Below are 121,896 nucleotides of genomic sequence, written 5' to 3' on the forward strand. Positions count from 1 at the left end.
ATCCGTGCAGATCAGCACCTCACCTCGCAGCATGTACTGTTCCCTTGGGTTTTACAAGTCTACATTTCCAGCGCCTACCTTCACTGTAGAATCACTTAGTGGTAACTAGTGATGCCTGATTCACAATTCAAATCGATTCAATTAAAAAAAAAAAAAAAATCAGCCTCCCGATTCAATGGCCAACCCTTCCCCCATGCCTTCCTAAAGCAGCACTTCATAATGGGGAGCAGACCTTCAGGGCAGGGAGGCAGCCCTGTGCAGAGGGAGGAGGAGGCAGGAGTAAGAGAGGGGAGGGGAGATGCCAGACCTGGGGTGAAGTGAAGAGAGAGACCAAACCAAAAAGAGGGGGAGGGAAGCAGAGGAGAGGTGCTGGACTACTGGGGAGAGAGGGAAAGAGAAATGCAAGACCACAAGGGGAAAGGGACAGATACTGCTCCAAAGTAGGTGGGCAGGGTACAGGATGGCAGGAGCGATAGTAGGAGAAAGCCTGTACCTGGGGTAGGGGATAAAAGGTAAGGAAGAGAGAAAGAAGCTGGATATAGGGAGAGATAAGATGCTGGGCATGGAAGGAGCTCAGGAACGGGGACAGTACTGGAGAGGAGAATAGGGACAGGGACACAGAAGAGAGATGCTGGATGAAAGGGTAGTTGAGAAAAGGAGAGATGGTGGATCTGTGGATGGTGGGGGGTACATTGCTGCAGCTGCGGGGGGATGGAATTGAAAAAAGGAAAGATGCCAGACCTCTGGGGGAGGAAAGGGAAACATAAGGGGAGGACAGAGATGGAAGATGGATGGTTAGCACGGAGAAAGAAGAAAGAAGGAGAGCCTGATCAGAAGACAACCATTTGAAAAATGACCAGACAACAAAAGGTAGGAAAAATAATTTTATTTTCTGTTTTGTGATTACAATACATCAGATTTTAAATGTGTATCCTTCCAGAGCTGGTGTTGGACCGCAAATGTGAGTTAGGATTTAATAGAGAGAGGAAAAGTATTTTTTGTTTGTTTATTTTGTTTACACCATAGCGCCAGTGTGGGTAGAAGAGAGCAAAGAGGGTGAAGAGGCTATAAAATAAACCCACCAGGATGTTTAAAAAAACACACCCAATTGGGCAGGAAAATCAAATCAAAAAATCGATTAAATAGGCTGAATCGAATCAAATTGAAATTTTTTTTTCCTGAATCGGGCAGCACTAGTGGTAACGAATGTCAAGCTCAGAGAAAAAACAAGGGTGACTGATAGATGTTCAATTTCCTTTATTGCAATGAGTTGACACGATCGTGTTTCGGTCCCAATGCTGATGAGTTCAGTTTTGTTTCTCAGACACAGCGGATGTTAGAACATTTCCTTGAAATATCTGCGATTGAAGACTGAACGTTTTGTGTTTACTGTTGTATCATCAGCAAACAGACTCCTGAGGCAGGCCCATTGGGGCCAAAACACAATTGTGTCAAGTCATTGCAATAAAGGAAATTGAACATCAGTCACCGTCGTTCTCTGCTTTCACATTGGGGAAGGTAGTATCTCCTGTTTTCGCAGACGAGAGGAATGTCAACCTCACCCATAACCAGGCCTCTTTTGCTGCAGTTTGTAGACATCAGTGCATCACATCTGCACATGCTCAGATGCCCTCCAGACGCAGCCCTGATCTCAAGTGCCAGGTTTTGAAAACCCATCCAGACGCCTAGACAGTCCTCTAAAAGAGGGCATGTCCGGGTAGGTAACGCTAGGAATGTGTGAAATATGCTCTCCCACCATCCTGACATGCCCTGGGTTAATGACCTCCACAGAAAGGATACAGATGTGCTCTTAGTAAATAGAGCCTATGTTTGAAACAGAAGCCATGAGAAGTGATGTGATCTGCCCTGCCCGAAGCCACGGCCACTTCTTGGGTTTTCAGGATATTCACAATGAACAGACATGAGATTGCTATCTCATTATCAGTATCCTGGAAGGGGCCCTCCAGGATCCTTTATGTTAAATTATTATAGCTGAAGAACAGAGTTTCTCAACCCTCTTCCAAAGGCCCAGCAAGCCAGCTGGGCTTTCAGGATTATTCCATGAATATGCATGAGGTAAATTTGCACAAAAGATCTAAATTTATTAGATGTACTCGTATATTCATGTCCGCAATCCCAAAAGCCCGACTGGTGAGCTGTGGCTCTAGGAGAAGGTAGTGAACCGCTGTCGTAAGGTCAGAAGCATTTAAATAAACCTCACACACAACCAGTAGTAAACTATTTCCAGATTATCATCAAATCAATTCTCAGAGGCAGCTTCCTTATCAAACCAAAAATGTAACCCCCCCCCCCCCAACTATATTGTAAGTGCTGGGGAACTAGGAACAACTGCACTTCGCTATCTTACAAACCAATAAAGTCAATAAATGAATGTTATGTCACTCACAGAAACCAAGAATGCTTCGTATCATTTCAAGATAGCAATGTTGCTTCTCACCTGGGTGACTTCAATTTTAAAAGGCTTCTTTCCTCAGAAAACATGACACGGGCTTGAAAATTTAATACTGGTTCTCCACTGGCTATTATTTCTCCATAGTGGACCAATGTTCAGATTTAATTACAAGGTAAACTTGTATTATCACAATATCTTAGGCAGGTCACTCACAGACCTTGGCGGTGTTACTGTGTGTATTTAACTTTCACACGCAGCATGTGTGCACCAAAATCATCGTTGGTCTCCAAATACTATAAATATACTTTAATTTAATTTATTGTACTTAATGTAATTTAGTATAGAAAAATACTCATCATAGTCAATGCGGCTAGGGGATATTCCAACATAGGACTATGTTTCGCCAAAGCTGTCTCAAGGAAGTTTCCCCTATAAAGCATAGACAAGCATTAAAAACTACTATAGACTCGTTTTGGCTCCCGGACGTTTCCCTTGCTTAATTGCTGAATCCATGTTCCCCTCTTTGTTCTTGGTAAAACACTGTAGCCACTTCCCTGGTCTCAGTTTGGTTCTCTTAGCTGAATGCTCTAAACTAAACCTCAAGTTTGTATACCGCATCATCTCCACAGAAGTGGAGCTCGACATGGTTTACAGGAATTAATATAGAAAGGAACTCCAATGGAAAGAAGAAGGACTTAATAAAAAAGAAAGAGGGGACTTAGTATAATGGAGAGGGAGGGAGTAATTACATTTTAGAGAAAAGCCAAGTTTTCAAATGTTTTCGGAAGCGTTGGAGGGAGGTCGAACTCCGAAGAGGAGCAGTAAAGCTGTTCCACAGCTCGGTGATCCTGAAGAGGAGGGATGTCCCAAGTTTTCCTGTATGGGATATGCTTTTTAAAGAGGGGAAGGATAGTTTGAATTTTTGAGTGGATCTGGTGGAGTTAGGATTTGGGGAGAGCCAAGATAGTGGAAAAAGGGGAGGAAGGATGCCGTGTAGAGATTTGAAGGCTAGACAGGCGCATTTGTAGTGAACCCTGAGGATAACTGGGAGCCAATGAAGCTTAGACAGAAGCGGGGAGACGCGGTCAAATTTGCTTTTTGCTCGTTTCTTGGCCAATGGAGAAATATCATGCAAGCAGGCCAGAACACAGTGGCTTAAGACTGCATGCTCCCTTGTCCTGGGCTGTTGGAACATGGTCTCACACTCAGCATTTCATCTTTGAAGTTTCAAACTGTGATCTTGTTGGGTATCTAGGGCTCTTGGGGGGCATGTGGACTCTGCAAGCAAGAGGTAGCCATTGGCCTGGAATCTGTGAGTACCAGAAGTGCTGCTGTAGAAAAAGGGGATGGAGAATCGGTCCCAGAAAACAGCAATGTGCCTGAAGCCAGGGAGCGTCCCAAACTGCGCTGAATCGACCAATAGAGGGAAGTAGGGAGCGTCCCAAACTGCGCTGAATCGACCAATAGAGGGAAGTAGGGATCATCCCAAACTGCGCTGAATCGACCAATAGAGGGAAGTAGGGAGCGTCCCAAACTGCACTGAATCGACTAATAGAGGGAAGTAGGGAGCGTCCCAAACTGCATTGAATCGACCAATAGAAGAAAGTAGGGAGCGTCCCAAACTGCACTGAATCGACCAATAGAAGAAAGTAGAGAGCATCCCAAACTGCACTGAATCGACTAATAGAGGGAAGTAGGGAGCATCCCAAACTGCACTGAATCGACTAATAGAGGGAAGTAGGGAGCGTCCCAAACTGCACTGAATCAACTAATAGAGGGAAGTAAGGAGCGTCCCAAACTGCACTGAATCGACTAATAGAGGGAAGTAGGGAGTGTCCCAAACTGCACTGAATTGACCAATAGAGGGAAGTAGGGAGCGTCCCAAACTACATTGAATCAACTAATAAAGGGAAGTAGAGAGAGTCGCAACTGCATTGAATCTACCAATAAAGGGAAGTAGGGAGAGCCACAAACTGAATTAAATCGACCAATAAAGGGAAGTAGAGTATCACCTGTAAAGGAGAGAGAAGTGGGAAGTAGTGAAAAAATGGGTGAGCTAAACCTGCATGGAATGATAACTGGCTAGGGAAAAGTGCTTTGGAACTTGATGGGAACCAAAGGGAAATAGAAGGCGGAGTCTACGGGAAACGAGAAACAGAGCAGGATCAAATATAAGACATGAAATTTTGCCTGTGCAGTTGGAGAAAAATGTTAAAGTGCAGAGGGGGAAAAAGGGCAAGGAGGAAAGTGGAAAGAGTGTAGTACAGATGGGCTGAGAGGAGATAGGTTTGGTTGGGGGGAAAAGCATAGTAACATAGTAAATGACGGCAGTTAAAGACCTGAACGGTCCATCCAGTCTGCCTATAAGTTATACTCCAGGGATTCAAGACGAAGTTAGACAAGTTTCTGCTGAACCAGAACGTACGCAGGTAAGGCTAGACTCAGTTAGGGCACTGGTTTTTGACCTAGGGGCCGCTGCGTGAGCAGACCACTGGTCTGACCCAGCAGAGGCAATTATAAAAAAAAAAAAATCCCAAACTCATTATAAAATACATGATTAGATTAACTTGTCTCTTCTTTGATATTTCTGGGCCACGGAATGATTGTTGCTGCCTAGGAGAAGGGAGTGAGAGGAAGGAGACCCAGTTTTGATATGGCCACATTATCTGCTCTGCTTTTGACATTTCAATACACACTGGTTTGCTCGATGAGAGAAAATTAGAGTTATGCAACCCTCGGTGGTTGCAATCAGAGCATGTGCATCTGGATCTTTTAGCAGCCGCAGCCTTCCCGCGGGTCAGGAAATAGCACCCCTTTCTCTGTGCTGCAGTGCCCCTGTTTTTGCATGTTCTTTGTGGGGACCAGTGGCCCAAAACTACAGTGTTTGCAGTCTTAAGGGGTTCCGCTTCCATGGATGTTTCAGGCTTCTGTGCTATTGCTTTGGCCCTGTGACAATGACTTTACTTTGTGGACTGTCAGTCCAATGTTACTGTGACCTGATGCAGAAATGGGTCACCAGGGAAAGCTTATTTTATTTTATTGCATGGGTGCATGACAACTTAATGCTTCAACCTCAGAATACCACAGAAAGTATTGGAAATTGGAATCTGCAGTTCTATACCACATTGGGCCAGTCTGTGTATAACTGTGAGGGATGCATTTTGAAAAGGTGGTGGTGATACAGAACTTCCATTTCTTCACATCAGCACAGTGTCACGCTTGACCGCCAACTGACTTGGATCAATTATACAAACTTGGTAGTACAAAAATGTTTCTATACATTGTGGAAATTACGGACCATTAAAAAATACTTTGATCCCGTGTCTTTTAGATTATTGGTACAATCATTGATCCTACCCATTCTGGATTATTGTAACATCATTTATTTAGGATCTTCCCAAAAGATTTTAAGAAGATTGATAATAGTTCAAAATGCTGCAGTTCGATTGATATTTGGTCTGAAGAAAAACGACCACATTAGTCCATATTATCGATTATTGCATTGGCTAGCGTTGGAAGGAAGAATACTATTTAAGTTTTCTTGTATTTGTTTTAAGCTGATTTCAGGAGAGTTTCCAATTTATTTGTTCCCTCACTTTGAATTTTATAGACCATCAAGGATTACAAGAAGTTCCAGTTTATTTACCTATCCTAAGCCAAATGGTGTCAGATATAAGACCTTTTTTGAAAGGACCTTAGCATTTCAGACAGGCAAACTTCAATGTTGGCTCGGTGAATGTCTTCATCATGCCATGTCTTACTGTTCTTTTCGAAAATTAGTAAAGTCTGCTTTGTTTGACAAATTTATCACATAATTAGGCCTTCTTAACATTGTAATTATTTTACCATTTTTAATCTTGGTTTTTTAAAAATCTTATATGTACTTCGCTGATTGTTCAGTTTCTTACGCTGTAAACCGCCTAGAACTCTTGGGTAATGGCGGTATACAAGAATAAATTTATTATTTTGTTGTTGTTATTATTATTAGACGTCCAAAGGAGAAGAGACCAAGACATGACATCATTCAGCACAAAGTCTGAGTATATTAGTCTTGCTTAAAAGGTAAATATTGAACTAATGTTTAGCCCAAGGATGTCCAACCTTAGTGCTCAAGGGCCACAATTCAGTTCAGTTTTCAGAATTTCCCCTATGAATATGCATGAGATCTATTTGCATGCCCTGCCTCCACTGTATGCAGATTGATCTCATGCATATTTACTGGGGAAATCCTGAAAACCCAGCCTGCCAAAGGCAAAGGTTAGATACTCCTGGTTAATCTACTGCATCCCATAAACCACTGTTCTTCTCAATCTCCCTTGGGTCATGGGGATCCTACTAGATTGGAGGCAGCTCGAGTCAAGAGGCTTGTCTTCTTTTCCTGCCTGCAGCACGCCACACGTAGCCAACACGGAAGTCTTTTCCCGACATCAGAGAGAAGGCTTTGCATCAGTCATGTGCAGGGATCTTGTCAGAACAATGCGTCTTCATCTCCCTACCAACGACTCCATAGAAGCTGACTTTTGATTGGACACCGGCATGAAGTGGAAATCAGCTGATGAGTTTTAAGTTAGCAGCAAAAGAGACGCCGCAGCTATGCGGTTCAAATTACTTCTACAGAGTCTTTGGTAAGGAGATTTATTTTTGTGTGATGTTAATTTACAGCAACAAGTAAACGTTTGAGGCTATTTTACCATGCTACCATTACAATCCCTGCTGTTATCGGGACTCATTTTTAACTAGTGGTAGCTTTCACCCCCTCTAGGTTGGTTTTTTTTTGGTGCTGGTTCAGCATATGCCATGGCATGTCTTCCTTTTTACTGGAGCGAGTCATGTCTTGGAATGAACTTCTTTCATTTTCTTTCGATGTAATTCATACCTTTGGAGGTCCACCTCAGGCTCTCTGAATGCTATTTGCTTATTGATTTTAAAGCCTTTTACATTGGTATTTTAAAGTGCCTGCTACGAGTTCTAAGTCTGGCTTTATTGTTTTACATGGATGATGTGGTTCTTATGTATAATTTATTCCATTCACAGTGTAAAGACATTCATTCTGTCTTTAGTCTACATTTGTTTTCTGAGGGAATACAAAAGGAGAATTGGGCGTGGGTGGACAGCAACAGAAAAATTTACAGAAGACGGGAAAGCAGAAAAAAGAAACTAGGACCAATTTGATGGAAAAATAAGTCTCCAGACAACAAAAGTAAAAACCGGAATTTATTGACTAAAATATGTCAACTTTGGGAAATGTATATAGCAGATGTCTTTGTTCTGTGTTGAAAAGAAAAGGAAATGCATTTCTGGTTTTATTTCGACAGTGCTGATCCTTGCTGTGGCTGGTGGGGATCCCCAAGCACTGCCAGCAGAGGACCTCCTCTAGAGATGGCCAGAACTCCCCTCCACCAAGCACAGCAGTCACTGGCAACATCCATGAGCCACTTAGGTGCCAGCATCTGTGACTCAGGGATGCTACTGCTGCCTGCCAAGCTTGGCAAAAGGGACCCCTGGCCAACTGCAGAGGAAGTCTTCAGCTGACAACTTGGGGGTCCTCATCAGCTGAGTATTTATATATACATTAGAGGCTCTGGTAGAAACCCGTTTACAAAGTATGTATTCTTCACAATTAATATTTCCAAATTAATAAAGTATCTTTGCTTATTTGTAAATGGGTCTCTACTAGAGCCTTTAATTCAGTAGCATAATTAAATGAAATGACTACTTCTGAAGTTTATAGGGACGGGTGAGGACGGATTTGATTCCAGCAGGGATGAGTTTGACTCCTAGCGGAGACGGATGGGGATGGGTTTGATTACATAAGAACATAAGCAATGCCTCCGCTGAGTCAGACCTGAGGTCCATCGTACCCAGCAGTCCAGCGGCCCAACAGATTCAGGACCTGTGCAGTGATCTTCTATCTATACTCCTCTATCCCCTTTTCCAGCAGGAAATTGTTCAATCCTTTCTTAAACCCCAGTATTGTACTCTGCCCTATTACGTCCTCTGGAAGTGCATTCCAGGTGTCCACCACACGTTGGGTAAAGAAGATCTTCCTAGCATTCGTTTTGAAACTGTCCCCTTTGAACTTTTCCGAATGCCCTCGTTCTTTTATTTTTTAAATGTTTGAAGAATCTGTCCCTCTCCACTCTCTCTATGCCCTTCATGATCTTGTAAGCCTCTATCATATCCCCTCTTAAGTCTCCTCTTCTCCAGGGAAAAGAGACCCAGTTTTTCCAATCTCTCAGCGTATGAAAGGTTTTCCATCCCTTTTATCAGACGTGTCGCTCTCCTCTGAACCCTCTCGAGTAGTGCCATATCCTTCTTAACATACAGCGATCAGTACTGGACGCAGTACTCCAGATGTGGGCGCACCATCGCCCGATACAACAGCAGGATAACTTCTTTCGTTCTGGTTGTAATACCCTTCTTGATTATACCTAGCATTCTATTTGCTCTCTTAGCGGCCGCTGCGCACTGTGCCGTCGGCTTCATTGTCATGTCCACTATTACCCCCAAGTCCCTTTCTTGGGTACTCTCATTCAATAAGATCCCTCCCATCGGGTAGTTGTGCCTCGGGTTTCTGCTTCCCACTTGTAATACTTTACATTTCTCAACTGGGGATGGGTGGGGATGGGTTTGATTTCTGTCCCCACGCAACTCTCTAATCTCAAAGAATAACAAAAGATTCCGGAACCCCAAAGAATAGCAACATTCCATGCTACCGATCCAGGTCAAGAGGTGGCTTCCCCCATGTCTTTCTCATTAACAGTCTATGGACTTTTCCTCCAGGAACTTGTCCAAACTTTTCTTAAAATCAGCTACGTCATCCGCTCTTACCACAACCTCTGGAAACGCGTTCCAGAGCTTAACTATTCTTCGAGTTCTTCATTTCAAGTAATCTGTGAATATTCTGCAGTTGCACTTATCCATCTCAAGTCAGGAAGAGCCAAACTGCCTCCAACCAGTGTTGCTTTGTTTCTGAGCTGCAAACCTTAATGCCACATGAGCGTCCCCGTCTGCACGATCCTTCACATGCATTTGTTACAAATGACATTTCCTATGTTGCTTTATGTCTCTCATTTGTGCCAAATTACAGGAAACGAACACACAAAATTTCAGGATTTTTCTTATACCGTGCGCACGCTAATTGGAAAGAGTTACACATATACACTCAAGTTCCCAAATGTGCGCACTACAAACAATATTGCTCCCAAAGGGAAAAAAATGACAATGCCCATTAACTAAACTAAACCTTAAGTTTGTATACCGTATCATCTCCATAAAGATAAATTCAATAAATGAGGGAAGGACATAATAAGAAATTAGAGGTTACGAAGACGATAGCTAGCTTTACATTTTAAAGAGATAGCTTTATGTTTTGGAGAAAAGTCAGGTTTTCAGATGGTTTCAGAATAATTGGAATGAGCCTAGGTCGGGGGTCGGCAACCTGCGGCTCCAGAGCCGCATGCGGCTCTTTTCCACCTTTGCTGCGGCTCCGGTAGTGTGTCACGCAGGTATGCACCTTACAAGTCCAGGGTCGCGGCGGGAAATAGCCATGCTGAGCAGTGAGCTCAGCACATACACAGATGAAAGCCTTGCTTGTTGATTGGTCCGGCGGCCCCGCCCCGCCGGACCAATCAGCAAGCAAGGCTTTCATCTGTGTAGTGCTGAGCTCACTGCTCAGCATGGCTATTTCCCCCGCGACGCTGGACTTGTAAGGTACACGCCTGAAAAAGAAATCATCCTGGCCGGGGTCGGTGTCATGCTCCGGAGATCTACAGCCTTCCTATCTCCCTCTCCCTTCTACCTGCTTCCGGCCACATCCCCTGCTCCGCGGCTCTCTTCGGCAACTCAGCAGCAGCTTCTGACGTCGGGGCCTACCCTCTGCGAGTCCCGCTTGTTTCAACTTCCTTTTTCCACAAAGGCGGGACTCGTAGAGGGAAGGCCTCGATGTCGGCAGCTTGTCTTGATCACTGCTGCTGACGAGTTGCTAAAGAGAGCCGCGGAGCAGGGGGGTGTTGCCAGGTGCAGGTAGAAGGGAGAGGGCCAGATGCAGGACTCGTGGGTGAGGGAGCAGAAGAGAGAGAGAAAGAGAGAGGGGAGGGAAACAAAAGGAAATCTTTCATACTGGGCTGGGCCGGAGTGGAGGGAGGGTGGAAAGATTCTAGCTACAGGGTGCAGTAACAAAGGAAAAGGGGGGAAAGCTGAAAATGGAGATAGTGACACAAAGAAGAGAAAGAGTAAGCAGGACCTACTGAATAAGGATAGAGATACAGAGGGGACATGAAGAGGAGGTGAAATAGAGACATAGAAGTAATGCTGAAAAAGTGGGGGGGGGGGGGAGATAAAGACATTGAAAGGGCAAATGGTGAACATGGCGTAAAGATAAGGACAGAGACAAATGAAGATTCTGAAAAAGTGGTGAGATAGGGATATAGGTGAGATGGACACAAAGAAGGGGGATGCTGGAAAATAGGTGGAATGGTAATTCTGACAGACACAGAAGGGAAATGCTGGATCAAGGAGAGATGGGGCTCAGGCTGGATGGAATGAGGAGAAATGCCTTGTTGGCCCGGAACTTCCTCTCCTACGTCAGAATTGACGTCAGGGAGCGGAATGCTGGTCAGCGCAACACTTCTGCAGGGAAAGCTTGGGACGGCGGTGGCTTGGGGGCTGTTCCCCGATTGCGGTGGCAGCAAACCGAGTGGCTTGGGGGACGGCACGGAGACAGAAAGAAGGGGGAACAGGGAGACAGAAAGAAAAAGTTGGGGGGAGAGAATGAGGTCTGGAGGAGAGGAAACATACAGGAGGCTGAAAGAAAGGAAGAAAGATTGGATGCACAGTCAGAAGAAGAAAGTGCAACCAGAGACTCATGAAATCACCAAATAGCAAAGGTAGGAAAAATGATTTTATTTTCAATTTAGTGATCCTGTATATAGCATTAAGATAAGAAACAATATATGCAGTGTTAGATTTGTTTTATAATGGTTTTGCGGCTCCAAGTTTTTTTTTCTTTTCGAAAACGGGTCCAAGTGGCTCTTTATGTCTTAAAGGTTGCAGACCCCTGGCCTAGGTTCTGCAGCAGGGTAGGGAGGTTATTCCAAAGCTCAGTGAATTTGAAGAAAAGGGATTTCCCTAATTTACCTGCATACATGACGCCTTTTAATGAGAATGAGAAAGAGAGAGAGAAAAAGAAGAGAGAAAAAAAGAGAGGAAGAGAGAAAAAAGAGAGAAAAAAAAAGAAAGGAGGAGTAAACTAAACTAAACTAAACCTTAAGTTTGTATACCGCATCTTCTCCATAAAGATAGAGCTCAGCACGGTTTACAGGTAATTCAATAAATGAGGGAAGGACATAAAGCACAGTTACTTACCGTAACAGGTGTTATCCAGGGACAGCAGGCATATATTCTCACATGTGGGTGACGTCATCTACGGAGCCCCGGCGCAGACAGCTTTTCAAGCAAACTTGATTAAAGTTTCAAGTTTGCACACTGCACCACGCATGTGCGTGCCTTCTCGCCCACTAGAGGGCGCATCCCACCTCGTGGTCCTCAGTTCCATAACTAGCAAGGAAGCCATCCCCGGGGAGGCGGGCGGGTTGTGAGAATATATGCCTGCTGTCCCTGGATAACACCTGTTACGGTAAGTAACTGTGCTTTATCCCAGGACAAGCAGGCATGATATTCTCACATGTGGGTGACCTCCAAGCTAACCAAAAAAGGGCAGGTGGGAGGATGGCAATTTAGGAAAACAGATTTTGCAATACTGACTGGCCAAACCGGCCGTCACTTCTGGATAAAGTGTCCAGACAGTAATGAGAGGTGAATGTATGAACCGAAGACCAAGTGGCAGCCTTACATATGTCCTCCATCGGAGTGGATCGGAGGAAAGCTATCGAAGCTGCCATCGCTCGGACCTTGTGCCCCGTGACTCGACCCGGGGGAGGAAGGCCAGCCTGAGCGTAGCAAAAGGAAATGCAAGCGGCCAACCAGTTAGACAGAGTGCGCTTGGAAACTGGATGCCCTAATCGATTGGGATCGAAGGACAAAAACAATTGAGGAACCTTCCGATGAGGCCTGGTGCGTTGAAGATAGAATGCCAACGCCCTCTTACAGTCAAGCGTGTGAAGCGCCGTCTCGCCAGGATGGGAGTGGGGCTTCGGGAAGAACACAGGAAGGACAATGGACTGATTGAGGTGGAAGTCAGAAACAACTTTAGGTAAAAACTTAGGATGGGTGCGGAGAACCACCTTGTCGTGATGGAAGACAGTGAAAGGGGGGTCCGCAACCAAGGCTTGCAACTCCCCGATCCGCCTGGCGGAGGTGAGGGCAATTAGAAACACCGCCTTCCAAGTCAGAAATTTCAAGAGGGACTTGTTGAGTGGCTCAAACGGGGGTTTCATCAGTTGAGCCAGAACCACATTCAAATTCCACACGACAGACGGAGGCTTAAGAGGGGGACAAACCCTGAGTAACCCTTTCATGAAGCGTGTCACCAAGGGATGGACTGACAGAGGGCGTCCCTCCAGAGGTTGGTGGAAAGCCGAAATCGCACTGAGATGAACCCGCACCGAAGTGGTTTTCAGGCCGGAGCGCGACAAATGAAACAAATATTCTAAAACCGAGGATACCGGAACTGATACCGGATCCAGGTGAAAAGACGAGCACCAGGTGGAAAACCTGGTCCATTTCTGCGCATAGCAAAGCCTCGTCGAGATCTTGCGGGAGGCTTCCAACACCTCCTTCACCGATTGAGACAGGTCCGGAGGAGTCAGGGAACAAGAAACCAGGCTGTCAGGTGCAATGACTGCAGATTGGGATGTAACATGGATCCTTGACTCTGAGACAGCAGAGAAGGAGAGACAGGCAGGGGAAGAGGCTCTCTGGCACTGAGCTGGAGCAGCAGGGAGAACCAGTGCTGACGCGGCCACCGAGGTGCTATGAGAATCATCGTGGCCGTGGACGATTTTAGGTGTACCAACGTTCGCATGATCAGAGGGAACGGAGGGAATGCATACAGGAACCTCCCTTCCCAGTCGAGTAGGAAGGCATCCGCTTCCAGACGGTCCTGCGAGTACATCCGAGAACAATATAGTGGTAGTTTGTGTGTCTCCGGAGAGGCAAACAGATCCACCTGTGGCGTTCCCCAGCGAGCGAAGACCTCGCGTAGAACTGCTGAGTGTAGAGTCCACTCGTGCGGTTGCAGAAGTCGACTGAGTTTGTCCGCCAGGCAATTCCGTTCTCCTTGGATGTAGACCGCCCGGAGGAAGATGTTCCGGGAGGCCGCCCACTCCCAGAGGCGAAGAGCTTCGGCGCAGAGGGGCCATGACCCCGTTCCTCCCTGCTTGTTCACATAATACATTGCCACCTGATTGTCCGTGCGGACGAGGACCACCTGGTCCTGCAATATGTGAACGAAGGCTCGAAGTGCTAGGAAGATGGCTCGCAGCTCTAGCACGTTGATGTGACACTGACGGTCTTCTGTCGACCACAGGCCCTGCGTGCGAAGACCGTCGAGATGGGCTCCCCACGCGTACTCCGAGGAGTCCGTGGTCAGGACCTTGCGACAATGCGGAGTGCGAAACAATAGCCCCATGGACAGATTTGAAGAGTCTGTCCACCAACGCAGCGATTTCCGCAAGGGCGGAGTCACCGAAATGAGGCGAGACACCGGGTCGCACTCCTGACGCCACTGGGACGCGAGGGTCCACTGAGGGATCCTCAGATGTAGTCTCGCAAACGGCGTGACATGTACCGTCGAGGCCATATGGCCCAGCAGCATCATCATGCGCTTGGCCGACACCTTCGACAGTTGAGAGACCTGGTGGCTCATCCGTACCAGGGCTTCCAACCGCTGGGTCGGCAGGTAGGAGCGTAGGCGCACCGTGTCCAGCACCGCACCTATGAATTGAAGAGACTGCGACGGCCTCAACTGAGACTTTGGAAAGTTTATCTCGAACCCGAGGGTTTGCAGGAAGGCAATAGACTGTCGGGTCGCTGAGATAACCCCCTCCCTGGTCGGGGCTTTGATGAGCCAATCGTCCAGGTAAGGGAACACGTGAAGTCCACGCGACCTGAGGGCTGCTGCAACCACCACCATGCACTTCGTGAATACTCGTGGGGACGCGGCTAGGCCGAAGGGCAGTACCCTGTACTGGAGGTGGAGGTCCCCCACCTGGAATCGTAAGAATCTTCGACAGGCGGGGTGCACCGGAACATGGGTGTATGCTTCCTTCAGGTCGAGGGAGCACATCCAGTCCCCTTCCTCCAAGAGGGGATACAGAACCGGGAGAGATAGCATTCGAAACTTCTCCCGGGCCAGGAATTTGTTGAGCTTCCTGAGGTCCAGTATGGGGCGCAGGTCCCCGGTCTTTTTTGGGACCAAGAAGTAGCGGGAGTAAAACCCCGTACCCCACTGGTCCTTGGGGACCGGCTCGACCGCCCGAAGCTTCAAGAGGGCTTTGGCTTCGGTTATAAGGGTCGGTAGCTGCGAACGGTTGCAAGGGACTAAACTTGGGGGACTGTCCGGCGGCGAGGACACAAAGTTGAGCGAGTAGCCCTCTGAGACGATCCGGAGCACCCAAGCGTCTGAGGTAATCCCGGTCCATGCCTCCCGGAAGGACCGAAGACGGCCCCCGATAGGAAGGGGTTCCTGTGAAAGTGCGGAGGGGAACCCGCCCCGTCCGCTCAGCCCGTCAAAAGGAAGGCGCTGGCTTAGAAGGGCCCTGCGCCGGGGCTTGGGGTTGTCCCCCTCTGCCTCGCTGAGACGGACGTCTCGGAGGCGGTCTCGAGAAAGCCGGGGTCGACTTCTGAGGGTATCGGCGCGGCGGAGGCCGAAAGGGTTTCTGCGGCGGGGGCCTAGGTTTGGGGCGGACCAGGGATGCTAGAGAGCGCTCCTGTTCCGACAAGCGCTTGGTCGCCGCATCCAATGACTCGTCGAATAACTCGGACCCCACACAAGGCAAGTCTGCCAGGCGTTCCTGCAGGTTTGGGTCCATGTCGAGGGTGCGAAGCCAGGCCAAGCGGCGCATGGCCACCGCGAGGGCCGACACCCTCGAAACCAGCTCAAAGGCGTCGTACACTGCATGGAATAGGTACAACCGCAATTGAGACAGGTTGGACATAAACTTGTCGAATCCTGCTCTTTGGGAGTCCGGTAACGAGTTTCGATATTGAGGAAGGTCCTTCACCATACCACGCAAAAAGGAGGAAAAGGTGAAGGCATAGTTTAGAACCCTGGTGGCCATCAGGGAATTTGAATAGAGGCGGCGGCCAAACTTGTCCAGGGTCCGCCCCTCCCTGCCTGGTGGAACCGCCGCAGAAACCCGTGAGGGCTGTGATTTTTTAAGAGCAGACTCCACCAGAAGAGACTGGTGTGAGAGCTGCGCCTTATCGAACCCTTTAGGGGGAATCGTCCTATACTTTGATTCCATTTTTGAGGGCACAGACGTGACTGTAAGAGGGTTTGACAAGTTCTTCAGCCAGGTTTGCAGAAGGACACTGTTGAGAGGGAGTCTAGGCACCTCCCTAGGAAGAATGGGGAGGTCCTGTTCCTCCAAAAATTCTTTGGAATACCGAGAGCCTACCATCAGGTCAATCCCCAGGGCTTGGGCCATGTCCTGAACGAAGGATGAAAATGAGGACGGCCTAGCCTGGGGAGAGGGGGTTCTCGACCGCCCCACCGAGGAGAGGGGGGAGGCCTCATGGGAATAATGAGGATCCCTAACCGATCCCGAATCCCAGGATCCCCTCTCGAGGGCCCTCGAGGGGGAAGGGGAAGTTGTCCTCCTCGCAGAGCCCTTGGGTGAGGACCCCGGGGTTCGTGGGACACTCTCCCGTTTCCTCGGCGAGGCGGCCCGGGAAGACTTCCCATGGGGTGAGCGGAGGAGCCTCGGGTTGTCGAGGCGCAACTCCGACACCTGCAACGCCTCGCCCCCGAACGACAAGGAACGGTCGCGCCGAGGCGAGCCTCGGGGCCGCTTAGACTTCCTCGATCGACGCCCCGTCCGAGGTCGCGTCGAGGGCGAGGCGTGTCTGGAAGACCCGGAGGAAGAGGAGGAAAGACGGCGCACTCTGCGCAACTTTTCTTTGGGCCTTATACTCCGCTCAGGGGGTTCCCCCGAGGTCGAGGTCCGGGGCGGGGCCGAGACCGAGGTGAACGGGGTCCCAGTACCCGAGACCGAGGTCGCCGAGGCCGGGGCTCCCGAGGGAGCCGAGGTCGGGGCCTCCGAGACCGAAGGCGTCCAGGCCGAGGTCGAGGCCGCCGGAACCGCAGCACGCTGCAACACTTCCAGGGCTCCCGACAGCTCCGATGAGATCAGAGCTCGGAGGAGATCCTGGAAGGCCGGAATCCCCACGAAGGTGGGGAGTTCCGAGTCCGGGGCACACTCCCTGGAGGGCGACCTCGGTCTCGAGTATTCCCTCGGGGTGTGCGGAGTCGAGGTCCGATGCGGGGCCGGGGTCGACCCACCCGCCTTGGCCTGACTCGAGGATGGCTTCTTTGCTGAAGGGGATGGAACAGAGGACTTACCCGAAGCTTGCTTCACTGATGACGCCTTCGAGGAGGAGGGTCGAGGCGAGGCCGAGGCCCCCGAGGACGCCGAGGCCGAGGTCAAGGCCGGGGCCGAAGCCGAGGCCGACGTCGAGGCCTTAGGCGGCGCGTCGACGGCGAACAATTCGGCCATTCTTGCCTTACGGCGACGGAGGGCCCTGTTTTGGAAGGTAGCACAGCGATCACACGAGTCTGTCGGATGTTCGGGCCCAAGGCAGACGATGCACCACCGGTGAGGGTCAGTGATGGAAAGCAACCTCTCGCACCGGTTGCACTTTTTGAATCCCGTAACAGGACGGGACATCCACGAAGAAAAAGAAGAAGGCCGGGAACGTACCGACGTCCCGCGGCCACGGATTCCGGGAGCCCCCGGAGTCCGATGAAGAACGAAAGACTTTTTTTTTTTTTGAAGAGAAACGAAAAGAAAGAAACAGCACCGCGAACTAATTCGAAGGAAAACAAACTAAACGCGGCAGCTAGAAGGCAAAACACTGGAGCTCAGATCCACAGGGCTTTCTTGCTCCGCGGAAAAATTTGAACTGAGGACCACGAGGTGGGATGCGCCCTCTAGTGGGCGAGAAGGCACGCACATGCGTGGTGCAGTGTGCAAACTTGAAACTTTAATCAAGTTTGCTTGAAAAGCTGTCCGCGCCGGGGCTCCGTAGATGACGTCACCCACATGTGAGAATATCATGCCTGCTTGTCCTGGGATAATAAGAAATTAGAGGTTATGAAGAGGATAGCTAGCTTTACATTTTAAATAGATAGCTTTACATTTTGGAGAAAAGTCAGGTTTTCAGATGCTTTTGGAATAATTGGAAAGAGCCTAGGTTCAGCAGCGGGGCAGGGAGGTTATTCCAAAGCTCAGTGAATTTGAAGAAAAGGGATTTCCCTAATTTACCTGCATACATGACGCCTTTTAACGAGGGGAAAGATAGTTTGAGTATGTGGGTGGATCTGGTAGTGTCAGGTCTCGAAGAATTCCAGGATAGTGGGATTAGGGGAAGATGAATGCCATGTAGGATCTTGAATATTAGGCAGGTACATTTAAAGTGAATCCTAGAAATCACCGGAAGCCAGTGAAGTTTTGATAGAAGCGGGGAAACATGGTCAAATTTGCTTTTTGCGAAGATCAACCTAGCCGCGGTGTTCTGGATCCGCTGAAGTCTTTGAAGATTTTTCTTGGTTAGACTTAGTTAGATGGAATTACAATAGTGCAGTCTGGAAAGAATGATTGATTAACCCAGGAAAATCAGCAAAACATTGGGGGGCTCCACACCCCTAATACAACACTGTTATCTGCTTTTTCTTCTACTCGGCCACAGGGTTTCTCAACCCAATCACCAGGGAAAGCCAAGCATGGAGAGACTGCATAACCTATTTTTGGAGCGCTGCCAGACGTACGCAGTGCTGTACAGAATCACGAAGGAGAGAGTTCCTGCTCAAAAGAGCTTACAATCTAAACCAGTGTCCCGAAAACTAAATGGAGTGGCCACAGCTCGAGGCATCTGGAGCTGCACGGATGTCGCTGTGACGAGATCATGTGCATGATGCCGATGTCTGCGTGTGTGCGAAAGCCCTCCAGATGGGCCCTGAGATGCCAATGGGGGGGGGGGGGGTGCCAACAAGGAAGAGGGCCAGACAGAGAGGCACTGGCGCTAGCCGATTGCCTACAGGATGTGCATCTCGCCACGATCTAAGCAAACAGGATGCCAGAGTGGGGGATACAGTTAGGGGGGATGGTTAATTTGCGGGTTAGGGTGGTAGGATTGAAGGCTATATTCTGGATATCCTGAAAACCTGACTGGCTTGGGGGTCCCTGAGGACTGTGTTAAGAAACCCTGCTTTCTACTATACTTTTTGCTGTGACTTGAATCCTTCAGGGAAAATGTATAAAAGCAGCACAAGAGAATACAACATTTGCTCAAATAACAGAAACTTTGCCACTCATCAGAGGTGGCCAACCTTGGTCCTCAAGGGCCACAACCCAATCAGGGTTTCAGGATTTCCCCAATAAATATGCATGAGATCTATTTGCATACAATGGAGGCGGTGTATGCAAATAGATCTCGTGCATATTCATTTGGGAAACCCTGAAAACCCAACTGGATTGCAACCCTCGAGGACTGAAGTGGCTCACCCCTGCTTCAGATTAATGTTAGACATTGAGAACACATTCCCATATTCCAGGGATGCTCACAGGGTTTCTTTCCTGATTTCCAGGTGGGTTTTTTCCAACATTTGTTTTAATAAAATAATTAATGCACATTAGAACTTTAACACAATTTAATTGTACATGCATTAATTCATCGGTTAACATGCATCCAACTGATTCTGTGTGTTAAATTTAATGCACAGCAACCACTAAATGCATGCCAACCAATGCACATCCCTACCAAATGCCAATATTCTCCTATTCAGAATCTTGACTCTAAATTTAAATGCTAAACTAAGGCAGAATGTTAAAAACACAGGGTGGCCCTGGTGACATTTCTGAAGTGACTGAAAGGTTCAAGAACAGACACAAAGAAGCAGAACAGGAAAAATTCATTTCCAAAATATTACTTGGTAATGAAAATACAGCGATAAAAAGTCAAGGACATAATTCTGGGTGTTTCTCATTTAAAAGGAAAGAGGATAAAGGAAGGGATGAGATTTGGTCTTTTATCAGTACCTTAAACATTGGTGACAGGACAAAAGCGCACGAGACTTTGGGGCGCCGACACTGCAGCGCAGACAATTTGGCGTAAGACCCAAGTGCGCCGCCTAAAACGTTACTTTTAAAGAGCTCTGACGGGGGGGGGGGGTATACTTCATATTCTTCGCGCTGCCGTTGGGGTGGGGGGTGCAACCCCCCCACATTATATAGAAAACTTAACTTTTTCCAAAAAAAATCGGGAAAAAGTTGTTTACTCTATAATGGAGGGTTCCAACCCCCCCCCCAAGGCAGCGCCAAGACTATGACATAAACTGGGGGGGGGGGGGGTTCCCCATTTACAACCCGCGTCGGAGCTCTTTAAAACTAACTTTTTAGGTGGCGCACTGGGGGTCTTGCCCCGATTTGACTGCGCTGCAATGTCAGAATGCCAAAGTCCCGCGTGCGAATGACTATGAACCTTCAACATTTGATTGAGGGTCTATATCTTTACTCACACGGCCCAGAAGAAACGTTACCATTACTGAAATGAGACTCCAGGATTAAAAGCCTGGTATAGGCGGCTGCTCTTGTTAACAGGCAGTGAGGATACAGACCCAGAACAGGGATCTTCTACGCTCAGTTTCAAATGGAAACCTTAGATTATTCCTTACAAGAAGGCATAGCATCCATACTGGATCATACGGGGATAGGGGGTGAGTTACAGCTCCATTCCCCAATCTCCCAAAGCCAGTTCATGCTCCAGCCTCCCCAACTACATCTTAGGAAAGTGAGAGGCAGACCGCTACTCCCGATGCAGCAGAGAGGATCAACTTCAGATGGCCTCCTCCTGCGCTGGTAGAACTTGCCCTAGACCACCCTAGGCTAATTGCTCTCGGTTTTCTCCAGGGTTACTGGCACTCGTAAATCCAAAGATGTGTGCGCACTTGACTGGAAAATTATAAGCATTACAAAAACCACTGCAACGAACATACATTTTGCTGCCAACCATGATCTTCTGATTTCAGAAGAAAATATTTTATTCATACGAGCGTAAGAAACTGAAGCTCCTCGTGTCTGGTGCCAACCAAATACATAACATCTCCCCAAGAGTAGTGACTTCTAATTCTTCTTTCACGATAAAAGTTTCATAAACTATCATGCTGTCTATTCTAAAAGCAACCCAGAGGTATCAAATGAAGTGCCAATATACCCAAGCACACACAAACAGAAACGGGTGGCTCGATCTGCCTTCTGGAAGCGGCTGGTGCTTTAGGGAAGTTTCGATGGCTGGATTTCAATGTAGCAACAGTGTTTAAAAATATAATATTCAAGATACATTCCACACAGATACACCTTTCTCCTGCTGAACCTTTTCAGAAAGATTCAGAAAAGTCTTTTGCTTTCCAAATATTAGTCCATGTCCAGAGGAGGAAGGGTGATGCTCAATTTTAAGAAAAACGCCATCACCAAAAAGCTGGTACCCACACTCTTTCAGGGTAGGATGTGCGACCACTCAGTCTGCTTAGGGTGGAAACTGCTCTGGTGATGGGAGTGCAGGGGATCTGAAAATGACGTTCCGACAGTCACTATCTGTACCCTCTGGAACCTGCACAGGTGGAAGAGCCATCTGCAGACACAAAGCAAAGAGAGAATTAGACACTACCAAAAGCAGTTCAGAGTAGAGTTGTGCGGGGACAGAAATCCCACCCGTCCCCGCCAAAGTCTCACCCGTCCCCACCCATCCCCGTGAGGAATCCCACCCGTCCCCGCGAGGAATCCCCTCCGTCCCCGCCCGTCCCTATAAACTTCAGAAATAGTTATTTCATTTAATTATGCTACTGAATTAAAGGCTCTGGTAGAAATCCATTTAAAAATAAGCAAAAAGACTTTATTAATTTGGAAATATTAATTGGGAAGAATACATACTTTGTAAACGGGTTTCTACCAGAGCCTCTTTTGTTTATAAATTTTTATCAACACAACTAATATACTACTTTATCCTGAAGAAAAAAAAAAAAGAAAAAAAAAAGAAATAGAATTCTTTTCCTACCTTTGTTGCCTGGTTTCTGCTTTCCTCATGTTCTCATTCAGTTCCTTCCATCCACTGTCTCTCTTCCTTCTGCGTCTTCCATTTGCTCTGTTACTGTGCCTCTCCCTTTCTCCCCCCTTCCAAATTGGTCTGGCACCCATCTTCTTCCCTCCGCTCCCCCCATAGTCTGGCATCTCTGTCTTCTTCCCTGCCAGCGTCTTCTCCCCACTCTCTCTTCCCCATTTCCTTTCAGCGTCCTTCTCCCCCCCATCTTCTGTCAGCGTCCTTCTCCCCCCTCTGTCTTCCCCATGTCCTTTCAGTGTCCTCCCCCCTCTGTCTTCCCCATGTCCTTTCAGTGTCCTTCTCCCCCCTCTGTCTTCCCCATGTCCTTTCAGTGTCCTTCTCCCCCCTCTGTCTTCCCCATGTCCTTTCAGCGTCCTTCTCCCTCTCTGTCTTCCCCATGGCCTTTCAGCGTCCTTCTCCCCCCCCCCCCGTCTTCCCCATGGCCTTTCAGCGTCCTTTTCCCCCCTCCTTCTCTCCCGCCCCGGGTGCAGCACAGCTGGCCAGGTCCCCTTACTTTTGTGGCGCTTCCCCGACCGACCGACCGACAACAGCCCCGGTCTGAAGGTAATTTAGATTCGCGGTTAAGGGCAGGGAGGTTTGTCGGACCAGGGCTGTTGTCGGTCGGTCGGGGAAGCGCCACAAAAGTAAGGGGACCTGGCTGGCTGTGCTGCACCCAGGGTGGGGCGGACCGCCCCCCTCCCTTGGTAGCCACTCGAGCCGCGAGGCTACTCCTCCTTACCTACCCTGCCTGCAGCACAGAGCTGAACGGAAGTCTTCCCGACGTCAGCGCTGACGTCGGAGGGAGGGAGGGCTTTGTTTAAGCCCTCCCTCCCCTCCGACGTCAACGCTGACGTCGGGAAGACTTCCGTTCGGCTCTGTGCTACAAGCAGAGCAGGTAGGGAGAAAAGCCGCGCGACTTAGTACATCCAACCCCGCAGGAACCCCGCTACCCTCGGAGACGTCCCCACGGGATTCCCGCGACTCTAGGGGGCGTCCCCATGGGATTCCCGTGACCCTAGGGGGCGTCCCCACGGGATCCCCGTGACCCAAAGGTGGAACCAGCGGGATTCCCGTCGTCCTCGTTCCCTTGCAGCTCTCTAGTTCAGAGATCTAGCTAGCAAAATGATAAAAATAGGCATTTCCTGCAAAGTGTTAATCACCATCTTTCATGCACGGAAGATTCATCTAGCACTTACAAAACTGGACGCATTAACACAAGAGTAAAATGAACAGCACCAGCAATTGCTTGGCCTTCAATTCTTGGACTCTCAAAGTTATCAGGTCCTATATTCACTTAGAAAGAGTTGACGGTAATGCTCGGCAAGAGTTAAAAAGTAAGAACCCTCCCACTGGATAAGTTCATAGCGTGTATTGTGCGATACCTCTCTCCAACAAACACAAGAACTAAATTAGATGCAACCTTTAAAAAACATTAACATATTCTGGAACCATCTAGCTTGGAGAGAGAGGTTTACGTGCAAAGCAATTGTCACATGGGAAAGGAAAATATAAATGAGAAATGAGACAGATACGCTGAAAGCTGCGGTGCTAGTGGGGGTTTCCCCTGGAATGAAAAAAGCAGGGGCAGTGACACCTCACAGCGCTCTACTCTGAAAAGAACTTCAGATCCAAATGGCAGCTGGACTACGGCTCATGTTATTTTTAACAGACAACACATCAGCTTTTGTAATTTAGATGGCCCAGGTGTCTACGATAAATTCTTTAAAACCAAACTAAGAGTTATGTTAGTGGAACCCTCTTCTCAAATAATTGGAGGGGGGGGGCACAAATTTAACTGAGTATATGACCCTCTTCAGAATAAACAAAAAACAATGTGGAGAAATGATGTTCCTGAGATGGACTTCATTAATATTAAAATAATATTGAAACTTAGCAAACCACATAAAAACCTCTAGGACGCAGTCCGCTGAAAAGCTTTGGACCCTGGACCCAACATGGTCCGCGTTTCGACAGAATGTCTTCTTCAGGTGTCCCTATGAAGTCCTATGGTAAAGATACATGGATAAAAATGCCAGTCGGAAATAAACGGATCCATAAAAGCTGTGTGCAGAGCAGGGGATCAAAAGGCTTTTATGGATGTTTATTTCTGACTGGCATTTTTATCCACATATCTTTACCATAGGACTTCGTGGGGACTCCTGAAGAAGACATTCTGTCGAAACACGGACTGTGTTGGGTCCAGGGTCCAAAGTTTTTCAGCGGACTGCATCCTAGAGATTTTTATGTGGTTTGCTAAGTTTCAATATTAATAAAGTTCATCTCAGGAACATCATTTCTCCACATTGCTTTTTGCTTCTTCTTGGATTTGTCTGTGGAGATCATTGGGTCAATTCTCTTGTTTTCCTCTTCAGAATAAAGCTCATTCAGGAGCCACAGGTTGAAAAGGTGATGGTGAAAGCTAGAAGGATGCTGGGTTGCATAGGGAGAGGTATGGCCAGTAGGAAAAAGGAGGTATTGATGCCTCTGTATAAGACTCTGGTGAGACCTCATTTAGAATATTGTGTACAATTCTGGAGACTGCACCTTCAAAAAGATATAAAAAGAATGGAGCTGGTCCAGAGGAAGGCTAATAAAATGGTGTGGGGTCTTTGTGATAAGGCGTATGGAGACAGACTTAAAGATCTCAATCTGTATACTTTGGAGGAAAGGCGGGAGATATGATAGACACGTTTAAATACCTACATAATATAAATGTGCATGAGTTGAGTCTCGTTCATTTGAAAGGAAACTCTGCAATGAGAGGGCATAGGATGAAGTTAAGAGGTGATGATGGGCTGCAGAGTAATCTGAGGAAATACTTTTTTACAGAAAGGGTGGTAGATGCGTGGAACAGTCTCCCAGAAGAGGTGGTGGAGACAAGAGACTGTCTGAATTCAAGAAAGCCTAGGATATTCATGCGGGATCTCAGAGAGAGGAAGAGATAATGGTTACTGTGGATGGGCAATTTGGCCTTGATGAGTTTTAATAAGCTGCCCCGGTGCTATGGCATTCTAAACAGATCTTAATTTGCATTTTGTGGTATCCCAGACAAAAAATGAGTCAAGGCTTGGAGAAATACTTCAGTTCTTTCAAGCTGAGAGCCCAAAATGGATAAGTGACTAGAATTCAAAAGGCATTATCAAAAAGAAACACCAGAAAGAGATCCGCAATCCTTCGCCAACTGCTGGAGTGAGATGTCTGCTGAGTGTTAACACTTAGTGATGGGGCAGACTCAGTGTCAATATAGAATACTGTCTTGAGGGTATCGTACTCAGGCATTCCGAGATTTGTCTAAAATATGAGGTGGGACAGAGTACATACATTTTAGCATGCGCTCTGGCCCTGTATAAAAATTAGAGATTACCGAGATGAAATTTTGGGCTATTTAACCAAATAGTGGGATAGGAAGTAAAACCTACCCTGGAGATAAAGTGTAAGCTCTGGATCTGAAGGGAAAGGGAGCGAGATTGATGGCCAGGAAAGCTGTTTAATTGGCAGAAGGACCATTATGCAGCATGGGTAAAGAACTCAGACTCAGAGTAGTGGAAAGGTCCAAAAAAGACTGGTGAACTCAAGATATCACACACAATTTCTTTATTTCTTCAGTACACTCGACATGCGCATGTTTCGGCCAAAGAGGCCTGCATCAGGAGTCTCATAAATCTGTATGAAGGTCAAAAATTACATCCAGCGTTCAGTTTACAGTAACATAAATCACGCTGTCAAGAATGCCACCATTTGCCATCTGCATACAGCGATGCCATCTTTTTTGCTATATGCAGATGGCAAATGGTGGCGTTCTTGACAGCGTGATTTATGTTACTGTAAACTGAACGCTGGATGTAATTTTTGACCTTCATACAGATTTATGAGACTCCTGATGCAGGCCTCTTTGGCCGAAACATGCGCATGTCGAGTGTACTGAAGAAATAAAAAATTGTGTGTGATATCTTGAGTTCACCAGTCTTTTTTGGACCTTTCCACTACTGATTCTGAGTGTTGTGTTTGTGGATTTGACTCTCCTGTGTTATTCTATGCATGGGTAAAGAATACATCCCCATCATATTGGCTAAATGGAAAAAGAAATGTCTCCAGGGCTTACAAATTGAACATGATATCAGAGTGCAGGGGGGGAAGGATGTGCCCCTCCAAACACACGGTGGATCATCCTAGAGATCCCCAAGCAAGTTTGATTTACCACTTGAAGCTCCTGAAAATAAGAGTCGGAGTCAAAACGTGAATAATGAGTGAAAAGGAAGATTGAGAATATGGTTAACTGATTTTTGGTTTGTTTGGAAATTAGCATATACTTTGTTAATATAGGATTCAGAAATGGGGGAGGGAAGGGCTGGAAAGTTAGGAGGAAAAACAGGATGAAACGTTATAGCTGAGCATTTTCAAGGCTATAAAAAGAGAGTTTTGATGAGTTTCATTGCGCTATAATAAAACCAATTTGAAACTAAATGTTTCTGAGAACTGAAATTGCTGGGTGGAGGCCCAGAGAAATTTCTCTACTATTCCCTACTTAGAGCTGTTTTAAGACCAATCACAAATTGACGATTTGGCCCATCACATAAACGAAGGCCTGAAAAGCCAGTTGACTTTCTAAGAAAAACGTGGAACAAATCAACTGGAAGGCTGTCTGTCCATCTGTTAAAATCTGCAAATATACTTCCCCCTCCGTATTCGCGGGGGTTAAGGGCAGAGCCGGGGCCCCATTTAATACCAGGCGCCCGAGGGTCTGGAAAGCACTAAGGGACAGATACCTCGACATTAAGGATTTTTCAAAGTTAACCATTAAAAGTTACTCTCTGACAAATGACATTTATGACCATATCCGGATGTTTGAAGATCAGTGAGATGAATGAGCTTGTAGTCATGCGACAATGAGAGGTCTGGCATACCAGATCTTAAAAAGCACGTTGCCAAAGAAGGTGCAGAGTAAGTTAGACAATATAGGAAAAAATTGGAGTGAGATTGTTTCTCGTGTCAATCACTTTGTGAAGAGGAAGCCGAAACAGAGAAAGAAATGGCGCAGATGCAAAAGAAGCTTTTTGCTTTACAGATTGAAAAGGAGGAAACAGCGAAGGCAGACAAACAAGTACAACAGGGTAGCCAGGCTCTCCAAGCTAAAAGAGACACGGCAGTGGACAAAGCATTACAACTTGCTCAAATTAACTGGACAAACACCACCCGGCAACCCCCCTTCCAAGGAGGCCATAGGGGGAGGGGTGCCCTGCCTCAGATACAATGCTTCAAGTGCCATAGATTTGGCCATTATGCAAATGAATGTAGAAATCAAACCCTGCGAGGGAAAGGCAGGTACAGGGGAGGCAGAGGCAATCCTCGACCCCCTGGCAACCCTTACAATCACCGCGAACATTAAAAAACCGCAAATAATATTCTGCCCCTAACCCCCACTTCCTCCAGCTCTTTTAAGCCCTGAAAGCCCCCCCCCACCTTAAGCCTTACCTGGTGGTCTAGCGGGTTTTCAGGCAGGAGCGATCTTCCCACACTCCCACCCCGTGCAGATCGCTTACAGGAAATGGCTCGAGAGACTACGGGAACTCAAGGCAGCCATTTCCTGTCAGCGATCTGCATGGGGCGGGAGCGTGGGAAGATCGCTCCTGCCTGAAAACCCGCTAGACCACCAGGTAAGGCTTAAGGGGGGGGCTTACAGGGCTTAAAATAGCCTAAAAAATGAAAATGCATTTTTTGGTTTAAAACCACAAATAAGCGAATCCGTAGATACGGAATTTGCGAATACAGAGGGGGAAGTGTAGCAATTTTGCATTCAAAGTCTAATCACCAGAGGTTTGCACACAGCTGTAGCTAAAGGTGGCCGTGGCCTGTTATACTTGGCCTTGGAGGCATATTTTGCTTCGTTCACTCGGCACTCTGCCAGCAGCTTGCTTTTTCCTCTCTGAAATGCAGTTCCTTTCCCTAGTCTAGCATTTGGAAGTTTGTGGACTATTATAAATGTGGCCCATCAAATGCAATTTCTTTTTGGGGGGGTCATTAAATCGTCAGGTGAGCTGGCAGCATATTATTCTCGATGCTTAAATAATGCCCAGAACGACAGGGTTATTCATTTTACTTACAGTAAGTCAGCTCTTCTCCCGCTCTCTTGCGTGACTGGTCACCTCTGAAAGAGAAACAAAATGCCATGACTGTTGCCTCACCTGAGCATTTCAGCCATTGTGCTGTGAGCTCTGCAGTTTGTCTTTATATAGAGTGGGCTCTAAAACCTGACTGGGTAGGGTTTGAAGTGGGCAGGAAAAGTCCATTGACCAAAATTTTAAATTCTGGCTGCAAACGAAGCTGAAAATTCATCAAAACTGCTCTGTCTCTAGGTCAGATTTTAAAACTGAGTGGACTCCAAAGTGATTGGTTGAGTGGAAGACGACAGAGGTAGTGGTCAATGGAGATCGCTTTGAGGAAAGGGATGTTGCTAATGCTGTCTCTCAAGGGTCTATTCTTTTTAACATTTTTATAAACGACTAGTCTTTAAGCCCGTTAGATTAACGGGTGCTAGAATAGATGTGTGTGTGTGTCTGTCTGTCTTTCTTTCTCTCTCTCTCTCTCCTTGGCCGCTGTCTGTCTGTTTTCCTTTCTGTCTGTCTCTTTGGCCCCCTGTCAGTCATTCTTTCTGTCTGTGTCTCTCCTTAGCCACCTGTCTGTCAATTCCCCTTTCCCTCTCCCCCACTTCCAGAGCAAAGCATGATTGTTGTCTACCCCCCAGCACACCCCTCCCCCCAAAGCAGCCCCCTTTCCCTCTCTCTCTGGCCCCCTGTTGTGCTATACCTGCCTGCTCCGTGGCCCCCTTCTGTTTCCCCTCCTCCCAGAGCAAAGCATGATTGCTGTGTGCCCCCCCCAGCACACCCCTCCCCCCCAAAGCAGCCCCCTTTCCCTCTTGCCCTGGCCCCCTGCCTGTCTGTATTGCTTGCAAATCCGGCTTCCTGCTCTCTACTGGCCCACTGGCATGAACCGCTGCCGCAGCTCTTCTTCAAAGCAGCCTGCTGAGGATCGCCGGCCGGCTGTAGCGAACCTCGCAGGCCACTCTGCACCTCAGTAGCACGTTCCCTCTGACGCAAACCCTCCCCTCCTCTGACATACGGGATTGCATCAGAGGGAACATGCTACCAAGGTGGAGAGTGGCCTGCAAGGTTCGCTACAGCCAGCCGGCGATCCTCAGCAGGCTGCTTTGAAGAAGAGCAGCAGCAGCAAATTTTAGGACATTACAGTGAGTGAGGACGGGAGGGGGGAGTCGCCGGCGTGTTCCCTGGAATTTGGCACGGAGGGACACATCACACTGTCAGGGAACACGCCATCTTAAGTGTGCATGTGCGCTTAGGGTTTTGTTATAGAGGATACTGCTAAAGGGATGTCATCTAAGATTTGCCTCTTTGCGGATACCAAAATCTGCAATAAAGTAGACCCACCAGATAGTGTGAACAACATGAAGAAAGACCTGGCAAAATTTGAAGAATGGTCTGAAATTTGGCAGTTAAAATTTAATGCTAAGAAATGCAAGGTCATGCATTTGGGCTGCAAAAACCCAAGGGAAGGGTATAGATTGGGGAGTGAAGAGCTTATGTGCACGACAAAAGAGCGGGACTTGGGTGGGATTGTATGTGATGATCTTAAGGTGGCCAAACAGGTTGAAAAGGTGATGGTGAAAGCTAGAAGGATGCTGAATAAAAAGCCCAGTGCTCCTCCATGCCATTATAAAAACGACAGCAGATTAAGACCCAAATGGTTCATCCAGTCTGCCCAAACATACACGCTCTAAAATTTTATTCTTTTTCTTAGATATTTCTGGGCTAGAAACCCAGAGCTTTGCTCAGTACTGTGCAAAGGCCCCATCCACTGGAGTCTCCAGCCCATCCCCAACTGAATGGTCCTATACGGGACACAGACCGTGCAAGTCTGCCCGGAAATTTCAGGCCACGTGCAGCTAATTTGAGGTTGAAAACATGAACTTAAAACACTATAGGAAAACTATTCAGTGTCAGGTACAGAGAAGCTAATTTAAAGCTGCTCAGTGTCATTTCCACTCCTACGCAGTAATTCTGTAAGAATTAACCACCACCTAGATCTTTAAAAATGAGGCAGCAAGTCCAATCTGGCAGCAATACCACAATTTGGAAGCCTAATCCGCAGCCTCAAGCCAAACTCTTATCAGTCTTGGCAGTAATCTTTACACACACTAACAATGCGAATTTTATGTCTATGGAACAGACGAACACCTAGCAAGAAAACTGACATTATATGCTGAAGAGATTGGATAAAACTGTGTGTACCCAACCTGCTGCATGGATATCAGCCCCCCCCCCCAAACACTGAACAAACCTTTTCTCACGTCGCAGACAGTAAGCCTCTCCAGCAAAACACTACACCGAGATCCATCTCGCAATCCCAGACTTAACTGAATCAGATAAGCCGTGAAATCAGAAGGCATTCAGGCAGCGCACACACTGCTAACGTGATCCGTGTCCCAATAAATCACAAACCGAACTCCCGGATCCTACACTTAACAGGTCAAAGGGTGCGAGCAAGGACCAGACACTGAGCCACCGATTGCCTGAGATCCTCGAACACCTACTGACGCGGACTCGGTGACCAACATAATTAAAACAAGTTCCGATGAATCGGAGCCACCGTCTCATTACTTCTAGCAGTCCTTGAAATAGCCTCGCTGTAGACACTTATATGGGTTGTGGTACACAGGTGGTGAATATGAGTGCCAGTGCTAGAAAGCAGAAACAAACTGGTCACACTTTTAGTCCCTTTATTTATTAGTCCGTCATAGAAACATTAGAGTATGACGGCAGAAAAGGGCCGGCGGCCCAACAAGTCTGCCCACTCAAGAACCCTCCCTCCTTTGAGGATCCATCTTTTAAGCATAACTCTGGAGCAACCCCACCTGTTTGTCCCATCGTCTCTTGAAGTCGAGCACGCTACTGGCCTCGACCACCTGGCGTGGAAGACCATTCCATCGATCAATCACCCTTTCGGTGAAGAAGTATTTCCTGGTGTCACCATGAAATCTTCCTCCCTTAAGTTTTAGCAGACGCCGTGGGACCGGTAAGAAAAAAGATTTCTTCCTCCACCTCAATGCGGCCCGTGATGTATTTGAATGTTTCTATCATGTCCCCCCCCCCCTTTCTCTGCGCCCTGTGAGAGAGCTCAAAAGGGGTTACAGATCAGATACTCAAGTATTTTTCCCTATCTGTCCCGGTGGGCTCACACTCTATCTAACATACCTGGGGCAGTGGAAGATTAAGTAACTTGTCCAGGGTCACAGGGAGCAGCGTGGGATTTGAACCCACAACCTCAGCGTGCCACACTCTCCCCTGGCTAATAGTGACCCAGAGAGGAAAGACATTTGATACAAAGAACAAGTTTAGGATTTAAAAAAAAGATGAAGACCCCAGGGCCAAAGACGACATTGGAATCCCTACACATAGACAACAGACAGTTGGTTTGGGAGTCTGATGCCTGTCGCCCACTGAGCTGTCAGGCAGCGTGAGTCAGAGGACAGTGGCAGGAGAGGGAGGGAGAGACAGTTTGAGAAAAGCAAAAAAAGAAATATTTTAGCTAGTCAGATGACAGGATACACAGAACGTCCTGTGCCCACTTAGCATAAGTAAAATATTCTCTCTTTATTCAATTCGTTTTCCCCAAAGAGCTCAGAACGGGTCAGGGATATCCACGGGTTGGTCGCATGGCCAATGATAGGGCAGGAGAAGCGCTCTAGTTAATTTCTGGTCACCTCCTGCAGTGAGGGAAGGGTTTCTGGCAATTCTGCTGTGCATTTATATAATACCCACTTCTATATGAATGTAACTTGTCTTGAGCTACCAGTGAAAAGGAATAAATTACATCCATAATTTAAAAAAAAAAGTCTGCAGAGTTCTGCATGTTAAATAACCCTAATTTTACTTTATAAAACAGTCAACTTCTGATGTCTTATATCTGAGTAGTTGGCACAGAGAAAGGAAAGAGAACAGGGATGAGGAAATAAGAAAAGGAAAAAAGGGGAGAACATCAGAAAAGGAAGGCCACCTGCCAAATGCCCTCATTCTCAAGCTCTTACTCTGAAGTCAAAACATTTTGACCTCGGCGGTTTACTCTGAACGCAGGAACTAAGGGGAACGTCCTTGAGAAAACTAAGGCAAAATATAGTTCTATGTCGCAATGAGACTCCCCTAGCCGCTTTCCGCTTCTTTAAAGATGAGTACTGAAAACTTATTTAAATTGAATTTATAAAAAACTAATTGAAAGCTATTGAGACCAAGGACGAGAGGGGTGTGTTAAGTCTTATGTTGAAAGTTTATTCATACACTTACACCGGTGAGGTCAAAAGTTTTTGAATTGAGAGTACACTTCTCCCTTGGTATTCGCAGGGGTTAGGGGCAGAACCGGACCGCGAAGTGTGAAAAATCGCAAATTACTTTGTGCCAGCTCTGACCCACCCATGGACCTTACCTGGTGGTCTCCGCCTCCAATTGCCTCCCTCCATGCGTGTTTACGGGGGGCCAGTGCGGGTGCTTCGGCCTTGGGCCGGGGGAGCAAAGAGGTGGCGGTGGAAGGATGCAGGTAAGAGGCAGTTGCCGGGGGGGGGGGGGGGGGGGGTTTGATAGCCGGGGTTATAGGACGCTGAGAGCGGAGATCGTTGCTCTCTGAGTGCATAGGACCTGAGCTGGGCAGCCTGTTTCAGGAAAGGCCACGGAGCGGCTGGAGCCTGCTTACGTGCATGGGCGGGCCCCGACCGCTCTCTCCAGGGTCCGGCTCCTCGGTGCTCTTCGTTTCTCTCACATCGCCGTGAAGATGAACCAGTCTGTTATTGTGAAGAGGCCCCCTTCCGCACCCCGATCCAAGTCCCGGGGCCGTTTTTTGTTTTTCAATTCTCAGGGGAGGGGGGGCGGGGTTGGGGAAAAAAATTGCAAATAAGCAAAACCGTGAATAGGGAGTGGGAAGTGTAAGAGCTTAAGAATGCTTTGATGAAAGAACTGAAGTGAATATGAACATACAGCTCAGTAAGAGTTTGACATCTTTGAATACATCCCAGCCTTTTCATCCACCACATTTGTGCTCTGCGAGGTTTCTCACCTGCTAAACCCATTTTGCATCAGATCTCGCTGAAATTTTTGGTCCTGCGCTGCGTAGTTCTGCAACTCAGATTCCACAGCTGGAGGGAGAATATTGGGGATAAATTTAGAAAATAACGCTGGTGCTAGCTGAACCCATTCTGCAAAAGAAAAATACAATGAAATGTTAACTCACCAGTAGCAAATGGAAAACCAGACAAGAAATGGCATCTTTCATTTCTGTTCTAGGACATGCTCTGCAATCAGACAGCGCTTGACAGGAAGGTGGGTCATAAAGTCACTACTGCAGTGCTACGTCACTTCACAGAGAACAGTTTGCCAGTGCAAATCCATGCTCCAGACAAGGACTAATGGAAAAGTGAGGTCGGCCAGCTGTCTAGGCCTACCCCGAGATAGAGACCTCACACTCTATATACTGGTATCAATCAATAAGTATATTTATTAACAAATCAGTAACAGCTTACAAGAATAAATCATTCAGCATACAGAGTAACAGAATGTGATCTTCAGGCCTGAGGATCCTCTGATGTCTGTTCTGCTTTCACAATCACAAAGGCGAGAATTGAACTGTGGTGTACTGGTTCCTGGCCTGCTTCTTGAAATACGTCCACCCAGGTCTTCTCTCTTTCTCCACCTCTAAGGACCCATTGTCGCTAATTTGATAAGCGACTTGAGCATTAGAAAAATGGATCTTGTGAAAGACTTAAGTGCTTTTACACTTCCCCCTCTGTATTCGGGGGGGGAGGGGGGGTTAGGAGCAGAGCCGGGCCGCGAATATGAAAAAAATGTGAATAATATTCGGGCCGGTTCTGCCCCTAACCAATGCTTCCCCCGGCTATTTTAAGCCCCCCTTTAAGCCTTATCTGGTGGTCTAGCGGGTTTTCAGGCAGGAGTGATCTTCCCACGCTCCTGCCCCGTGCAGATCGCTCGCAGGAAATGGCTGCCTTGAGCTCCCATAGTCTCTCAAGCCATTTCCTATGAGCGATCTGCATGGGGCAAGGGCGTGGGAAGAACGCTCCTGCCCCAAAAACCCACTAGACCACCAGGTAAGGCTTAAGGGGGGGCTTTCAGGGCTTAACATAGCCAGAAAAAAGAAAAAGTATTTTTAGGTTTAAAACCGCAAATAAATGAATAAATAAATGGAATTCGCCAATATGGAGGGGGAAGTGTATATATCAGTACAGGCCAGAGCTCCCCAAATGGGATCACGACCCAGGTGGGCACTCCATAGCTGTATCATTATTCTGTACCTCCAGGGGGTCACATAAAGGGAGACAAGCACTAGTATAAGAATTTCCTAGGGCAGGCTTGTGACTTATGTACTTTATAAAATACACCAATATCTGTGTGACACAGAACACGCCATCTGTGCAATGGTCACGGCAGGTGTAAAACGAATGCATTTACTTTTGGTTGGGGGGGGATGGGACAGTTTTACAAAGGCCCTTACAAAATACAAGCCTTCCCAATTCCACAAACAGTGTGCCTAGACCAGGGGTAGGCCATTCCGGTCCTCAAGAGCTGGAGCAGGGTCAGGTTTTCAGGATATCCACAATAAATATTCACGAGATAATTTGCATCTCAAGGAGGCAGTGCATGCAAATCCATCTCATACATATTCATGGTAGATATCCTAAAAACCTGACCTGGCTCCGGCTCTCAAGGACCAGAATGGCCTACCCCTGGCCTAGACTAACGAGGCATACAGGTGTACGTGTTATGGCTAAATTACCCCACTGTCACATTGACACTAGAAAGAATAAGTGCATATATGCTCCGTTTCATAAGTGCGTACTTTCCAGTAATTTAATATTGATAATATCCCTTGTGTCTAAATTCCGCCACAGTTTGAGCTCCAGGGGTCCAACAGCATTTCTTCACGCTCCTTCTGTTCTATGGAAATTGCTCTCAAAGGCACTTCTTTATGCTATAAAGTACTTGTTTAATGTTTCTTTGTTCCATTGATTATGGGTTTTAGGTGGAAAACAAAGAAAGAAATGTCTGCCCATTTTGGTGGCCCTCCCCTCAAGTGTCTCAGAATTGAACAGTGCTCAAAATCGGGTCTCCCCAGAGGGGGCGCTATTTCCCTCCGTCTATATTGGTGCCATTGGGATTTCCCAACACTATCTTGATTTCCCAGAAATGGTCTCGCCCTCAGGATGAGGATAATCATCAACCCAACTTCTAAGCCAGGGTATGTGGAGCATCACCTCAGTCTCTCAAGCCAAAGAGAGCTTCCTTCTGGAGTTCATAAGTTATAGGTATGCAATCCAACTATTCTAGAAAATTTTTGTTTTGTTTAGGTGGCCCTAGACCCTGCTCCCGTAATAACAGAACTAATTGTAATGCCATTTCTTCTGTTCATTCTTCATATACTGTACACAACATAATGGTAATCACAGAATTAAACTAGACAAAGCACATTGTATGCAGCGAAAAGTTTAATTAACTATCATTTATATTCTGCTTTTTTCAGATGACTTTAAAATATGATGCAAGCAGCTGCCAACTTAAGCTAGTATCCTGTAACGGCAATGACATGGGAATTGGTGCTTGGAGTGAAGCATCCCAACTTCTCCATATCAATGACCTTTTCACTTAGCTAGAGGTGCCCACGTTTTAAATCCAATCCGACATTCTACTTTACTTGCCCTTCCCTTCCCGGCCCCTGCCCTCCAGCCCCCTCATGTTTCAAGTTTATTAAAATTTTTGATTAATCGCTTTGTCTTTTTTTCAAAGCGATGAACATACATATATATAAATAGAAGTAGTTTAATATTACAATATGAAAATAAAAATTAAAACATTAATTATATATAGCCTTAAAAATTAATTTAAAAGAGGAAAAAAGAAGAAGGAAAAAAAAAACCTAAATACATTTTTGACAAAACATGAGTAAAGGGAAAAGGGATAAGAACTACAAAATATAATAAAAAGAAGGGTGGGGAAAAACATAAGGTAGGAATTTTTTTTTTTTTTTTTTTTAATTATTGAATTATTGTGTTCCAGATTATAAGTTATTAATCATAAGCGTCCTTAAAAAGGAACGTTTTTAAATTAATCTTGAATTTATCAATATCATGCTCTTTTCTTAGGTAGATTGGCAAGGAGTTCCATATTTGTGGAGCAGTAACAGAAAAAATAAATTGTCTTCTAGTATTTATAATTTTAAGAGATGGAATTGTCAGTAAATGCTGTTCGTTAGACCGCAATATTCTATTTGTGGAATAGGGAATCAGTGTTTTATAAATAAAAGCAGGAGTTTTAAAAAACCTTGCTTTAAAAGTAAGTAGACATATTTTATATGTTATTCTATGGGTTACTGGAAGCCAGTGAGCGTTCTTAAGAAGTGGCGTTACGTGATCAAATTTTTTTTTTTTTGTTATTAGTTTAATAGCAGTATTTTGTATTATTTGTAACCGTCTTATTTCATTTTGTGCAATTCCCTTAAAAAGGGCATTGCAATAATCGATTTTGGAAATTATTAAAGAATGCGTAAGAATGTTTAATGATTTAGAACAAAGATATTGTTCCTCCCCAATGCTCTCCTCTACAACCTCCTCATACCCTCCAGCCCCCTCCCCAATGCTCTCCTCTATGACCTTCCCCTGCCCTCCAGCCCCCTCCCCAATGCTCTCCTCTACGACCTCTCCCTGCCCTCCAGCCCCCTCCCCAATGCTCTCCTCTACGACCTCTCCCTGCCCTCCATCCCCCTCCCAAATGTTCTCCTCTACAACTTCCCCTACTCTCCTCTATGACCTCCCCCTGCCCTCCAGCCCCCTCCCTGATGTTCTCCTCTACAACTTCCCCCTGCTCTCCAGCCCCCTCCCCAATGCTCTCCTCTATGACCTCACCCTGCTCTCCAGCCCCCTCCCCAATGCTCTCCTCTATGACCTCACCCTGCTCTCCAGCCCCCTCCCCAATGCTCTCCTCTATGACCTCCCCTGCCCTCCAACCCCCTCCCCAAAGCTCTCCTCTACAACTTCCCCCTGCTCCCAAGCCCCCTCCCCCTGCCCTCCAGTCCCCTCCCCAATGCTCTCCTCTATGACCTCCCCCTGCCCTCCAATCCCCTCCCCAATGCTTTCCTCTACAACCTCCCCCTGCCCTCCAACCCCCTCACCAATGCTCTCTTCTACAACCTCCCCCTGCCCTCCAACCCCCTCACCAATGCTCTCTTCTACAACCTCCCCATGCCCTCCAGCCCCCTCCCCAGTGCTCTCCTCTATGACCTTCCCTGCCCTCCAACCCCCTCCCCAAAGTTCTCCTCTACAACTTCCCCCTGCTCTCCAGCCTCCTCCCCCTGCCCTCCAGCCCCTTCCCCAATGCTCTCTATGACCTCCCCCTGCCCTCCAACTCCCTCCCCAATGCTTTCCTCTACAACCTCCCCCTGCCCTCCAACCCCATCCCCAATACTCTCCTCTACAACCTCCCCATGCCCTCCAGCCCCCTCCCCAATGCTCTCCTCTACGACCTCTCCCTGCCCTCCATCCCCCTCCCAAATGTTCTCCTCTACAACTTCCCCTACTCTCCTCTATGACCTCCCCCTGCCCTCCAGCCCCCTCCCTGATGTTCTCCTCTACAACTTCCCCCTGCTCTCCAGCCCCCTCCCCAATGCTCTCCTCTATGACCTCACCCTGCTCTCCAGCCCCCTCCCCAATGCTCTCCTCTATGACCTCACCCTGCTCTCCAGCCCCCTCCCCAATGCTCTCCTCTATGACCTCCCCTGCCCTCCAACCCCCTCCCCAAAGCTCTCCTCTACAACTTCCCCCTGCTCTCCAGCCCCCTCCCCCTGCCCTCCAGTCCCCTCCCCAATGCTCTCCTCTATGACCTCCCCCTGCCCTCCAATCCCCTCCCCAATGCTTTCCTCTACAACCTCCCCCTGCCCTCCAACCCCCTCACCAATGCTCTCTTCTACAACCTCCCCCTGCCCTCCAACCCCCTCACCAATGCTCTCTTCTACAACCTCCCCATGCCCTCCAGCCCCCTCCCCAGTGCTCTCCTCTATGACCTTCCCTGCCCTCCAACCCCCTCCCCAAAGTTCTCCTCTACAACTTCCCCCTGCTCTCCAGCCTCCTCCCCCTGCCCTCCAGCCCCTTCCCCAATGCTCTCTATGACCTCCCCCTGCCCTCCAACTCCCTCCCCAATGCTTTCCTCTACAACCTCCCCCTGCCCTCCAACCCCATCCCCAATACTCTCCTCTACAACCTCCCCATGCCCTCCAACCCCCCTCCCCAATGCTCTCCTCTACAACCTCCCCATGCCCTCCAGCCCCCTCCCTGAAGCTCTCCTGTACAGCCCCCATGTTTTACCTTCCCCCCTTAAAAGAATGAGATATGTAACTGTCAGTTCTCCTCCACAATTGTATCTGGCCCTTAGATATCTGCACCCTAAATGTATAATTTCACTTGGGGGGGGAAGGGGGTGCAGCTGCCATATCCTTGACCATTTTTCTTAGATCATTTTAGTTCTCTTTCATCTTATTTGTCCTCTCTGGCAGAGGAGATGAATCCTTGCCTCCAACAGTCACACGTTCTCTTTGAACCATTCCATATTGCCACGTTATGAAGACTGTGAAAAGGATTTGAGCTCGCAGTAATCCCTGGGCTATTCCACTTGTAACTTTTCATTCCGAGTTTGTTCCTTAACCAAATCAGCTTCCAGACTGGAGAAAGCAAATAATTTGGAACCGTTTGCTTTACTGAACTGTAGGAGATGTTGCATCTACCATTCCGTACAGTGGATGGCCTTTATAAAGTTTATAAACACGTAATGTTAAACAGATGAGTTCATTGCTGGCTGCGGAAGTGGACTGAGGCCTTATCATGCTGTCTAATGGAAATTTGTGAAACATGGGGATAAGATGTTTGCCCCCTGCTGATAAGCAATCCTTTCAAAGTTTGATACCCTTCATAACTCAGTCTTTTTGTTATAGCATTTTCAAATATCACAGAGTACTTGGCCTGGTCCTTACAGCATGCCTCAGGTGTATTTTAAGATATAAGGTCAAAAGACCTGATGCAAATGATAATACAGTAAAACCTTGCATTGCAAGTAACTTACTTAGCCCATACTTAGCCCTCAATCTCACGGAGGTATAATACCAACAAAAGTGCATCTTATGACTTGCAATGGAGACATGAAGCAGGGAATGAAATATTTTAGACCATTTACCCACTAACTCCTCCCTGTGTCTCCTATACTGCAAGGGGGAGTGAAGATGCTCCAATTGTGCATTATACAGTCCAGCAATACTACCCCTCGTCAAAGCCCTCCCTTACGATAGCTGTTCAGGTAAGAACATAAGAATTGCCGCTGCTGGGTCAGACCAGTGGTCCATCGTGCCCAGCAGTCCACTCACACAGCGGCACTTAGGTCAAAGACCAGTGTCCTATTTGAGTATAGCCTAATCTGCATATGTTCTGGTCCAGCAGGAACTTATCTAACCCTTTCTCGAATCCCTGGAGGGTGCTTTCCCCTATAACAGCCTCTGGAAGAGCGTTCCAGATTTCTACCACTCTCTGGGTGAAGAAGAACTTCCTTATATTTGTACGGAATCTATCTCCTTTCAACTTTAGAAAGTGCCCTCTCGTTTTCTTCACCTCGGAGAGGGTAAACAATCTCTTTTACTCTACTTTTACTCATCATCCTACTTCAATTTTAGAAAACAGGTAAAAATGAGTTTGTTCAATCGATTTGTTAACTAAGAATCTTCTCAGCTCTGCTTACTCAACCAGTATCCCTAATGAACTACACAGCTTTCATATTCCTTCTTTATTAAGATTGTATAACTCTCATATTCCTTCATTATGTAAGATTGTATTGCTGACTTTGATTGTAACCTCTTCGCTGATTGTCCAGCGCTTCTTGCTGTAAACCGCCTCGAACTTCTATGGCTTTGGCGGTATACAAGAATAAAATTATTATTATTATTACTAATTCCCTTCAATATCTTGAATGTTTCGATTATGTCCCCTCTCAGTCTCCTGTACAGCAACTCCTTCTGTCCCTTAACCACTGTTGTCGCTCTTCTCTGGACTCTTTTGAGAAGTACTATGTCCTTTTTCATGTACAGCGACCAGTGTTGGGACACAGTATTTCAGGTGGGGGCACACTATGGCACGGTACAGCGGCATGATAACCTTTTCCGATCTGTTCGTGATCCCCTTCTTAATCATTCCTAGCATTCTGTTCACCCTTTTCGCCGCCGCTATGCATTGCGCAGACGGCTTCATTGACTTGTCTACAAACACTTCCTGGGGGCTCTCTCTTGAGTACAGCACCGGACATCCTGTATTCGTGCATATGATTTTTGTTACCGACATGCATCACCTTGCACTTATCCATGTTGAACCTCATTTGCCATTTCGCGGCCCATTCCTCAAGTGTGTTTATGTCTCGTTGTAGGTCTTCGCAATCTTTCTGTGTCCTCACTACTCTGAAAAACTTTGTATCATCCGCAAATTTAATCACCTCACTTGTCATACCAATTTCCAGGTTATTTATAAATATATTGAAGAGCACGGGTCCAAGCACTGTACCCTGCGGCACTCCACTCGCGACGCTTTTCCAGTCCAAGTATTGTCCATTTATCCCCACTCTCTGTTTCCTATCCGCCAACCAGTTTTTAATCCACGTGAGCATTTCACCCTCGATTACATTGCTCGCAATTTTTCAAAGTAGACGTGAGGTGAGGTCAAATCTCTCAGGGCCTCTTTCCTAAGAAAGCTTACAAGTTGTCTATAGTGAAATAGGTCCCTGGGCAAGAGGTCATATTCCTTCATCAAAGTCTCAAAGGGGATAATACCGATTGGCTTTTCTAAATACGAGTGCAGAATAAGCATGAGATGCAACTCCAATAACTATGAAAGTATTTCATAAATATTCATTGTACGTTTTCTAAAAATTAAATTGCCTCGTAGAACTGCAAGACTACTCATAAAGCTGACTTAGCTAGGACTAGAAGGTAGCCCGAACCAATCTGTTGCCAAAATTCATCAGTTTCAGGCAAAACTGCCCCCCCTCCCACCCTCAAATAGTTGACCCTCCCAAACCAACCCCAACCCTCTGACCTTATGCTCTGCCACCCCACTGCATGTAGGCCCTCCCCAGACCTATCTTACTAAACTAAGCCTTAAATTTAGATACCACATCCTCTCGGAACAGTTTACAAGAACTTTAATATAAGGAAGGAAAAAGATAATAAGAATTAGTGATTATAAAGAGGGTAGTGGCTTCTTTGGGGCAAACACAACGATCAGTCCCTCCTGTCCATGCCGGCTCCAATTTTAAGTGGCCACTGCAACCTCCTACAGCAGTGGTGCGAGGCTGAAATGGAAAGTCACAGCAACAATTTTGATAGCAGAGCCAGCATTAACAGGACCGACTAGAGATCGCTCCTGCCCTGAAAAGGCCACTTCACCACCAGGGGGGGGGAGTTGCTTTCAGCAGAAAAAAAAAATGCACAGCCTTTTTCAACCACAAAGCATGGCCAAACCCAGATTTCGGGCCGCTTTCAGCAACAAAACCCAAACTCTATCAGCCTGTAGTTATGACCCACTGTTCCTTCAGCACTCGCATGACGGATATCATTCAGCTAGGATAGAGAAGTTTATTTTCTTAAATGTCTACTCTGCTTCCATTGATTTATGCTCAAAGGGGAGAACAACAATTACAAATGATAGAAAACTCTTGCTTGCTCAAGGCACTGTAGGGGAGTGTGTGGTGTAAGGGTTAAAGCTACAGCTCAGCACACCGAGGTTGTGTGTTCAAACCCACGCTGCTCCTTGTAACCCTGGGCAAGTCACTTACTCCCCCCATTGCCCCAGGTACATTAGATAGATTGTGAGCCCACCAGGACAGACAGGGAAAATGCTTGAGTGCCTGAATAAATTCATGTAAACTGTTCTGAGCTCCTCTGGGAGAACGGGATGGAAAACTGAATAAATAAACAGCTGGTATTGTGACATCCATAATGCCTCATTCCACCAATAAGAGCCAATCTCATCAGTGATGTCACAATGGCTTCATTGTCCTATTCTTGGCTCACTTTTGCTACATTTTGATTTCTAGAGTGGTGCAGTGGTTAAAGCTACAGCCCCAGCACCCTGAGGTTATGGGTTCAAAGCCATGCTGCTCCTTGTGACCCTGGGCAAGTCACTTAATCCCCCCATTGCCCCAGGTACATTAGATAGATTGTGAACCCACCGGAACAGGCAGAGAAAATGCTTGAGTGCCTGAATAAATTCATATAAACTGTTCTTTATTCACTTTCATATGTTACATCAAAAGAAAATATAAAATTCATATTAATATTTCAGAAAACTAAATTTATATAATTCTTAATTAATATAATAATAACCCATCCCCTCCCCCCTCCCTTCTATTCAGTAATATATGAATTAAATTTTTAAATTTATTCTTTCCATATATCATATTATATATCAAGTATTAATATATTATATAATATTTAGAAATATGATCTCATCCATTTTTTCTCTCTAATCAAATTCTATATATGGGAAAATTAATCATTCTTTACAATATTCAGTTAATGGTTTCCATATTTTTTGAAATTCATTTATATGTCCTTTTTGTGTTGCTATAGTGAGCTCCATTTTGTATATATGGCATACAGAATTCCACCAGAATGTGTAATTTAATCTGTCATGTTTTTTCCAATTGAATGTGATTTGTTGTATTGCTATTCCAGTTAAAATAAAAAGAAGTTTGTTATTATTTGATGATATTTGACTTCTTGCTCTCATTGTTGTTCCAAAACATATAAACTGTTCTGAGTTCCCTTTGGTATAGAAAATTTAATAAATAAAGTATGCTTTTTTTAATGATTTAAAACTCAAAGGAGCAGGAAAAAGCCGCTAGGCAACCTCCCCCCCCCCTCCAAAGACTGAATCAAGAGCCAGAAAACATTCTCTGTCTCTGGATCATCATTTCATCCCCACATTCCAGGAAATCAAAACACAGTCACTGCAAATGTTACCTGGCCTCAGGGTGTACAGGCCTTTCACTATATTAGCCATAGTGGAAGGAGTGACTTGAAACGGCATTGATTGAGCTTCTAGAAGCAAAGCTGAAAGACAACAAAAACAAAAGGTTATAAATAGCAGATCTTGGGCCCATGCACAAGATTCTCACCATCAAAGTAAGGATTTCACCAAGTACAATTTGTGCAATTAAAAACTGATTTTAATGTAGGTCTCTTGGGTATTTTAACTACTTTCTGATGCCTCATTTTAGAGAGAGCAGTAGTTGTGGTGTATTGAGATTTCAGCAAAGCCTTTGACAATGTTTCACACAGGCGTCTAATAAACTGAGTGCCCTCAAGATAGGACCTGGGTCAGGAATGGGTTGAGTAGAGGGCAACAGGGGTAGTGGTCAATGGAGCTCATTCTGAGAAAAGGGCGAGTATAAGCCCTCAGGTAAGTAAGTAAATCACTGAATACCGCAACACGGATGGGAAAAGGGGGCAATGTCTGGAAAGCTTGAAGTATAGGAAACAAGATTCTGGATCTAGAAGCTGTGATGGAAGAAGATGAGTTGGATATAGTGGCAATCACGGAGATGAGTTTAACAAGACTCATCATGCTTGATGACTATTATCCGATGCTGCTCATCCATGTTGGCACTAATGATACTGCCAGGTACCCCTGCAAATGTATCAAAAGTGGCTATATGACTCTGGAAGAGAAGATGAAGACAGGTGCGCAGGTGGTATTCCCGTCCATCCTCCCTGTTGAGGGTAAAGGCCAGGGCAGAGAAGCTCACATCTGGAGATGAATGGGTGGCTACGCGGATGGTGTCGATGAGAGCGCTTTGGCTACGTGGACCATGGGATGAATTTCCAAGGGCTGCTGAGTAGGGATGGTACGCATCTATCAAAGAAGGGGCCAAGTGTCTTTGGCAGCAGGCTGGCTAATCTACTGAAGAGGGTTTTAAACTAGAAGTGATGGGGCAGTATATACTAATGCTCAAAGTATACTAAATTGTGCCCTTTTGCTTGTGTATCCTGAGTGGAGTAGAACGGGTACAAGTGGATCAATTTTTCACTCCATCAAAAATTACAAAGACTAGGGGACACTCGATGAAGTTGCAGGGAAATACTTTTAAAACCAATAGGAGGAAATATTTTTTCACTCAGAGAATAGTTAAGCTCTGGAACGCGTTGCCAGAGGATGTGGTAAGAGCGGATAGCGTAGCTGGTTTTAAGAAAGGTTTGGACAAGTTCCTGGAGGAAAAGTCCATAGTCTGCTATTGAGAAAGTCATGGGGGAAGACACTGCTTGCCCTGGATCGGTAACATGGAATGTTGCTGCTCCTTGGGTTTTGGCAAGGTATTAGGGACCTGGATTGGCCACCATGGGCTTGATGGGTCATTGGTCTGACCCAGTAAGGCTATTCTTAGGTTCTTAAAATTAAATCACTATGACACACTGTGGACAAGCAGGTGTTACTTAGCAACCTACAAAAGCAATCCAATATATTTCAAAAACGTCCAAAAACAATATAAAAGTACTCATCTGGAGTCCGATATTGCATCACTTTAATTCAAGAAAAAGCTCCCCTGGATGTCTTAGGGGAACAATTTCTTCAATTAAAATGGTGTTATATTGGACGCCAGATAAGTACTTTTATTGGTTTGGAACATTTTTGAAATATGTTGGATCGCTTTTGTCGGCTGCTACAAACAAGTAGACTTTACACGGTGTTTGCTAGTGATTTAGGGGCTCATTTTCAAAGCACTTAGGGCCTGATTTTGGAAGCGGTGTCAACCACCAGCAGGCACTATGTACAGAAATGCCTTTTTTTTTTTTTTTTTAAATAAACATAGGCACCTTAAATGTAGGCCAGCATTTTAAAGTCCTATATCACATCTACAGATGCTTAAGGCTCTTCCGGCACAAACCACGCCCACACTGGCCTTAGGCATCTGTAGGTGACCCTATGTGCCTCTGTAGGCATAAGACAAGCGCCTGCATTACAAAAAAATGTCTCCTGATTGGTTCGCTAGATGGCAGAAGGACGCCTAACGCTGCCTAACTTTGAGATGTCACCGTTTGAAGAATTTGGCCCTTTAGTGCTTTGAAAATGAGGCCTTAATGTAATACACAAAGGACACAATTTATTTTGGTCATGTATATTAGGGAGTTTGCCCAATGAAGGTGAGTGAGTCTATTTTCATCTGAGCAATGACAGCTTATTGTGGCTGCCTGGTGGGGGATTAAATGTTCCGAGGGCTCGCCCTACCTTCATGTAAACTTAATTGTCTATGAATGCAGCTAATATATTGTTGAAATTATTTTTAGTGATGTGGATACTATGTTTTAGGTTTTTTTCCACAACATGAAAAGCAGCAACCACCAGGTTTGTCTTGTGGCGTGAGAGGCCAAGCCTCTACCCAGGATAGCAGCTGCCTTGAAGGCCTTCCAAAACAACCCTGTGCCTCACTAGGTCAGCTCTATCCAATGCCCTGTGAAGACCTGCTCTCCTTTTCAGGGAGGGTTTTAGCGGTTTTTCAATTTGATATTAAAGAAAAATAAAAACAAGCGAGTCCATATAAGTGGGACTTTTGATCAAATCATACCTATAGCACTCACAAAATAAATGCTTTCTTATAGCTTAGATTTGTATTGCTGGTATAGCTTGTCAGTTGGGACTTTTTGTGGCATATTTCCATAAAACAGGAGCAACTTTCAAACTTCCTGCAGTGATGTATAACCCATAGATACATTTGCCTGTGGATTTCGTACTAGTTCTAAAAAGCAAGGTATGTATGTGCCTTTCCTTTGGAAATTGCTCTAAGGCAGGGGTGTCAAAGTTCCTCCTGGAGGGCCGCAATCCAGTTGGGTTTTCATGATTTCCCCAATGAATATGCATGAGATCTATTTGCACGCATTGCTTTCATTGTATGCTAATAGATCTCATGCATATTCATTGGGGAAATCCTGAAAACCTGACTGGATTGCGGCTCTCGAGGAGGGAGTTTGACACCCCTACACAGTCTAAGGAAACCATTTTCAAAGCTGCTAGAAATTATTCATTGCTCCCCTAAGAGGTTTTCCCTCCAAAATGAAGGGTTTAAAAAGAGGCCAGGAAAAAAAGTTCAGAAACGCATCTCCCCTGGCTGTCACAAAGTTTTTACCGATGCCAGTGTTTCTGAATATATTCTTGCCATCAATTGTTTTGAATCTCTGTTCCACCATCTCAGCTGAAGTTTCAAGAGCTTCAGGACCGATTCACTGAAAGGTTTTCACAGCACCAGCTGGACTTCCTTTAGCCCATTAAAAAAAAACAAAAAACCTAAAAAGCCAAGATTTCTTGAAAGAACTGTTATCTTTTTAAGCTGGGAAATGGAGTCAAACGCTAAGTGGTTTGATTGTGGCTTCTAATTAGGAAAAATGTTACAACTTATCTTTTTGATAAATTTGCTTGGTGTTTTTGTTCATCGAACTGCGGTATAACTGTTCTGCTTCAAATGTAATTAAGCTAAACAGATTCTTGGTCATCTCCCGCAGTGGCCTGATCCCGAACCACCAACTGAGAACCAATTCTGAAGTGGAAACGCTTTCCGCATTCTCCCCAGGAACTAATAAAGACCAGCTGACTCTCAGCAATATCACCAGAACAGCTAAATGAACTTCCACCATTACTGGTTGGGGGTTCAATGTTTTAAAGAAATTATTTCAACTTATTAATCAATTTACCTTCAGCTACTTATTTTTCATCAAAGGTTGTGTGATGGAAGTGTGTTTATTTGATATATCTGTGGATAGTCCACATTCAAATCCACATCAGTTCAAGAAATACAGCTTGTGTTTAGTTATTGGCCACCCTCCAGTCTTCTGGGCCTATGCTGGATTTGAGAGATAAATTACAGATTACTAACAATAGATTTGTCAATTCTATTCCCAATTTTAACCAGACCTTATGTAGAGGTCACAACCTCCCCTATCCTCTTTTTTAGGCTTAGCCATACAGTCAAACCTCGACGAGCAAAACACTCAGCAAACTTTTGACTCGCAAACCGAGTGTTGACTTGAATTTGCGAGCACCCCACCCCCCGATAACCAGCATCTCTCCCCCCGCTCGCTAAGGCTCCCTCGCTCCAACCGGCACCCCCCACCCCCACGCGAACCGGCTCCCCCGCCCAAACAACTTAAACTTACCCTCCCGTCTGGCACCAGCACGCAGGCACAGATCGTGCCGGTGCCTAGAAGATCTTCCGGCTTCTGCCTGCCTTGAGCATGCATCTGCGAGATTCTCGGCAAGAGGGAGAATTAGAAGTCCTTGAGCATGTGCAGATGCATGCTCAAGGCAGGCAGAAGCCGGAAGATCTAGGCACCGGCACGATCTCTGCCTGCGTGCCGGTGCCAGACCGGGGGGGTTAAGTTTAAGTTATTCGGGCGGGGGGGCTGGTTCACACAGAGCGGGGGGGGGTGCAGGTTCCTGCGGGGGGGGGAGCAGCGCTGCTGGCCTCGGTGGGGGGGACGTATCAAAGCAAGTTTCCATTATTTCCTATGGGGAAACTCGCTTTGATAAACGAGCATTTTGGATTACAAGCATGCTCCTGGAACGGATTATGCTCATAATCCAAGGTACCACTGTATTTATAAAACATTCTTCATCACCCTCCAGATGTTGTTTTTTCCTTAAATGTACTTTTACTTTCCTCAAAGATTGTAGTTCACCGCTCTTCCCTTTTGTATCGCTAATTACTGGTGTACATACATTGTACGTTTATGTGTACAAATTGTTTTATTTTTGTCTCTTAATTTTAAATTGTCATACGCATTGAAGTATTTGATATTGCGTGTACAACAAACTTTTAATAAACGATGTATACCATCCGGTCCACGAGATAAGCTACTGTGCAATTTGTCAAATTGACCCATTACATCTTCCAACTTTACAGAGATGTGTTTTTCTCTGGTTCTAGCGTTGCTTAAGCAACGATTTGGCACATTTCTTCATCTATCGTTTAATCCAGTGTCCCCTTAGGAAGGCATATACAAATGCTGAAACTTGGATCCTTGTAGGGACAAACTTTCAGTTGAAAGGCCATCTCTCTTGCCTTTTGGTTTGTTCTGTTTCATCATCAGTAGCTCCCCCACATCTTCAGAATTCATTTAATCTCTCCACTATGGCCTTGTCTTCTCCAAGATCCCCTTTTATCCCTTGGTCATCTAGCAGTCCAGATTCTCTTCCAGGGCTTCTTGCTTTCCTTCCAGCACAATCCTCTCTTCATGGTCTCTCTTTGCCTTCCTCAGTAGCGCCTTGCACTCGACTCGCTATTTCTTGGGCTGTTTACAATTATTTTCAGTCAGATCCTTCTTCCACTTTCTGAAGAATTGTCTTTTGGCTCTAATAGCTTCCTTCACCTTACTCATAAACCATGCCAGCTGCAATTTAGTCTTCCTTCCTCCTTTGAGTGTGTTTAATTGGTTAGTTTATTGGTTTAATTTGATCGAACGATGGTTCTCACCATCTCTGGAAGATATTGTTTTAACTCCAGTTCCAAAGCTTGTTAGTTCAGACTTTTCAGGTTGCAAATTCAGGAGCAGAATTAGACTATTTGCAATACCACCTTTTTTTTTTTTTTTTACCAAAATGATTGAATTTGTAATGAGTTCTCAATCTCCTTCATAGTTAGAAGAAATGGACAAAGATAGCTAGGAAAGCAGAAGTACTACTGGTAGGTGATTTTAATATTCCAGAAATTGACTGGACCATCCCAGTTGCGGAATCGTCGAGAAGCAAGGCGATCTTGGATTCACTACAGGAAGAATTGTTCCGGCAATTAATAACCCAGTAATTATGGAACCCACACGGGATAGAACTATTTTGGGCTTGGTGCTTACAAAGGAGAAAGAGTTCCTGAGGTTACGGTGGGTGATCATTTAGCATCTAGTGATCACAGAATGGTGAGGTTCAATATTAAAATGCAGGATGAGAGGACTTACTTAACTTTCAAATTTATTAAAATTTTGATCAAATCACAATATATGAATTCAAAGCGATGTAAGGGGAAATCCAAAATATTTAAATATTCTTAAAAACAAAGACAGACGAACTTACACACGAGGAAAGTGGGAGGAACTACAATGCATATAGAAAAGAAACACAAAAAAAAGAGGTAAAAGGATTCGTTATTTATTCCCTTCGGTGTGGGAGAGCTTCGTAAAATTCTCTACTCAAGACTGAAGGTTCTAGACTTCAGAAGAACTAATTTTGTCAAGATGGGGGAATAGCTCAAGGAAGAGTTAGTTGGATGGGAACAGCCGAATTATGTAGAAAAGCAGTGGGCGAAACTGAAAGAAGCTATCCTAAAGGCGACACATTTTTATGTTAGGAAAGTACAGAAAAGGAAAAGAAAGTTTTCAGATGGAATAGCTGAAAAGGTGAGAGAAAAAAGATCAGCTTTCATAAATTACAAGATGTCACAGAAAGAGGAAGACAGATAAAAAATAAGTGAAAAAACTACGAGAAGCGGAAAAAACTATCAGAATGCAAATGGAAAAAAAGATAGCCACAAAAAGTGTTTTTTAGATATGTAAGTGATAGGAAGAAGTGTCAAAATGGCACAGTGAGGCTCAAGGGTGAGGGGGACAAATATGCAGAAACTGATAAGGCTGAACTGCTTAACAATTATTTCTGTTCTGTGTTCATGGATGAAAGACTCCAAAAAATGAACACCATATGGGAATGGATGCTTAGTAGACCACACTGTTTGTGAGGGACAAAGCGATGGGGCCTGAAGGAACTCAGAGGTTCTGGCGGCTCCATTGTCTTATATTTTTAGTGTTTCCTGAGTCCAGTGTGGTCCCAGAGGACTGGAGAAGAGCAGAAGTAAGGAGGAGGTTGGGAATCGGTAGCGAGTAAACTAATGGAAAGTGAGATTTCTAGAATTAAATGTTTCCTCGTCTCTGCGGGAACTCATTTTCCCATCCCCGCCCTCATCCGCACAAGCCTCAAACACTTTAAAATCATAAGTATTCAAGGTTTGTGCAGTTAAGGCAGAGCTTACAGGAATGGGGCAGGGACAGGACAGGGAAAAATTTGTCCTCGTGTCATTCTCTAACAGGTAAGGAATAAGTGCCTCTGGTGGGTCACAGGGGCTCTATGTCTCACTAGCTTATGAATTTACAATTTACAGTTTTGGAACTGTTTCGTTTCCTCAGGGTAGTGACATTTCCCATTTACTGTGAGAAAAAAAAAAAATTGGATATTCCAGTGGCAAATCATTTTCCCCTTAGGACTGAATTTTGGAACTGAATAGATACACTTTTGCAAAGTAGACAACGGATCAAGGCGGAGGCCACAAAGTTGTACAACCAAGTATGAATTTATTATGGCCAGCATCTAGTCGACAGGACCAGAACAGCAGTGTTTCTGCAACAAAATGCCTACGTCAGGGTCACATGCAAAAATTAAAAAAACAACAGTAAAATAGATCAATGTTATAAATAAAGCCAATATAGGAAAAATACATAAAATGAATATATGTGAACACATCAAAATAAATTAGACTTAAATAATGGACATGCATTAGTCCATAAACAGATAATCAATAAACAGGAACCATGCAGATAACAGAAAATTTGATCAAGCCAATAGCCTTCCCTTAATAGTGAATAAAAATAGACATAATGGTTAAATATGAAAGCAAAAGGAATTATCATACCTGATAAGAGAGTATCATCACAAGCGACCACAGAAGAAATGCAATTCTGTAAAAGAAAAAAATAAAGTAATAAAAGTAAAGAAACATTGTGCCAGTAAATAATCAGCCTGATAATCAAGGGGAAGAGGGGAATGATGAAAAGCGAAGGGAAGGGTGAGAGGAAGGGAAACTTCAACTGCAAGAGAAGGTCTCCTTTTACGAAACCGCGATGCCCGCGCTGCTCCCAAGTTCCTATGAGCATTGGGAGTAGCGCGGTATCGCAGTTTCGTATAAGAGGGGGTTAATGAGGTTGTCGGGATGGGAGCAGTGGCGTGAATCCTCTGGGCACATTGAAAAAGAATTCCGAAGGGAGAAAACAAACAATCACCACCACAAAGGGAAAAAGAGCCACTGTCCACACTGAACTACGTCGAGCTGCAAATCAGGCGTGTCAAGCAAAGTTAGGAAAGTGCAGCAATAGAAATCTAACTTCAATATAGCTTGGAAATTTCAAAGGCAAAAGCCGCATTGCATGACAGGCACCCAGCATGGCAATTCCGATTTTGGCTCCCACCAACGATTCAATTGAAAACCGAGGCTTCGGCTCAGACATTGTTAGTCTTCATTACGATGTTGTTTGGTGCCCATTTTCCAATGTACCAGCGACATCGTCACTCTGTGCTATTTTTTGCTGTGGATGCGATGATTTCCTTTGAGGCTTTTAAGGGTCTTTTAATTCCATATTGCCATGCCGTTGTTTGACATGCTTTTATTTAAGCTTTAATCTTTCTTCCCCTATTGCTGCACTGTTATATTTTTCTTTGTTGACACACATGATTTGCAGCTAGACAGGTTAGATGGACAGTATTCTCCTTTTCATCTCTTTCTTTGGCCTCTTGCTTTTACCTTTGTGATCATGTTTTCTATCTTTGGAATTCTTTTTAAATGTGCCCAGAGAATTTACACCATCGCTCCCATCCCAATGACCACTTTCTTGTTAGGGTTCATTAAATGTTCATCTTTTCTCTTGTCAATTAATACAACAGCAGTTGTAGTTTTCCTTCCCTTCCCCTCCCTCCTTTCCTCTCACCCACCTCTCCCTTCACTTTCCTCATCAGTTCCCTTCTTTTTCGCTTTTTTTACCTTTCCCTTTTCCCTCCTTTCTCTTTCCTCCTTTACCCCTAACACCACCTCCCCTTACTCTTCCCTGCCCCTACCCTTCCTTTCTACCCCCTTTCCCTCCCTCATGACCCTGGCCTGTTTATTTTCCCAATTATTTATTGGCACAACATTTGCTTACTTGTATTACTTTTTTTTTTTTTTTTTTACCAGCATTGGACTTTGACCTTTTAGTACGTTTCATCTGTGGCTGTTATGTAGCGATACTCTCTCTTATCAGATATGAGATAATACGAGTTAAAAATGAAAGCAAAATGGAATTAATAAAAGTTTTATATTAAGTCTATTTTTATACATTATAGAGTGAAGGCTGTTGTATTCATTGATCATACACTCCCCCCCCTCCATATTCATGGGCTTAAGATTCAAGGATTTGGTTATTTGTGAGTCTCTAAACCACCCTGCCTCCTGGACCTCTCCACACCTTACTTTTAAAACCTAGTGGTCTAACAGTGAAGCAGGGCAGGAGCAATCTTCCTATGCTCCTGCCCCATGCAGAACCATAAACAAAAATGGCTACCACGAGTTCCCGTGGTCTCACAAAACTACAGTGGGAACTTCCCTCCAGTTCAAGCCATCCTCAGTGGTTTTTGGAATAGTTACTTGAAGCCTTAATTCTTCTCTGGCCATTAAAAATTCAGTTAATTGCTTAGCCTCAAAAAAATAAAAATAAAAAACCAAAAACTTATTTTCACATTGTATTACACAAAAACAAGGACACCGTAAATTAAATTCCTATTGTCGTCTGTGTAATTTTAGATGCACCAGGAAATATATGAATTTTCAAACCCAGACATTTCTCATCTGTAAAGATTTAAGAACCAGAGACCATCCAACTCTAGAGCAAAAGTCTCCAACAAAGTAGTCCTCTGAGTTACCACCCCAAGGGAGGATTCCAGAAACTCTATAACAGTGGTCTCAAACTTGCGGCCCACCAGGTACTATTTTGAGGCACTCGGTATGTTTATCATAATCACAAACGTAAAATAAAAGAGTTTCTTGATCATATGTCTCTTTAGCTATAAATTACAATATTATTAAGACTTAGCCAAAAGGAAAGATTTATAAACTATAAAGAATTTTACCTCATGCAAAATTGTCATTTCTTTAATAAGACATTAACTATTTTTTCTGAGGCCCTCCAAGTACCGACAAATCCAAACTGTAGCCCTGCAAAGGGTTTGAGTTTGAAACCACTGTTCTATAACATTCATAGTAGATGGATTCCTTTCTTGCACAGACTTTGATGGAATTTTCAATACTTCTCGCATATATTTGCAAACTATTTCAACAGAAAATACCAGAAGAGACTTAAGGAAATTCAAAAAGCACAGACTATCTTTGCGAGTTTGATTTTCCAAGTATTCCATTCTTCTGTGTTGCTGTTAGGTGCCATCGACTCATGTTCGAGTCCTAGTGACTTGATGAATTCTGGATCTAAAAAGAAATTTATTTTGTGCTACTCCAGAAAGGTCTTTAATCACTGTAATATTAGTTTCCTAGATACAGAAACATGATGGCAGATAAAGGCTATATGGCCCATCCAGTCTGCCCATCTGCAGTAACTATTCTCTCTTCCTTTCTCTAAGAGATCCCACATGCCTATCCCATGCATTTACACCTTTTCTGTAAAAAAGCATTTCCTTAGATTACTCCTGGGCCTAGCACCTCTTAACTTCATCCTATGTCCTCTCATTCCAGAGCTTCCTTTTAAATGAGACTCAACTCATGCATATTTAAACGTCTCTATCATATCTCCCACCTTTCCTCCAAAGTAGACAGATTGAGATCTTTAAGTCTGTCCCCATACGCCTTATCACGAAGACCACACATCATTTTAGTAGCCTTCCTCTGGACCGACTCCATCTTTTTTTAAATATCTTTTTGAAGGTGTGGCCTCCAGAATTGTACACAATATTCTAAATGAGGTCTCACCCGAGTCTTATACAGGGGCATCAATAGCTCTTTTTTCCCACTGGCCATACCTCTCCCTATGCACCCTAGCGTCCTTCTAGCTTTCATCGTCACCTTTTCAATCATATCCAAGTCCTGCTCTTCCGTCGTGCACATAAGTTCTTCACCCCCTAAACTATACCATTCCCTCAGGTTTTGCATCCCAAATGCATGATCTTGCATTTTTTAACATTCAATTTTAGCTACCATCCTGGGTGTTTACTCTATTGCAGATTTTAGTATCACTCGCAAAGAGGCAAATCTTACCCGACAGAATCTTAGGAATTATTAGGAAAGGAATGAAAACCAAAAATGAGATTATAATGCCTTTGTATCACTTCATTGTGTAACCACCCCTCAAATACCATATGCAATTCTGGTCGCCACATCTCAAAAAAGAAAAGATACAGTGATGAATGGATTATGCCAGCAAGTCAGCCACCAACTCATGGCAATATCCACCCCGTGATGCTTCACAGCAGAGTACAGGAGTCCCTGAGCTCAAAAGCACAAGAAGCCTGCTATTGTACTTTTAGAGACACAACCACTAGGCCTTTTACTAGTTTGGCTTGCAAAAATGCTGGGATCACCAGAATTGGTACCTGAGAGGGCTCTACCTGTTTGTTCCTTGGCACCTCATAGCCTTCCATATCAATGTAAGCTACAAACAGTGAAGGCTTCTTTGCTCCAAGCAGTCACAAGTAACCCTTACTAGTTAAGGCCAAAAAGCCGACAGTCTCCCGCCAATGTAAGGAGGTGTGGCAGTCGACCTGGTATCACTGTGGCTCTTTGATGGCTGTGCTGACAAATCCCTGTCTGGACACTAGGAAGGGTCTCTGGGAAGAGGAACTGAATGAAAATTGGTGGGGATCTCCAAGAGGACAGTGCTCCTGCCGCTCCTGGTGAAGCATCAAATTCTGCTATCTGGAAGAGATCTGGAATGACGATCCGCCACACTGGCCATGAAGTTGTCCAAGCTTTTGCCAAAAAGCACGTGCCCCTTAAGGGTAATCTGCTTTGAGTAACCTTAGAGGCTAAATCACCTGCCTACTGTCTAATCCAGAGCATCTGGTGTCTGTACCACTCGTAACAGAACACTGGGAGTTGGAGGGCTGTTGAGGATCCAACTTCAACTTGCAGTGTGTTCGAAATGACATGTGAAACAGTTGTGGACTTGAAAAGACAGCACACTAAGAGGTTGTCTCCCTGATCGACAGCAGGCCATAACCTTCTCTGGTCCCACATAGGCACTAAATCATTTAAGGATGCAGCTGATCCTTGAGATAATAAAGGCATGGAAAGGACTTCCAGTCCTGCTCCGAGTGATCACTGATGCTTGGAACCGGCTTGCTTCGAGGCAGGGAAGCCTTCTTGGGATGGAACTCTCCCTGTTCTGGTGCTGGCATGCTCACAAGCAGCACAGCACTCCATGGGCCGTCAAATGGACTCTCAATGAGAGACTGAAAAGGCAGCCCTAAGGACCCCTCAGCAGGACCCCTGACTTGAGTTATTGTTGGACCTCTGCTGCCTCCTCGTGCTTGCGTTTCGCACCCTCCTTACGGGCAGCTTCTGAGCAGAATCTCTTCCCTGTTAGATGGGCTTTTGTGGGTTCTCCAACCCTGGAGGGTGAGCCCAAAGCTCCTACCCTTTCCTCATGCACCCCACGAACATGGCTGCTCTTCTGCTGATAAAATTGTGGATAAAGAGCATGAAACAGGGGCCGATTGGCCTGAGGAATCCATTACAGGTGATCCCTGGTCAAAGCAAGAGGTTTTGAGGCAGATGGAAGCTTTTGGGAAGAAAAAAAAAAAAATCTATAAAAATCCAAGATGGCCACCACCAGTAAAACTGCACCAAAAATGGCACATGGGAGCTTCCCTAAAATGCAAGAAACTCAAAAAAAGGTACTTTAAAGGGTGGGGGAACCTAACTCTGACCTCAGAAAGCCCCCCAGCACCATTTTCCCCCATTAGGAATAAGGGGAGTATTTGCAGTGGCTTCTCTAGTCCTACAGCTTGTAGCAGCCTATTTGCATGGAAAGGATTTCTGCCTCAGAAACTGCTGGAAATGAATCCACCACATGAAGTCTTCTGGCTGCCGGTCAAGATGACACTGACAGAAGACTCCAACCCCCCACCAAAATCCACGTAATGCGTCAGGGGGAGATAATAAACAGCCTGCGTTAAAGCCTCTGATAAATCAGCAGGTGAGCAAGCTCTCATGGGAACGGATCACAAAGCAGGATAGCTCCTGAGCTACTCTAAGAGACTGGCCTGTGAGCAGCAGCATGCCCTTGTGGGTCATAGAAACATAGAAGATGACGGCAGAAAAGGGCTACAGCCCATCAAGTCTGCCCACTCTGCTTACCCACCCCCTGTCTATGCCCTAATGACCCAATTTCCTTATCTTGACCCTCGTAGGGATCCCATATGGGTATCCCATTTATTCTTAAAGTCTGGCACGCTGTCTGCCTCAATCACCTGCACTGGAAGCTTGTTCCAATGATCAACCACTCTCTCTGTGAAGAAATACTTTCTGGTGTCGCCATGAAATTTTCCGCCCCTGAGTTTGAGCGGGTGCCCTCTTGTGGCCGAGGGTCCCTTGAGAAAAAAAATATCATCTTCCACTTCGACACGTCCCGTGAGGTACTTAAATGTTTCGATCATGTCTCCCCTCTCCCTACGTTCCTCGAGAGTGTAGAGCTGCAATTTGTTCAGTCTCTCTTCGTACGAGAGACCCTTGAGCCCTGAGATCAACCTGGTGGCCGTCCACTGAACCGATTTAATTCTGCGCACATCTTTACTGTAATGTGGCCTCCAGAATTGCACACAGTACTCCAGATGAGGTCTCACCATGGCCCTGTACAATGGCATTATGACTTCAGGCTGCGTCCTTTCCCTGGCAGAGTAACCCCAAAGAGACCTTCTAGGCATCAAAGCCATGCAGAAAAAAGGAAAGACAAAAATACCCCAAAACAATAAAAAGAAGCAGAGCAGATCAGAACACACCCTCTCAGTTCTCTTGCAGAAGGAAAAACTGAAGAAGGAACAATGGTGAAAGGGAGTTGAAAGATACTAGCGACATCCTTCTGCAACGTTCACGACTAAAGAAGGACAACTTCAATACAGAATCCTATGTTTTTGCAACAGAAAAAGGTTTGGAAAATGTCTTAAAAGAAAAATCCATATGCCATTACTAAGATGAACTTGGAGAAATCCACTAATTATTTCTAGGATAAACAGCATAAAATCTGTTTTACTCTTTTGGGATTTTGTCAGGTACTTGTGATCTTGATTGGCCACTTTTGGAAACAGATTGATAGTCTTGATGGATCTTCAGTCTGTCCCAGTACGAGTAGTATATTCATTCTGCTGTCCCTCAATATCTCTCCTCTCTCCTTATATACCTCCCAGAGAACTCTGTTCCTCAGATAAGCTGCCAATTACAGACTTCAGTCCTTTCATCTAGCTGCCTCCTATGCCTGGAATAAATTACCTGAGTTTCTCCGCAAAGCCCCTTCCCTTATTTAAAAGCAGACTGAAAACCCACCTTTTTGATAACCCTACTCCTCTGTCCTCCAACCAAGCCAGCTGTTTGTCTGTTTAGATTGTAAGCTCTTTCGAGCAGGGACTGTCTTCTCTGGGACTCTGTACAGCATTGTGTATGTCTGGTAGTGCTATAGAAATCATTAATAGTATAGTATATTCTAATAGCTTCTCCAAAATCTTGTGCTGTACATAAGAATTGCTGCTGCTGGGTCAGACCAGTGGTCCACTCTGCCCAGCAGCCCAGCCTCACCTGCATACTTTCCAGTTGAGCAGGAACTTGTCCAACTTTGTCTTAAATCCCTGGAGGGTGTTTTCCCCTATAACAGACTCTGGAAGAGTGTTCCAGTTTTCCACCACTCTCTGGGTGAAGAAGAACTTCCTTACGTTTGTACGGAATCTATCCCCTTTTAACTTTAATAATAATAATAATAACTTTATTCTTATATACCGCCAACAATCTTGCGACTTCTAGGCGGTTCACAACGAAGAGAAACTGTACAGACAGCGACTTACAGAGTATAGCTGAGAACATCTGATAGTAACAACAGTGATAATAATAGCAACAGTTTATATACTGCAGGACCGTGAAGTTCCGTGCGATTTACAATGAATTAGAGAAATTCCATAAATTGAATGGAGCAATCATAGTTAGAGATCAGAGGTTAACAGTTTACAAGATCAGATCTGGGTGGGATTACGAAGGGGGCTATTGTCCTGAATCGTTACCTAGGTATTTCGAGAACAGGAATGTTTTTAGGTGTTTTCTAAATTCACCATAGTTGTTTGTGTGTGTAATTAGTTTTTCTAAGTCTTTGCCCCATAAGGCTGCTTGATACGATAGAAGTTGTTGATGGTATCTCTTATATTTGCATCCTCTAGCCGGTGGGGAAACGAATTTAGAGAGTGCCCTCTCATTCTCTCTACCTTGGAAAGGGTGAACAACCTGTCTTTCTACTAAGTCTATTCCCTTCAGTATCTTGAATGTTTCTATCATGTCCCCTCTCAGTCTCCTCTTTTCAAAGGAGAAGAGGCCCAGTTTCTCTAATCTCTCACTGTACGGCAACTCCTTCAGCCTCTTAACCATTTTAGTCGCTCTTCTCTGGACCCTTTCGAGTAGTACTGTGTCCTTCTTCATGTACGGCGGCCAGTGCTGGATGCAGTACTCCAGGTGAGGGCGCACCATGGTCCGGTACAGCGACATGATAACCCTCTCCGATCTGTTTGTGATCCCCTTCTTAATCATTCCTAGCATTCTGTTCACCTTTTTTGCCTCCGCTGTGCATCGTGCGGACGGCTTCATTGACTTGCCGACCAGTACTCCCAAGTCTCTTTCCTGGGGGGTCTCTCCAATTCATGTATAAGATTTTTGTTATCAGCATGCATCACCCTACCCTTTATCCACGTTAAACCTCATTTGCCATGTCGCTGCGCATTTCTCGAGCGTGTTTATGTCACGTTGCAGGTCTTCGCAATCCTTCTGTGTCATCACTACTCTGAATAACTTTGTATCGTCTGCAAATTTAATCCCCTTGCTCGTCGTACCAATTTCCAGGTCATTTATAAATATGTTGAAAAGCACGGGTCCAAGCAACAAACCCTGTGGCACTCCACTTGCAACGCTTTTCTGGTCTGAGTATTGTCCATTTACCCCCACTCTCTGTTTTCTATCCGTAGTAACCTATGGAAACTTTGAAAAGGCTAAAAACTTTGGTAAAAAGATTGAAAAACAGTGGAGTCCCACTAAAATCTAACAGTATTGAAAGGCCTTTGTGAAGCTGATTACTAAAGGGTACTAATAACAGCTTGTGAAGACAAAAACTAGATAAAACTGGAGTACATTCAAAGTACATTAGCAATGCGCAAATCACAATAAAAACTGATCATCTAAAAATAGCTTCAAAATCAATAAAAATCATCAAGTGCTAGGCGTTGCATTGATTTGTTTCAATCGCACAGCTGTGAGTTTCAATGAAGGACACGCGTTCCAATGACATTTATTTTAAGCGGCGGCATGTAAAAACCAATTCTCAGCCTAAAATCAGCAAAGGATTCAAATTAACTCATTTTTGACTGAAAACATTAAGAATCAGTAAAACGAAATGTCCCGTCATAAAATGTGCAAAATTATACCGGGATATGAACAGCGTACAGAACATGAAAAAAAGACTTGCTCCCCCTTCCTTTACCAGCATATAGCGCAGGTTTTAACGCCGGCAGCGGTGGCGACCGCACCAACACTCTTAGATTTCCTATGAGCGTTGGAGCAGTTACCGCCACTACCGGCGTTAAAACCCGCACTATTCCTAAGTAAAGGAGGGGGTTAATTTTTAGAGGTTTTTTTAAATATTAGAAAGTCAAATCAGGAATCAAACATAAGAAGCAAAACAAACTGCAAAACAAATTGTTTCGTAAACGTAAATGCCCAAACAGGAACCTCTCATTTTTAGAGACACATAATCCCCCCCCCTCCACCACCACATACACTTGCTACTGAAAACTGACATTTTAATAAACACTTATCCTCTCTGAATTCTTCTTAAAAGAAATATACCTGTTACAATGAGCTGCACATTCAGTCATAAACTTTGTCTCTTAAGAACAAGGGAAAGCTGCAGGTCTGAGTAAGGCTTTCCCCCAGATGTGTCAGTGGATTTAGGATACCACTCTCTAATCAAGAGAAAGGAGTAGGACATTTTCCATTTATGATTGAACTGGAGGGGACACTCAATCAAGTTACAGAGAAACACTTTTAAAACAAACAGAAGGAAATACTTTTTCACTCAATAAATTAGTTAAGCTCTGAAACTCGTTGCTAGAGGATGTGGTTAGCATAGTTGGGTTTAAAAAAAGGTTTGGACAAGTTCCTGGAGAAAAGGTTCATATAGTCTTCTATTGAAAAAGATATTGGAGGAATGTTGCCACTATTTGGGTTTCTGCCATTGGATTAGCCATTGTTTGAAGCAGGATACTGGGCCATATGGACCATTCAAGGTAATGAAGGGAATAGACTTAGTAATGTAATGTAATGTAATGTAATTTATTTCTTATATACCGCTACATCCGTTAGGTTCTAAGCGGTTTACAAAAAATATACAATATATAGTAGATAAGGAAAGGTTGTTCACTCTCTCCGAGGTAGGAAGAACGAAAGGGCACTCTCTAGAGTTAAAAGGGGATAGATTCCGTACAAACATAAGGAAGTTCTTCTTCACCCAGAGAGTGATAGAGAACTGGAATGCTCTTCCGGAGTCTGTCATAGAGGAAAACACCCTCCAGAGATTCAAGACAAAGTTGGACAAGTTCCTGCTGAACCAGAGCGTATGCAGGTAGGACTGGTCTCAGTTAGGGCGCTGGTCTTTGACCTAGGGGCCGCCACGCAAGCGGACTGCTGGGCACGATGGACCACTGGACTGACCCAGCAGCGGCAATTCTTATGTTCTTATTGGTCTGACCTGGTATGGCTATTCTTATGAGGGGAGATTGGAACTGGGACAAAATTCTTCTGTACAGTATATAACAGGGGTTCAGTAAGCCATAAAGAAGGAATAAAAACACCTACAGGAAGCTTGTCACGATGAGTGGTTTTCTACCATGAATAAGCCTCATTTCCTAAGCTGGATTGCAACAGGAAGATCATCCCACTTCCGATAAAAATCCACTGCACAAGCCAGAGGACCCGACATCACATGAGGAAGCAGTGTGAAGATCTCGACCATATGAATCCAGTGAGCAGCAGTAGGAGCAGCAGCAGAAGCAATAAAAAGCAAGCTGAGAGGGGAAGCCCTGGCACCGCAACAGTGGAACACTTCAGGTTTCGGTTTAGTTGAACTTTAGACATCCAGTTTTACTCTTTGGGATCTTTCTAGGTACTTGGGACCTGGGTTGGCCACTGTTGCAAACAGGATACTGGCCTTGATGGACCTTTGGTCTGTCCCAGTAAGACAATTCTTATATTCTTAGTACCTTGGTTGGCGAGCATGCTCGTAATCCAAAGTGCTCGTATATCAAAGCAAATTTCCATTTCATTCCACATCCCAAACACTTGAATAGAAAATACAATACTGTACGTACTTGTATTGCAAGATCTCACTCATTTTGAACAGTCACTACACTGCGGGTGAATTGGGCATGATGCTTTTATTATGTTCAGCCGCGATCAGAGATGCAACGTGCATATATTGTGCGTATTTGACGTGACACACGTATATGTGCTCATACTGCAAGATGATACTCGTTTATCGAGTTAAAATTTAAGCAAATGTTTTGTCTTGCAAAACACTCATAAACCATGTTACTCACTATCCAAGGTTTGACAGTATAGGATAATGAAGCCATTGTGACATCACTGATGAGGTTGGCTCTTAGGCATTGGTGGAATGAGGCATTATGACATCACAATCTCAGCTCTGGAATGTTGCTACTCATTGGGTTCTGCCTAGTACTTGGAATCTAGGTCGGCCACTGTTGGAAACAGGATACTGGGCTTCATGGACCTGCAGTCTGTCCCAGTACGGTAACTGTTATGTTCTTATGTTAGCCAAGAATATAAGAATAGTCTTACTGGGTCAGACCAATGGCCCATCAAGCCCAGTAGCCCGTTCTCACGGTGGTCAATCCAGGTGACTAGTACTTGGCCAAAACCCAAGGAGTAGCAACATTCCATGCTACCGATCCAGGGCAAGCAGAGGCTTCCCCCATGTCTTTCTCAATAATAGACTACGGACTATAAGGTAGCATGGGTTTCTTCCTGGTACTTTTGCCCTGGGTTGGCCAGTGTTGGAAACAGGATACTGGGCTTGATGGATCTTTGGTCTATCCCAGTATGGCAACCCTTGTGTTCTTATGTGCTCTCTTACTGGACAATCTGGGGTTAGATTAGCTGTTTGGGAAACCCAGTGGTCATGCACTATATCAGATCCTGTGTGCAGTGTAAGATTGCAATTCTAAATCAATAGAGAGATTATCCTGGGGAAAAGTGGTGCCTGTGTGGCATATCCAGGATATGTAAAGAGACCTCTCCCCCTTCACATCATGACCTCTAGGACACTCAAACCCTCTTTTACATGTCATCAGGGGGACATAATTCTACAACTGATACCAAAGCTCTTCCCTTCCCATGTGCTTGGCAGGTGTCTACTTACGCATTAAGCTGTAAATGTGCTTTTCTGCTACATGTTCCGTAAACAGCTTGATAAGATCCTCTCTCAGATCTCGGTTGAGCTTGGTTTCAATGTAAAATTTATTCTGGCAAGAGAGGGGGGGGGGAAAGCAAGCATACTTTTAATAATTCCACAAGCAAAGACAAACAATATCAACCACATTAATCCCTGCATATAAACAAGGTGTGTTTCTGGAAAGGGACATCCTATGGAAATAGCACTTCCCTCATACAAAGCTCCATTTGATCTGCTTCAAACAATCTCTCTAAAAAGCAAAATCAGATCATTTGCCTTTGCTTAGTGATGCCTTCAAGATCAGCCAGACATTCACAATGGCAGACCTAAGGCATTGGCCAAGCAAGAACGTACACAAATATGGACGGACCATCAGGTTTCCTATGAAATTGTGCTGAGCCCAAATCCTGCCCTTCCCACCGAGGTCTAGAATATCATCCATAGATGTAAACCTGCCCCTCCCAGAAGTACAGAACAACTAGAAAAAGTGGCAGGCAGGCTTTTATGATGGACAAGACTGCTTTGTGCATGGATTTTATTATTGGTTGCTAATAAAGTGGGTTTTGAAGACCAGGCGTGAACTATTAAGCCGGCTTGGAGCAGGTTCATCTCATTGGCGCTCATGTTTTTGACCCTCCTGGACCACCACTGGATAATTACTAGCGGTATCCGATTGCTGTCTTCTGTGCTCTCTCGGCAACCGGCCTCATTCCTGCCACCTTCTTATTCTATGTCTTGATCCCTCATCGGTGTTCCTGTATCCTGGCAAAGGATGAATGTAAGGAACTTGCCCACTATTTTAAAGCTGTGCAAGGCTTAAGGTGGCTGTCCACTTCCCCTCACACGATTCCCTCCGTTGCCAGTGAAGTTTGGCGTTTCCCTTTCGTAAGAATGCATCCTTAACTGGAGGCTAAAACAAAGAAGCCCAGTGCCTACAAGAAACTTCGTCTTCACCTGCAAGATTTCTTCTGGGCTACAAAGGTGAACACAGATGCACATCACAATCAGTTTTTCACTTGAAATGTATAGAGCTAATGGCAATCTCTGGTGAGGGGTCAGGACGCTGGGCTGCATAGAGGTATAAGCAGGTCTCCCACTAAACCATCTCTCTCCCCTTCAATCCATTACCCCTCTCAATTGGTTCCCTCTCCTGCAGCTCCTCAGGGTCTCTCCTTATATTCCTTCAAGGAAGCTCAGTTCATCAGGTAAGTCTGTCTTATCTGTCCCCTTCTCCTCTACTGTGAACTCCAGACTCCGTCCCTTCTATCTTGCTATAGCGTATGCCTGGTACAGACTGCCTGAGTCAGTGTAAGTCAAGCTTCGCTCTGGCAGTATAAGGCCCACTTTTCGAGGCTGCTTTTAATGCCTAACTACCCAGGTCTGTTTGATCATTCTCTCTGAGAAATTCCCTAATCCCTATTAGGCCTGTTTCTTTACATTGTGTTTCCATCTAGCAGCACAACAGAAATGCCCCTACACAAGTAACAGGTGAGGCCCCACTTGGAGTACGATGTTCAGTTTTGGAAGCTGCATCTGGTTAAGAACCTAGAAAGACGAAGTGGTCCAGAGAGAAAAAAAAAGGTATGGGGTTCCCACAATCAAAAAAGACAAGAGAAGAAACTTGAGGACCTAAATACGTATAGCAGGGGTGTCCAATCTGCGGCCCCGGTCGAGGGCAATGCATTATTTTCCTCTGCTGCCCCTGGGTGTTTACCGTCTTGCCGGCTCCCTCCTCTGTCTTGCTGCAGCATTTGCGCGGCCCCAGAAAATTTATTTTTGGCCAATATGGCCCAGGGAAGCCAAAAGGTTGGACACCCCTGACGCATACCCTAGAGGAAAGGTGTGATAGAGGAGATGTTGAAATACTTGAAAAGTATCAAAACGCATACAAATCTTTTCCAGAGATGAGGGGAACAGTAGAACTAATAATAATAATTTTATTCTTATATACCGCCATACCGAAAGTGTTCTATGCGGTTCACAACAAGGTGAGCTAATACATGGGATACAGATAAAATACAAATTAGAATAATGGACTTAAGAACAGATAAAGACAGAAAGCATTTACCATATAATGCAGAAAATGCCGGCATGGCAGGGAAAGAAGTAATACATAGAACAGATCAAATACATCAAGTTGAATATAAGGAACTTGATTGAAAAAATGAAGCAGAATGCATTAAGATACCAGCCTACCAATTTTCTAAAACCAAGATAGGAAGAGACCTCCAAAATAATTTTTGCAAGCCATACATTAAACTAGAGGACATTGAGATTACAGGGTGGTAGACTTAGGACTAACATCATCAAATACTTTTTCATTGAGAGAGTGGTGGCTGCTTGGGGGAGAATTCAAAAAACCATGGGATAAACCCAAAGGATCTTTAAATGCAAAATTGATGGCGATAATAGGGAAGTGAAGCCAGAATGGGCGGACTTAAGAACATAAGCAATGCCTCTCCTGGGTCAGACCTGAGGTCCATCTTGCCCAGCAGTCCGCTCATGCGGCGGCCCATCAGGTCCAGGACCTGTGCAGCAATCTTCTATCTATACCCCTCTATCCCCTTTTCCAGCAGGAATTTGTCCAATCCTTTCTTAAACCCCAGTACCGTTCGCTGCCCTATAACGTCCTCTGGAAGCGCATTCTAGGTGTCCACCACACGTTGGGTAAAGAAGAACTTCCTAGCATTTGTTTTGAATTTGCCCCCTTTCAACTTTTCCGAATGCCCTCTTGTTCTTTTATTTTTTGAAAGTTTGAAGAATCTGTCCCTCTCTACTCTCTCTATGCCCTTCATGATCTTGTAAGTCTCTATCATATCCCCTCTAAGTCTTCTCTTCTCCAGGGAAAAGAGACCCAGTTTCTCCAATCTCTCAGCGTATGAAAGGCTTTCCATCCCCTTAATCAGTCGTGTCGCTCTCTTCTGAACTCTCTCGAGTAACACCATATCCTTCTTAAGGTATGGTGACCAATACTGGACGCAGTACTCAAGATGCGGACGCACCATTGCCCGGTACAGCGGCAGGATAACTTCTTTCGTTCTTGTTGTAATACCCTTCTTGATTATACCCAGCATTCTATTCGCTCTCTTAGCGGCCGCTGCGCACTGTGCCGTCAGCTTCATTGTCATGTCCACCATTACCCCCAAGTCCCTTTCTTGGGTACTCTCATTCAATAACATCCCTCCCATCGTATAGCTGTGCCTCGGGTTTCTGATTCCCACATGCAATACTTTACGCTTCTCAACATTGAACTTCATCTGCCATCTCTCTGCCCATTCCCCCAATCTCTCTGCCCATTCCCCCTTCTACCATCTATGGGCTAGATTCACTAACCTGCCTGAATCGGAACAATCTGTTTCCGACTCAGGCAGGTCTGACAAATTCACTGCCCTAAAACATGCAGATGGGGGCGAAGGGAGGAACGCCCCCATCTGCCTGCACGGATTGCACATGCGCAGACCCGTCCTACCCATGACTTTTAACTTTTGCGAGCCTGTGGGCTAAACCGCTTTGGGTTAAAACCACGGGCTTGCACAGGCAGTCGGGGCAGGCATGTTCAGGGCCCGATTCTCCTGCTCCTATGCGGCGGTGGCGGCAGCCTCTTCCCTCCTTCCCTTCAGTGCGAGCCCGCGGGTTTAAAACTGGCGCTGCACGGATGGGCTTGCACTGCGTGGAAGGGCGGCAGAGAGCAGGAGAGTTGGGGCGAGCAGGCAGGAGAGATCGGGGTAGGCAGGCGGGGGTTTGGGGCTGCAGGAGATGGGGCTGACAGGTTAGAAAGCAGGGTGGCAGAAGGCAGGGCAGTCGCAAAGGGCTTCATCGATTGGTCCTGAGCAGTCGCTTTTTGCGAGCCCAGTCGGATTGAAAAAAAGTTTAGTGAATCGCGTCCCTGCCTACTTTACATGCAGCTCCCCTCATTTGCATGCGCGCACCGGAAGCGGATCGCTACACAGGTTAGTGAATACTGCAGCAGGGAAATCTGGTCGCTAAGGGCTCGCAAATGTGGATAAAGAGAGCACGCTTTGAAGGCCTTTGGGTTGGGGTGGGCTTTCATGGCAACTGCAGCTCGATATGTGGCTGCACTCCTCGGCTGTCAGCTGTGATTCTGACTAAGCCTGGAGGAGGGAAGAAGGAGCGAGAGTGGGTATTTATGTGCACACCTGAGTACACGCACGCTTTGACTGCCACATGTCCGATAGTTTGTTGGGATATTATGGGGTATAGTATTAGTTGGGCCTATTTTTAATAGTAACTCTCAAGCAACCAGAAACTACATTCATCCAGCACCTATCAATCCCCATGGGCGACGGTTAACCGAGTCTACGCTACGGTACTCCTAGTGGCACTATAGAAATAAGGAGGATGGGGTTGTGTGCTGGAGAGAGGGAAGGTTGAGCGAGACCTAAGGGGATGTGTGTGTGCTAGGAGAGAGGATGCCCTCCGGAAAGACAGCCCACATAGAGGATATTCAGAGTGCTAACAGTGGAAGCAGCAGCCCCGGGGCTAGAGGAGGAGACGAGTGAATAAGAGACTGCTGGGGGTGCGGATGTGATGCCAGGGCTGCTGGTGGAGTGGCTGTGTAGGTGAGGAGAAGCTTTAGGCAGCAGCTGTTGGGAGGGAGAGGTGAAAACTAGCTGAAGGGAGCAGGTGATGGGGGAGGTAGTTGAGTAGCCTAAAGCCTCTCTCCGTTGCCACATACTTTGCAGATGAGGAGAGCAGCAGCCTTTTAGCCAATCCTTCCCTACTACTGAAATGAGTAGCTTTGAATACATCGCCTTGAGCCCAGTCACACAAAGTCTGGCTCCCTAGATACTAAGAAAGTTTCTTGAGACCTGGGATAGAGGAAATGCAAATGGATTCCTTACTGTACCAAAAATTTAAAGACTAGGGGAAACTCCATGAAGCTATAAGTGGCATATAAATACGGAAATTAATAAATACAATAAAAAGGGTTGGAGAAATTCCTGGAAGAAACGTCCATAAACCCGAGGCAAGCCACTGCTTATCCCAGAGATTAAGTAACATTGGAACCTTGTTACTCTGAAACAGAGTATGACAGCAGAAAAGGGCCGATGGCCCAACAAGTCTGCCCACTCAAGAACCCTCCCTCCCACCCGCGAGAATCCGTCTATTAAGCATTCCTCTTGAGCGACCCCACTTGTCTGTCACATCGTCCCTTGAAGTCAAGCGTGTTACTGGCCTCAACTACCTGACGTGGAAGACTATTCCATCGATCAATTAACCTTTCGGTGAAGAAGTATATCCTGGTGTCCCCATGAAATCTTCCTTCTCTGAGCTTTAGCGGATGCCCTCTTGTCACCGTGGGACTGGTAAGAAAAAAAGATTTCTTCCTCCACTTCAATGCGGCCTGTGATATATTTGAATGTTTCTATCATGTCCCCCCTTTCTCTACGCTCTTCGAGAGAATACAGGCGTAGTCTGCTCAGACGTTCTTCATATGGGAGATCCTTAAGTCCAGAGGCCATTCACTGAATCGACTCCATTCTCTTCACGTCCTTTAGATAATGTAGCCTCCAAAACTGAACACAGTACTCCAGGTGAGGTCTCACCATTGATCTGTACAACGGCAGTAGAACTTCAGGCTTACGACTGATAAAGCTCCTTCTGATGCAACCCAGCATTTGTCTAGCTTTTGCTGAAGCTTTCTCCACCTGATTGGCAGCTTTCATATCTTCCGGATGATTACTCCCAAGTCCCGTTCTGCTATAGTTCTTGTTAGGTTTTCACCATTCAGGTTGTATGTTATGCATGGATTTCTGCTACCAAGGTACATAACCTTACATTTTTTGGGCATTAAAATTCAGTTGCCAAGTACTGGACCATTGTTCCAGTAAAAGCAGGTCCTGCTTGCAGTGTCTGGTTCTGTTGCGTTGCCCACAACGTTGCATAGTTTAGCGTCATCGGCAAATAATGTAATTTTGCCACAAAGTCCCTGAGGCAGATCCCTCACAAAGATATTGAATGGTATCGGGCTCAAGACCGAGCCCTGTGGCACTCCACTGGTCACTTCTGATGTTTTTGAGGTACTTCTGACCTGGACAGGCTATTGTTGGGAAAAGGATTCCAGGTTTGATACAGCATTGGTCTGACCCAATAGAGCAACCTTTTTGTTTCTGTTTTCTTGGCAGAACCGCCTGAAAGAATCTGATCCCCAGGAGAAGAGTCTGGTGCCAAAGAACGCAATACATCAGAAGCAGAAACCAAACTTGCAAAGATCTACTTTGTTATTTACCCAGGAAACAGGACATGCCAAACTTTTTGGAGAGGGGCAGGAGGGTCCACTCGAGCCCCAGAGGATCAGCAGCAAAATTATTCCCATCTATCTTCCTCAATCATGCAAAGTACATGAGCACCTGCATGCTTAGACTGTGTCCACCACCAGCACATACCGTTCATGGGTTTAGACCCAGAACAGCAACCTTCAAACTTTAAGGCAGCAATTTTCAGCTGCTTTCACCTTAAAGCATATACGAGGTGCAAAAATTGTCAAGACACACCACTGGAATCTAACTAATACCTACTAGTCCCTACTAAGATCCATTCCATCCCCAGCTGTATCTGCAACCTTTAGAAGTAGTTATTTTATTTAATTACTAGAGTTTAAACCCGTTACATTAAGAGGTGCTAGAGTAAATTGTCTGTCTGTCTGGGTTTATTTTTTCTTTGTCTCTCTCTCCTTGGACACTGCCTGTCTGTCTGTTTCTCTCCCTATGTCCTTAGTGCCCCTAGTGCCTCCTTCCCATGTCCTTAATACCCCTTCCTACGTCCTTAGTGCCCCAGTACCTCCTTCCTGTGTCCATAATGCCTCCAGTGCCTCCTTCCCATGTCCTTAATGCCCTCAGTGCCCCTTTCTATGTCCTTAGTGCCCCCAGTGCCTCCCTCCTATGTCCCCATCACTATCTTCCAAACTTTGTCCCACCCCCACCCCCCGATGCCAGCCTGCCTTCCATCCCCCTGAGCAGCATGTTTCCATTTAAACCCCCCCCACCCCACGAAGCCAGCCTGCCTGCCTCCTTCCAATCCCCCTGAGCAGCATGTTTCCATTTAACCTCCCCCCACCCCGGCGCCGACTCTACCCGGCACACCCGAAACCCCCGTTGACCCTCCAAGCCGACCCTCCCACTGCTAGACGGCCGATAAACTTCCCAGCTCCAGCAGCGTCCGAGGCACAGTAAACACGCTGCTTCGTGGCCTTCTACTGCACTAACTTCCTCTGCCACATCTCTGATGATGTCATCAGGGGCGTGGCAGAGGAAATCAGGCCAGTAAAAGGATGCGAAGCAGCGTGTTTACTGTGCCTCGGACACTGCTGGAGCCGGGAGGTTTGTGTTCGTCTCGCGGTGGGAGTTTCGGCTAGGAGGGTCAACGGGGGTTTCAGGTGTGCCGGGTAAGGTCTGCGCCGGGGGGAGGAGTCGCAGAGTGTCACCTGCCGCCGGTCTTTAGAAGAGAACGCGCACATGTGTACTCTTACCTGCCACAGACATACAGATCAGGGATCAGGGAACACGCAGGTAAGAATGCGCATGAGCACTTAGCGTTTTATTATAGTAGATGCTATTGAAATAGATTAGAACACCAATATACCTGCTACTGGGAAAGTGGAAAAAGATAGACAGTTAAAAGATGCCTACACATACCACATGCCAGCAGAACCATAAGAACACAAGAGCTGACATACTGGGAGAGACCGAAGATCCATCAAGCCCAGTATCCTGTTTCCAACAGTGGCCAACCCAGGTCCCAAGTACCTGGCAGAAACCCAAAGAGTAGCAATATTCCAGAGCTGAGATTGTGATGTCATAATGCCTCATTCCACCAATGTCTAAGAGCCAACCTCATCAGTGATGTCACAATGGCTTCATTGTCCTATACTTGGCTCACATAAGAAGATAAGAGCTGTCATACTGGGACAGACTGAAGGTCCATCAAGCCCAGTATCCTGTTCCAACAGTGGCCAACCCAGGTCCCAAGTGCCTAGCTAGATCCCAAGTAGTAAAACAGGTTTTATGATCCTAGGATTTCCCCAAGTCCTCTCATAATCTTTCACCTCAGTTGCAGATGCAGAACATGATTCTCACCGGACACAAAATAGGAAAATATACAGACAAAAACTGAAAGCAGAGATACCAGACTCTGCATGTTGTGTAGCACTACAGAAATGCTGTGTTGGCAGATGCAATTTCTCAAAACTGACAAATTCAATCACTAAACAAAACAAAGTCTCCAGATAATAAAAGGTATGAAAAATTGTTGTCTGGAGGAAAAAGAACAAAGAACCGGCGTGGCTCACTGTAGAAGTCAAGGAAGCGAACAGAGACAAGAATTGGAAAAGGTGAAAAATGGACGAAAACTGGAACAAGCACAAATTTGCGGACGACACAAAGTTATTCAGAGTAGTGAAGATGCAGGGGGATTGCGAAGATCTACAACGTGATATAACCAGGCTCGAGGAATGGGCATTGACATGGCAGATGAGGTTCAACGTGGATAAGTGTAAAGTGATGCATGTCGGTAACAAAAATCTCATGCACGAATACAGGATGTCCAGGGTGGTACTTGGAGAGACCTCCCAGGAAAGGGACTTGGGAGTTCTGATCGACAAGTCGATGAAGTCGTCCACGCAATGTGCGGCGGTGGCGGCAAAAAGAATGCTGGAAATGATAAAGAAGAGGATCATGAACAGATCAGAGACTACAAAACCTTCAAAAAAGAAACAAAAACTCTACTCTTCAAAAAATACATAAAACCTATATAACACGACCAGTTCCTTCCCAAACTCCACCTACCACACTGTCTACTCCTATCAAATCTAAAATGTTCAAAATACCCAACATATATTACCTTGATTTCTCGACAATTCTTATGTAATCTGCCTTGAATCGCAAGGTAATGGTGGAATAGAAATCACTAATGTAATCTAATGTACCAGACCATGGTGCATCCTCACCTGGAATACTGCGTCCAACACTGGTCGCCGTACATGAAGAAGGACACGGTACTACTCGAAAGGGACCAGAGAAGAGCGACTAAGTTGGTTAAGAGGCTGGAGGAATTGCCATACAGTGAAAGATTAGAGAAACTGGGCCTCTTTTCCTTCGAACAGAGGAGATTGAGAGGGGACATGATCGAAACATTCAAGGTACTGAAGGGAATAGACTTAGTAGATAAGGACAGGTTGTTCAAGGTAGAGAGAACGAGAGGACACTCTCTAAAACTGAAAGGGGATAGATTCCGTACGAACATAAGGAAGTTCTTCTTCACCCTGAGAGTGGTGGAAAACTGGAACGCTCTTCCGGAGGCTGATTGTTAAACGCTGCTTTAGAACTTAAGAACATAAGAATTGCTGCTGCTGGGTCAGACCAATGGTCCATCATGCCCAGCAGTCCGCTCACGCGGCAGCCCTCAACATTGGTTTCTACCGAAGCAGCCCTCAATTCACTTATCCATGAATGAACGAATAAAATGTTATTTTATCACAAATATAATTATTACCGGTATGGTAATCGATCGGGAAAATTTTGACTAGCTTAACAAAACAAGCAATGGAGAGTCAGCTTATCTTGGACCTTTCAGATTCTAAGGGAACCCTTCACTATAAAACTGGTCAGATAGCGAAAAATTTTTCTGATTATTTTCAGAAGTTTTACACGGCTTCGTCATTTGGTTTGGGACCTTCGATTAAGGACTATCTAGAAGACTCTGGTATCCCCAAGCTCACGGATTTGGAACAAGACACTCTTAAAGTACTGCTGTTGCTGAACGAAATCCAACAGACGATTGCTTCTCAACTTAATTTTTCAGCACCAGGCCCTGACGGTTTCACTGCAGTTTTATAAATTGCTCTAACCATCTTTGAGGACCCCACTGCGAGATTATTCTACCCATGTAATAGGCGGCGAAGGGGAGCTATCGGCCGGTACTAATGAGGCTTTGATAACTCTGCTACTGAAACCTGGCAAGGATGGCTCTTCCCTGGACTCATATTGCCCGATCTCACTCCTCAATGGAGATTTAAAAATATTAGCCAAGATTCTTGCTGAGCCTCTTTCGGTACATTTACCTCGCCCAATTGGCCCGGAGCAGGTAGGATTTGTACGGGGATGGCAATCTGTGATTAATGTCCGTAAGGTTTTACTCACTATGGCTCACGCTCAACATCAACAGATTCCTACATCTCAGGCTTTTGATCGAGTAGATTGGAACTCTCTCTTTGCGGTGTTACAGTACATTGAGGTGAATGTATGGTACTGGTGAGCTATTCGGACACTTTACACCTCACCAGTAGCGAGATTATTGATTAATGACATATGCACTGACCCATTCCCAAATGAACAAGGTACGCGTCAGGATTGGCCTCCCCCATCCCCATTATTATTTGTCCTTTATTTAGAGCCATTTTTAAGGATGATTGTGGGTGACCCTATTTTTACTACTGTAATTAAAGTTTTTAACATTCGCTGATGATTTACTGATTACTTTGGGAAAACCCACAGTCCTCTATTAATCATCGGACGAATTCCATTTCTACTCTGGTTTTACCTTAAATTGTCAGAAATGGCCCTTCTGGCTATGCTGCAAGATTCCTGGGTGGGGGAGTTTCCCTTTTCCTGGGCACGAGACTCACTCAAATATTTAGGGATTATGTGACCCCGAAACCTCTCTCAGCTCTATGCTATAAATGTTAATTCTCTGCTCTCTGACACATTGCAATTATTACAGGTCTGGACATCCTTCCCATTGTCAGTTCTAGGTAACATAGTAACATAGTAGATGACAGCAGATAAAGACCCGAATGGTTCATCCAGTCTGTCCAACCTGATTCAATTTAAATTTTTTCTTCTTAGCTATTTCTGGGCGTTATATTCCCTAGGTGGCTTTACAGATTTCAAATACTGCCCTTATTATTTCCACGCTCTCAGGAATTACGTTTTAAATCAAGGCTATTCAAAACTACCTGTGGTGTGGAAAGAGGGCATGACTCACCTACGCCAGATCCTGCTTATCAGACAGGGGAGGTTATGGCTTATTAAACATTAATTGGTTATGGCTTATTAAACATTAATTGGTTCCGGGTCTTATTCTTCTGCTACATCTTTGGAACTCTCTCGTTTGTCTCCTTTTCATTTGAGCTATATGCTGCATGTGACCTCCCCAGCCTTGTGATCACAGGTACATAAGAACATAAGAAGTTGCCCCCGCTGAGCCAGACCAGAGGTCCATCTTGCTCAGCGGTCCGCTCCCGCGGCGGCCCATCAGGCCTAGTGCCTGAACAGTGGTCCCTGATTAATTTTGTAACTTACCTCTAATCCCATCCCTATAATCTACCTTTACTTTTATCTGTACCCCTCAATCCCTTTGTCTTCCAAGTACCTATCCAAAGCTTCTTTGAACCCCTGTAGCGTGCTCCTGTTTATCACATCCTCTGGTAGCGCGTTCCATGTATCCACCACCCTCTGTGTGAAAAAGAACTTCCTGGCGTTTGTTCTAAACCTCTCCCCTTTCAATTTCTCTGAGTGCCCCCTTGTACTTATTAATCCCCTTAATTTGAAAAATCTGTCCCTGTCTATTTTTTCTATGCCCTTCATGATCTTGAAGGTTTCTATCATGTCTCCTCTAAGTCTCCGCTTTTCCAGGGAGAAAAGCCCTATCTTTTTCAGGCTGTCAGTATATGAGAGGTCCTCCATGCCCTTTATTAGCTTAGTTGCTCTTCTCTGGACCCTCTCAAGTATCTCCATGTCCTTCTTGAGGTACGGCGACCAGAACTCCAGGTGCGGGCGCACCATAGCACGATACAGTGGCAGGATGACTTCCTTTGTCCTGGTCGTGATACCCTTCTTAATGATACCCAACATTCTGTTTGCTTTCCTTGAGGCCGTGGCACACTGCGCCGACAACTTCAATGTTGTGTCTACCATCACTCCCAGGTCTACCTATTTGATTTTTGCTCCAGCACGCAGGGTCTGGTGTTGGGTGTATTGTGGCCTTAAGCTCTCTTCATGCATTAATTACCCCATATCTACCAATACAGGGTAATGGGGATTTTATACCAGGTATGCAGTGTAATGTTTTTCGCAAGTGGAAACTTCTGGGGTTGCAATATGTCTTTCAATTATTTACGAAAGAGGCATCATTATACTCTTTTGAGAAGTTGAAACATAGATATGCCTTATCAAGATCAGATGTTTTCTTTTACTATCAACTGAGACACTATGTACAGTCTTTGACCTCTTGTGGAAACATGTAGGGAGACTAGTTCTGAAATGTTTAGTTTATCAGCACAAAATACTACACCGCTTCATTTCCATCACATGGGACTGCTGGAATGCTAACAGGGACCTAATCTGGTCGTCTTAGCAAGACTTTGGTCTGGTCACTTGAATGAGCAACAACTACAACGATCACTGAAGAGGCCTTATGTTACCTACTGGGAACTCCAACATAAATTACTTTTTCGTTTATATATTATATTACATTAGTGATTTGTATTCCGCCAATACCATGCGGTTCAAAGCGGATTACAAAATAAGTTATCTGGCCATTTCCAGAGGAATTGAAGAGTAGAGCGAGTTGCTTCAGAGAACTGGGATGAGTCTTCCAGTGTTAGTTTGTCTTCAAGGATTTCTTGAATAGCATGGTTTTCATTTCTTTTCTGAACGATTTGTAGTCTGGTGTTATTATCAGGAAATTGGAGAGCTGGTAGTCCAGTTTTGCAGCTTGTGTGCCTAGAAGGCCATCGTACAGTTTTTTTTTTTCGTTTGACGTCTCTGATTGGGGGATGCGTGAACGGTTTGTGGGGTATCCTGTGTCTGGTTGAGGTAGTTTGGATTAGGCAGTTGTTTAGGTAGGCCGGGCTGTCTCCATTTATGGTTTTAAATAGTAGGCAGTAGAATTTGAATTGTAATCTTGCTTGTATTGGGAGCCAGTGTGAGTCGAGGTATGCCGCCGTGATGTGGTCGTGTTTCCTCACCAACAAGAGCTTACTGGATGGCAATTACTTCGTCTCATTGCTGTCAAATGTAGGCAGCCATATGCTTCTTTGGGACATCAATTTTGGTTCTGCCCAAGAGTCTCTGTTTTGGTTGCGACATGGATAACCTGGACATACATAATGATTCAACTGGACATACTGGCCTCACTTGTGTATGCTGGACACTACAGACCTATATTTTCCCATAGCCAGGCCCAGCCTGTACCTTGCTGTCTGTAAACACCTGCAGCCTTTGCAATGCTAACAACGTTTTTGTTTCCATTCCCTGCTGGGAGGATATCTCTCCAAGGTTCTGCTGAACTGTTATCAGTGCTGTATGACTTCATATGCCAGGCACCCTGGAAAGCCATAAAACTTTTATAATGAGCAAGGATCCCTGCAGGACGATGTGGGTGTAGCGAGATGAAAGAACTTGGTACCAAAACATTTGCTCCCTGTCTCTGAACCAAGCTATGGGAACCAAGCAGCTGGATTGTTGAAAGGTCACCTTTGCCAACTTTCAGCATACAAGGACACCATCCCAAAGATGCACAGAATTGTAAAACCACTAATTAGCATCTACATATCTCAGTGCTGAAGAAAGAAAGTTCACCAAGAGTTCTCTGTTTCTGCAAGGCCCCCCCTTACTGGGGAGGGGGGTGGAGGTGAGAGAGGCGTGGACTGAGAGAAGGAGGAGTTAGATATACATTATTTTATGTACCAGGAATCACTGTTCCCTCTAAGCTGAGCAGGAGTCCTCCACCCACAGTCTCACCAATAGAGGGTGCTGTTTTACTGTCACATTTTTCAATTGTGAGGGACAGGCAAGTTCTGCAGGACTCCAGGGAACATACCTGTCCTTAGCGACTGAAAATATTCCACCCCCTAGTGGTAGCAATGCAGCTGGAGGACACCTGCTCAGCTTAGAGGGAACACTAGGAATTACATAACCAGAATTCGGGGATGGACTTTTTTGGAACAAAGGAAGAATTGCTCTGTATAAAAAACACGTGTATTTTAGGTAAAGCCAGAGAGATTTGCTTACTTATGCTGCAGGGAACTGCTAGCCCCCCGCTAAGCATATGAGTGTTAGTTCTGCTCTCCATTGCATATTCTGAACTGACATTATATTTACTACACCTTTGCTACTGCCATTTTTGTAACCTTTTATACTAACAATAAACAAATATTGTCTGTTTTTGGAACATACAATGCTGTCTCGCAGTCATTCCAATGAGGTAAAATAAGTGGCATTACTTCAGTTGACCTTGGGACAGTTCATCGCGTCGATTTGGCATCGCCTTTGGACTCCTACCCTATAAGCACTTTTTGGCTGCTAAACCATCACTCTTCCTAAAACAAAGAGAATGTCAGCTTTTGGGTCAGAAAGCAATCTTGTCTGCTTGGATGACGTCGGACTCTCCCTCTTTTGCTCAATGGAGATCTTATATGATTTTACAAGCCTACATGGAGCGTCGTGGCTTTACGGATATTGATTCTGTCAGGGCAAGATTTTTTGTTCCATTTGGGAGCCTTTCTGGGGGACTTTAACACATCCTGCTTGCAGTAGACTTTTGAATACCTAATATGCTTTGCTATGTTCTCTATGTAACCATGCCTGTTTGTATTTTTGGGTTGGGGGGGAAGGTTTATGTATTCTCAAAGATTTGCTAGCTTAACGTGTTTGCTAATTTTGAAGTTTGAAGAAACTGAATAAAAACATTTAAACATAAAAGCAGCCCCATTTGAAAATAACACGCGCTTCTACAGGGAGCCAGAGTAAATTTCAATATAAACTTCTGATTATATTTAAGTTTGATTGCAATATTCTGAATACGTAATCTTAAGATGTTTTTCTTGATACCCGCAAGATATCCAACATTACAATAATCAAGCTGGAAAGAGGAAAACTGGGCCTTCCATGCAGGAAAGGGGCTGCACACCTCACACTATTGAAGCTCAAAGCCACTGAAGGCCGTCATTTAGACTAATTCTTAAATCTTGTTATATAAGTACTGACAGGTATCGCTGTTCACAGCAGGTGGGATACTGGGCATCCTAGACTAGAAGCATTATTGCCAATCAATATATGTATGAGAGAGGTGGTTCTGCCTTCATACCTCTTGCCAGCAGATCTGTTAGGGTGCTTCTGCATAGTAATGTTGCCCAAGTCTCCAAATCAATTCGTTGTCCGAGAAAATCGGACTCGTCGATCTCAGCCACCAACACCCCCCACCCCACCCTGGTGAGACCCGATATACTTCCAAGGACTTCTAAAGCAGCAGCAGCAGCAGCACTCTGAATGGGCTGCTTATCGGCCTTCCCCACTGGGGCCTTCCCTCTGCAGTGTCACTGATGATGTCATCAGTGACACAACAGAGGGAAGCCATAGCAGGGCAGGCCGCAAAGCAGCCCATGAGCTTCAGGAGGTCTGGAGGTCTGTCGGGTCACGTGGTGGGAGGGTCAGTAGGATAGGAGGGGGGATGAAAAGTTGCTGCACATGAGGGGGAAAGAGGAAGAACTGTTGGGGTGGAGGAGAGGAAGGGAGAGATGAAAGAGAGGTAGAAAGGAATGAGAGGGAAACATGTTGGGCATAGGGTGGAGGGCAGGGAGAGATGGTGCGTGGGGAGAAAGAAATGGTGCACATGATAATAAAGGGAAGTAAGAGAGGCAGAGAGAGAGATGGAAGACAGTGGGAAAGAAACAAATGTTGGATATGGGAGAAAAAAATCATTTTATTTTCTATTTTGTGATTACAACAGGTCAGATTTGAAATGTGAATCCTGCCAGAGCTGGTGTTAGACAGCGAGCGATAGAGGACAAGTCTTTTTTGTTTACACCAAAGTGCTGGCATGGGGTTGGAGAGAGCAAATGGTGGGTGAAGAGGCTACAAACACCCAATTGGGCAGGAAAAGCGAAGCACTCGTGCAGAGGCATTAGGCTATGAGCAATGAAGGTGTCTTTGCATGTGAAAGATGAGGCTCCTGTGTCTTACTGGACAGTGTTTGAGGTTGAGGGGTGGTAGATTCAGGGGCAATGTTAGGAAATTCTACTTTACGGAGAAGGGAGTGGATGCCTGGAATGCGCTCCCGAGAGAGGTGGTGGAGAGTAAAACTGTGACTGAGTTCAAAGAAGCGTGGGATGAACACAGAAGATTTAGAATCAGAAAATAATATTAAACATTGAACTAGGCCAGTTACTGGGCAGACTTGCACGGTCTGTGTCTGTGTATGGCCGTTTGGTGGAGGATGGGCTGGGGAGGGCTTCAATGGCTGGGAGGGTGTAGATGGGCTGGAGTAAGTCTTAACAGAGATTTCGGCAGTTGGAACCCAAGCACAGTACCGGGTAAAGCTTTGGATTCTCGCCCAGAAATAGCTAAGAAGAAAAAAAAAAAAAATTTAAATTGAATCAGGTTGGGCAGACTGGATGGACCATTCGGGTCTTTATCTGCCGTCATCTACTATGTTACTATGTTACTATGTTACTATGTGTTGAAAGAGGTTGTCAATTCCTGCCTCACAACTGACAATGTGGTAAAGTCCTGGTAGGTGGTCTTGCTCCGTGATGTTTATAGTCTGGTCGAGAGACACAGATAAAAACAAAAGTAATTGATTTTCTGGTTCTCATTTTAACTGTCTGTTCCTATAAACACCCCAAAGGTGTGTATTGAAATCTATTTATACTTTTATTTTGCAGGATGTAACAAACATATATAGTAGTAATACAACAAAAAGCAAAAAAATTAAATGGTGATTCTATTGGAAAAATATACATATGAATCCCAAACCATAGAATCAAGAGTTTTTTATATTTGAATTTTTTATCTATTAGATTATTTAAATAATAAAAAATAAACAGTGAATGAAATAAAAGTAAGATTTATGAATTATAGGAAGTCGTATATTAATAAAAATTAATTTAGCAGGGCCTTAAGCCGGTGATGTTATAAGAAGTATGACAAAAAATGGTCTCTTTCTCTTGAAGAAATCTGATTCTCTAGCATTAAGTATTGCAGTAAAAGCATGTTTAAGTGGTTACTATATACGTTTGTCACATCCTGAAAAATAAAAGTATAAATAGATTTCAATACCCACCTTTGAGGTGTTTATTTTGTTTTTGTCTGTGTCTCTCGACCAAATTATAAACATCACGGAGCAAAACCACCTACCTTCAGTGTCTCATAGAGCTACAGAACCCTTCTGGCAGAACATCAGATAAAACCCGATAGAATTTTCTACTGCTTCATTGGCGCTATTAAATGACATTGTCCGCATGGAGTGGCCGATTTATCCTGCTTATCTGATGGAAAACCAAGTTTATATTTCTGAGTAAACAAGAATTAAAAAGGACAGGAATTAAGGGGGAGAAAATCCCATACAAAATTTGAAAAATCACACAAATACATTTGAATTGAATTCTCCAAAACACAGGAAGCCAATGAAGTGCCCTAAGTAAAGGGGTCACAGGATCGTATTCGTGTTTACCAAATATCAATTTTGCCGCAGTATTCTGAATAAGTTGCATTTATTCAGACAGAGATAGAGAGAAAATTAGCATAATCCAATTGTGATAAAATAATCACCTGAACCAACACAGCAAAATGCTGCTGACATAAGAACATAAGCAATGCCTCCGCTGGGTCAGACCTGAGGTCCATCGTGCCCAGCAGTCCGCTCACGCGGCGGCCCAACAGGTCCAGGACCTGCACAGTAATCCTCTATCTATACCCCTCTATCCCCTTTTCCAGCAGGAAATTGTCCAATCCTTTCTTGAAACCCAGTACCTTACTCTGCCCTATTACGTCCTCTGGATGCGCATTCCAGGTGTCCACCACTCGTTGGGTAAAGAAGAACTTCCTAGCATTCGTTTTGAATCTGTCCCCTTTCAACCTCTCCGAGTGCCCTCTTGTTCTCTTATTTTTCGAAAGTTTGAAGAATCTGTCCCTCTCTACTCTCTCTATGCCCTTCATGATCTTGTAAGTCTCTATCATATCCCCTCTAAGTCTCCTCTTCTCCAGGGAAAAGAGTCCCAGTTTTTCTAATCTCTCAGCGCATGAAAGGTTTTCTAAACCTTTTATCAGACGTGTCGCTCTCCTCTGAACCCTTTTGAGTAACGCCATATCCTTCTTAAGGTACGGCGACCAATATTGGATGCAGTACTCCAGATGCGGACGCACCATCGCCGATACAACGGCAGGATAACTTCTTTCGTTCTAGTTGTAATACCCTTCTTGGTTATACCTAGCATTCTATTTTGCTCTCTTAGCGGCCGCTGCGTACTGTGCCGTCGGCTTCATTGTCATGTCCACCATTACCCCCAAGTCCCTTTCTTGGGTACTCTCATTCAATAACATCCCTTCCATCATATAGTTGTACCTCGGGTTTCTGCTTCCCACATGTAATACTTTACATTTCTCAACGTTGAACTTCATCTGCCATCTCGTTGCCCATTCCCCTAGTTTATTCAAGTCCCTTTGCAATTCTTCGCAGTCCTCTTTAGTCTGAGCTCTACTAAATAGTTTGGTGTCGTCTGCAAATTTTATTATCTCGCACTTCATCCCTGTTTCTAGATCATTTATGAATATATTAAATAGAAGTGGCCCGAGCACCGAGCCCTGCGGGACCCCACTTGTGACCCTCCTCCAGTCAGAGTAGTGGCCCTTCACTCCTACCCTCTATTTCCTACCCGCCAACCAATTTTTGATCCATCTGTGTACGTCTCCTTCCACCCCATGGTTCTTCAGTTTCCGGAGTAGGCATTCATGGGGTACCTTGTCAAAGGCTTTTTGGAAATCTAGATATACGATGTCTATGGGGTGTCCTTTGTCCATCCGTTTGTTGATTCCTTTGAGGAAGTGCAATAAGTTCGTTAGGCACGATCTCCCCTTGCAGAATCCATGTTGGCTGGTTATCAGAAGTTTATTTCTTTCAAAATGCTCATCGATGTTGTCTTTTATCAGTGCTTCCGCCATCTTCCTCGGAACCGAGGTCAGACTCACCGGTCTGTAGTTTCCTGGGTCACCTCTTGACCCCTTTTTAAAGATGGGCGTAACGTTGGCTATCTTCCAATCCTCCGGGATCACGCCTGTTTCAGGGATAGATTGCAAATTTGCTGCAGTATTTCCGCTATTTCCTCCTTTAGTTCTTTCAGAACCCTTGGGTGAATTCCGTCCGGACCCGGGGATTTGTCAGTTTTTAATTTTTCTATCTGCCTGCGTACGTCTTCAAGGCTCACTTCCTTGGATGTTAATTTTTCTGCTTGGTCTCCTTTGAAGATTTGCTCAGGTATGTTGGATGTGAATAGAATATGTTAAGTCTTTCTGCCACTTCTTTCTCCTCCTTCACCACTCCCTTCCTGTCTCCGTCGTCCAGCGGTCCCACCTCCTCCCTAGTCGGCTGCTTCCCTTTAACGTATTTGAAGAACGGTTTGAAATTTCGTGCTTCCCTGGCTAGTCTCTCTTCATACTCTCTTTTGGCTTTTCTAACCACAAGATGACATTCTTTTTGATACTTCCTGACTAAGCTACATGCAGTTTTATAAAAAAAATATTAAAATATCAAAACCATAATTTGTGTCATCGATACAAGGGATATTATGAAACATGACAAGTGCTGTTGTAAAAGGAAATAAGGCCTGACGGCGATAATAGGCGAGCAGGAAGCAGCATTCTACTGCATGCTTGAGACATATCGCCTCTGATGGCCTGAATTTTCCCTAACTTGTAGACTGCTTCTTTGATCGAGACAACTCATTTTTGTACAGGACAGATATATGACCCAGCTGGGATATATAAACAGTAAATATAACATAAAGGCTTTAGCACACAGAAAAACGCAGTCTGTCACTTACCATATATATGAAGAGAGGCACGATGCTCTGTAATGCTCCCATGTACTGTCCCAACACTATGTTAAATCTTTCAATATAAAGGTCTGGAGGGCTGACCTAAAAGAGAAGACGGTCACACCTTCAGCAGGATGAGAACATAGAAGTCTTGTACAAAAACAATAATTTAGCCTGCTAGCCTCACAGGACCACTGGAGCAGTCATCCAACATGGGATCATCAGTGCGTGAATGGTCCATACAAGGAGAACCCCCATGACTCCATCCAAGCCAACAGCCTGTCTCCAGCAGAGGTAGAAGGAAGGTTTTAGATCTTAACCAACACATACCTCCAATGCAAAAAATTAACACCTAGGTAGTTCGTGGATAAACATGGACAAACATCAGTTGTTTCCGTATTCTCTTACTCCTCTGCAACCTTGGTTTATAATCTTCATAGGGTTTTGGTGCCTTTTCTGGGCTCTAATACAAACAATAGAGTGAAGCCTTGACTTTTTGAATGTCCTGGTGTCCCTGACGCAGCGGATGCTTTTGATTAATTATTTCCGCGAAACGCTGGCCGCGTCGGCAAATCTACACTAGTGACTGCACTCTTCTATAAAGACAAATCAGCAAAGTCAACCATAAAAAGCTAAGTAGTTTGGTTGCTGTTTTTCAGTTTCCAGCTTACACTTCTTTTATGCAACCCGGCTGTGGGTTAGCTGTTTTAATTGCTTTTTGAAAATGCCTTAAAAAAATATATATGTGGGTCAATGATTGGAGATGGAACGATTGTACTACGCTGATTTTCTCCTGTTTGTGAGTGTCACTGCTGTGCGTAGGCTCCGTTTCTGAGACCCGAGCCCTTCCAGCTGTCTGGGCTTATATTTAGAAGTGTATTTCTGGGTAATAGCAGTATTTGGATTGGTTCTCTATTATATATATATATATACTGCTGGGGTATTGTGTTGTAGTTTATACTCTAATACAAACATACATATTTTATTGCACCAGAAAAAGGTGCTCAGCAATAGAAGCCAGGATGCCAAACCCCTTAAAAATGTCACTATTATTCCAATGTAAAGATTTTGGACAAACGTCTTGTAGCAACTGAATCTCAGATAACATCTTTGCAAACATTTATCATATCGGCTGTAAAGGATTCCCATGTAATGCACTCCAAGTTTGAAATGTTAAAAATCTCCATTTTATTAACCCCTGAAATTTTACTAAGGAAATCCTTGGTTTAGCTAACGCAGATTTATTACCCATATCAACATGTTACTATATCCCACAAAAGAAGAAAATTCCTTCTGAAACAGGATTAGAAGAATTTGTCCAACAGAATTTGATCTTACCGGTTTTTTGGAAGACTCTCAAGATATTATTTTGACTAGAGCAACATTATTGGTAAAATGTTTAAATGAGTCTGACAAAAAACACTGATCTTAAAAACTTATTTCCAGAATAAAAATAAGAAGTTCTGTGGAGACAACGTCTTAGTGTTTCCGGATGTTGCCAAAGCAACTCAGTTTAAAAGGAAGGCTTTTTTCGTATTAAAACCTCGAGTCCTGGCAATTGAAGCATCTTTTTACTTAAAGTTTCCCTGCAAATGTTTGCTTAAACATCAGGATAAAGATTATATTTTCTGGGATCCTTTACAACTTGAGCAATTTTTATTAGTTCAAGAATCTCATAAATCATAAACTGATAACTACTGATCCTTTGGAGTTAAAAATTTCTTTGAAAGATTATATAGTTAAGATTCACTATTATTTGAATTTCCTTAAATACTGATTAAAATTTTTTCTTTGTTGAATGATGGTAATCTCCCTAAATGTGGGCTAGATGGTAATAATGATGTTATGGATATAGTCTTGTTTTGTTTAAATCTAATATAATAAAACGCTAAGCCGCACATGCGCACTCCCACCTGCGTGCGTCCGTTTTCCGTGAGATGTAGGGCACCTTAGGTAGGAGTGCACATGCGCGCTTACGTCACCAGCCGCCGATGCCTCCACAAGCCGACCGCAGCCAGCCGCCGATCTCCGTTCCTCCAGCGGGCGGGCAGGGGGGTGTCTCGGAGGAGAGGGATCGCGGCCGCTCAGCGCCCCCACCAGCAACTTTCCGCCCCAGCTCTTAAACTGACCCGAGTCCTTTGCCGCCCCCCCTTCCCTTCCCGCGGGCCCGACTACCTACCCAGCAATTCAAGCAGCGTGTGCAGTAGTCTTAACACGCTGCTTCGGGCCCTTCTACTGCCCTGATTTGCTCTGCTGCATCTCTGATGATGTCATCAGGGATGTGCCAGAGTAAATCAGGGCAGTAGAAGGACCCGAAGCAGCGTGTGAAGACTGCTGTACACACTGCTTGAATCGCCATGTGTAGTCGGGCCCGCGGGAAGGGAAAGGGGAGTAGAGGAAACGCTAATGCTGCACAGGGAAGTGGGGTGGGGGAGGGAAAGAGAATGCTGCTTTGGACAGACAGAGGGAGGAAGGGAGACAGAAAGAAAAGAAGAGACACAGGGGCAGGTGCACAGGGAACTGGTGTGGGGGGAGGGAAATGGAGGGGGAGGGAATGCTGCTTCGGACAGACAGAGGGAGGAAGGGAGACAGAAAGAAAAGAAGAAAGATCAGGGGCAGGTGCACAGGGAACTGGTGTGGGGGGAGGGAAATGGAGGGGGAGGGAATGCTGCTTCGGACAGACAGACAGAGGGAGGAAGGGAGACAGAAAGAAAAGAAGAAAGACACAGGGCAGGGAGATACACAGAAAGAAAGACAGACAGACAAAGGGGGTCAGGGACAGAGACAGACAGAAAGAAAGACAGCGGGAGTCGTGTCAGGAGGAGTGCGGGACGTGGCAGAGGCAACATTTCCAATGGGTGCAACTAGGCAGCTGTCGGGACCTCTGATCAGGGGCAGAGCAAATTAAGTGTATCATAGGGATAAGAAGGAGGAAGGAGGGGGAGAAAAAGGAAGGGACGCCTACTGCTGGACAGGGGGAGAAGGAAAGAGGTGCTGATGGACAGGGGGGTGAAGAAAAAGGAACGGAGGCCTAATGTTGGACAGGGGGAGAAGGAAAGAGGTGCTGCTGGACAGGGGGGAGGTAAAACAAAGGGAGAAGGACTGCTTCTGCATAAGGAGAGCAGTGAAGGGGTGGTGGTGGACACAGGGGAGGTAAAAGAAAGGGAGAATGGACAGGGGGAGCAGGCAAGGGGTGGTGATGGACAGCCAAGGAAAAAGAAAGACAGAAAGAAAGAAAGCAGCTAAGGAGAGAGAGAGAAAGAAATAAAGACAGATACACACACATATATTCTAACACCCGTTAATGTAACGGGCTATAAGACTAGTTTTGTATAATTGAATAATTTAGAAAATTATAATAAAGAAAAAAAAAGTCACTATTTATCAGCACCTGTGCGTAAGAAACAGTGGTCCATCCTATGACTTGGGCTTAAGAGACTGAATTTGCACTTCATAGTGTGGCCTCCACAAAACGAGAGGGGAAGCCTCATGATTCTGATAAATGACGTACAAGCGAATTCGAAAAGAGAAATCCGAAGAGTCTTTGGAGACTGCCATTTGTTTTCTGTGATGTGTAAATTAATGGAAACACAACTCGAACAGAGGAAAGGGGAAGTTCTGGAATTTAATGGATTGCAGGACTGGAGGCAACTTGGTTTCACGAGAGGCAGATCTTGTCGGACAAATCCAATTCATTTCTTTGAGTGGATGACCAAGAGCGCTGGATAAGAAAACCTTTGACACAGCTCCATGTGAACAAGTTATAAACTGAGTGCCACTGGTTGACAAAGCACTGGGAAATGGAATTCACTCTGAGGAAAGGGATGTTACAGGGGGTGGGCTGCAGAGATTGGTTTTTGCTCCGATTCTTTTTTTACATTTTTCTAAGCAATACTGCAGAAGGACTGTCTGATAAGGTTTGCGTCTTTGTGTGTAATAACCCAGAAAGCGTGAACAACATGAGGAGAGATCCAGAACAGCCCTGAGAGTCTAGAACTGACAATTAAGATCTAATGGTTAAAATGAGCCAAAAAAGAAAAAAAAAGGCAGGGTCCTGCGTTTGGGCTGCAAAGCCTCATGGGACCAGTACAGGAGAGTGGATGAAGGAAATAGTTGATTAAAATGTTGACAAACCGCCATTACAAATTCATTGAACATAGCGGTGGAGAATAAAAGTCTACAAAAACCAAAATAACATGAAAAGAGATCACATTCACAGAGACAAGGAGGGGAAAGGAACTATGAGGGAGAGCAACAGCGAGGTTGATGGCCTGCTGAGGCTTTTTAACAAGGACTTGAATTTGGAAAACAAGGTCTAATCGAGGGGAGGGAGGTCATTCTAAGACAGTGTGAAGTGATCTAAGGAGAAGATTTCATGCATAAGAGAGCATAAATCTCAGAAGGAGGGCAGTCATTGGCATTCAAGCAACCTGCTGATTTATTAACTACAATTTGTTAATGCTGGAAAGGCGTCAGGTTTCTCAGCTAAGTGGCAGATACCATTTTAAATTCTAAAACATAGCTTTCAGCTGATGGGGGGGGGGGAGACCCTTCCCCAACGTGCTCCCCATTCCTTTCACATCCCAGCCTGCTCCAACACAGCAAGTCGTGCGGCCCACTGCAAAGAGAGAGCCCAGAAACCACGATAGCCGCTCACTAAATTCTGGAGGAGGCAGCTTCAAAATGGAGGCGACTCCGCTCCGACTCCAAGCTCCTCTAACGACGAAGGCACAGTTGGGTTTTTATTAAGTTCTCCTTGAAGCAGTTGGCTTCTACTATTGAGACCCTCACTCGCGGCTCTGCCAGTGCATCCCCCTCTTCCAATGCCAGGTCCACCCCACCCACCCTCCTCCAAACTCTGACCTGCAATCAGCACTGTAATTCATAATTCACGGACAGCTTCATCACTAGGGCTTTACGACTCAAGTCAACTATTTTCTGCACTGTTTCTTCCAAATCTAATAAATGTTCCCTGTGCAGTGAAATAAAATGCTTGTACCTTGTAACACTGACTAACTACCCTTTCCTGCCCGGAGGAAGACTGATCACTGCAGCCAGCTACATTTCATAATGTCATCTTAGCGAAAGATGAGAACTGTCCCTGTTTTCTGCAGAAACAGTTGAGAGAAGCTAAAAGAAAAATATTTGCAGCAAGCATTTGATTCTCGATAGTTTTCAGTCATTATTTTCCAGATTTAGGGGCCTTTTTCATTTATTTGGTGTCTTATTTATTGATTTTAAAAATGTCTATCCCGTTTATCAACTAAGACACTCATTAAAAGACCATTATCTTGTATTCCAATCATATAGGAGGGCCATATTCTCTACTGACTTCTGATCGATCAAAATAAGGCTCACACACATAAGCTGGTCTTTGACAGTTTCTTAAATGACCTGAAATCTGCACATGCCCTGGATCAGTAGCATGGAATGTTGCTATTCTTTGGGGTTCCGGAATCTCTTGCTATTCTTTGGGATTCTAGAATCTTGCTATTCTTTGGGATTCTAGAATCTTGCTATTCTTTGGGATTCTAGAATCTTGCTATTCTTTGGGATTCTAGAATCTTGCTATTCTTTGGGATTCTAGAATCTTGCTATTCTTTGGGATTCTAGAATCTTGCTGTTCTTTGGGATTCTAGAATCTTGCTGTTCTTTGGGATTCTAGAATCTTGCTGTTCTTTGGGATTCTAGAATCTTGCTGTTCTTTGGGATTCTAGAATCTTGCTGTTCTTTGGGATTCTAGAATCTTGCTGTTCTTTGGGATTCTAGAATCTTGCTATTCTTTGGGATTCTAGAATCTTGCTATTCTTTGGGGTTCCGGAATCTCTTGTTATTCTTTGGGGTTCCGGAATCTCTTGTTATTCTTTGGGATTCTAGAATCTTGCTGTTCTTTGGGATTCTAGAATCTTGCTGTTCTTTGGGATTCTAGAATCTTGCTGTTCTTTGGGATTCTAGAATCTTGCTGTTCTTTGGGATTCTAGAATCTTGCTATTCTTTGGGATTCTAGAATCTTGCTATTCTTTGGGATTCTAGAATCTTGCTATTCTTTGGGATTCTAGAATCTTGCTATTCTTTGGGATTCTAGAATCTTGCTATTCTTTGGGATTCTAAATGGAATGTTGCTACTCTTTGGGGTTCCGGAATCTTGCTATTCTTTGAGATTCTGCATGGAATCTTGATACTCTTTGGGGTTCTAGAATCTTTTGTTACTCTTTGGGATTCTTGAATGTTGCTACTCTTTGGGTTTTGACCCGGTACTAGTGACCTGAATTGGCCACCGTGAGAATGGGCTACTGGGCTTAATGGACCATTGGTCTGACCAAGTAAGGCTAATGTTCTTATGTCACTTTCAGTGTTTTCCAAAGTCTTGTCACAGCTTTCACTGCCAGTGGCATAGTCACAGGCGGGCTAAGGACTACCCAGAATTTTTGCTTCCTTGTCACAGGCACCTACTATAAAAGAGGTTTGCTAAGACCAAGCCCCAACCATGACCTTTCCTACTTCCCTCCTGCCACAACCCCCCCCCCCCCCATTTGATGCTCCTTCAGACCAGCAGCAGCAAAACAAAGCAGTTTGGACCTGTAGTGTGCCAGTCACTATATGAGCAGCTCCCAATCCTGCCTTCTAGTTTCCATAGTATAAAAGTCTTTTTCCCCAAAATTTTAAATGCTATTTCTGCTAGAAATAGAAACTTAACTATCACAGCCTACCTCAGTCTTCTTGAATTGCATCAAGGACGTGCCCGCCTTGAAAGCTACACCATTCCATATCCAAGAAAAAGATGTGGGTATCAATATATTAAGGAGAAACGACCTGAAAAGGAAGCAGTGGAGCTGTTAGATGACCATGGAATAAAGGTAGTACTAAAGGAGGACAAAGCAATCGCCGACAAACTGAACACATTTTTTGCGTCTGTATTTACCGAAGAGGATATATCCAATATACCGGAAGCCAATAGGCTATACACAGGAAATGAAGACGGGAAACTGACAGGGACAACGGTCAGACTAGAAGAGGTATGCAGGCAGATTGATAAGCTTAAAAATGATAAATTCAAAGGACTAGATGGCATCTACCCGAGGGTAATCAAGGAACTGAAAGGGGTTATAGCTGAACTTCTTCAACTAATAGCCAATCCGTCGATCAAAATGAACAAGGACGTATGCTGGTAGGACTAGATCAAATCAGGAAAGATATCGGAAGACTGGAAAGTGGCGAATGTTACGTCGATCTTCAAGAAGGGTTTGAGGGGAGATCCGGGAAACTACAGACCTGTGAGTCTGACCTCGGTACCGGGAAAGATGGTAGAGGCGCTGATAAAGGACCGCATCATTGATCACCTTGACGGACACAATCTTATGAGGACCAGGCCAGCATGGCTTCAGCAAAGGAAGATCTTGCTTGACAAACTTACTGCACTTCTTCGAAGGAGTAAATAGGCAGATGGACAAGGGTGACCCAGTCGACATCGTATATCTAGATTTTCAGAAGACGTTCGACAAGGGCCTGCATGAACATGAAAATTGTGAGCCATGGAATTGAGGGGATATATTCACGTGGATTAAAAACTGGTTGGCGGAAAGGAAACAGAGAGTGAGGGTAAATGGACAATACTCGGACTGAAAAATGTCACGAGTGAAATGCCACAGGGTTCGGTGCTCGGGCCTGTGTTCTTCAACATATTTATAAATGACCTAGAAGGAGGTCACGTGACACTATGAGCCGCTGAGGACGTGCTCCACATCGGCTCCGGGCCCCGATCCTCTTCACTGAGCGAATACGCTGTTGAATTTCACCCTGGCCGGGTCTCCTGACGCTGTGCAGCGACGGGCACGCATGGAAAAATATATCACCCGATCGCAAGAGGCAGTGAGAGCTAAGGAAGTGCGGGCTAGCATGCCGAAGCAAAACGCGGGCGCACACAAAATGGCGGCTGCCTCGGGCACGGCTGTGTCCGAGTTCACAGAAGCGGCGCTGGCAGACATAAAATCGGCGGTGGCCCAAGTGCTGGGACCGCAGATGGAGGTGATAACCACGACTATGACCCGCCTGGAACACCTGATAACCGACACAGCGGCCCGCACGACGGAATTAGAGCAACGGGTGTCCACGGCAGAGGACACTGTTAACTCCCATGAACTGGACATTGCAGCATTGCAGGAAGTAGTGCAACGGCAAGCCGAAAAGATTGATGACCTGGAAAACAGGTCACGTCGCAGCAACCTTCGATTCCTGGGTGTTCCGGAATCAATCCCGGATACCCGCTTGCCGGCTGAACTGGAGCACTGACTTGAAAAAGAATTTCCAGAGGCCATGACTTCCAGCTCCTTCTGCTTGGAAAGGGCCCATAGAATGGGATCAAGGCCTGCGCATGATGCTAGACCGCGTGTGGTCATAGTGAAATTTCTGAATTACCAACATAAAGCAGCCATACTACGCCAGTACCGGGCGAGAAAGGATGCGCTGACGCTGCAGGGATCAACAGTCAGAATAAGCCAAGATTACTCTACAGCCCTCACTGACAAGAGAAAAGAATTTTATCCTCTTTGCAAGCGCTTGGTGGATCTCAAGCAGCGCTTTCTGTTTGTCTACCCTGCTCTATTGAAAATATACCATGAGGGCGCTTGGCGACTATTCCTTCATGCATCAGAGGCAGCTGAGTTCATCAATACCCACTTGAAGTCTCCGAGGGACCCGCCTTGAGAGTTTCCGAGTTGAACACCTTTCTTTCTGGCTAGGATGGAATCTAACTTGCTCAGATAGGGTGTATCCTCTGTGTTTAATAGCTTACTGAACACTTTAGATCATTGTTCATTAAGGGGATTGGGGTTCCGTTGGGTGTCCTACGGGCCTCTTACATATTCCGGACGGGATATGTGTTGCAAGGTATCTGGGTCTGTGGGGGTAGGGATTTGGGATGGGAAAAGGGAATGGGAACAGCCTGAGGGAATACAGTTTGTTATGGTTAAGTTTTTCCTCTGGGCTTATTTTACTGCTCTCCTGCTGAACTACTGTTTGTTACTTCTGCATTCTGCCTGGTGTTGTGGGGTACATGCTCGGGTAAGGCTGGGTGCCTGGGCGTGTTGTTTGAAAATAAGTTTCTGTATAACTGATTTTTTTGTGGACCCTGGGTGACAGCGCGCTTCGAATTGTATCTTGGAATGTTTCCGGAATAACATCACCAGTTAAAAGATCCAAAATATTACAACACTTGAGACACCATCGAGCAGATCTGGCATGTTTGCAAGAGACTAAATTGACTGCTGCAGAATCAGAAAAGCTAAAGCGCGGATGGGTGGGCTCAGTTTTTTATGCCTCATCCTCAGGTAAACGCGCTGGTGTGTGCTTACTGGTTCGCAAGGGTTTGAAGTGCGCTGTCACCTCCTGCCATTCAGACATACAGGGTAGGAACTTGCTGCTACATGTTTCACTGCAGGGCACAGACTTTAGACTGCTAATTACGTATGGGCCTAATAGCTACTCACAATCCTATATTAACTCCTTAGTTTCTTTGGGACTCCAGGATACTACTGTCCCCTTATTGGTGGTGGGAGATTTTAATCAAGTGATGGATAATACGGTTGACCGTTCGGGTCCTTCCGTTTCTCCCTCTACGGCTGATACTAAAGGGTTACCCTTCCTTTGCAAATCCCTGGGTTTGGTGGATCCTTGGCGACTACTTCATCCATTCGAGCGGGACTATACCCACCAGTCGAGGGCGCACGGGACATTTTCTCGTTTAGACTATACCTTTATTTCCGAATCTCTCTTTTCTCGGGTATCTGAAGCCACCATAGGACCTTTGGCGATATCCGATCACTGTCCTGTTTGGTTGGATGTGTCCTGGGGCTCGCCGCCTTCAGGAAGCTGTCGATGGCGATTTCCTTCACACTTGAAAGATGATCCTACTTTTTTAACCTATTTAGGATCTTGTTGGGAGGATTTCTTGATAACTAATGGACAACACCAATCCACTCCTGACCTCTTTTGGGAAACGGCCAAGGCTGTACTCAGAGGTGCAATAATTTCCTTTGTCACTGCTCGTCGTAAACGAATATCCCATGGTATTATTAGATTGGAGAATCAGTATACTAGATTAAAAGCACGTTATCTCCTTCATCCAACTCAAATATTAGGGGAGGAGATGCACTCAGCACAGGTAGCTCTTAATGCCTTACTGCATGATCGGGCAAAGCGCTCCCTTTTTTATAGGAAGTATAGATTCCATCGCTTTGGAAATAGAACAGGTAAACTATTAGCTTCATTGACTAAAAATTGGCAGGACGATCGATATATTTCCCGTGTCAAGTCGGGAACTAATTCTTACCATACTAAACCGGCGGACATTGCGGAGACTTTTTACCAACATTTCTCTACTTTTTATAAAAGTCCTGGCACTTATACAGGCCCTGATGTTTGTGACTATTTAGAAGATGCGGGCATGCCAAAATTCACAGACCTTCAGAGATCGGTACTAAATGGGCCGATACAGGGAACAGAGATCCAAAAAGCGATCAAACATTTACGATCGTGTACGGCTCCAGGCCCCGACGGGTTTTCTACTGAATTTTACAAAGTCATGTCCCTGCAGGTGTGCGCACCTCTTCGAAATTATTATGTGGCGGCATTGGAGAAAGGAACCTTTCCATCCCTTGCTAATACTGCCACCATTACACTCCTCCATAAACCGGGAAAACCAAAAGATGAGGTGGACTCTTATCGTCCCATATCCCTGCTTAATGTGGACATAAAAATTTTAGCTCGATTACTGGCTAACCGCCTGACCCCTATATTACCACAAGTTGTTTCCCCTGCGCAAGCGGGTTTTGTCCAGGGTCGGCATTCAGTGGTGAATGTTAGGAGAGTGTTATTGGCAATGTCTAGAGCGCAAGCTACTTCGACCCCGGGTATCTTGGCTAGCCTGGACGCTGCAAAGGCCTTCGACCAAGTTAACTGGAACTACCTTTTTGAGGTGTTGCAATATATGGGGATAGCGGGCTGTTTTTGGTCAGCTTTGAGGGCGTTGTATACAGATCCTACCGCCTCCCTATTGGTGAATGGTATTCTAACACAGACTTTTGCAGTAGGCCGGGGTACTCGTCAGGGCTGTCCACTGTCTCCCTTACTTTTCTTGCTCTATCTAGAACCGCTAATACGTACGATTCAGAGGGATGACATTGTGGTGGGATTACCTGAAGGAATCTCTCAACTCAGAATACTGGCCTTTGCGGATGATATTCTGCTTACTCTTGCTCAGCCACACCGCTCATTGATACGTGCATTAGAGCTTTTGGACGAATTCCATTTATATTCCGGATTGACACTAAATAAGCAGAAATCAATGGTACTTCCTCTACAACCCATTATTAGTGACACTTGGCCGGACCCTTTTCCACTTGTATGGGCTACTTCACACATTAGATATCTGGGTGTCCTTCTACCTAGGGACTTAACCACTATGTACTCTATAAATATACTGCCTTTGCTCTCTCAGACGGAACGGCGTCTGCAGGCGTGGCGAACGTATCCATTGACATTAATGGGTAGGATTGCTTTATATAATATGATGGTGATCCCCCAATGGCTTTATGTTTTACAAACAATACCTGTTTTGTTATCTCACGCCCACCTTAGGCAACACCATAGATCAGTCTCTCGCTTTCTTTGGGGGGGAAGGAGATCGAGGATCCCTATACAAAACTTATCATTGCCTACTTCCCAGGGGGGCCTGGGTCTCTTACACATTGGTAGATTGAATGAGGCTTGTCAAATTCGACATCTACCGGTAAATGACTGGTTTTGCACCACCTCCTATTTTACAGCTACCGGGGCGGAGTGTGCGGCTTTTACCCCCTATCACTTCAGTTACTTATTACATGCTGCTAGCTTACCTAAACGGGAGGGGACCTATGGGGATTTGTTTTTATTCCCATTGAGAAGAATCTGGAGGTCTCTTTGCCGGCGCCTGGATATTAGATGTGATGTGTCTCCATGTCTTCCTGTCGCTGGCAATAGAGATTTTTCCCCAGGTATGCCATCGAAGGCTCGCCTTTGGTGGAATGGGAGGGGAATGTATTATTTATGGCATGTGTTACAGTCTAATGGGTCTCTCCAATCTTTTCAATCACTGTGTGACTCTTCTATGCTCGAGTCCAGGGACTGGTTCTCCTATAAACAACTTCATCATTATATCAGCACTCTGCCCAGATCTGCATTGAGAAAGGAAGTTCAGGATAAACTGTCTGAAGCATTTAGCTTGACGGCGCAGGAGCCCATACCATTACGCTATCACCACCGCTTCTTACAGGATTTGGCTGGAGACCTGGATTATGCTTCTCTGGCCAATCAATGGACTCAGGACTTACAAATTAATATTTCACAGGACATGCTCACACGGAGTTTCTCCTTGGGAATGAAACTATTGGTGTCTCCTGTTGAAAAAGAACGCTACTATAAATTCTTGGCCCGAGCATACTTTGCTCCAGTTCGGGCTTATCGGGCGCATGTAAGTGCTACAGACTGTTGCACGAGATGCGCGACCCCGAGGGCCACACTGGGACACATGTTTTGGTTATGTCCGGGAATACAAGCATATTGGCAAAGAATTGGACAGCACGTTCAATCCATGTGGAACTGTTCTTGGACACCCACGAACACCTTTCTTTTTACGTTGAAATTTAATCTCATGCCCAAACGTCCAGGAGCGGTAGCGTTTGTTCAGAAGACTATCTTTATGGGCCTTAAAACTATTCTTCAATGTTGGCTGTCCTCTAATACCCCATCATTGGCCCATTGGCGAGTTCAAATGATACAACTGGCGGGATATGAACGTCTGGCCATTGCAGATATGAACTCTAAATTGGGATCATCCTACTTAAGATGTTGGTTACCATTTTGTGACACTCTGACACCAGTAGTTCGCAGTAGATTATTGAATTGATTTGTACTTTGGCTGTTCTCATGGGAGGGAATGGGTGGGGGGGGGTGGTAGGGTGGTCGACTTACTGGAACTGGCAGTGTTTCTTTGACCATGTTACTGGACTGTTTGTTCATATGTTGTTATTTCATAATAATAATAAAAAAGATTTCACATAAATGACCTAGAAACTGGCATGACAAGTGAGGTGATTAAATTTGCGGACGATACAAAGTTATTCAGAGTAGTGAGGACACAGAAGGATTGCGAAGACCTTCGACGAAAAATACACTCGAGGAATGGGCCTCGAAATGGCAAATGAGGTTCAACGTGGATAAGTGCAAAGTGATGCATGTCGGTAACAAAAATCATATGCACGAATACAGGATCTACGGTGCTATACTCGGAGAGAGCCCCCAGGAAAAACACTTGGGAGTGCTTGTAGACAAATCAATGAAGCTGTCCGCGCAATGCACAGCGGCGGCAAAAAGGGCGAACAGAATGCTAGGAATGATTACGAAGGGGATCACAAACAGATCTGAAAAGGTTATCATGCCATTGTACCAGGCCATGGTAAGCCCCCACCTGGAATACTGCGTCCAACACTGGTCGCCGTACATGAAAAAGTACTACTCGAAAGGGAGAAGAGCGACAAAAATGGTTAAGGGACTGGGGGAGTTGCCGTACAACGAGAGGCTAGAGAAACTGGGCCTCTTCTCCCTTGAGAAGAGAAGACTGAGAGGGGACATGATCGAAACATTCAAGATATTGAAGGGAATTGACTAAGTAGAGAAAGAGAGATTATTCACCCTCTCCAAGGTGAAGAGAACGAGAGGGCACTCGCTAAAGTTAGAAGGGATTTACACGGATGTCGAAGAAAAAAGGTCCTTATAAATGTGTGATACAATATCGTATGAAAAAATATGTTTGCTTTGATCCAAGCTCGCTAACAACACTCTTGTCTACAGCATCTCAGGCTTAAGGGGAATTAAGAGGGCGAATCCTGTCTCAGGCATTGTGATGTCATAATGCCTCACTCTACCAATCTGAGCTCTGGATTGTTGCTACTATTCAGGTTTGTGACCTGGATTAACCTCTGTGGAAACACGATACTGGTCTGACCCAGAAGGGCTAGTCTTATGTATTTATGTCAGTGGCTCAGTCATTTGGGAAGGCTACATTTTTTTTTGTAATATGTCTGAACAGATAACTGAACTATTATGTGTGTGTGTTACATAAGTACATAAGTAGTCGCCTCCGCCGGGGCAGACCAGAGGTCCATCCAGCCCAGCGGTCCGCTCGCGCGGCGGCCCATCAGGCATATTGCCTGGTCAGCGGTCCCTGACTAATTTTATTGCCTACCTCTACACTTATCTCTAAACCTTCCACTGCTCTTATCTGTACCCCTCAATCCCTTTGTCTTCCAGGAACCTATCCAGGTCATCCTTGAAACCCTGTACTGTGATATTTCTTATCACGGCCTCCGGAAGGGTGTTCCATGTGTCCACCACCCTCTGTGTGAAAAAGTACTTCCTTGCGTTTGTTTTAAACCTGTCCCCCTTCAATTTCATCGAGTGACCCCTTGTTCTTGTGGTTTCTTTCAAATTGAAAAATCTGTCTTTGTCAACCTTTTCGATGCCCCTCAGGATCTTGAAGGTCTCTATCATATCTCCTCTGAGTCTCCGCTTTTCCAGGGAGAACAGCCCCAGTGTTGTTGTACTTTGCCTTGTAAAAGGCGGATTATAAATAAACAAACCATAAACCATATGTTGTAAACAAAATTATTTTATGTTTGACATTGCTGATATGCTGCAATTTGTTTTATCATATGTTATTTCCCTTGAGATAGTGTAATGTGCCCAGGGTTATTTGGATGGGTGGCAACACACTGCACAGTTGACTCGTAAGCCTGTCTCCTCCTCCTCAACAGCCGAAGAATAGAGGATGCTGCAGAGGCCATTATCACTCAACAGCACCACCTAGTGGCTGGACTCACCATGGCTGGCCTGCACATGGTGGACACCACCATGTGCAGGCTCCTGGTCAGGCCCCCTGCTAGGTGGATTGACGAGACAAACCTCTCTGCCATAGACAGCTCAGACTGAGGTGGAGTGGGAATGATGCCGATCCTCATGAAACCTTGCAAAGTGGAAAGAAGGGGGCACAGGCTAAAGACATGGAAAGGGCAGGAGAACGATCTGGGCTCTTTAGATGGAGAATCCCCCCTAACTAAGCCCATCCCATGCCAGGGAGCTGGGAGGGCTGTACTGACTAGTCACTCAAAAGACAGAAAGAGTTTAATAGGTTTGTCTTAATGAAATTACCTAATAACTGCTATCAAGTTAGGGGAAGAGGTCTCTGGAAACGTAAGTAAGTCATCTCAGTAATTCTTCTTCCTCAGCCAACTATTACGCAGCACTTTTCCAGGTCCCAGCATGTCAAGATCACCCCTTGATGTGGGGCTTTATAATTGTAAAAGCAGAATCCAAGTGCTTTGCTAGGTTCAATAACTAGAGGTACACTGCCACCTACAGGCTGTAATGAGTATGCCACCCATATTACCACAGATTCCTCTGAAATATTGTAAGTGCTTAAAACATTCCGATTGGGAAATTGATTTAGTCGGGTGCTGCATCTCCTCCTGCCTGGGTTTTAGAATTCAAAATATGGTTTCTGTTGCCTATGGAGACAGGTTGTTGCAATGTTACCAAAAACTGGTGTCTCAAATATATCTGAAGACATTTGTGGGGGTTGGTCTGGTTACTCGATTCTTGCTCTCCATCAACATCTTGAACTGCCTTTGAGGTTTTTAGGTGGGCAACTGTGTTAACACATTGCTACAGACCAGGGGTGTCCAACCGTTTGGCTTCCCTGGGCCATATTGGCCAAAAAAAAATGTTTCTGGGGCCGCGCAAATGCTGCAGCAAGGCAGAGGAGGAAGCCGGCAAGACGGTAAACACCAGGGGGCAGCAGAGGAAAACACTGCATCGCCCTCGACCGAGGCTGCACAAAATACTTCACTGGGCCACAGGTTGGACACACCTGCTATAGACTAATTCTAATCTGTGACTGGTACTGACCAACAAGTGAAGAAAGCAAGAATTCTTTACAATATGTGAGTCTTTACGTGCATCTCTCGTCTGGGACGGAGCGGGTACCCAAGTATTCCGTTGTTTCTTTCTATTATTCTGTGCAATAACATGTGTCAGTCTTCAAAGAATGGATCTTCAGTTCAGCAAAGGGCGCCAAGTACCACTATCATTCCCAGGCAAACGATACAATTCAACCACTACATCTCATATGAGGAAAAAATGAAATACACAGCTGAAAACATCGCCTTTCTTAGTGGTTACAATCAAAGCGCTTGACATATTTTAGACGGGAAACGGTTTTGGACCTGTAGTAGGAATCGAACTCAATATCAAGGTGCTGAGATGCCACCGGAGTGGAAAGAGAGGGATAGTGCAGGGACACGTTTTAACTGCTTTTCTCACTTACCAAAATTGGTTAAAGTCAGTGGTACAAAGAGACAAATTCAACTTACAAAACCCAGCAATTTTTTTTTTTTTTACAACACACAAAATCATCTTTAATAATTTTAAGAACATAAGAATTGCCGCTGCTGGGTCAGACCAGTGGTCCATCGTGCCCAGCAGTCCGCTCCTGCGGCAGCCCTTAGGTCAAAGACCAGCACCCTAACTGAGACTAGCCCTACCTGCATATGTTCCGGTTTAGCAGAAACTTGTCTAACTTTGTCTTGAATCCCTGGAGAGTGTTTTCCCCTATAACAGCCTCCGGAAGAGCATTCGTTTTCCACCACTCTCTGAGTGAAGAAGAACCTCCTTACGTTTGTACGGAATCTATCCCCTTTCAACTTTAGAGAGTGCCCTCTCGTTCTCTCTACCTTGGAGAGGGTGAACAACCTGTCCTTATCTACTAAGTCTATTCCCTTCAGTATTTTGTCTAACTTTGTCTTGAATCCCTGGAGGGTGTTTTCCCCTATTTGAATCCCTGGAGGGTGTTTCCCCTATAACAGCCTCCGGAAGAGCATTCGTTTTCCACCACTCTCTGGGTGAAGAAGAACCTCCTTACGTTTGTACGGAATCTATCCCCTTTCAATTTTAGAGAGTGCCCTCTTGTTCTCTCTTCCTTGGAGAGAGTGAAAAACCTGTCCTTATCTACTAAGTCTATTCCCTTCATTATCTTGAATGTTTTGATCATGTCCCCTCTCAGTCTCCTCTTTTCAAGGGAGACGAGGCCCAGTTTCTCTAATCTCTTGCTATACATATCCTACAATTCTATGTGGATTACATATTATTCAAGTCCTCAGGCATTTTCCCCTAACTGTCCCATCAGGCTCCCACTCTATCTAATGTACCTGGGGCAATGGGGATTAAGTGACTTGACCAGGGTCACAAGGAGCAGAGCACGATTCGAACCCACAACCTCAGGGAGCCGAGGCTGTAGCTCTAACCACTGCACCACACACTCCCACAATCTCTAATGCCTTCTGCTACAGCATTCCCACCCCCGAGGAATGTCCTCAGCGAGAGAGATCCCTTTCCTGAAAAACACAGAAAAAAATCCTGCTCGGGAAGAAATGTTTGTTTGAGCTAAGCGCAATATAGTTCTGCGGCATTTAATGCAAAATGAAGCCAGCTAAATCTCTCTGGACCTAAAGCCGGCAAGCATCTGCAGTCTCTTACCCGCAGCTCCTTTGACACTCTCTCCAAATGGTCGGTAATCTTCTCCATCAGGTCACTGTACATCTGTTCCGAGTGCTGCTGGCAGACGCATTTATATACACAACTGTGGAGAGCAGAGAATCAGGTTATAGGACAGTGTTATCCCTGGGAATTTCTCTGAACACTTTCACCAAGACTTAACAATAACGTGCATTTCAGCTGGATTTTACTTGTGCTTTTAGACATACTCTGTAGATATGCCAAGAAAATGAAGGCGCTAAAACTTACCCCAAGTTATTCACATTTTAAATTTCTTATCCTTCACACTTAGTGGTGTAGCAAAGGGAGAAGGCAACCCTCCCCCCCTTTCCCTATTCATCTTTAACTTTTCGCCAGTGCATACAGCATCTCCCGCTTACTGCCAACGCCAGCCTCGGCTCTCCCTCTGATGTCACTTCCTGGCAGGAAGTGAGTTCAGAGGGAGAACCGAGGCCAGTGTGTGCAGCAAACTGGAGATGCTGCTCAGGCCAGTGAAGAGTTAAAGAGATATATGGAGGGATGGAGAGGTGTCGGTGTCCCCACCAAGAGAGCACTCAGGGCAGTCCACCCCCATTATTACGCTACTGTTCACACTATACAAGAGATTTGTACACTACGGAAGCTAATTTCCCTCATCCATATTCATTGTGGATGCCTTCAAAAACTGCTTGGCTTGAGAAAGCTAGCTCTCTCTTGGAAGTGAGCATGTGGTGATATTTTCAACACTACGCCGAGTTGTGCCATTCTAGATTTGAGAAAAACCTCACAGCACTGAAATCCTTTTTTTTTTTAAAACAAAAACATTAAAAAGCATTTTTCCATATATGCGCCAATGCAAGTAGTAAAATCCCACCAAGTATAAACCCACGTCTAGGCAGATGCCTGGTGTTTGAAGGTCATAAACAGTCCACTACTGCATAAGTGTTCAAATCACACAATGTTCCTCGGAATGCCACACCATGCTTGTGTGGTAGCCGTCCTCACTGGAACTTTTTATACTGTGATATGGTGAACGAGTGTGCAACAATTTGCAGAATAAATAATTAGTAAAGTGTCTGTGCTCATTAATAAAATGTAATACATATTAGAGAGTATAATCAATGCATAATAATAACTTAGCTTTTAACCGGATGTGCCTTGTTCCCCGCCGGGGAAGCTAAGTTATTAGTAGATCTCATGAGCAAGTGGCTCTGGGACAAAACGTCCCAGGTGAATGTTCTGTGTCTGCGTTTGATCTATTGTATTGTTCCCCACCAGGGAACAAGGCACATCCGGTTAAAAGCTAAGTTATTATTATGCATTGATTATACTCTCTAATATGTATTACGTTTTATTAATGAGCACAGACACTTTACTAATTATTTATTCTGCAAATTGTTGCACACTTGTTCAACATATCAAACTATAAAAAGTTCCAGTGAGGACGGCTACCACACAAGCATGGTGTGGCATTCCGAGGAACATTATGCAGTAGTGGACTGTTTATGATTGTTGGATAGCGATATATTATTGCCTACATATTGCATTGACTGCTCAACATTATGGCATACTTATCTACTAGCCAAATGGTGTTTGTGGGAACATTTTCTCTCATCTGTGTCACATTAGATCTCATGAGCAAGTGGATCTGGGATAAAGCGTCCCAGGTGAATGTTTTGTGTCTGCGTTTGCTCTATTGTATTCAGAGTTTAGTCAGGTTCCAGCAAAAATGAAGCACTCCTAGCGCTTTCCAAACATGGCTACCGATTCCAGCTCAGCAAATCTGCTCAGTGGTTTCAGGCACCAGCCGGAAACATATTGTAAAGAAATGGGAGAAAGATTTAGGCACCAACAGCACAGTCTAAAACAAAGAGCAAGTCCTGCTCTCACAGAGTCAGGGCCTCCAGATAAGACAAATACCCAAAGCACATCGCGTCAAAATGAGAGAGCGCATGCCCAATGCTGATCCTGGGAGGTAACGTGAGGAAGCTTACCTGTAAATCTGTTCATAGGAGATCGGGATGTAGTCACCAGGACTCTGAGTTAAAAGCTGATCAATGGCACTGTTCAATTTTGGCCAATATGTGCTCTTGTAATCTTCTACAGTAATCACATTCATTACTAGAAAGAAAACAGAATCAGACCAAGTTAACTTGCAGTATTCAATTCTATTCTGCAATCTATAGTCCACCTTTTTTTGATTAAGAATCAAGCAGATTATCGTGTAAGAAGGGATCGTCAACAAAATGGAGAAGACAATGATCTACATTACAAATTAGATCTTCTAAAATTGAAACTAAGTGTGCCTTTAAAGCTTTTCAAAAGAGAGAAAATGGTATAGTGGGTGATCATCTGGCATCCAGTGGCCACCACATGGTGTGGTTTAATATTAAGACAGGTGTAGAGAGGCCTCAATCAAAAGTAAAGGTTCTAGACTTTAAGAAAAACAACTTTATTTGGATGGGGGATTACAACAAGAAACATCTGAAAGAAATGAGCAGACGATAATGAATTTTTTTTATACGACATCCTTTAGTTGAAGGAAAGCTAAACAAGCCATGAGTACTTCACTGATGTTTTCTAGAATTGGGAGTTACACCCGAAGAATGGTGGAAATGGTCCCGCTCCACAAAAGTAGAAGTAAGGAAGCAGCAGGGACCTACAGGCCGATCAGCCTGACTTCTGTGGTAAGTTGATTAATGGAAATGGTTTCAAAACAGAGAATAGTGACATTTTTGGAATCAAGGGGATCACAGGAACCAAGGCAACATGGATTCACTAGAGGTAGGTCTTGTCAGACAAATCAGTTCAATTTCTTTGACTGGGTGACCAGAGAACTGGATAGAAGGGGTACGTTAGAAGTGGTATATTTAGATTTTAGCAAAGCCTTTGATAGTATTCCACACAGATGGCTAATAAATAAACGGAGTACCCTCAGGATGGGCCCCAAAATGACAGACTGGGTCAGGAACTGGTTGAGTAGAAGGCAACAGAGGGTAGGTGTCAATGGAGATCACTCAGAGGAAAGGGATGTTACCGGTGGTATGCTTCAAGGTTCGGTTCTTGGGCTTGTTCTTTTTATGTTTCAAGTTTTATTATTTTTAATATACCGATCATCAACAGGTATGTAGCCAGTTTACAACGCTATGATAAAAAAATAAAAAATTAAAATACTTATAAAAGGGGGAAAAGTGAACATTGAAGACGTTTTAGAAAAACATACATGAGAGTGGGAATAGAAGAAGAAAGGTGGGGGTAAAGTTACGTTGCTAAAAAGAAAAAGAGGAAGAGAAAAGAAGAAAATAAAAAATAAAAAAACTGGGGTTAAAAAGAAGAGAGAAGGAGAGGGATAAAACATTAGGGATTGGGTCACTTCTTAAAAGCGGTTGGCAGACTTGGCAATAAAAAGTTTAGGAACTGTAGAATGCATCTTGAAATCGAAACGTTTTTAGTTTAATCTTAAATTTATCGAGGAGATTTTTGTGGTGAACTTTGAGGAGGTAAAGATGGGGCGACAACGGAGAAATTGGATCTCCTAGTGTAATAAAAGAGTCTGAGAGGGGCAGAACGGGATGAAAGGGAGGAAGACGTGAGAGTTTTGTTTTATAGGTAATACGGTGTGTGATAGGTAGCCAGTGGGCTTCTTTCAGAAGGGGGGTAACGTGATCATATTTCCCTAACTTATGTAGGAGTTTGATTGCCGTGTTTTGAATGAGCTGTAATTCTTTTTGAGGAATTCCGCTATAAAGAGAATTGCAGTAATCAAGGTGAGAGATAACTAATGAATGGAATAGCTTTGGTATCGAGAATAGAAGTTAAAGAACGAATAAGCCGGAGTTTATAGAAGCAGATTTTTACCACTGAACTAATCTGATCATGAAAAGTTAAATCTTTTAGTTTTATTTTTGTTTCCATTTTTACAGGGTAAGATTTGATAAGGATCTGTTCAAATCTTTTTATTCAAAATTTCCCAACTCCTGACAAATCTCCTTTCTTCCAACAATTGAGATATGGTTACTTTGCCTAGCTCAGACTAAAACTTCTTCAGAGTTACTGTATATATAGCTCCCTATTATCATCATTTTTAATTAAATTTCAACTGGTTATGGGCCTGTTCTTGAATGTTTTTGGGCTGACAGGTAAGATCAGCAATAGACACCCTTGATTAAGAACATAAGAACTGCCGCTGCTCAGTCAGACCAGTGGTCCATCATGCCCAGCAGTCCGCTCACGCGGACCTTGAATGTTTCTGGTCCAAGACCAGCACCCTAATTGAGACTAGCCCTACCAGCGCACGTTCCTATTCAGCAGGAACTTGTCTAACTTTGTCTTGAATCCCTGGAGGGTGTTTTCCCCTATAACAGCCTCTGGAAGAGCGTTCCAGCTTTCTACCACTCTCTGGGTGAAGAAGAACTTCCTTACGTTTGTACGGAATCTATCCCCTTTCAACTTTAGAGAGTGCCCTCTTGTTCTCCCTACCTTGGAGAGGGTGAACAACCTGTCCTTATCTACCCTTCAGTACCTTGAATGTTTCTATCATGTCCCCTCTCAATCTCCTCTGTTCGAGGGAGAAGAGGCCCAGTTTCTCTAATCTTTCGCTGTATGACAGCAACTCCAGCCCCTTAACCATCTTAGTTGCTCTTCTCTGGACCCTTTCAAGTAGTACCGTGTCCTTCTTCATGTACGAAGAAGGACCTAGAGAGATCTGAAATTTAGTAGTTAAGATTTAATGCTAAGAAATGCAATGTCATATATTTGGAATGGTACAGGGGTGTGAAGAACTTTTGTGCACGAAAGAGGAGCAGGACTTGTGTTGATCTTAAGATGGCCAAACAGGCTGAAAAGGTGACAGCAAATCTAGAAGGATGCTAGGATGCAAAGGGAGAGGAATAGTCAATAGGAAAAAAGAGGTACTGATGCCCCTGTATAAGACTCTGGTGAGACCTCATTTAGAATATTGTGTACAATTCTGGAGGCCGCTCCTTCAAAAAGACTTAAAAAGGATGGAGTCGGTCCAGAGGAAGGCTACTAAAATAGCGTGTGATCTTCATGATAAGACGTATGGGGACAGACTGAAAGATCTCAATCTGTATACTTTGGAAGAAAGACTCTTAGCCATACCCTTCTCCTCCACTGCCAATTCCAGACTTCGTTCCTTTCATCTAGCTGCCCCCTATGCCTGGAATAAATTACCTGAGTTTGTCCGTCAAGCCCCTTCCCTTCTTTAAAAGCAGACTGAAAACCCACTTTTTTTGATATGGACATCAATCCTTAACCCTACTCCTCTGCCCTCCAACCCAGCCCACTGATTAACCGTTCCCCTTAAATGTATCCATGACACCCTGTTTGTCTGTCTTGCCCATTTAGATTGTAAGCTCTTTCGAGCAGGGACTGTTTTCTTATTCTTTGTGACAATGTGCGTCTGGTAGCACTATACAAATAATTAATAGTAGTAGTGGGGGAGATATGATAGAGACATTTGAATAGCTACGTGACATAAATGTGTATGAGGAGAGATATGATTTTTCCGGTCACAGCCCCACAAATCTGGATTTCATTGCCATTTAATATAAGAGAAGAAAAAGCACTGAGCAAGTTTAAAAGTCTCCTAAAGATCTGGCTATTCAAGGATGCTTTCCAATAGATATGTTATAACCTATAATAACTTCAGGAAGACGATCTAATAGAATTAAGCGGGTACCTGTTCCCTAACCTTCTGTGTCTTGACCCTCCCCTGGTTTTATTTTTTTTTTTAGAATTGTATTTATGTCAATTGCTGTCAACCGCTTCCCTCCTTACATGTATTAGCAGTGAATGTTATGTTTGTCGGTTTTTTAAATTTTATTCAATTTTTGAACTTATGTAAATCGCATTAATCCAGGTAACTCTCCTCCCTTGTAACCAAAAAAAAAACCAAACAAACCCAAAACTGTTGTAACTTCACTGGAAATGTCCAGTTAGCTCTTTTGTAATCCGCCTTGAACTGCAAGGTATAGGCGGAATAGAAGTCCCTAATGTAATGTAATGGATTTGGACTATGCGAAGTAATCAAAGAAAGGAAATAAACTTGAAAAGGACGCTCTGGAATGAGAGGGCATAGGATATGAAGTTGATAGGCTCAGGAGTAATCTAAAGAAATATTTGTTTGACAGAAAGGGTGGTAGACGCATGGAATAATCTCCTGGTAGAGGTGGTGGAGACAAAGACTGTCTGAATTCAAGAAAGCGTGGGATCTCTTAGGGAGAGGAGATGGTGGATGCTGTGGATGGGCCATTTAGCCTTTATCTGACATCATATTTCGATGTTTCAACGCTGTGGCTTTCTTCAGGTCTGCAGTTTGTCTTTATATATAATGGATCCTCAAACCTGATTGGTTGGGGCTCGAGGTGAATGTGACAGGAAAGTCCGTTGGTCAGCAAATTGAATTTTTCTGGGAAAATCTGCTGCTCTCTTTTTCCTGGAGAATGGAAAATTCTCTGGTGAGAATAACAGATGTTCTCCTGTGAAGCTGGGTTATGTGTTCTCACACTACTCTTGCAATTTAACAACTTTGAATAATTGTGTCATCAGCAAATTTAATTCTCTCACTAGTTATTTCCATCTCTAGATCACTGACAAATAAGTTAAAAAGCAGCGGTCCCCACTATTTACCCTTCTCCAATGAGAATTTTAAACACTTAACTCTACATTTCAATCAGTTCTCAATCCATAAATGCATACTGTTTAAAACTATAAACGAAGACAGCCCAACCTACCTCAACCAGACATAGAAAAACTCACACTCCAATCAAAGAAGTTAAACGGAAAAAAACGGCCTCCCAGCTACTCAAGCAGCAAAACTAGACAACCAAATCTCCAATCTATTGACAACAACCACAAACTACAAGATGTTCAGAAAAGAAATAAAAACCATACTCTTCACGAAATCCCTGAAAAAGTCTTAACATCGCAAATACCTTTCTTCTTCCGGACTCTCTGATACTATGCTTTACCTTAACTAGACATGACCAATGATCCTCTTTTGTAACACACCTATTATAAATCTTTTGTAATCCGCCTTGAACCGCAAGGTAATGGCGGAATAGAAATCTCTAATGTAAAGTAATGTAAAAGGACATGACCTCCTATCCCATGACTTTCCAATTTCCTCAGACGTCTTTCATGAGGTACCTTCTGAAATGCTTTTTGAAAATCCAAATACACAATATCAATTTCCTTTGACTAAAACCATGTTGGCTTGCTCTCATTAATCCATGCTTAAGTATATGTTCTGTCAGTTTGTTCTTTATAATAGTTTCTACCATTTTGCCCTGCACCAACGTCAGACTTGCTTTTCTATAACCCTTTTTAAAAATCGTCATCATGTTGGTCACCCTCCACTCTTCTGATACTATGCTGGACTTTAAAGAAAAATTTCTAATCCAGATGTATTCACTTGTTTTAGAAACAGTTCGAAAGAAAGAAAAAGTTGTATTCCAGAACAAACATCTTTGCCTTCTTCCTTAGACCACAATCTGTGGGGGAGAATGAATATAAAAGATACGAAGATCTAAAGAAAGATAATTCAACTAAAATGCAAGGCAGAACAAACCTACAGCATTATCCTATAACAGTTGTCTCAAACCTGCGGCCCACCAGGTACTATTTTGAGGCCCTCGGTATGTTTATCATAATCACAAAAGTAAAATAAAACAGTTTCTTGATCATATAGCCAAAAGGAAAGAGTTTGATCTCATGCAAAATTGTCCTTTCTTTAATAAAGACATTAACTATTTTTTCTGAGGCCCTCCAAGTACCTACAAATCCAAAATGTGGCCCTGCAAAGGGTTGGAGTTGGAGACCACTGTCCTATAAGCAGGTCAAAAAGGTATTATCAGGCAATTCTGTTCATATGAAAGAATGCTTTTAACTGCTCAGGAGAGATATTTAGATCTTCCAAACCGAAAACAAGCATTTACATGGATAAGCTAGCAAGAAGGTTGCTCCAAAACCAAGACTATCGTGTCTTAAAGCTAAAAAACCCCCAGAAGAAAGCCGATCATGTAATCTTCTAACAAACTTAAGTCTGGAAAATGCTTGTCTTCGTAACCTGCGATTTCATTGTAAGGCCAGAATCTAGCATTAACAGTTTGAATACACAAGTCCTTAATATGAAAATCAGGAGGAACGTCCATCTCAAGAATTTGATAACAGTAAAATTTGAGTTTTAGCCATATTGAGCTGCAGCAGTCAAACAAGGTGTCAACCTACAGAAAGTAACATTTACAGAACTCTTAATTTCTAACAAAAATTGTATATCAATATAAATTAAACTTGATAGGAAAACTGTTTAATAATCTGCATACACTTTAAATTTTCCTGCCTACTATTTAAAGCAATAAACAGAGACAGCCCAGCCTATTGGAACAATCGACTAATTCAATCCACCTCAATCCACGCACCATTCACACACCCTCCAACCAAAAACGTCAAAAGAAAAAAACTGGACGACAACCTCCTAGCCACTCGAGCTGCAAAACTCAACCCACAACTCTACAACCCATTGACCATGACCACAGACTACAAAACCTTCAAAAAAGAGATAAAAACCCTTCTATTCATAAAACCGAACTAAAACCAACATCACCTGCAACTTCTAATATCATGTCAACTCAGATGTAATCCTTAACAGGTAAAATTGTTGAGGGTATGTTAAAACCCTCAGCTCAGTGTTGCGGTGGCTGCTAAGAAAGCAACTAGAATGGTAGGGTTTATAAGAAAAAGAAAGATGAGAATGTTATAATGCCTTTGTATCGTTCTATGGTATGGCTGCACCTTGAACACTGGGTGCAATTCTGGTCGCTGTATCTCATCTGAAAAAAAGATACAGCGGAACTAGAAAAGGTACAGAGAAGGGCAACGAAAATGATAAAAGGGATGGGATGACTTCCCTATGAGGAAAGGCTAAAGCGGTTGGACTCAGGGGCGATATGCCAAAGGAGTGGAAAGGGGAGATGTGAATCGCTTGGAACTCTTTCCAAAAATACTACGACTAGGGGACATGCGATGAAGCTACTAAGTAATAGATTTAAAGCAAACCAGGGAAAATATTTCTTCACACAACGTATAATTAAACCTTGGAATTCATTGCCAGAGAATGTGGTGAAATTGGTTAACTTAACAGGGTTTAAAAAAGGCTTGGTTAATTTCCTAAAAGGGAACTCCAAAGGCCATTATTGAGATGGCTTTGGGAAACCCACTGCTTATTCCTAGGATAAGCAGCCTAAAATCTGTTTTACTTACTTGGGATCTAGCTAGGTATTTCTTAATAGAAAAATAAACGGCACTACTTAGAGACAAAAACTCTGGGGTATTCCAATCCGACATACCTTCTTCTGATGAGATTTTGAAACACTGAACTTTCTACATTGCTAATCTCTCTGAACTTAAACAATGAGAATAGCATAATCATGTCAAAGGCTGCACTTACATCAAGACTTACTAAAAAATAATGTTTATCTTTATCAAAGAGCACAAACCAAAAAGAACTGACCTCAAATAATCCACAGAGAAACCAAGAAAACACTGTGGAATGACGATGATCCTGAAATGGACTTTAATGGTGGAATCAAAAGTTCCAAAGATACAATAAAATAATCCACATAAAAAGTACATAATCTACATATAAATCAAAAGGACCTAGTCCGCTATTGACTCAAGACCCAACACGGTCTGTGTTTGGACAAAATGTCGTCTTCAGGGGTCCCTAAGAGTCCTGTGATGATGAATACGTGGAGAAACCGAACGCTGCGGAAAAACCAAAGCACCATTCGTTTCTCCATGTATTCATCATCACAGGACTCTTAGGGACCCCTGAAGACGACATTTTGTCCAAACACAGACCGTGTTGGGTCTTGAGTCAATAGCGGACTAGGTCCTTTTGATTTATATGTAGATTATGTATTTTTTATCTGGATTATTTTATTGTATCTTTGGAACTTTTGATTCCACCATTAAAGTCCATTTCAGGATCATCGTCATTCCACAGTGTTTTCTTGGTTTACCTTTATCAAAGGCCTCCCTCACAGAATTAAGTAAATAAGTAAGGTCTCTGTGTTATGCTGTGACCTGAAGCCATATATGATGACAAGTCTACAAATTTATCATAAAGCAATTTTTCAAGAACTTTTGCAATGAAGGAAAATAATTCTTCTGGCATGCTGGTGCATAAAAGAGGTGGGGGGGGATACTTTTCCTCGTTTATTTCTGTTTTAGCACAATTACTGTATTTTTCACTCCAGAAGACGAACCCTAAATTTAGAGGAGGAAAACAAGAAAAAAACATTCGGAACCAAATTGTCCCTGCCAGGCTCTGGGCTTGATGGACCATTGGTCTGACCCAGTAAGGCTATTCTTATGTTCTTAAGGAAAGCAAAGAGAGATCTTGAAAAGAAGATTGCATTGGAGGCAAAACTACAAAGTAAAAGTATTTTTTTTAAGTATATTAGAAGCAAAAAGTCAGTAAAAGAATTAGATGGACAACTAGATGACCAAGGTGGTAAGAGAGGCAGTCCGGGAAGGCAAGGCCATAGTGGAGAGATTAAACTAATTCTCTGCTTCAGTCTTCACCAGGAAGATGTGAGGGAGATATCAGTGCCAGAAATTGTATTCAGCGCTGATGGGTCAGAGAAACTGAAAGCAAATAGAATTCTTAGGTAAGAAATGGAAAACAAACAGGAAAACATTAAAAATGTCTTTGTATCATTTTATGGTACAGTCACACCTCAAATACCATGTGCAATTCGAATCACTGAATCTCAAAAAAATATCTATGGCGGAATTAGAAATGGTACGGAGAAGGGTGACAAAAAGATAAAGGGGATAGGCTATATTGGCTAGTAGATGGTCCAGGGAAAATATGATAGAGGCCTAGGGCACATGCACCAAAACGAGTAAGAAAACATTTCTTTGCTCTACGTGTAATTAAGTTCTGGAATTCACCGTCAGAGAACATGGTGAAAGCAATTAGCTTAGCAGGGTTTAAAAAAAAAAAAGAAAGGTTTGGATCCTTAAGCCATTAAGACGGACTTGGGAAGATGCACTGCTTTTTTTTCTACTGTTGTGGGACTTTCAAGTTTGTTGCTCAAAGCCAGGGACTCGCAGCACTTTCCGGCCAGGCTTGAGGTTTTCCCGTTACTTCATCTGCCATCGCGCCCCCGAGCCTCCTGTAAGCCCTTCGGAGCAGGGACCGCTATCGATGAGCGAGAGCTAGCGGGGGAGGGGAGGGGGGGCTCTGAGGCCCGCAGGACTCACGGAACTTGGAGGCGGAGGTGTTGAGGCTCAGGCCCGCCTGGGGGTGGGCCTTGAGCTGGTCGCCGCGGTCGGGCCGGGGGCGCTCGGCCGCCGCCCGCCAGCTGTTGTGGTTGGGGTCTTCGGGGAGGGCCTGGTCCTCCTCCTCCTCCATGCCCGCGTCGTCCATGCCGGCCGAGCGGCGCTCGCCTGCGCCGTTCCCGCGGCCGTAAAGCGAGCCGCGCGGGGGGCGCCGGGAAGTGTAGTGCGCTCCAGGCACGTGGGTGGCGGCCATGTTGGATTCGGGCGCTGGGCGGAGAGATGGTCGCGCGCAGCAACCAACCGCTGCAGAAGAAGCCAATGGGCGCCCAGCAAATGCCCCGAACATGGCGTCTTAGGCTTTGCGAGTGGCTACAACCCACTGAATAGAAATTCTCAAAACTGACACATATCTGATCACATAGTAACATAGTAGATGACGGCAGATAAAGACCCGAATGGTCCATCCAGTCTGCCCAACCTGATTCAATTTAAAAAAATTTTTTATTTTTTTTTCTTCTTAGCTATTTCTGGGCAAGAATCCAAAGCTTTACCCGGTACTATGCTTGGGTTCCAACTGCCGAAATCTCTGTTAAGACTTACTCCAGCCCATCTACACCCTCCCAGCCATTGAAGCCCTCCCCTGCCCATCCTCCTCCAAACGGCCATACACAGACACAGACCGTGCAAGTCTGCCCAGTAACTGGCCTAGTTCAATCTTTAATATTTTTTGATTCTAAATCTTCTGTGTTCATCCCACGCTTCTTTGAACTCAGTCACAGTTTTACTCTCCACCACCTCTCTCGGGAGCGCATTCCAGGCATCCACTACCCTCTCCGTAAAGTAGAATTTCCTAACATTGCCCCTGAATCTACCACCCCTCAACCTCAAATTATGTCCTCTGGTTTTACCATTTTCCTTTCTCTGGAAAAGATTTTGTTCTACGTTAATACCCTTTAAGTATTTGAACGTCTGAATCATATCTCCCCTGTCTCTCCTTTCCTCTAGGGTATACATATTCAGGGCTTCCAGTCTCTCCTCATACGTCTTCTGGCGCAAGCCTCCTATCATTTTCGTCGCCCTCCTCTGGACCGCCTCAAGTCTTCTTACGTCCTTCGCCAGATACGGTCTCCAAAACTGAACACAATACTCCAAGTGGGGCCTCACCAATGACCTGTACAGGGGCATCAACACCTTCTTCCTTCTACTGACTACGCCTCTCTTTATACAGCCCAGCATCCTTCTGGCAGCAGCCACTGCCTTGTCACACTGTTTTTTCGCCTTTAGATCTTCGGACACTATCACCCCAAGGTCCCTCTCCCCGTCCGTGCATATCAGCTTCTCTCCTCCCAGCATATACGGTTCCTTCCTATTATTAATCCCCAAATGCATTACTCTGCATTTCTTTGCATTGAATTTTAGTTGCCAGGCATTAGACCATTCCTCTAACTTTTGCAGATCCTTTTTCATATTCTCCACTCCCTCTTCGGTGTCTACTCTGTTACAAATCTTGGTATCATCTGCAAAAAGGCACACTTTTCCTTCTAACCCTTCAGCAATGTCACTCACATACATATTGAACAGGATTGGCCCCAGCACCGAACCCTGAGGGACTCCACTAGTCACCTTTCCTTCCTTCGAGCGACTTCCATTAACCACCACCCTCTGGCGTCTGTCCGACAGCCAGTTTCTGACCCAGTTCACCACTTTGGGTCCTAACTTCAGCCCTTCAAGTTTGTTCAACAGCCTCCTATGAGGAACTGTATCAAAGGCTTTGCTGAAATCCAAGTAAATTACATCTAGCATATGTCCTCGATCCAGCTCTCTGGTCACCCAATCAAAAAATTCAATCAGGTTCGTTTGGCACGATTTACCTTTTGTAAAGCCATGTTGCCTCGGATCCTGTAACCCATTAGATTCAAGGAAATACACTATCCTTTCTTTCAGCAACACTTCCATTATTTTTCCAACAACTTAAGTGAGGCTCACCGGCCTGTAGTTTCCTGCTTCATCCCTGTGACCACTTTTATGAATAGGGACCACATCCGCTCTCCTCCAATCCCCAGGAATCACTCCCGTCTCCAGAGATTTGTTGAACAAGTCTTTAATAGGACTCGCCAGAACCTCTCTGAGCTCCCTTAGTATCATGGGATGGATCCCGTCTGGTCCCATCGCTTTGTCCACCTTCAGTTTTTCAAGTTGCTCATAAACACCCTCCTCCGTGAACGGCGCAGAATCTACTCCATTTTCTCGTGTAACTTTGCCAGACAATCTCGGTCCTTCTCCAGGATTTTCTTCTGTGAACACAGAACAGAAGTATTTGTTTAGCACATTTGCTTTCTCCTCATCACTCTCCACATATTTGTTCCCAGCATCTTTTAGCCTAGCAATTCCATTTTTTATCTTCCTCCTTTCACTAATATATCTGAAAAAATTTTTATCTCCCTTTTTTACATTTTTAGCCATTTGTTCTTCCGCCTGTGCCTTCGCCAAACGTATCTCTCTCTTGGCTTCTTTCAGTTTCACCCTGTAGTCCTTTCTGCTCTCCTCTTCTTGGGTTTTTTTATATTTCATGAACGCCAACTCTTTCGCCTTTATTTTCTCAACCACTAGGTTGGAGAACCATATCGGCTTCCTTTTTCTCTTGTTTTTATTGATTTTCTTCACATAAAGGTCCGTAGCCATTTTTATCGCTCCTTTCAGCTTAGACCACTGTCTTTCCACTTCTCTTATGTCCTCCCATCCTAACAGCTCTTTCTTCAGGTACTTTCCCATTGCATTAAAGTCCGTACGTTTGAAATCTAGGACTTTAAGTATCGTGCGGCCGCTCTCAACTTTAGCCGTTATATCAAACCAAACCGTTTGATGATCGCTACTACCCAGGTGAGCACCCACTCGAACATTAGAGATACTCTCTCCATTTGTGAGGACCAGATCCAATATCGCTTTTTCCCTTGTGGGTTCCTTCACCATTTGTCTGAGCAGAGCCTCTTGAAAGGTATCCACAATCTCCCTACTTCTTTCCGATTCCGCAGACGGAACATTCCAGTCCGCATCCGGCAGGTTGAAATCTCCCAACAGCAGAACCTCCTCTTTCCTTCCAAACTTTTGGATATCCACAATCAGATCCTTATCAATTTGCTGCGATTGAGTCGGAGGTCTGTAGACTACACCCACGTAGATAGAAGTTCCATCTTCTCTTTTCAGAGCAATCCATATCGCTTCTTCCTCTCCCCAGGTCCCTTGCATTTCGGTCGCTTGGATATTGATCTTTACATAGAGAGCTACTCCTCCACCTTTATGACCATCTCTGTCCTTCCTAAAAAGATTATATCCCGGTATGTTTGCATCCCATCCATGTGATTCACTGAACCATGTCTCTGTGATAGCAACAATATCTAGATCTGCCTCTAATATCAGGGCTTGCAGATCATGAACTTTGTTGCTTAGACTGGTTTTCATCACCAATGAAAACAAAAGATAATTTATTAAACATTGACATATAAAACCATGAAAATACAATTAAAAAAGTAAAATGATAAAAAATACTGTGATAAAAATCCACCCGGACCCTACACGGTCCGTGTTTCGGCAAACACGCCTTCCTCAGGGGTCCAATGGTTTGCAAACTCACATGTAAAGAATTGGACTGAAAACAGTCTATGTCTTAAACCTGTTGAAGGAGTCTGGGACTGCTTTTCCTAAGTGTTGAACTAAGTTTTCTCTTAAATAAAATGCTGAATTATGTTTAGCTGCAGACCTAACTTATCTCATGTTCTAGCCTGCCTGTACTGGGTGTTAGTTTGGACATTCTAACTTCTTATGGCTATCTCAGCATAAACAACATGTAACAGAAAGACTGCAGGGCCTAGATAAGTGACTTGCTAGTGACCTGCTAGTGTGAGCTTAGCACCAATGATTGTTGCGAAAAGTAACACGTGAAAAGTTGTTTCTAGAATTCAGTTGTATAGCCAGAAGAATGTATAAATATCTCTGTAACTTCCTGGTTTCGGCACTTCTGAAGCCAGCTTGGAGCTCAGAAGTCACATACGTATGCTAATAAACATCTGTGCTTTCTTCAAGTCTAAGTTTTGTGGCTGCCCAAAGTGACCTGTCACTGTGAGCAAAGAACACCATAGACAACATAAGAAGTTGCCTCCACTGAGGCAGACCAGAGGTCCATCTTGCCCAGCAGTCCGCTCCCGCAGCAGCCCATCAGGCCTATTGCCTGAGCAGTGGTCCCTGATTAATTTTATAACTTGCCTCTACTCCTATCTGTACTCCTCAATCCCTTTATCCTCTAGGAACCTATCCAAACCTTCTTTGAAGCCCTGTAACAAGTTGTTTTTGTTTTCATTGGTGGATTGTTTTCACTGTGGATCATTGGGTCTCCCTATTTTTCTTTGTTGTGCTACATTTCTGATCACCACATTGGAAATAAAATCATTTTTCCTTCCTTTGGTGTCCTGTGATTTCATGAGTCTCTGGTTGCACTTCCTTCTGACTGTGCAACCAATCTTGCTTTCTCTCTCCCTGCCCCCCATCTCTTTCTCCCTGCCCTCCCAAGCCTTCGCCCCTGAAGCCAATTCTGACGTCTGAGAGAAAGTTTCGGGCCAACAGCGATTGGCTGACATGGAACTTCCTCTCTGACATCAGAATTGACATCGGAGGGGAAGGCTTGTGCAGTCGCTGCACGCACCTGGTCTGTTGCTGCATTGGCGTTGGGGAAGCAGGGAGAAATCCCGGGACAGCTTGGAGACGCTCTTTCTGAAAACGGGACATTTCGGCATCCCCAAGCTGTGCGTGGGGACAACAGGACAGGCAATCTAAAAACGGTCACTTTAGTCATACCTATATTAGCCATTGGTTGCCTGTCACATGGCGAATACAATTCAAGATATTGACCTTGGTATTTCGTGAACTGTTGCCTAAGGTGATTGCCTCCTTATTGCAGACATATGTGTACCTGGTCACCCTTTGAGATCACAAGTTAGAGACCTCGTGGTTGTTCCCCCACTTCATTCAGTTACTAAAGTTGTAGATCCATCTCGAATGTTTCAGATGGCTGGACCTTCATTATGGAATTCAATTCCAGATTCCATTCGTCTAATTTTTCACTTTTTGGCTTTCCAGAAAAGTTTGAAAGCTTATTTTTTCCAATTGGCCTTCTCACAACTGGCGAATGTGTAATTTGACAATTATTTGGCCTTATTTTTAGGGCACTGGTTTCAGGTTGTAAGCTGTATGCTGCATTTTGTGTGTTTTGTTTTAATTATTCATGTATTGTTGTCTCACATCAATGTTGGCCATGTGGGTTATAAATGCTTGAAATAAATAAAATAAATAATAATAATTTTATTTTTGTATACTGCCATACCCAGGGAGTTCTAGGCGGTTCACAACAGATAGGTGAATTACATACAGTGCGATTGGAAAAAAAAGGAAGAACAAAAACAAGGCAATCGTAGGGTCCAACTAGTTTACATTGACAATTTAGGCGATGGAAGGGCTAAGTACAGAGCACATACAGTATGTACTGTAAGAGAATACAATTGAATTAAAGGGGGAACAAAGCATATTAGATAAAAGAGGGGAGCAACAGTCTTAGAAGGGTGGGGGGGAGGGGCGGAAAAGTAAAGGAGGAGGAGGGAAGCGAGAGGGGGGGGGAGCGTTGAGGATTTTGGTCTGTTGCAAAGAAGAGTTATGATGTGATTTCTAAAGTGGAGAAGGGGAACGTTGAGGTGGGAGGGGGAGCAATAAGTACCTACTGTTATGTGATGTTCAGTTCAATATTTTAAGTGACTTTCTGGTTTGTACTTCCAATTCATCTACTTTTACAGGTTTTTTTTTGGGGGGAGGGAAAGGGCTTAAATGCCATTAGATTAATTGTTGTCAAATTATTGTATTCTATGAAATTCAATAAAAACATTAAAAGAAAAAAAAAAAAATCATGTGTTTTCTACCTGGTTATTATTTTTCAAACGATGTTGGTCTCCATCTCTTGTTTCTGCTTTCCTCTGTCTTACCCGTCTGCCAGGTCACAAGGGGTGAGGCAATGCCACACTCTGCGGTAGAGCTCCAGATTGCTGTTGAGAGACAATGCATGTAATAGGGCCCAATTACATCTGTCACACACTAAATGTGTGTGACTTGGCGTGTCTGCATTCCAATCCTATACAGAAAACCTGTCATAACAATAGAAATAGAAACTGAAATGCAAGATATTAGAGCTATACAATACATTTCCCAAGCATGACATAGTGCAGTTAAAGTCAGATACCTTTGCTGTCCCAGCATGACTTTGGACTCGGTAGCTCTTTACTGCTTTTATCTGTTTTCTTAACTCTCTAAGGCAGGGGTGTCAAAGTCCCTTTTCGAGGGCCGCAGTCTAGTCAGGTTTTCAGGATTTCCCTAATAAATATGCATGAGATCTATTTGCATGCACTGCTTTCATTGTATGCTAATAGATCTCATGCATATTCATTGGGGAAATCCTGAAAACCCGACTGGATTGCGGCCCTCGAGGAGGGACTTTGACACCGCTGTTCTAAGGCAGGGGTAAGGAACTCCGGTCCTCAAGAGCCGTATTCCAGTCGGGTTTTCAGGATTTCCCCAATAAATATGCATTGAAAGCAGTGTATGCAAATAGATCTCATGCATATTCATTGGGGAAATCCTGAAAACCTGACTGGAATACGGCTCTCGAGGACCAGAGTTCCCTACCCCTGCTCTAAGGTCTCTTCCAGTGCAATTGGTAAGACATTCTAATCTAGACCAGTGGTTCCCAACCCTGTCCTGGAGGACCATCAGGCTAATCGGGTTTTCAGGTTAGCCCTAATGAATATGCATGGAGCAGATTTGCATGCCTGTCACTTCCACTATTTGCAAATCTCTCTCTCATGCATATTCATTAGGGCTAGCCTGAAAACCCGATTGGCCTAGTGGTCCTCCAGGATAGGGTTGGAAACCACTGATCTAGACAGTAGGTTATTTCCCTATAGTTGCGTGCTGCTGCAGAAGGAATCCACTCCAGATTTTTCACTCTGCCTCTGTTATACTTCACTGGGCTCTCTAGCTCCACCTTCAGTTCTTTCCTTCTGCACACAGGCCTGCAGGAGTGTTTGTTCTGCTCTCCCCATTTGAATATTTTTAATTCAACATAATTTCGTCCCATTTTCGAGTAATTTACTTCTGTCTGCTTGAGAATTCACAGACTTTGGTCTGTAGCTGACAGGCTGATCCCACTGGGTACCTGTTAGCCAGCCTGCATAGTTTGCTCTGGAGCTCAGGTCCATCCCTGACCTGGTCTCACCTACTGTTAAGCAGGGGTCAAGAACAGGCTATTGGGCACCCTTAGGGGGCTTGGCAGTGTCTCACAGGGTGCTGGCTGCGTCTTCATGCTTCTGCCCATCCTGGTACGCATCTGTTGGGCAGCAGGGGTGGAAGTATGGTCAGGCATAGCCTAGGGTATGACTGGCAGCCCATATGATTTGCAGAGGCATTCCCACCACTGTGGCAGTGAATTTCTCATCCAGCTACTGTGAGAGCTGAAAGCAAGCTACAGCACAGATCTTCTGTCAGGTCACAGTGAGTACATAGGCTGACAGCCCCCTCCTGAAAAATCCTAAAATCACTGTATTTAGAGTTTGGGAAGGGTGAAAAATATTGCAATTTTGGTGAGATTTTTTTATGGTGGCCATCTTGGATTTTTAGCAATCCTTTTTCTAAAGCTCCCTGCTAATCTAATGTAATCTTCATTTTATATACCGAATCTACTCCCTAAGGAGCTCGACTCGGTTTACAGTTTGTTAAAAAATGAAACATAACAAGCAAAAACTGTGGGATAAAAACAGAAATTGGTTAGATTAGATCAGCGGTCTCAAACACGCGGGCCGCGGGCCGCATGTGGCTCTCCAGGTTTTATTTGCGGACCGCGGTCTGGAGGCGATCATTCTCTTCCTTTTGGAGCAGCAGCCGGATCGTTCGTTCAAAGCCGCGGGTTGGCGGCTCCTTGCGCTATCCACTCCTGCATCGGAAGCCTCTCTGATGTCACAACATCAGAGATGCTTCAGACGCAGGCACGGATCTCGCAAGGAACCGTCACCCGAGGCTTTGAACGAACGAGCCGACCAGACACGCTGCTGCTCCAGTGGCGTACCAAGGGGGGGGCGGTCCACTGTTCTCCCTAGAGTGCGGCTCGTCTAGAGCAGTGGTGCCCAACCTGCTTCCCTTCCCTTCTCACTGCTGCCATCGGGGATCAGGCCGGCACCGTGTTCTTTGATCTCCCTGCTTCTCTTCCCTGCGGGGCCGACCAACTCTCGCGGCCCGTCAATTCTGACGTCGAGAGGACGTTCTGGCTAGACAATCGCTGCCTGGCTGCCCGGAATGTCCTTTCCGAGGTTAGAATTGACGTTGGGCGGTGAGAGTTGGTCAGCCCCGTGCAGAAGAGAAGCAGGGAGATCTCGGCCTGTTCCCGATAGCGGCAGCGGCAGCAGCCTATTCCGCAGCAGCGATGGCATGGGGGAGGGCAGGAAGGAAGGAAGAAAGAAAGAAGGTGGGTGGGGACAGGGAGCCAGAAAAAAAAGCAAAAAATGGGGCACGGAGGAAGGAAGGAAGAAAGAAAGGAGTTGGGACAGGGAACCAGAAACAAAGCAAAAAATGGGGCACGGAATCAGAGAAAGACAGACAGAGAAAGAAAGAAAAAGTTGGGGGAGGAAATGAGGTCTGGAGGAGAGGAAGCATACAGGAGGCTGAAAGAAGGGAAGAAGTATTGGATGCACAGTCAGAAGAATAAAGTGCAACCAGAGACTGATGAAATTACCAAAGGTAGGAAAATTATTTTATTTTCAATTTTTAGTGATTGAAATGTGCCAGTTTTGAGAAAGAAAAGATATTGAACTTTAAATGTGAGTGCTGCAGAAAAAAATAGAGTACTTGGAGGGCCGCAGAAACAGTGTCTTATTAAAGAAATGACAATTTTGCATGAGGTAAAACTCTTTATAGTTTATATATCTTTCCTTTTAACTGTTAAAGGAAAGTTTTATAAACTATAAAGAGTTTTACCTCATGCAAAATTGTCATTTATTTAATAAGACATTAACTATTTTTTCTGCAGCCCTCCAAGTACCTACAAATCCAAAATGTGGCCCCGCAAAGGGTTTGAGTTTGAGACCACTGGATTAGATGGATGGAAAAAGTTAGAAAAAAGTATGTTGAATTGCTTAAAATACGACAGCTAAAATCAGATTAACTATTGTGAAAACAACCAGGTTTTTTAACTTTTTCAAAACTGAAATAATTGATAAGAACATAAGAAATGCCTTCACCGGATCAGACCTAGGTCCATCTAGTCCGGCGACCCGCACTCGCGGAGGCCCAGTTAGGTGCTCCCTGTTGGAGACCAGGATTTCACGTATCCCTCGATATGATTTGCAAGAAGGTGTGCATCCAACTTGCGCTTGAAACCCAGAACAGTAGTCTCCGTCACAACCTCCTCCGGGAGAGCATTCCAAGCGCCCACCACTCTCTGTGCGAAACAGAACTTCCTGACATTTGTCCTGAACCTGCTGCCACTCAATTTCAGGCTATGACCTCTTGTCCGTGTCACATCTGAAAAAGTCAGTAATGCTGCTTCCTGGTCTAATTTGTCAAATCCTTTTAATATTTTAAAAGTCTCTATCATATCCCCTCGCAGTCTTCTCTTTTCGAGTTTTCCGAGGCGTTCTTTGTAGCTCAACTTCTCCATACCTTTGACTAGTTTCGTGGCTCACCTCTGGACCCTCTCCAGCAGTTATATATCTTTCTTAAGGTATGGAGACCAGTGTTGGACATAGTATTCCAAGTGTGGTCTGACCATTACTCTGTAAAGTGGCATTATGACGTCCTCCGATCTACTTGTGATCCCCTTCTTAATCATGCCCCAACATCCTGTTTGCTTTCTTTGCCGCCGCCATTCCAAATTCTCACCAATTTAAAAGTAAAAGATTTACTAAACTTCCCAGTGCATTTAATACCTGCTTCTTCAAAACTGGAAATTTTGACTAGAAACCTGTGGGATGGAGTCCTTTGGCTCTCCTCATGTGGATTCTTGCCAGGATTGCACATATTAAGCAATTTTAGAGCATTTTTGTGCCATGTCCTGCATGGCACAGCTGGATAGGCAAAGCATCCAGCTTAGCCTTTCCCCTGCTGAAGCAGGTGACCAAATGCTCAGGGCTCAGCACGGCTGATAATTCTGTCTGCCAGGCTGCGGCCCCTTCACAGCCTAGAAAACGCACATTTTAGTCACCTTAGATTGAGTCTATGCCCTAGGAGCCAGACTCTCCGGAGGATGCTCTGAAAATTGCTAAAGCTATGTAATGCTGATATCCTCTGGCACAGGAGTGTCAGCAACTTATGGATCAGTCCAGGGTGGATTTTTTGGTGGCACAGGTGGCTACATGCACCTTTTCCCCCAGTATAGGTGGTGTATTGTTAGACGATATACAGGACCGCCATGTAGATGGGGTCCTCGGGAAACTCTTTAATGCAGCTACTTTAGGCATTAAAGCTACTTAGATGATGTTTTTTGTCACGCATGCCTGTCTCAATTGCGCACACTGCCTAGGTTCAGCAGCGGGGCAGGGAGGTTATTTCAAATCTCAGTGAATTTGAAGAAAAGGGATTTCCCTAATTTACCTGCATACATGACGCCTTTTAACGAGGAAAAAGATAGTTTGAGTTTGTGGGCGGATCTGGTAGTGTCAGGTCTCGAAGAATTCCAGGATAGTGGAATTAGGGGAGGAAGAATGCCATGTAGGATCTTGAATATTAG

General features: G+C 44.7%; 1 protein-coding gene across 5 annotated transcripts; it reads right to left on the reverse strand.

Annotated features, from left to right (window-relative positions):
• Window positions 1-20,587: 20,587 nt before the first annotated feature.
• On the reverse strand, window positions 20,588-111,333 carry CACUL1 (CDK2 associated cullin domain 1). 5 transcript variants are annotated; one of them, XM_033943677.1, is made up of 9 exons: window positions 111,069-111,333; window positions 101,771-101,897; window positions 99,780-99,882; window positions 82,164-82,259; window positions 50,497-50,542; window positions 42,800-42,889; window positions 32,804-32,942; window positions 27,790-27,833; window positions 20,588-21,223 (listed from the first exon to the last, which is right to left on the reverse strand). In XM_033943677.1, the coding sequence occupies exons 1-9, from the start codon at window positions 111,232-111,234 to the stop codon at window positions 21,183-21,185; spliced, it is 852 nt and encodes a 283-aa protein (XP_033799568.1). In that variant the 5' UTR covers window positions 111,235-111,333; the 3' UTR covers window positions 20,588-21,182. The 5 variants fall into 5 exon arrangements, with proteins under 5 accessions (XP_033799568.1, XP_033799566.1, XP_033799571.1 ...); XM_033943675.1 differs by lacking the exon at window positions 50,497-50,542 and adding an exon at window positions 62,297-62,399 and having other exon boundaries at window positions 111,069-111,327; XM_033943680.1 differs by lacking the exons at window positions 50,497-50,542; window positions 111,069-111,333 and adding exons at window positions 62,297-62,399; window positions 110,844-111,001.
• Window positions 111,334-121,896: the final 10,563 nt, after the last annotated feature.

This window comes from Geotrypetes seraphini, chromosome 4, assembly GCF_902459505.1.
Source record: "Geotrypetes seraphini chromosome 4, aGeoSer1.1, whole genome shotgun sequence".
Lineage (NCBI taxonomy): Eukaryota > Metazoa > Chordata > Amphibia > Gymnophiona > Dermophiidae > Geotrypetes > Geotrypetes seraphini.

Excerpts from the sequence above, each read along its gene's own strand:
- CACUL1 (XM_033943675.1), bottom strand. The coding sequence starts at position 111,234 with ATGGACGACGCGGGCATGGAGGAGGAGGAGGACCAGGCCCTCCCCGAA. Across the intron at positions 101,898-111,068 it reads CACCTCCGCCTCCAAGTTCC|TAATGAATGTGATTACTGTA; the intron begins GTGAGTCCTGCG and ends TTTTCTTTCTAG. Across the intron at positions 27,834-32,803 it reads ATGCAAAATGGGTTTAGCAG|AGGTGACCAGTCACGCAAGA; the intron begins GTGAGAAACCTC and ends TTTCTCTTTCAG.